Genomic DNA, 143,268 nt, shown 5'->3' on the forward strand with positions numbered 1-143,268 from the left:
TATTATATGAGGTGTTATATTACAGTTAAATATGTCTGTATAGTGAATATGTGTTGTTTGGTCTTGAGGTCCAGCGCCTACTTCTAGCTTATCTTCAGCATAACCTACACTTACACAGGGATTTTCATTGGTCACTTTGTTTTGGGTTTTTTCATAACTAATTTTACACCCCTCTTACTAGTATAACTATAGTGTGGGTGTGTGCAGTGAGCCGTCATGTTATAAGGCAGCTCCTCCCTCTGACCTCTGTGAATGAACCTGTTAGATAAGTACACAGTCTCTCAGCATCCTGCCTATCTGTCACTACAACTGGTCACAGCAGTGGGACTGGGAGACAGATGACACCCTACAAACCCGCTACTATACTCCCTTTCATTATGGGCTTCTCATTAAGTGTGATTTGGAGGCAAAAGAGTATACCTATATACAGCGGTGTGCAAAAGTGTTTGCCCCCTTCCTGATTTCTTCGTTTGTCACACTTAAATGTTTCAGATCATCAAACAAATTTAAATATTAGTCAAAGATAACACAAGTAAACACAAAATGCAGTTTTTAAATGAAGGTTGTTATTATTAAGGGAAAACAAAATCCAAACCTACATGGCCCTGTGTGAAATAGTGATTGCCCCCTAAACCTAATAACTGGTTGGGCCACCCTTAGCAGCAACAACTGCAATCAAGCGTTTGCGATAACTTGCAGTGAGTCTTTCACAGCGCTGTGGAGGAATTTTGGCCCACTCATCTTTGCAGAATTGTTGTAATTCAGCCACATTGGAGGGTTTTCGAGCATGAACTGCCTTTTTAAGGTCATGCCACAGCATCTCAATAGGATTCAGGTCAGGACTTTGACTAGGCCACTCCAAAGTCTTCATTTTGTTCTTCTTCAGCCATTCAGAGGTGTCAAGGACATCATTGTCCTGCTGTAGAACCCAAGTTCCACTGTACACACCACTGTATTTACCCATATACGCTGTCAGTTTGTTTACGTCTTGCTGTCACTAAGTGAGTATTTAGGCCTAATCTCACTGGGATTCCCTACACATGGATTAGCTACTTCATAAAGAAGACAGAGAATCTCCCTTTGCCAGTTGGCAGTGCCTTCACCCAACTAAATCCAAAAGCCAAAGGAAACTGTGTCACTTAGCATCTCCTCTTAATGGCGGGTCGTCCACCGATCAGAAGGTCTGCTGTCCAATCCCGGCTTCCCCCGGCCCACATGCCGAAGTGTCCTTGGGCAAGACACTGAACCTCAAATTGCTCCCGAGGGCTGTGCCATGAGCAGTTGGCACCTTCCATCATTGTGTGAATGTGATATGTAGTGTGAAGCGCTTTGAGTGGTCCGAAGATATACAAGTACAGTCCATTTACCATTACCGTTACTGTCCAGGGGGAGCTGAGGGTGGAAATGAGAGCTGCTAGGTGCCACAAGACTGTCTCTGTTTGTCTCTTCTCTGAGGTCTGACATTGATCACGTTTGTATGGAAAGGTGACTTTGTTTTGTTTATTTTTTAGGACATTCTGGATGAGATGAGGAAGGAGCTGTCAAAGCTAAAAGAAGAGCTCATTGATGGTAATTATCATTGAAACCTGTGCTCTCTGTTCACACACGCTCCAGTCATCCTGCAGAAAGACTCTAGTAGTAAAACTGCACATCAAACACTAAACACAGCAACGCAGCACTTTCTCTGTCTTTTTTTCCTTTCTTTTCTTTGTCTCCTTCCTTCCACTGGGCATTGTTCAGATAACTTATATTTTCAGGGCTTTATTATGTTTAAACTTGAAATGCCAGCTGAAGACAGGAAGTGAAATAACACACTCTCTTCACAGAAACACACAGTAATTCATTTGTTGACATCAAAGGTACTGTATTATTATGACTCATAACTTATTGCAACTTACAGCCACAAGCAACCTGTTCACATGCATCAGTGTATGTAGCTGGAGCCAAACGAGCTGCAGCACAGAAGCCCGAACTGACACTATTGTCCTTGGGTAGGGCAGTCCCATGCTGGTCCAACCTTCCTGGAGGGATGTCAGTGCCACTAGAGCTCCGGGCCATATTGATATCAGAAATGTGAACCATCTTTATGAACTGCTACTTGTCTGTGACACCTTATGCCATCTGCACTTCATATGAAGTAACAAAACATGCCTTTCAAAAATAATGTTGCATTTAGCAATGCTCCCAGTGGCCAGGAGTTATACTTAGAGGAATGGAATATGAGTAAGGCTGGATTACAAACTGGGCAACTGTCTGGGGCCCCAGATCCAGATCAGTGTGTAGCAATTTGTTTAACTCAACTGAACTAATATGAACTGAAATAAACTGAGCTTTAAGGTGGCTTCCCCATTTTTACCGAATGTTTTTGTGTCATTTTGAGGCCCTGTGTCAAAATCTAGTTTTGATACCTTTAATTTTCATTTAATTAACTTAAAGAACATGCCGGGCTCAATAGGGGCCCACAGCTCACTTTGTGCCCCAGGTGCCTACTGGTAGTGGGTTAATCCGGCCCTGAATTTCAGGAACACATTAAAGTATTATTCTGGTTTATTACAACTTTGGCATTATTAGAAAGCGTTTCCCCTCAGGGATCAATAAAGTATTTCTGATTTCTGATTCTGATTAATATTGTACTTACCAAAGTAATTGCTGAAATCTGGGAACATGGGGAAAAAGTCCAACAGGGCAACAAGCGGTCATACAACCAGACAGGTTCTAAACAAGCCAACAGCATAGCCAGGTTATCTAAACCACTTTATTTAGAGGTCACACTGAAAGTGAGCGCACTCAAAATGTTGGTAATAATCTGTCATTGCACAGGAAAACTGTGTGCGTCAGTATGTCAACTGTGTTTTTTTCAAGCTTGGCTAACATGGAGGTTTGTTTAAATCATCTGACGGATCATGTTTCCTGCCCCATCTTACTTATTTTTAGTCGCTATGTTCCCAAATCTCAGCAGTGATACTGAGGAAGTATCATGCACCATTATTTAGCTACACTCAATATTATGGATTTCACAGACATGATATCTTTTTTAGTTCTGTTTTAGTACGTTAATATACACCGCACATTGCTGCAACAGCCCTCTAAAAAAGGTAGGACCAACCTTGAACCCCCTTCACAAGTAAAGTTGAGCTCAGGTCAAAAATAACTCTCATGCATGCATCTGTCTTTATCTCTGTATCCTCAGCAATCAGGGAGGAGCTGGGCAAGTCCAGCACGGCGTAGAGGATCCACACGCCCTCTTCACAACATCTGCATCCACATGACCCGACAGACAACCACAGCCAATCGAAGACATGACAATACCGGAACAGCGGACAATAAAATCAGCAAAACGGTGGATGATGACAATACTCATTTTAACACTGAGAGAGGCCAATGTTTGGGGCAGAGCAGCGGCGGACAGAACAACACAGGGCAGGGTGTTGGTGGGAGGGTTGTAACTCTGATAGCTGTGACTCACAGAATCCATTCTATGAAGGCTTGTGTTTCTGCTGGCGCCCCACCCCACCCCACCCCCTCCCTCCCTCCTGCTGAGGGCATCGCCTCCTGGAAGACAGTGCACGGTCTGAAAGAGAAGCGAATGTCTTTATGCAAAGATGATTTCTCTCTTTGTCCTATAATAGCAAGAAAAAACACACAAAAAAACACTCTTGAACTCTTCGATGATACTGTATTAACCATTGGCGCATAAGTGAACAGCAACGCTGATGCTAAGAATCCGAACTTTTGTGATTTACTATCAAAAGGCACGTTTTATTAAGAGAGTTTGGAGACAGGAAGAAGGTGGGTATGGAAAATAAAAACTTTTTTTCCCATAATGCCATAGGGGTAGCGTGCGTGCGTGTGTGGGTGTGTGTGGGTTTGTGTGAGTGCGTATGGGGGACTGACAGTCTCTGGTGAGGTCCACCATGCAGGACACTGTAAAGCTTGTCTTCCTCAAATACTATTTTAACCTGAATATGTACAAAAGAGAGAAAAAGTTATTTAGGAAAAAAAAGTATCTATCAACCATGTCTGTTTCAGTGTAGATCTATGGCCATATCAAGTAGCTCAATAATCCAATCTTTGAACAAGATGCTCTCTCGTCTGTCTCTTCGTCTGTGGAATCATAACCGGATGTGTTGTTTCCCTCCTGAAGTGAGAGCTCTGTGGAGACGTTTTACTGTCATTTCTTTGTTCGCGCTGTTGAGTGGCAGGTGGACGAGACACGGAGGGTCGCTGCCTGTCAGACAGCAGCCATTGTAGCTCTCTACCAAACTTTATCTATTAACAAGAAGTGCTGATTTGCTAATACCCGTCATGCTCGTTGACCATGGCCCGACGTGTAGATAGAACTGACTTTTCCTTCCAGTCCGTTTTGATTTGAAGACTCTCACTCCCCCTTTCTCTCTCAGTCGCTGTCATGTCCGTCATATTTAGGTGCATGTAGGGTTACTTTCTTTATATGGTGAGGGTCACAAGTCTGCCACGAAATTGCATTAAATGTCACAAGTTTTATTACAAGCAATAAGTGTAGCATCTATTTTAAAGCCCACCTGTCCCAGTCCCAACACCGCCAACCATTTCTCCAGTGTCTCTGTCTGTCCTTTTTGGCCCTCCCAAGCCCCCGTTGGACAATGTTACTGTGTGACACCACGCCACCTCTTGTCAACTGTATCGCAGATTTTCTGTGAAACTGAAGGCTAGCATGAAAGAATATCAGAGCAACACTGTAAGACATGATTTCATGGAATAACATCATTTCTAAATCACATACTCTCTAATACTCTCCTTTTTTATTTTTTTTCTATGAAATCCAAGGATACTGTATCTTTAGCCACATTGGAGCTGAACTGATTTTTTTATCCTTTATTTTTATTTGACTGCATTTATAAAGTAAAACTTTTGAAACGTGCACAGGACAACCCAAATGAGTAAGAGATGGTGTCCACGTGAGGACATGAATGTGCCATTTACTAGTTCACCAGTGCTTAGTGATGCTGTGTTTGTTTCATCTTTTTTTCTTTGCCTTTTTCTGCTGCCGCTGTCAAATCCTTAAAATGAGAAATTGTATTTTCTCTGAGATTTTTCATAGATAAGGGAACTATCACTTTATTCTAAAAACACTTTTGTTTCAACATTTCCTTCAGTTCAGTGCTGAGTTTGTTTCACTAAAAGCTCAAAATACAATCAACCTGAGAGGTGTATGTTGTGAGCGGAGAGACTGATGTCAAGGTAACAGATAAAGTCCATTTTCCAATTCTGCTCTCTTGTTGTCTAAACGAGATCTTGGGGAGGGACAGCTCCACTAATACAATCAAACCTCACGGCTGTCTAACAGGACAAGCTTGGCCCATCCTGAACAAGTTGTAAAACGATGCTTTGTGATTTAGCATCTACAGTGTGAATTTTGTGGTATCGTGGTTGTGACATGCATCAAATTGAGAACTCACAAGGCAATGCAGTGCGCACACTATCACCGCAGTTCAACCTTAATGTGACAGTTCTGGCTCCCTTGTAACAGTAACTTAAAGGGGCACTCCAGTGATTTAGTATTGCACTTCCATAAAGTTGGGAGACTTGCAATAGGCATGTTTTGAAAAAAGAATGGTCAAAATCGAGTCAACGAAGGTGGAAATATCCTGACTTTTACTCCTACAATTCCTATAATGCAACTCAAGAGCATCTTTTCATTAGACGCTCCCTGCCTGATAAATGTAGACATCTTTCAAACTCCATGCTCCCAGTTTGCAATGCTAGATTTCCGTTAAAAAATGTGTAGTATACGAGCCTAGGCAGAGATAACCCTGGTGACATCACTATGACATCATCAGGGGTATTTCTCAGACTCGACAAAGCACAGAAGACATTATACAACTGTTTTCACAGGCTGAGTAGTACTCCTCATGACAAAACATGTGTAAAATCAGTGGAGTGCTCCTTTATATTGTGATTAGGAGAACCAGCTAAGGAGTTCTCATCATGCCTTGCTTGTCCCCTGGGATCCTAGCGAAAGGGTTGCTAATTAGTGGCTGGCTGTGGCTGTTGGATCTCATTCAACAAGACTGTGTTCAAGGGCTTGGATGTTATAGCTTTGCTACAAAAGATGAGAAATCACTGATTTGAGAAAATTATATTTCCCCACAGTTTCTCTCGTTTGCTTTGGATTGGGTCAGTTTTTGTCAAATTTGTTAAAAATACTGTAATGATACGGTTTAAACATACAGATGCCATAATCCTTTGGTTTGAGTGGAGACCGGAGTTTTGGGCATCTTTTTTTAGATTTCAGATCTGTTTCACGCTCAATCTCTCTGTTGATGAAGTTGTTTCATCTTCTCCTCCACCTTTTAAAATGGAAACACCCAGCCAAGAGGCTCCCTGACTCAGTGTTTACACAGCAGAGACCGCACTTTAAGACAAAAACCCACAAAGCAATCCAACATGCTCTGACAACAGTTGCTTACAGCCTCTGTCGCCAACAGTGTGGCTATTTCACCAAAGGATTCAACTCGGCAGTCTCCTGCTAAACATAAGCCTTTCTTATTTTTCTATCATTTTGTCAAGAGATGTGTAAAAAAAAATTAAAAAAAGGGAAGAGATCAGTCTCTATGTTCAGTCCTTTGGACATGATGGCAGGTAAAATGTTTTGATCAAGAAAAGTGTCTCTTTGTGAAGCTATGTGGTTTGTGCCTTGTTCCGAAGTTGCATTTAATATGTCAAAGATATAAAGATGACTAGTAATAATATCTGGGGACTGTCATTATGATCACATGTAGTTATTCTTTTATTTGTCTTTCTTTTTTCCATCATGGTCATGTTGATTTGAAGGGAGAATTCGATGGCCTTTGTACTGTTCCCTACCAAGAAAACATCTTTGCACCAAGATCTTCTTTGTTTGCTTTTTTACATAAATGTGTACAATCAAACCTTTGAGACACGAGGCCTAGAAGGGTTCAAAGATGATCTTGGCTCTGAGATGATTTTTCTAAACCTAAAGCCCAGATGAGTCTGGCTGCAGTGTTCTGTGTTCCCTCATGCCATTTAAATGTCACAGAGACTGTTTGTTTTCAGCAGCTTAGTTTTCCTTACATGCTTGGAAATCAGTTTCGTCCTCTGCACCGAGGTCTGCTCCCAGTTAACGTCAGATTGCTGATGGAAACATTTATATCTTTGTCCGTAAACCCAGTTTTCTGCCGAGGGAGCTGAAGGGATTGTGAATTTGCAGGAATATTTGCAGAGATGAATTTGGCTTAAGCAAGTTTCATGGATGGGTTTCCAGACGTGTTCTTTTATCATCGGCATTGTACCATACTGTTCTCATGTTAATTAGTCTTTTCTTACATGCTAACATATTGTTTTGTTTGAGCAAATTAAATAAAAATTGCAATACAAGACTAGAACTAGTTTCTTTTCAAATGATGTTCACTGTTATGAACCTTAAACAAGGTTTTTCATCTTTACTCATGTCAGCCTCTTATTTTTCAGACTTTTAGAATTAATGTCAAACATCATCACAACATTTTAGCCAGTGTTGTCTCTCATGATCTCTTTTCAAATTTCAAGCCCAGATGAGAGTTCCATATGTAACTATATCATTTACTAACTCAGAAAAGTGGATTTAGTGTCAAGTAATCAGTTACACAGCAATATCTATCTAAAGTTTGCTAACATTAGCTAACATTAGCCACCATAAGCGACTGGTCATAGCAGACAAGTAAGGCTGCAGGGGAGGGGAAGGTTGTGTTATTTCTTCTTTCAGAAGTGTCAATGTCTCACGTGAAGTGAATAAAGACTCTGAGTTCCTGCAGGCCGAACTGCTGCTGTGTTGCTGGAGAGTGAAAGGATGACAGAACTGAAGACCAAGATTTGAACTTACAATACTGCAAGTTGTGGTTTGCACTTTCAGTGTGCTCAGCTACAAGAAATGAGTACTGACCCTCCCCTCCAGAGGCAGATGCATCACTCCTCTTCAATATTTAAGATATTAATATTTTTTTGATCATGTAAAATCAGGGTTTTGTCATTTTTTTTCCACTCTTGCGCAACTATTTTTTGTGTACTTGCAAAGGCTTCCAGTTCCAGCCCAGCTGTCCATCGAACACGGCTCGCCTTTTCTGTTTTTGTCCTCCTGGAAAACTCGGGTCGCTGACTTTGGTCGGCGATGTGAGTGAGTGATGAGTGTTTCTGTGCAGGTACTTTGTGTTTGTAAAAACATACACTGGCTGTTCATGAATGACTTGTCTTTAAAGTCATTCATTTAAGTTATCAGTTATGGATTTCATAATAACCTCAAGAAGTGCCACTTGCAAAAACTGCAGTTGCCACAAATATTCTAATACTTCTGGTGTGCAGGATAAAACCTGTGTTTAAGATTAAAGGAGACTTCCCGCATGTTTCTGTGCAACTTCTCTTTACAACACATACACACTTCCTGTGGGCGGGGCATAGAGAGGTCTGGCAGTGCATCTTCTCTTCATCTGAGGTTTAGTTTTTGCTTGCAGCCAGAGAGGGGCTGTGCTGTGGCGAAAGCTGCACAGGAAAGCAGCCTGAGCTGCAGAGAGAAAGACGAGGAAGCTGAGAAAACGCTGATGCTGTGATTGGATTGGAGAGTTTGAATTTTCAAAATCAGTATTGTGTTTATGAGCTTTGGGTATGAGAAGTGGGTGTGAATAATGTGTCAACACACAGGTTTCTCATTACCATTTGCTTATGCAAATAGGACTTGGCATGCAGCTGTTACTGACTCTACTCAAACTACATGTCTGAGTGACTTGGCTCACTTGCTGGAAGTAGTTTGATGCAATCACTTCATCTGATGGTGCACTTTCCCACAAAATACTAAAGTATAATACACCAATTTAATGAATCCATGAGAAGCACAGTAAGGTTATGACTACAGAGATGAAAGAGAATTGGATGACTTACTTATTTAAACTATGATACTTTTAGTTCTGAAGGTTGTAAACACACTGGAGGGAGACACAATTCAAATTCTACATGATTTTACCAATTTAAACAGTGCAAAGCCCTGTGTTGGCTGCTGCTTTTATGGTATTTGAGATAATGAGGAAATATTCAGCATACAGTGAGACTTTTTACCTGCATCTTTTTTTGTTTTTAGTAGGGAACATATTGGCTATATTGGTTCCAATCTCCTACTACTTTGTAGTTGAAATGACTTCATGATTTCAAGTTTCACGTTTGATGCATGGTTTCCTTATTATAGCATACCAGAAATATGAGGACAGATAATTGTTTACTATGCAACATAACTATGCAAATATGTTCAAGTGTCTTTTTTAAGACTTAATAAATGTTTTAATTAATGTACTGTGCTAAATTCTGCATCCCATCTGAATACTGTGCAACACAAGTGCAGCCTGTGACAATACTGACTTTGCCAAGTGATTTAATGTGAAAGCATCTGTCCACAGATCTTGATTAACACAGAATGAGAACAATAGGTCTTGTACAGTAGGAGTAGTACAGGACCATTATGACAGCTTCCACCCAGAAACATAGAGAAATACAATTTCTTCCTCTCTGTGTGTCATTTTTTTATTACACACTAAAAAAGAAACACTGCATTGAGCAGAAAATGTTAAAATGGATGTCCATTCAATTTCACCAGGATTCTGGTTATTGTAGCCAATGTTATTGCAAATCACATTATTAAATATAATGGGAATTATTATATTTATATTATTTTATATTAATATAAAATGTAATGTTAGTATTTTAATAATACATTTAATTGGGTTCATATTTTCTTATTACATTATTATGTTCATTTCAGTATGAATTATTTTCCATTATAGTCGTGTTTATTATGTGACATCTGTTTTTGACATCTCTACCATTTTGTCTGACGGTAATTTGACACCAGTAAACAAAGTAGTCGTGACTCCCTCAGAACCAATCCCAACTCAGTTAAAATCCACCGATAACCAATGAGATTGCAGAACTGTTTGAAATGAACGCTGAGCTAGCCAATCAGCAGCCTTCGCGCCTTCCTACTCACTGGTGGGTTTTGCCCAGAGAGGGAGGGAGAACGAGCTCTACGTCAAACGTTAGCAACGTCCGTTGTTAAAATATAAAGCTTAATTTATTAATTCCTCGCTTTGTTAAGGAATATCTAATAATTTTTACTCACTGGGATTATTTGCGTAATATTAAGGTAAGAGTATCCGTCCAACGCATATGTTTGTGATGCAAAATAGCAAATCGCTTTACGGTTTGTCTTTGTTGAGAAATTGGGGCTTAGCCGAAGCTAACGTTAACTCAAGCTGGCTGTATAACGGCGTTGTAGGCTCCGACTAGTTCCTGGATTCTTAACTTGTTTCCAGTGGTCCAAGTAAAAGTGCTGAAGGAACTGTTAGCGTATATAAATGTGCTGCAAAATGTTCCCCTTAATACCTCATAGTTTTATTAGAAATGTTTGATAGTTCTGGCCAGCAGCACTAACTATAACGTTATATTTTATGGACGTGCTATTCGCCAACATTCAGATTAATTTAACGACACAACCGTATCATGGTCAGACATTAGATTGTGCCTGCTTAGTCAAAGACAACCTTTATTAGACTGCTTATAACGCTAATATTACCACATTCGGCTTTTCGATTACCTGCGCACCATATGTTTTAAAATCTTTTGCTGGGATACCGTCACTGAATACATTTTTGTCGAACGTATTCATGTGTGCTGACGGGTTGATTGTTTCACGGATGTGTGTTTGATTTCTTTGCCAACAGTATTTGAATGCATGACGTTTTCCCTCCTTTCCTTTCTGTCGCTTGCAACTGCATCACGGCTATCTTGAAGCTAACAAAGCTAACGTTAGGCGCATTTCGTTTAAGAAACAGTTAACATACTGTTTATTCAAGAAGACAACACAAGCTCGCATTCGTGTGTCAAGCATTTAAATTAGCTTATTAAACTTAACTTTATGGACCTAAGAGTAAAAAGAGGCAGGTCAAGCTTCCGAAATAATGAATAAAAGTGCTCCAAGTTTTTCGCAATTATGACAAATCACAAATCATAACGCAATGAAAATTGCGCAGGAGACAATAAAAGTCCAGACAACGATGTCACGGGTTGGAAGAGCAAGCATATTCCATTAACTCAGTTCATTTGAAAGCATAACGTTAGTTTGCATTTGTTGCTTAGTGTTACTAGATTGTGATAGATGGTTTACAATAGATAACGTTAGTAAACTTTATATCTACACAGGACTGACAATACAGAATAATTAACTGTTCGTGGATCTTGCGAATTTACAGTAAATGAACCTGACATTTGATGGCGCATTAATGTAACGTTAGGGAGTAAAGTTTGTGTTACAGTGAGTGATCTGCCTTACTTCTTTTGCGGACCAAAGGAAACATGCAGATGTATCCTACCATTATGAAAGATAAATAATAAGTCACTGCAATATTAACACAACAGGTTATCGCCTCTTTGGTGGGAGTTTACTACTTAATTCACATGTTACAAGGGGCTGCATACCAGGTGGAGCCAAACAGCCGTTTTCAGCACAAAGGGAGGATGTCTGCCTGACTTGTATTTAAATCCACCCACGTTACAGCTCCTATCCTTTGATCAGCCCAACTTGAGATCTGATGGGAAACTCTCATCCGTCACGATTCAGACCAGACTTCCACATCCCATATGAAACTCGGCAGGCAAGGCAGGAGAGCAGCGCAGGGACTTACTTTGGGTGTGTCATATTGAGGTGGTTTTCACTCAGATGTTGTGGATTTTTGTGTTTTACAAGATTAGATCAGTTAGCATTGGATTGGGGATTGACTGCATATGTTTGACTTTCCCTGCCTATTTGTAGTAATCCTAGTGAGCCAACTTCTTAATGGACTGTTGGAGCCTGTGCTGTAAATCAGTTGAGTTATTTTGTGTTTATAAAGGCGTACAAGAGACTGATGATGAGGTACACACCGGATTTTATTGTCCAGCAGAGTGGTTTAGTATTCAATAATGAGCTCTTATTGTCAAGATTAACATGAAGGGGTTCTTTGATATATGTATGATGCTTAATTTCTCCTAAGATGGACAATTAAGGGTAAGAACAACCTGAACAACAAATCCTAACCTCAAAGCAGTTTCTACATGCTACCTGCCATTTACTGAAGCATGGCTGTGTGTTAACCACTGGAATTTTAATTAGCAGGACTGTTGACAGGAGGCTGTCCTTAGAGTATGTGCTAAAATTGTTATGCAGTAGAGAGCTGGAGGTAACACCTAAATTTGCTTTGCTGAAACCAAAGCCAGTTTTCCCCAATGTGTTTAAGTCAGTGTTTCCTTCCTTCCAATAACTTAATGTTGTTGTTATGGTGCTACATCAAACATTTCTTACATATTGCGATGCTTCTTCTGTCTTCATATGCTGACACTGGCAAGCTCAGATGTATGTAAGTTTTTTTTTTTTTTTTTTTTTTTTTAAGAGTAACAGAAACATGTATGTCTGTGCATGGTTTGACTTGACAGTTTTGCATTCTTTAGCTGTTGGTTTCTGCAGCATGGAAGAAAATCATATTTGTCCACAGAACTCAATGGCTATCGAGTCGTAAAACTGACCAGCCGTTATCACCATTTTATGAGCCCAGTTAGCTTGCATGGTTGTCCACAAACTGGCTGTTAGTTGGTAAACCTAACAACTACAACCACAGTTTAGTTTCCTATCATTTGTACAGTGGCTGGTCTAAAATTCCTTGCCTGGTTGGCTGTGACTTGAATGGCTCAACTCTTTCAGACAGACAGCTTTGGGTAAACCTAGCAGGGACAGACCTGTCAGCAGTTCTGCGGTAGTGGTTTTCTAGACACTGAGCCTCCCTGGTCACTAATGGTCCATAATGCTGACCTTGCCTGGCCTACCTCATTGTGTCCAGTGGTGCACACTACAGTTGGAGTTTTTACCAATGTAGGTTGTCAGCCTCTCAAAATGGTTTGGATGGTTTTGAAATAAAAATATTCAACACTTTTAGTGATTTTTAAATTCAGAATTTAGTTTTTAAATGGTCCAATTCATATTCTTAATGAATCCAAAGCAACTCACCTGAAAATAATGTGGTTGTTTTTTGTTTTTCTTTTTTGTGTGAAAGGAGGACCTCACCTTGCTGCACCATACATCTGCCAAGTTAGTTTCAAACATGAGCAAACAAAAGTAAATCAGAAGCGCAGATTCAGTTGACTTTCTTTTTTCCTGTGTAGTTCAGAGATTCCCCCAGGGGTTTTGGTCTCGACTGTGGGTAGAGCAATTTATTATATTGTCCTACAGTTAAACATATTTCCAGTTAATTATTTAAGAGTAAATCAGAATCCGAATCAGAAATACTTTATTGATCCCTGAGCGGAAACTCTTTCGTTACAGCTGCTCACTGTCACGTCAGTGCACACAAGAAATGCCTGGGGAGTGGCCAGAACAGCCCACTCCTCTCTGGTCATGCTGTAGTAATGTGAGCTTGATTTTCACACCTGCTTCAGTTCCTGTTTTAGCTTGCTCTAGTCCTTGGGTTGTTCTCTGTGCACCGCTCTGCAAGATTGTTGATTTCCTCCCCAATATGAAGTCTCATCGTTGTTTTTAATCCAGCCGATGATGGTAGTGTCGTCTGCAAGCCGAGTTCTCTCCATATCGGGGGCTGCAGTCGTGGTTGTACCATAGTACATAACGTGAGGGGGCTGAGCTCGCAGCCCTGTGGGGCTCCGGTGTTGAGCACTAGAGTGGAGGAGGTGTGACCGCCAATCCGAACTGTCTGGGGTCTGTTTGTGCAGAAGTCCGAGATCCAGTTGCAGTTTTGTGCATTGCTTTGCATGCTAAATCTGTTGTTTGTAAAATTATTCTAATTTGTGATTTCATTTTAATTAGGTTACTCTTTTGCTTCATTAATTACAGCAACAGAGCAAGCTATTGTGATGACTGTTGTCAGTAATTCATATTTTCTGACTCTTCGGAGGGATATTACATGGTAACACTGAATACTTGTCCAACCATAGTTACACTGTATGTAAATACAGTGGACAGACAGAAAGTTGTATGTCAGATATGTAACTGCAAAAGCAGTGTGAGCGACAATGACTTCATTGAGATTTTGAGATGCCACTATAGTTGTCAGTCAAGCAGATTGTTGAAGTTTGAGCTCATGCTGTGCTTCAGTGGACTGTACGAAAACAGAAAGGGCAGGGTGCAATGACAATGCCTGTCATTGTATCAAGGTATCCTTCTTCACTGTACTTACCAGTGCCAAATTAGGTTTGCACTGCACTGACAGATTTCTTGTAAATAATGCCATATACATTTGATGCCAAATGTGCAAGGCTTCTACACTTCCTTTTTTTTTTTTTTTTAACTATTAAAAAATCTAAAATTGAAACACCCTGCCTCCACTGTTGTGGAAAGTGGAAAAAACCTTTTACAGTTTTTTTGCTTGGTCCAATAAACCTTAGTTTAGGAAGCTGTTTGAAAGGCTTTTTTAGAAAAAAGTACCATTATCTTTTATCTCCTTTTCTGTGTTTCCCTTCCTACCTGTTCTTTTCTCACATCTCCTGTCTGTCTCATGCCCTTTTATATCTCCTGTCCTCCCTCTTTCACTTTCTCTTTCTGTCTCTTTCTTCCCTCCTCTTTATACTTTCTTTTGCTCTCACTCTTTATCTCTTGTCTTTTACTTGTTCTCAGGTCAATGAGGATGCCGACTGTGAAGTATCAGAGAGGGGACATGGTGATGGGCCGCTGGCCTGGCAGCAGCCTGTATTATGAGGTCAAGGTGTTGGGCTTTGATGCAACAAGTCAGCTTTACACTGTCATCTACAAGGATGGTACTGAGCTGGAGCTCAAGGAGCAAGACATCAAGGTAGCCCTGGAGTCACAGAGACTTACCAACTGAAATTCACTCTTTTCCCAGTTTCATGGAACATTTGTTTTGTGTAGTATCTTGATGTAAATCTTTTTTTTTTTTTGTGGTTAGGTTAAAATTTTATGTTGTTTGCTATAGATGTAGCACAGGCTCGAACCATAGGAAGTTCAGGATATTACTCATTTATCAAGGTTGGTTAGGGAAAGCTTAAGATGCAACTAGCTTAAGCTTAAGTGGTTGGCCCACTCTATATCTTAACATCTACAATGTTAACAATTGCTAAGCCAAAGTGTACTACTGATGCTGGCCCTAATAACTTGATAACCGTTGCTTTAGCTCGTAAACTCTCTACTCAGGCAGATAAAGGTAGTTCTCATTTTGGCTTGAAAAATATTAGGTTTCTTTTAATCCCCCATATTTATAAAAAAAAAAAAAAAAAAAAAAGTTTTAAATTGTATTCCTGTCATTGTTAAAATCATGTGGCAGGAATGTAGCCAATGTGTAGGAACACTGCTAGAAGAAGCATTGTACCGTGCAAACATTGTAGACAACCTCTTCTTGACCCTGCTGTGTAAATTTTCAGCATTATGTGGACTTACTGTATTATACACAAGATGAGGTAGACTTCTTTTTAATATCTTTTCTGTTTCCCCTACAAGGTACAATTGTTAATAATGGTTACAATCCTCTTTTGTTCCACTTGCTGTTTTCCCTCAGAGTGCTGCTGGTTTCCAGACCCGTGCTCGCTCCCGCTCTCGCTCTCGATCACCAGGCCGCCGTCGCAGCCGGTCACGCTCCCCAGCAAGGACCACAAGACGCTCGTCCTCCCGCACTGCGGCGGCTGTCGCTGCTGCAGCTATAACGGAGAGTGCACCGTCCTCCCGCAGGGATACAAACCTGAAGGACGCACTAGAAGTCAGGCTCAGTCCCCTGGTAAGTGCCAGCTGCCTTTTTGTTTTCTTGTCATAGCACTGCTGATGTTGGAGAAGCTGATGTACAGAAAGAGAAAGATTGAAGGATATCACCAGAAAGAGAGTGTATATATGCAGGTCAGCAAAAGACTTGCAGTAAAGACATTATGGAGATACTGTACCATATTCAGTGAGACTGTTCACCTCTGATACTTACATGACTGTGTTGTATGCAGATGTAGAGTCCCTATCAATTCACTTCACTTTTTTGATAATTAGGCCTAAACATTAAGTGGAAAAGAAAAGCAATTGCTAAGCAAGATCCAGTCCATCATCAAATGACCTAAATCATCTGTACGTTGTCATTGTGGGGAAATGTGTCAGTTTCTGTCTCTTTTGTCATTCTGAATTTTGACCATAACACTGTCATGTTCCCTCTGCCTATTCCTCACGTTGCTTTTTTCCCTTTTTGTCTCTCTCCATCTCCCCCCATTGTTTGATGGGCAGCAACAGACAAAAGCAGCTGAGAACAATAGCCACAATAAGCATGAAAAGAAAGAGGAGAAACAAAAAGAGGAGAATAACACTGCTAACAAAGTAAATGAGGTGAGTTTGATCTTGTAATTAAAAAAACGTTCACCTGTGTGGAAAACTTTGGAAAATTTGATATTTTTCACATTTTGGAAAGGTCCATATTTACTCAAATGAATGAACATCAACACAGATTATTAAGATTAAGTGTGTGATACATCATGTCTTTGGACTGTTGCACTAGAAAGCATCAATGCCACTTTTTTATTCACAAGCTTTTCTACTGTAGCTTTTCTACTGTTGCTTCTCTCTTAAGTTGAAATTATTGTCAAGTAGACGGTATTACAAAAAAAAACCCCAACTGATGTTCCAGGCGCTTCTCACTTTCTAATAGTGAATGGGCTTTGAGGTAAGTTGGAGCTAATGGAATGTCATGATGCATGCATGTTGGGGGGGCCGTGTGTGTGTTTTCCAGCTGAGAGAGGCTCCCCTCACAAGATCGTGCTTCTTTCAGCCAGTCACATGGCAGACCAACATGCGCCATGTCTTTAGTAACTAAACCCCCAAACCACTTTTTTCAGCTGAAAACCAATGTATATGAGTAGTTATTAGTGTTGTTGAAGGATTCAGGTCCAAATCTTGACATTTTAGTGCAAAGTATTTGAATTATACATATTGGGTTATAGTGTATTATATTTTTTGCTAGTACTTTCTCCTGTGTGCGCTGACGTAAAGGCGAGCCACTGTAACAAAGAGTTTCCCTTCAGGGATCAATAAAGTATTTCTGATTCTGATCTGATGGCAGGCGACGTATATGGTTGCAGCTTTCATCACCAACCCCCCCCATTTGAAAAGTCACATGTCACACATTTCACTGCTCTGATTGGTTGAAGGTCTATCCAGTTGCGCCCCCTCATGTCCATGTTGATACTACCATTTTTCACGTTCTAGAGGCATTTTTTGAATTTACAGGGTAGAAGCACTTCAGCCAAAACTTTGGGGTTTAGTTCAAGTTTTCTGAACGCTTTGCAGGGTCCTATGTGTAGACAAGGAGTAGAATTGTAGACATCTGTGATTCTTAAAGGAGTTAAGATTTGAAAAAAAATCATCAGTAGTACATGTTGTTCAATTCAGAGTTTTTTTTTCTCACAGACTTTCTCAGCTTTATTTAGAGAGAGATAGATTGATACTTTATTTATCCCTGGGGGGTAATTACCATGTCACAGCAGCAGTACACGAACGAACCACACGGTACAAAAAATAGGACAAAAACAACGTCAAACACAAGTACTAACATAAAAGTGAAAAGTATGCCCTTTTGTTCTGGTCATACAATGATTTTGAAGAATAATTAGCTTAACTGCCACTTATGTTTCATATCATTATGGACTAAACACTGTAAATCCACCCTGCACTAGTGCTCAGTGCGGTGCAGTAAGCCTGAAAATAGCACCCTTAAAAGCTGAATATTGTGAGTCAATGAGCGGTACATTTTTTGTCTGCCATAGTATGTCAGTGCATTCAACTGCACTGAGTGCAATCTTGTCTGTCCATCCGTGTAATGTATGTAGTGAGGACAAACCAAACATTATTAACATACAAGAATCAATTTTTGGAATGTAGAACTGTGAGTGAATATGTAAGTCATGTGTTGTTGTTTTTTTAACCCCAAATCTTGTACTTAATTTATTGACGACATTTCTCAGCTGTTTGCTTCTCCAAACTGGCTGCGTGCCGACCCCCATCTACTGTAGGTAGTTAAGTACCTCATACAACCCCACTTCAAAAAACCCGAACTATCCCTATTTTAACAAAAAGTTAAAATTTTTAACAAAAAGTTAAAATTGAAACACTGGTTTTGTGTATATAAACTTTACCTGATGGTGGTCTAACGACTGAAACCTTGTCAATAAAGTGATGGACAGTGTGTGGGATTCTTTGTTTTCTTTCCAAGTTAAGAGTTTTTGATCCTCTGCACCTGTCACTTTATGGTGTGCCATAACTTTGTTGAAATTGCAAGCCCGCATCTTTTGAGATTGATTTGAATTCAAAATCCTAAAAGCCTAAATCTTTCTTCAGAAGTCTGAGGCTAAGGTAGAGGCAGAGCCTGAGAAGAACCAAGGCCGTTACAATCTGCGCCGCAGGAAGGACGACGGAGATGTCAAACCAGTTGAGGCCAAACCAGAGCAGCTGGAGGAGAAGGATGCCAAGCTGGCTGCAGTTCCTGCTGCCTCCCTCTCCACCCCACTTGACTTTGGAGGGAAGATAGGTAGGTTACAGGATGGATAGGAAATGCAGGTTCATGTCAATATGCAGCTACTAGCCTGAGGAGGATTTCTTCCACAGTTTTAATTTAGGGCAGACCAAAGATTTTTGATAAATGTAGTATTCATTACAGGACAGTTGTATTGGATTGCAGAAGTTTCTGCTTTTCTGGTCACGCAGTACTGAATATTCATTTAGTTGGTTGGTGTTAATATCTTGCCCTGTTAATCACTGAGAAACTAGTTGGCTCACAGCCTATAGGGATAAAGACAGAATGTAGCATAAACCTATTTTTTATCAGAACAGTATGCATTTTGTGCCATTCTGTGCTAACGTAAACTATGCACAGTTTACTAAAAGATTGGAACACTGCCAGTCTACATGAAACCTCACAATCCAGAAAAGGAGAAAAATATCTACTTTCCTTTGGCCGTCTTACTTCGGCTTCACTGTATGTGCTTATATGGCTCAGCTATGTTGTATATTGGGGAGCATAACAGTTGTCAGTGTGAACCCAGTCACTTAATTTATCTGTCTGTGTGTGTGTTTCTACATGGTCGGTGGTGGTGTTTAGCTCGACATGCAGAAATGTTGTGGCAAACTGAACCTGATCAAAGTGGCGACATTAGAATCCCTGGTGTGTCTTCTCCTTCCTCCAGGAGCGTACTTCTGGCTGCTCTTCCTGCCAGCCTGGGTTCTTTTCCTGGTACTCCAAGTCAACCTGGAGGACCCCAGCCTGGCCAACTTCCCTCCTCCCCTGCCCCCTCTTGAAGCCTTCTGGGATACCCAGGCTCTTGGCTTTGTTGTCCTCTGGATCTTATTCCAGGCCCTGCTCTACATCCTGCCTGTTGGAAGGGTGAGTGACAAGAGCTGAGAACTGTACAAACAAAAACGCATGCATGAGTTAATTAAGAGAAATGAAGTCAGTGTAGTTACACACACATGCAGTCTGTTCCCCCTTCTCTTCTATATACTAGTGTGTAACATCATCAGTACAGTATTCCACTGAACACAAACTGTGTGGCTAAGGTGCTAGCGTTCTGTATTCACTGGTACAGGACAGACTCACGTGAACCGGCACATGACTTTTTCTGTTTGTTAGCTCTGGCAGGAAATTGGATTAATGGTCAGGAGTCACAGTTAATGAGATGCTCCACAGGAAAATGGAAGCTCTTGATCTTTCCCTCCTGGGACATCTCTGCCTCTTGATATCTTTCACTAACTGAGATTACTCTCTGCTCACCAAAATGATAGACCTTTATAAACATATTACATTTTTTTGTGTTAGGTACTACTTGGACTGAAATACCGATCAGAGAAGCAAACTTCTGAACAGACGGTCTCTGGCTGCCCGCTGGGCCCCCTCGCAATACTTGAGCTAAAAATGCCATTATCCAGTGGGTGCTTAAGTTTTAGCATGCATTAGTCACCAAGACTTCTCCCCCCACAGGAGTGACTGAAAATGTGCTCTTGGTCAGCTCTCAATCCCAATGTCTTCTTTTCCCCTCTCTCTAGCTGAGCGAGGGCATGCCACTGAAGTCTGGGGAGAGGCTGCAGTACAGAACCAATGGTGAGACTGTGAAGGGAGCGCTCTGTCTCCAACTCCCACTGCGAGCCAATTCCAGTACAGTCCATAAGTGTCTGTAACTGCACTCTAGCCTCAGTTCAACTGATGTGAATTGATTTTGTTTGTTGCGTTATCTTGGACACATTGATACCATGTTTTCACTACCATTCACCAATTCTGACAGCTAATCTTGCTGGCTCATCTGTTACTTTAACTGATCACTACAGGCTTAGAGTCATTAAAGGTGGGGTCAGCGATTCTAATCCAATACACCTCTTTTTGTCAAATTCAGTGAATATCTCCTCACGGTCCGCTAGCTTCCGTTCTGTCTGTGCGCTGAAAAAAAACCCTCTGGTGTTTGAACACAGCCCTGGCTCTGTGAATGGGAAATAAACAAAGTGGTCGTTGTTCGCTCTATGTCATAGTATTTGTCGTGGTATTGGATTTCTCCAGAATCGCATACCCCACCTTTTTAACGGACAATGATTTTGCTTAAACATATTTATCTTTCAACTTCCTTTTTTGTAGTTTTAATTGAAGTTTACATTTCAAGCTGTTTGCTTTTTGTCTTCCACGTATCTTTCTACCGTCCATCTGTATCTAAACCTCTCTGTGTCCCTCCAGGTTTCTTTGCCATCGTGGTGAGTTCTGTAGCTGTAGCAGCAGCGGTGCACCAGGGTATTGACCTCACCTACATCCACAGCCACTTCCTGCAGCTGGCTGTGGCCTCCTTCCTCATCTCTGTCCTGCTTAGTGTCTACCTGTATGTCCGCTCTCACTATGCTGCCCCAGAGCAGCTGGCACTGGGGGGGAACTCTGGTAAGGGGAAGAGAGTTACCTACTCACTGATCACATACATTGTGTTGTGCCTCTTTCATTCATTCTTTTTTTTATTTGACTGTTTGCTTAAAATTTGCAGTTTTTGATTTTTTTTCTTTCCCTTTGTTTTTCCAGGCAATGTGGTTTATGACTTTTTCAAAGGACATGAGCTCAATCCCCGCATCAAAGACTTTGATCTGAAATTCTTCTGTGAGATGCGCCCTGGTCTGATTGGCTGGGTGAGTTGTCATGGGACACCAAAGCAAACCTTTGTCTCAAAAATACATTTAATGAGCACTCGAAGTAAGAAGATGTTTATTATTGTTATTATAAGCAAAGCAGTCTTTTTGTATTTTTATAGCCAGATACATGCGTCATTGTGTCTTGATTTTAAAAATGTAACTGTATACCACAGCTAATTGTAACTTGATCGTTTTCAATGGGGCTTGTCATTTTCTACACATATTGCACTCTGGTTGCCATATGTGGAACTGATTTTTAGCCTCAGACGTGGCATGAACTCAATGAACGCCTTGTGTTTGCTTGTGGCTATGAGGTTAATGCAGACTTAGATTTTATAGCATTAAAGAACTACAGCTTTTGAACATGGGTCCCTGTGTTTTGAGACTTTTAGATAATCACTGTTGTCAATGTAAAGAGTTTTACAAGACTTCAATCCTTAAAGTATAAAGATATGTAAACATTTATAATATCTGTCATTCTTCAGTGTTTTATCAACTTCGCCATGGCGCTGGCTGAGATGAAGCAGCAGGGTCTGGACGCACCATCTTACTCCATGATCCTTGTGAACCTCTTCCAGCTTCTCTACGTGGTGGACGGCCTCTGGAATGAGGTGCGCTCAGCAGAGCACAAGACAAAAATGTGCTGAAACATGGATATTTTCTCAAAAATATCACTCAAAGGGAATTTGATAAAACACTTTGATAAATAAAGAAAATAATTACATACATGGTCAGGTAAACAACTTCTAAACCCATCTTACTTCATTAAAAAAATCACTTGTTCAGTAGGGGTGTAACGGTACACAGAATTCACGGTTCGGTACAGCAGGAAAACACACAATTTATTTTTGTAATTTATTTTGAATAATGTTATGTAACATTAAACAGTGGCTCATTGGCCATGATTCTTACAGTAACGGTTAACACACACAAATACTGTCATATTGTCAGTAAGAAAAAATACATAACACAAATCAGTAACGTAAAAGTCAGTAACGCTGCATCCTAAGCACTTTGACCATATGCTTAAGGTCTGTATTCTCTATGACAGTACGGTCGCATATCTGCAGCGATAAACACTCCGATAGCATTAGTTATTGATTTGGCACGGTCTGAATCTGCAGCGAGAGGCTGCCTGAACGCTGTGGGGAGAAGGACTCGTCTTCCAGTCTGATGATGCCGTCGTAAATTACACGTTTCAAGGGTTTCCGCAGACATCCCGACTTCAGCTGAACAATGTCGGCATCCAGTTTGACGCTCATAGTTGCCCATCGTAACTAACCGGGAAACCGTAACGCTCCACACAGGGGATCTAAATGTCCTGGAGGATCCTGCAGCTCTGGTCTCTGATTTGGGTTTGCCGTTCGGAGGCAGCGACACTACATGAGCCTGGCTAACCTGGCTAAGCCGACTAGCATGCTACAGCTGATCGACAGCAACTGGTGCACTGCCAAAACATTCTGGGTAAAACCAGCGCTCTAGAATTTCAGTTCCGCGGGTGCGAGTGGTCGACATTAATAGACTATTTTGACAGTAATAGTTTGGGTCACAGGGCGCACCGATCAGAGGACGTCGCATGCCGAACGTCTGGTACTGAACGGTTCGGGACTAATACACGTACTGCTTACACCCCTATTCAGACCAAATGAGTAATGACTGAATGTGTCTCTTTGTCTCCTCAGGAGGCCATCCTGACCACCATGGACTTTATGCACGATGGTTTTGGTTTCATGTTGGCTTTTGGTGATCTGGTGTGGGTTCCCTTTACTTACACCCTGCAGGCCTATTACCTGGTCAGCCACCCCAACCCCCTGAGTCTCCCTGCCCTTGCAGTCATCGTCACACTCAAACGTAAGTAGGAGCAGAGTATCTGAAGTCACTGGTCATCTCAATTGAGGATTTGGATTGTTCGATTACATAACTGCATTTGTCTATAGTTCTTGTTACTTTATCTTGAGGTCTTGTATAGCTTATTTTAGATGAAGTTTCAGTAGTCATTTTATTTTCCCAGTTTGTAAAGTTGGGGTTAATGATGACGTTTTCTCTTGGCCTCTCTGTCTTTCAGTCGTTGGCTTCTACATCTTCAGGAAATCCAACTCTGAGAAGAACGCCTTCAGGAGAAACCCATCAGACCCCAAACTGTGTCGTAAGTGCTCCTGCAGGCTTAAAGGGACAGTTCACCCCAAAATTAAAAATACATATTTTCCTCTTACCTGTAGTGCTATCAGATATCGGCCGTAGAGACGTCTGTCTTTTGGGAATATAATGGGACTATATGGTACTCGGCTTGTGCTGCTCAAAGCGCCAGAAAAGTACATTTGAAAAACTCAACAGCAATGTCTCTTTCCAGAAACCATGACCCGGTTACTCAAGATAACCCACAGATTTGTTGTGAGCAGTTTCATGTAGGAATTATTTTCTTTCTACCGATAGTTCCTACATGAAACTGCTCACAACAAATCTGTGTGGAATAAACCATATACAATATGTTGTTTTTACAGAACACTAAGTTATTTGATGGTTTGTGTAAAAAAACGTGTTTATTCTTACCATCCTCTCCATATCTTAAGTCAGTATGTACACCTAAAACCCTCACATAGCCTAGATACTGTATATCTACATAACCTGCAATTATATTTGCACCTGATCTGGTTTGTTATTCAAAATCATTACAGCAGGAAAAACGTGCTGAAAGTACACTAGAATGTAGCATAACAAATTCAACTTAAACAAAAAGTACTCTAAATTATTTTAAATTCATTTGATGCCATATCAGTGTTTAAATATCAGATTGACTCCCCCCTTTTTTCCTTCTGTTTCTTTGTCCTTTTCTTTCTCTCTCACTACCCTCTGTTTTTCTGTTCTCTCCAGATCTGAAGACTATCCCCACAGCTACAGGGAAGAGTCTGCTGGTGTCCGGCTGGTGGGGTGTGGTCCGCCACCCTAACTACCTGGGAGACCTTATCATGGCTCTGGCCTGGTCCCTACCCTGTGGTTAGTTGGCTTCCCATTTGCACCACAAGTAGTCAAACACCAAGGGTGCTAATTTCACGATTCAAGGCGTAGGATGAAGCTTGCAGACAGTGTGCCAGAGGACTGGCATGTGTGCTGTAGGTGTGCCATGCAACTGGTGACAGGAAGGTTTGGGGGGGTATTTAGCATCAGCTTGGTGCTGGTGGCATAAAACTGAATCGAGGAAAGCAAGAGGTCCGAGACTGACAGACAGCTGGAGATGTCTGTGGGTTTGAAGTGACAAAAAATACCAAAGAACAAGAACGTTTTCAACAGGATAAAAATTGTGTGAAAAGATTAGAGCAAATGACATTGTTTTGTATGAACTGATAAATTCACAGTCAGATTGAATAGTTTTTTCTTTTTCTGTCCACATCTGCAGGCTTCAGCCACCTACTGCCATGGTACTACATGATCTACTTCATCATCCTGCTCGTGCACCGAGACTCCCGCGACATGAGCGAGTGCAGGAGGAAGTACGGCTCGGCGTGGGACGAGTACTGCCGAACTGTTCGCTACCGGATCATCCCCCGCGTCTACTGAGGAACCAGCGCTGGACTCTCTTGAGCTGAGGCCTTTTTTGACCCAATATTATGGCTGTGAAAGCTCTCAAAAAATCCAAATATGAATGGATTGACTGACTGATTCGATTTTTTTTTTTTTTTTTTTTTTTAAGAATGTTTTTGTTTTTTTAACCAAGAAATTTTAAAATCCTGACTCTGGACTGAAGGCGCTACAGAGCTTAGAATTTTTTGATGCAAGAAAAAAAGACACTCATTGGTATTATGGACTGTTTGAAGAATTGCCTTTTTTAATAAAAAATACTCAAAAATATATACTTTTAAAAGTTTACAAAATGGGGGGGACGCCTCTGCCAGGAATGTCTTGTTAGGATGTATATTTTTGTACATACACATTTGTTTTTATACTTCAAGAATATCTCACCACTTGCATATTTTTTGGTAAGTTTTACTCTGCTCCCATATTCCAAATGTTATAATATCAGCTTGGCTATTATGAATAATTTTGTAAGTACGCCTTCCTACTATAATTATACTGCTTGTGTATATTTTTGAAGGATGGGATTAAAAATGCTACTTTTTAAATTACCTGTACAGTGGAACTAGGACTCATGTTCTTTCTCAGGACCCAGGATGTTGTCAGAAAGTTGAATTAGAAAAGTTTTGTCTCAATAATTTTGTTGTGTATAATGTTATATAAATATCTAGTTTTGACTTGAGAGTGTGTAAAATGATTTTGGAGGTTTCAAGAAAAATGCACTAATGTGTTAAGGCATTTTTTTTCTTACGTTATCAATTCCAAAGTGTGTTTGATTTGGCTTTGCTACCTCGGGTTCACTCACTCTCCAGTCCTTCCTCCTCTGTGCCCTCTGGGAGGCAGTGGGTGTAATTATGAGTGCGACATCTAAGGAAAATGAGTTAGACTTGTTTTTCATTTCAACAATAACGTTAGTATCTGTTATGGACAAGTGGCGCCCATCCACATCACACGCCTTTAGAATGGAATTACCAGCTACTTTGATTTCCTGCATTTTGATGGCTCTGATGAAACCATATGTATTTTGCCCTGCTCGCTTCTGGAGCATATTCTTTATGAACTGGTCGTTGATTTGCCACCACTGCCACGTGAATTTGGTTTCAACCTATTTAAGCTTTAACATGCCAGGTCATAAGACAAAAACTATTTTAATGAAGTTTATACTGTGACAATGTGCAGAGCTGTTGACTGTCTTAGCATTTATCACCTGTGCATTTGCAAACCCAAAAAGTATTTTATGCATGTGCAGCAGTAGATGAGTACATAAGTAGCAGTACATTAACTAGGTAGCATTTTTTTTAATGCTGTGCTGACTGAATACCATGTAAATATTTTTTTTTTTTTTGAATCATGTATTTTGAGTAAAAGAGGTGACTAGTGATAATAGAAATGTTTCTCAATAGATATTTAATGTTGCTTTTTATTTGGGTTTTTTTTTGTTAACTACCTAATTTTGACCACTGTAGTAATGTTTACACCTATCTGCCATGTTTTTGGACAATATTTCAAAATGTGTTAAAACAAATGTAAAATGGTGTGCAACATTCTTTACCTGATCAGAGACAAAACATGTTTGACACTTGAAGCCACCATCCTGTATGCCCCAAGATACTTTATGGTGATTATGATTATGTTTTTTATTCTTTCTTAATATTATGTTCTTTTCTCTTAGGTTTGGTCTGTGAGTGGAAAGCAATAAGTTGGATGTACTCAGATATATGACAACAATGAATGAGAAGTTAACAGGTCCACCAGGCTGTCAGTGAGGATGAAATCAAATCTGTGACAGTGGCAGAAAAAAGCTTATCTGTACAAATGTTGGCATAAAATAAAGTTTTACATTATTTCCTTTTTCTGTTTTCTGTGGGCTTTGTTGACAGGCTCAGTGATGAAGAGTGTTACTCCAGGATGAAGGTGCAGAACACTGTCCATTTGCCCTCAGCGTGGAGGGATCTGTGATTAGATGAGAAGTTAATGACATATTCACTATGATTTAAGGGGGCTATATAGAGGTCCAATGGGGAAGAGAAGATGTAATGAGGCGGAGTGATATGGGTCAGAACAGGCAGAACTCTGCCAACAAGTCACTCTTCCTTTGTTAAGATGCAATTTCTAGATGCATATTTTAGACTTTAATATTTGGCAAAGTACTATATCGGCTCCCCTCACTTTTTTTTTTTTTTATTAAGCAGGGTTTAAAGCTAATTCTGCTTTCCTTGCCTGGCTCAGGCTTGACATTGCAAGCAGTTTGATGTTAGCTTTAGCTCTGTGCTCACCTAGCTTCACGGTGGGAGAATTAGCGGTCTGGAATCAGTGGCTCGGGTGCTGAAAGTTGACCAAAGCACATTTGCTTGAGAGAAATTGTGATGCAGGTCGTTGGTACCTACAAAGTAGAAACAACGGCATGTAACCAGAGTAGCAGAACTTCGATACAATACTGGTATTAAAAAGAAAACAATACTCGATAATCCTTTCGATATCATGGCAAAAAGAAGACAAAAAAGGCCTAGGTACACAAATTTCTTTTTTTTTAAATGTATTTATTTCTGCACACCGTGCTGGTACAGAAAAAGTCACTGAACACATACCAGCACATTTGTAATAATGTTAATAGCAATTAACATTATTATTACTATTCTTAAATGTTTCCCTACCTTGTAGGCCTCCACATTCTCCGTGTCGTTATTATGTCTTTGTTTCCCACACTGCACCGCGGTGTCCGCGGGTTTCCCCTGTGTGAGGCCGACAGTGGAGAAGCAGGCGGCGGCAGCAGCGCGTGAGCTAAGCATCACTTTAGTACTGCAGCTCACACAATATGATGGGTCTCCAAATACCGCGCAACACCAGCCAGTCTGTGGCAAAAACTTCATGGGTTAGTTAATGATGTTACAGTCAACAATTAATATGTTAAAAGTCAAAGTAATGAATGTTGATGCTACATTAAAAGGGCAGTACATAGGACACACCAAAAAGCCTCTAGCTTGTATTACAGTGTTGATACCTTGCTAACTGCAACTGTTTCTCCATTGGCCCTGGACCACACTTGGCTTTCACGGCTTCCGTCGAGACCCCTAGTTGGTCAACAGTAGTGGTACATTTGGGAGCAGAAAAACACAAGAAATGCTCTGAAATAACTGACAGAGGCAGTAACAGAAAACACAAGTTTAAGACTTTAAGAACTTTAAGAACTGTATTATCATCTCAGATAGGCTACATCACTGAAAACCAAATTCAATTTAATTCATTTCTATTTTATTTATATAGCACCAATTCATAACAGACTTTATCTCATTGCACTTTTCCTATAGAGCTGGTCTAGACCGTACTCTTTATAATATTATTTACAGAGACCCAACAAATCCCACCATGAGCAAGCACTTGGCGACAGTGGCAAGGAAAAACTTCCTTTAAGAGGCAGAAACCTCCGACAGAACATATAGGCTCAAGGTGGGCAGCCATCCGCCGCGACCGTGTTGGGTTAGAGAGAGAGGGCAGGATGAAAGAGAACATGTAGGTGAGTCTTAAGCCTGCTCTTAAATCTGGAGATGGTGTCTCCCTACCGAACCCAAACTGGGACCTGGTTCCACAGGAGAGGAGCTTGATACCTGAAGGCTCTGGCTCCCATTCTACTTTTGGAGACTCTAGGAACCACAAGTAACCCTGCATCCTGGGAGCGCAGGGTTCTAGTGGGATAATAAGGTAGTATGAGATCTTTAAGATACGATGGTGCCTGACCATTAAGAGCTTTGTAGGTGAGGAGAAGGATTTTAAATTCCATTCTGGATTACAAATGTAGTTAGCCTAGTACAAATTTTTTAAATGCTGCCAAATCGTTGTCTGTGCCCAAGTATTGTAAAATAACTTCCTTCTATAGTTCATACATTGATTTTGTGTATTAAAACAAAGTCAGACAAAATTATCCCTTTCTGTAAAGCCTCGGCAGATTGAAATTTATAATCCCAAGGAAAAGTTTCTATCTGAAAATAACCAGATCATAAAACCCATTTTAAAATGTGATTGATTGTGAGGATTTTGCTATTATATATTTTGAGTAGGCTACATTAAGGGTGCGAGTTATTTTGACAAATAAAAGAGAACAGTATTGCATATCAGTTTTTCTAAGTAGTATGTGAAAACTTTGAACCACAATAACGCGAACCCTTCAGACTGCAGATGAACCTGATGATGATGATGAGTTAAACAACATGCCGGTGCTGCATCTAATGCTATACTCTCAAACAGGTAGAATACTGAAATCCTTTAGGAATCTGATGTATGTCTGCAAGTGACCTTTCTCTTTTATCAATAGCTATACCAACAAATGATTATTTTTAACCCAATTAATTGACATAAAAACCATTATTTTTTGTAAATAAGAAGCCAACATAAAAGAGATGACTGATATAAGAGTTTATTAACATCCAATTTAGAAGGAACTCTACACAGCCATTTCAAATATAGGCTAAATTTGGAATTACTTTAATATTATAAATATGGAATGAATACCATTGTTTATTTTTATTTGTACGAAAGGGTTTGATCCAGTTCACCCTGAAATTTATGTTAGTGGAATGGAAAACATATTTAAGCCTCCTTGATTATGGGAATATTTCTTTCCTTGTGAGGCTTGTTTTTCCGCACAAACATCAATTTGTTTAATTGATGGTTTTGTTCTAATATATTAACAGGATAAACGAAACGTGATAAACCTTCAGTTCAGGATAAAAGTATCCGAACTTTGAGTGATAAATCCCACATAAGCAACATATTAAAAATATTTTTAATGTTTGGAATTTGGAGATAGAAAGTGGATTGTACTCTCTATAACTGATTTCTACAAACATAATTCCTTAAATGTGTTACTTAGCTTAAGCTTGAACTAGAATACCTTCACTCTCTGCTGAGTGGATTCTAAGCCACTCAGCTTGAACCGTGAGTCAGTAACATGTCTGTGGGGAAATGGGGTTGATTCTGGTGTTAGACCGTATTTGGTGACCCATCAGATTCTGTGACCTGCAGTGTTGGAACAAACAGCCTACTCAGATCCTCTACTACTTAAGTAAAAGTATCAATACCACAACGTAAAAATACTTCATTACAAGTAAAAATCCTGCATTCAAAATCCTATTAAAGTAGACCTACTAAAGTAAAAGGACTCATTTTGCTAAATTAGTAGGCTACGTTTACTTTAGTACTTAAATTTAGCTTCTAATACTTTTACTCAAGTAGGATTAAAATGCTGGATTTTTACTTGTAATGAAGTATCTTACATTGTGGTATTGCTACTGAATCCTACTTCTTCCAACACTCCCACTTTGCAGCGCTGCTTGTAACTCCAATCATTGAACAACGGGACCATCTAGTGGATAAAATCCGACATAGAAACATTGTGAAATCGGATCTGGCTCTTTCTTTTTTGAAAAAATCTGATTGACCTTTTATTAAGCAGCACAAACACAATGAACTGTAGGGTCTGAATATTACATGGAGTGTGTTTTTACATTTATTCGTGTTGATTCGAGTATAGCCTCACCTTCTAAAATATGACTTGGAATATAATTGACTAGCCTAGAGCCTGAACATACTGTGGACTGACAAATCACAGTTTAAACCTGTTCAGTCTGACCACCGAGTGGACTGCAGAGGGCCCAAAGAAACACGCGTTCCCAAAATATTTAGAGCCCAGTTGCACAGTTGTGGTTCAAAAATGATCCAGGGTCACTTACACTGTTCTGGGCTGGAAAACAAATGAAAAATCAGAGTATTTTGGGGAAAAAATGGTTACAACAGTATTCTCCCCTGTCAGGCAACACTGTGGGGACACCGACTACACGTAGGTTTTAATCATTGAATTATTCTAAAACTCTTTCAAATGTAAATAATACATTTGGTGCTTAATTATACTGTTTTTATCTGAAGGAAAGAAGAAAAACATCAATATAACAGGTGACTCCAAACTTTTGAGCGGTAGTGTATATAGCCTATATACACATGTATATTTTCTGCATGCTCCTTGAGTGAGATTCATTTCAGCTGAGCAACGTTTAATTATGGTTGAAAGTAACATTTTCACCATTAGATCTCACTTTAAATGTCACGTAAATACAATAAAAGAAATGAAAGGGACACCCAAATACCAAGAACAGCTGGCAAACACAAGAGGTACAGGCAACCAGTCTGAAGAGATGAAGCATTGCTCCAGAATAAATGATAGATTTTTTCACTCCATTTTTTATTTTTTATTTTACACACATAGGAGAAGTTAGAGTGATGGGGCTGCCAAGCAGCGGCGCCCCTCAAGCAGTTAGGGGTTCGGTGCCTTGCTCAAGGGCACCTCGGCAGTGCCCAGGAGGCGAACAGCCGGTCCACACTCCATACTGTGGTCTGTGCTGGATTTGAACTGGCTTGCTATAAAACACATTACCCTGCCACAACACTAAAAACTGGGCCACTGCCCCGGGGCGCTTTAGAAATAAATGACGCCCGTGCCCCCCCCACCCCCGGGCTCCGGACGTCAGACACCTTCCTGGTGTCTGCTCAGTTTTCTGAGAGGGGGTAAGGAGTGCGTTTGGAAAACTTGGGCTCATGACCTCAGCATTTTTAAAATCTGGGCTACGACCCTCTTCAAAGTTATTTAATGTCATATTGCATCTTAAAGCACTGGTGAAAAAATGTACAGTTGCCACCTGCAATTCTGGGAAGGCTGGAAACTGAGACGTTCTTCCCAAACTTCATTACTCCAGTACTTCGGACTTTTCCTGCTTGTCCGACATTTGGAAGTCACTCGGTTTTATTTTGAAGGTCATGAGCGGAAGTCAAACCGTCTACTCCACCTGGCTTGAGAGTTTGCATACAGAACGTGCGCTGTCGCTGACTTCCGTGATATCGCCTGAACTCCAAACGGCCGCAGGTCGTGCAGTTTGTTTCGGCTGGCTGATGTCTTTTTCAGTAGCCCGTCTTTGAACTACCACAGCGGAGCTCGTCGTAGTAGCCGCTGCGAGGAGTGTGCGTGTGTTCATCCGAAAAGTTGAGTATAAACCCAATACAAACCAGTTGTGTGTAAGAATTCCGACTCATATTAATCCACGTAGATTTATATGACCACGGCGAGTTTTGCAAAGATAACGTTAGTGCTGTTCTAACTGTCCTCTGGACGAGAGAGCGGTAACGTTAACCGACCACCCGGCTGGGAATTCAAAGTGAAGGATGTTGGTAGTAAAGTCAGCACACACCGTGTAACGTAAGTTCCAGTAAATAGTTCAGTTCTTTTGCCTGACAGTTATTATGTGTTTGTCCAACACAAAAAGAGAAGTTATTCTTCACGCCAGGACTTTGTACGCGTAGACTTTTGTGTCTCGTTCTGCCACAAACAGTTGGGTTTCAGTTGGGCGAGGCTCCGGCTAATCCATGGAAGAAGTAGTTAAAGTGAGGAACGGCAGCCACCCTGGTAGTTAATATTTCACTGAATGTGGAAAAATGCCTTAAAACTGTACATATTTCTAGTAAATATTGTACCAAGGTTACGAAATAGAATATCCATATAACACTGCAAGTTTTTGTCTGTCTTTCTCTGGCTGGATGATCTGACAACAGTACAGCTAGAGTTCAAATAACAGCAACAAGAGGGCAGTTAAAGAGTTCCCTTGTTAATTAAGATGTTCATAATCTGAGTTTGGATTTTTATTTTGTTAATGGTTAAACCAGTTCAAACTATTCATCCTCACATTTTCACAAACAGTTTTAAAACTTAAAATGGATGTTACCACCATAAGGATACATAGATAAGACTGGACCATTCTGCTAAGCTTGGATTTTTAATCATGATAAGCCACAGTTTTTGTTGGAAAAAACACATAGGAAAACTAGGGATGCACCGATCTGACCTTTTCTCTCCCAATACCTAAACTCAAGGTATCTGCTGCTACCAAGTACTGATCTGATACCTGGTATATAGTGATAACTAAAGGCAATAATATGCATCAAGGATTCCTGTGGCATTAAAAATTGAGTCGGTGGCCTGCTGATAGTGTAAAAACACAGTGATGAAAAAGCAGTATTTTATAGGAATTGTTATCTGGCCGATACCGAGCCGCTTTATAAGGTCAGAATTCCACCAATATTTTGATCCAGTGTATTAAAATGGTGAGACAAATAAAATATAATTTATCAAAAAAGTAGTAGTTGAGAAAGAAATCGTTATTTTACATAAAAGGTAGGTTTTTTCAAATTTTCAAGTCTGTCTTAAAACAATACTGAAATGCCCGTGTACATTTAAAGTGTTATTGGTCATTCCTCCTGCCCATGCTGGCCTCAGAGATCCCTTTCTGAAGTGATTTCAGTGTAAGTGACGGGGGACAAGATCACAGCCTGATCACATTAGCTCTACCGTAGTTCAGTTTGTTAGTCTTTGTCATTTCAGGCTCTTCAGAATAAGCCCTGCTTTTCTGAGCCATCTATATAAAACCTATATCCTTGCCAATATCATGCCAACGTTGGCGAGGTAGCTGCAATAACCTTTGTGCGCTAACTTGACGTCTGTGTTTCCACAGCACCATGAGTCTACGAGAGATCAGCGAGAATGTGAAGCTGGCCCGTGAATACGCATTGCTGGGAAACTACAGCTCGGCCAGTGTTCTCTATCATGGATTGCTAGAACAAATCAAGAAGTATGTGTACACCGTGCGGGACAGCAGCTTTCAGCAGAGATGGCAGCAGGTAAATATGGCATTAAAACTTATCGTATAAAACTTAACAGATCATATCAGAAAAGAGTCCTGGCTTTTCTGATGTTTATCTGTCTGTGTTTCTCAGTTGTGGCAAGAAATTAGTGAAGAGAATCGTCAAGTTCAGGACATAATGTCGACTCTGGAGAACTTTCAGCTGGACACAACAGCCGCTAAACCCAATTACCAGGATGATTGTGAAGTAAGGCCTGTGCACGTGGAACAGAGGTATTGCAGTTGGTTATTTACATAATTTCATTTTGAACTTTCTCATTCATTGCTTTAGTACATTTTAATTTAAACTTTGATATTGTCTGAACCGTAGATACGTGTATATAACGACATGTCTCCACTTCCTCCCACTGTACAAAAATGAAGCCAAAATATCCTGGGTGCGGTGGTGATGTCATTTGGAGCCAGAGTCTGTGCAGTAGTGATCGGGGTTGGAGCGGCGGGATCGAGGTCCCGACCGTACACCTGGCCGACTCGCAAGCAGGGCTCAGCTGTCAATCATGACACGAAACCCTCTTTTTATAGCATCAAATAACTAATTAAAACCAAACTTAGAAAAATGAACACTTGAACATACATCAGCGTCATAAGAACTACCTAAAATGACAGAAACCATCTTTGGGGAAAATGTGTTTGTACTTTGATTTTTAGTTTGGCCCATGTCCCATCCGCTAACATGGAGGGGGCGGGGTTTATGACCTGTACTGCAGCCAGTCACCAGGGGGCGATCCAGATGTTTTGGCTTCACTTTCGGGGAGCTGTCATGTCGTCCATCCTTATAAACAGTCTGTGGTCGGAACACTGTAGACCTAGTTCACTGTTCACCTTGTGCACAGATTTGTGATCAGGGGTTGAATAAGCTATTTGTCTGTGAACAACAGCTGTGATGTAGTCATATGATTTGAGATTAGTAGACTTGAGTCCCTGATGTGAGACTGTTTTGTTCCTGCTCTGCCCTCTGGAGCGGTGGCCTGTAAACCTCACGCTGCCTCTTGGTTTGTTTCTTTCCTTCACTTATAAGTCTTGTCTTGCATTAATACACTTGATGAGCATTTTCACAGTTAATGTAGTGTATCATACAGTATGTGTGGCCTCCAGGGAATTTATAAGAATGAATTACTTATTTGATAGACACAGGATATGCATACACACTGAGAAGTCATTAATTTAGTTATTTATGAGGTTTTATTATTTAGCTTTTAGCCTGACAGTGCTATAATAAATATGCTACATGCAAATTTTTCTATTCAAAAGTCTGCTTTAGTCTGTCTAGAGTCTTTTGTCTTTGTCCAGTCCAAATTTAATTAAATCACTTATTAGTGCCCTGGCATGAATAAAACCAGATATCAGGAGTCACATAATTGTTCAGAATGATTAAAAACGCATGGCTTGAAATGATGATGGTTGTTGTTAATAGCTCCATCTTCCTCTTCTCTTTTCAAAGACATTCTCCCTGTCCCGTCAGGCGGCCTGCTAACCCCTATAAAGACAGCAAACCTCCCAACAACCGCCTGAGCGTGGCTGTGAGGGCCCAGCAGAGGCACTCGCCTCGCGGGGCCAACGGGGACAGAAGCAAACCCTCCAAGGGCAAAGAAAAGAAGGAGGCAAAGGAGGCCGCTGGCAAAGCAAAGGATGATAAGGTGGGCAACATGTTGGTGGTTTCAACGCATATTATTACACAACATATATTCACAGACAATTATTTGCATTGTTGATTAAACAGTATGCACATGCTGCTTGTTTACCTACAGCCATGCCTGGCCTGTAATTCCAGTTTTCTGTCTGGGAGAAACCAGACCATATGGGTTACATTCAGGGAACGGGGAAGAGTACTAATGTTTCGTGTCTGCCTTCCAGAACAAAGCAGATGTCCAGGAGAAAGAAGTGAAAAAGTTTGACGGGACGGGATATGATAAAGACCTTGTGGAAGCTCTGGAGAGAGATATTATATCTCAGAATCCAAATGTGAAATGGTACGTGTTCACCAGTTTTTGTTCATCACAGCTGGAAAACTCTTGAAGAATTCTGGGTGTCATTTTGGATAATGTACTTGTTTGCTGTCTTAGCAGTTCACTTGTGCTTTCAGTCTTTGTAGTAAGCTAGGCTAAATATGTCCCAGAAGTGCCTCATTACTGGACGTGTAGAAATGAAATCATATCAGTCTTCTTATCTCTCAATATATGGTCTCAATCAAAAATGTAAGATGCAAGTCTCCTTCAAAAATGATCCATATATAGTATTGTAATGCAGGACAACCTAAAATCGTTGTGTTAGTTATTTACAATATTACATCACGTGTTTTTAAGATGAACAGTTTAACATGTTATAATATCATGTTCGGAAATTACAACATTCATGCATAATTTGTCAGTTGAAAGTGTTGAAATGAATTTACATTTCTCCATACTATTGGAAGGCAGAAATGATAGGAAAGTTAGTTGCAATACACACACCAGTTGGTAGTTTGTTAGTTCATATATTAATTATTGAAATTTTAGTTGATTTTAGAATTTTAGGAATTTTTTCGTTAGTTGATCCCTGCCTTCAACAGGGATGAAGGCATCATGCAACATGTTGCTTCTCCTTGTCACCTTTGTCATTACATAACCATGTAATTGCTGTACATGAGGCTATTGCTATTATACATTGTTAATTTAAAAACAATACAACAGTGATGCATCAACGCAACAGGGATCAAGGCATCATGCAACGTGTTGCCTCACCCCATCTCCTTTGTCAATACATAAACATGGAACTGCTGAATGTTAGGTAATTACTACTATAAGTTGTTGATAAGAAAACCAGACAGAAGTATATTGCAATTTTAACTATGCCTGTGATGTCTTGGCCTCCTCTGAGGCTTCCCATAACAGGTTGTTGCAAAAGAGATGGTGTTGTTTCTCAACAGGAAGTAAAGGTGTATCTCTGCACCAATTTGGTGTATTGACATGGAGCTTTATCTCGCCAGCACCTCTTCATAAACAACATTGCTAAGAAAACAGCGCTTTTTCTTTGTCTCTTCATCTTGAGCAAGAATGCAAAGCCTGCTTGATTTGCCAACCCTACTGACCGTAGCTGAAGAAGTCTCTTGAGCAGAAAACCCCAACACAGTGTAGCGACTGCCCCTGAGACATGTTGACGGTCGTGGCAAAGCAGGGTCTCACCAGAAACTGCAGACACCGCAGATTGAATGGGAAGATGTTGTCAGATGGGCGTAGGGTGATGCGTGGAATGAGGTGTGCTTCCAGCGGTGACGCCAACCACAGATTATGCAAGAGATGGGGCAGGATCTGATCAATGAGATACCTTGACCCATTGCAGTGTCCGTTGTGCTGGTCGAAGTTTCAAAGTAGCATGATAACCATTCCCACCTTTTTAGAGTGATGCGATGGGGAGGCATAACAGACGGGCAGAGGGTATGTAGAAACTCAGTCGAGTCCACATGTTGACCCTCAGACGCTGCTGCAAACATGCTCCTCTCCTGGAAACATCTTTGTCATGTTCTCGTTCACCTTGTCAACTTCAGAGTTGGTCGGGCTCAGTATGATGCGCTCACATAGCCACTTGGGGTTGCCAGTGTTGGTCAGCATGTCCTCATTCACCCAACTGACGATGTCCTTGAGTCTTTCACTGGGAAGAGTGAGCGATTCGTTGAGCAAATTCACTCTCCTCTGGAATCACAGGAATCTTTCTTCGTCCTGGTGCTCTCCAGCAGCCTGCCTGATCCTCATGTTTTCAGTAAGACGAAGAATCTCCACATTCTTCCACAGGTATGAGCTCTTCAAGCACCTTCCTACTATCTCAGTGCAGCTACCAGGTGGCACAACGGTGAGGATCTGCTGAATACCATCGTGATGCCACCAAATGACTTCTCTGAACCCTGCAGTCACTGGAATGTCCTGGAAGGAATCTGCTGCCTCTAATGCACGGTGATCCATCATTAACACTTCATCCACCACCATGACATGTGTCATTCTGATGTGTTGCAGTGCTGTCCTCTTTGCTCACGTTGCAAGTGGACTCGTCAGTGAGAATGAGAGGGCACCTGGTCCTACTATGAAAGGTGGTCCCTTTAGGCAGGAGGGTAGCCGCAATGCCACTGTGCTCGGACTTTGTCGAGGATGTGGGACAATGCAAATGTTTTCCCACCACTTGCATCGACTGCAATCATCTTGCCAAATCCCTGTTCCACACTCTCCATTGTTGTCTTGACAACTACACGGTGCCGTCATTGAGAAAGTCCTCTTTCTCAGCGATATGAGCATAAAGCACTGGTATGTTGTGCTCTGTCTCGTGCTGATGACGCGGGGCATGCAAGGCTGAATGTGAACTGTATCAGGCTCAGGGGCGCCGAAGTTCTTGCTCAGTGTAAAGCTGTGCCTCTCAACGTGGTCCTTCAGCTTGAGCAGCTCTTGACTTACCTTCATCTGGCTCATTCACACCTGCTGCACGCATGACATCCTTGCACAGCACATGCTTGTGCCTTTCCCAGAACTGCAAGCGTTCCCCTCTGAGAACGAACATGAGCATTCTGGGCCATATATTCAACGACTGACTTGAACTGCGGCACATATGGGTTGCAGTCCTGAATGGCGTCTTGTGCTCGCAGCAAAAATTCTTCATTCAGACTGCTGTTTGAGGTGTGGGCACGACATCCAGCTCATGGGTAGGATCGTGGAAGTAGATCTGGGAGTGAGGTATGACCCTGCTCTGGAAGGGGACCAGCAATGTAATGATAAACCATACGATACACTGTACACTGGGTACTCACGGTACCGTCCATCAGTCAGTCAGTAGTCAGTTAGGTTTGCAGCGTTGGCCTTAGCGCCACCAAGACCGGCAACTCTTGGAGAAACTCGGACTGGGAAATACACACATCCACTGGATTATTCCTCATCCTGACACAGACACAGACTCCACAGACAACATGAGATAATCAACTGGCTGCTATCATTGCTAACAGCTAAGCTATCTGGGAGCAGGCTATTTTTTCTGGGAACAAAAGCGTTCATTCCGAAAGTTACATCACAGATGCTTGAAATGTTTGAGTTTAGTGAAACAAAATGACAAACTTACAAGACTTTGCTACAATGTAACATCTCCAGTCTCTCTTTCTTCATCTGTTGTACTGTAGTGAGCGAGAGCAAGCTGTACCCAGCATGCCATTCAGCGTTGTAACAGTTAATAGGGGTCCCCTCTCAATACACTACAGTGTGTACTAATAAATATCTTAATAAATATGTCCCATAGATCTCAAGAGCTCGCACTCAACACTGCACTCCCTCGGGTCCTCAGCAATACACCCGCCAAGTGTGAAGTCAATTGGATGAACGGTTGTCGAGAAAATCGAATGACAGACAGACAGACAGACAGATTCCTTTCTTAATAGTTAGATGGCAATATGTATTTAAAATAACCAACGCGTTGCGACCGACAGGTCTTCATCAGGGTCATTGTCAGCAGTAGCTTACATACCTATACTGTGTTACACTAATGAGTTGAGTTGGAGGATGGTTCTTTGAATCAATGTGCAATTTTCAAATTGCACATTGATTCAAAGAACCATCCAAGATTTTAATTAGGCTGTAATCAAGTTATTAATGATATCTTAAGCTGAAAGAGGCGACTGTTGATTTTCTTGAAATGTTAAAATAACATCTGTCATTGGCATCATGTTATTTTCTGACACTAGCTAGCAGTTCGGTAATTGTCGAATAAATCACAGCTGGAGGATATTGAACTGGAGTCAGAATCTTCTAGTTAAACCTTTAAGCTCATTATATCATCATTTTAAACTTATCCCTTTTAAAAGCTCTGAATTGGGACCTCAGGAATTTGGGCTTGTTAAAGCAGCTTGTCCTATCAGTCTGTGAAACTATTGCCAGCTACAGCAGTTTGGAGCTGTGCAGAGCTGTCTTGTCAGACGTGACTTACCAGCAGCTTGTCATTATTGCCTTACCTTGACGACTGTAAATAGAATGCCTCTTTAGATGCCATGATTCAATTTGAAAATGATTGAGTAACAAGTATAGCACTAATTTAATGTCTTATCAAATGTAAGCTAAATTGGCCACAAATAGAAGTCCAGAGTTTATTTTATAGAAAATAATTGCAATTTAAATCACAATTCAAGTCAGACAAATCGCAAATAAATATTAAGTTTAAATCGTTCAGCCTTACATTGTTCAGTACAGTATAGTAAGGACTGCTGTTTGGACAGCTGTTTTGATTCCACTGTCCTTTCTAAGTATGCCTAAAAGAAAGACACCCAGAAAAACATACCGTCATGTTAGAAACACAAATTTCATGGTGCACTCTTACTTACCAAGAATCGTAGGTAGTGTGTGGTTTATAAAGCAACTTCCTTGGCATGATCACCGGCCTTCCTGAGAACTGCCAGGTGTAATCGATGTCTAACCTGGTTTCTTTAGGGACGATATTGCAGACTTGGAAGATGCAAAAAAACTCCTGAAAGAAGCGGTCGTGTTGCCGATGTGGATGCCAGCATTTTTCAAAGGCATACGAAGACCATGGAAGGTGCTGATTTAAAGAGATTTTTGTTTTATTTGTTTAGTAATATGTATTGCTGATGTCACTGCACAGAAACCATTTTGTTTTTTTTACTTTAGGGAGTGCTTATGGTCGGACCTCCAGGCACAGGGAAAACACTTTTGGCCAAAGCAGTTGCTACCGAGTGCAGAACCACATTCTTCAACGTCTCCTCATCTACTCTCACCTCCAAGTACAGAGGGGAGTCTGAGAAGTTAGTTCGCCTTCTCTTTGAAATGGTAAAACTTTAGATATGTGATTTGGTACAGATGATAACCAAAGATAAAGTTGTTGTTGTTTTCTAGGATTCTCAAATGTTTTGGGCATACTTGTTATTGAGGTTATTATTAAAGTTCCTGTGCAGTTTCAAGTCTGGAAACGCACCTCACAGATGTCATGTCATTTTCCCCTCACTTCTCCCTCCTGTATGCCACAATGCAAAAAATGTCCATCTTTATTAGGGTTGTGTTATTATCATCATTTTGTTCAAAGTTGAGGTCATTCAGGTTCGGCGACAAATTAGTATTTTTTTTCTTAAGAAATATATAAAGAGAACTTGCTTTGAAGTATAAAGCAGTGAATCTGTCAGTGGAAAGAATTTGATTTGATGCACCAGAGCAGGCAGTCTGGTAACCCTCAGCATCACGTTGCGTTGCTAATCTGAATGAGGCATCTGTTCTCACTTTTTTGCCTTAAAAATTAAAAATTCTGTCCGTGAGCTTATATCATATATTTGTACATTGATAAATGCAAAACATCTGTTTACTATCAAGATATCAACACTACATTTAAAAAAACTCTGGAAGCAGCTCGATTCAAAACAATTTCTCCCTCGATTTATTTAGATTTAATGTTATTTATGTAAATATCTGGCAGTGTTCCTGATAAACTTACTGTACCTGTTTATAGAACTACCTTTAGAATAACACATTTTTGAAAATAGCAAATGAGTTGAGGTTTCTCTTGGACTCAGTCATTCGTGTGTTCTTGTACAGGCACGTTTTTACGCTCCCACTACGATCTTCATTGATGAAATTGACTCCATGTGCAGCCGCAGAGGGACGTCAGAGGAACATGAGGCCAGCCGCAGAGTCAAGGCAGAGCTACTGGTGCAGATGGATGGTATAATTCCTATGAGACGTTTTTGTACACTAACAGTAACACAACCACAGCTGTATTTACCAAGTTTTGTATTTGCTCTTAGAAATGTTTTTTTCCTGTTGAACCATTTCATCAGTCTAAAATGACTGAAACAAGCTAACATTAGTTTTCTGCAGTATTGCCTATTTTCCAGCTTTCTAAATCTATGGAAACTGTTCTAACTGTGGCTTTTGTGTAGGTGTCGGTGGAGCATCAGAAAACGATGACCCATCCAAGATGGTGATGGTGCTGGCTGCCACCAACTTCCCATGGGACATCGATGAGGCTCTGAGAAGACGGCTGGAGAAGAGGATCTACATCCCTCTGCCTTCAAGTAGTGTCATTTTTTTTGCTGCTAGACAGCGTAGTCTCTAGAAGTCTCATGAAACATTTGATTCATTGACGGTGACAGACTGACCGAAGTTACTGCAGACTAATGTGACCTGTGAGCTTTTACTGTTCAACAACTAGAAAACATCTATATTAACTGCAGCCTTCCTGCGTAATGTGGGGTCATACCAGACCTGCCATGGAGGCCCTGGGGCAAAAATGAGCTGTTGGGCCTTCACTGACCCCCACATTCCTTGCATTCTGTACCCTGTCACCTTCAAGTACAGTGCACACAGCAGACCCACATGCAGCTTCATTATGTTTTGTTTGGAGCACCAGTAAACGTGCCTGGCTCTAGGTTTGTTGTGTGTCAGTTTCTGGTAATTTAACTAAACAGATTTAGCAAAGTGCAACATGTGAGCACAATATCAACATAAATAATAATAAGTCTTAAAATTAGATTCAACAAGTTCAGCTTATAATGCAGGACCATAAGGCCCTTATCATTTCAGTTAATGTTGTGCTTTGGTGGTGCATATCCCCAAACAAATTCACAATTAATGTTATTACCACAAACCAAATGACAGTCGTGAACCTGGGTCTTTCAGGGACCCAGGTTCCCCAGAGCAGCTGTCTGTGTTGCCCGGTTGGTAGTCCAGCCAATCTTGAGTGGGGCCCTTTGCACGTGTCACCTGGTTGGTGTATATGTGGTAGGTACTATAGGCTGTAGGCAGAAAAGTGAGTTCACTGTTGCATTTACATTTGCAGCCAAAGGGCGAGTGGAGCTGCTCAGGATCAACCTGAAGGAGCTGGAGCTGGCCAGCGATGTGGACTTGGACAAGATCGCAGAGCAGATGGAGGGTTACTCAGGAGCCGACATTACCAACGTGTGCAGGTCAGCCATCTCTGCTGTTTCCCATCCTTCAAACCAATGTTGATCTTTACAGTAGTTTCTATGATAAAGAGATGTATGCACAGAATATTATCTGTCATTGCTACACCGATAAAATACAATAAGGTTTTGGTGACCGGTGACCTAGTGACGCATACCATATAATTGCCTGCTAAAGAGAAAGACAGCAGCATCTCTATATCCTCTATATGACCTATATAAGCAAACAAGACTATCAGCGAGAAGATTGGCTATTTCTATATAGGTATTGTGTTCTAAGCGCCTGTCACCGGATCAGATACCCTGCGAAATCAGACGAAACGATTTATGGCACAATCTGTGTCATTTCTTGATGTGCTTATAAAGAAAACTGATAGAAATACACTTTTACACTTCAGTAGCTACCGTCCTCCAGGTTTAAAGAAGGGTCTTCCATACAGTCAGCAGGTTTTTTTGCAGTGCGGACATCGTATTTGAAGAACAAGCTGTAAATATGTGGAATCGTTTTAGAGATAGAGGCTATACTGATCATGTGTTTAGGAACAGATTGGATAAAGTGAAAAACATGGACAGAAACAGTATTTTAGCCCTTTAAACCTCTAAGAGGGACTCAAAAATTGTGTTGGCTTCACGTTATCCAATGGGATGAAGAGGTGTGTTACTCAGCACTGGCACATTTTATCCAGTGACCCTTAAGTAGGCCATTCTTTTAAAGATTTGCCAATCTTTGCCAGCAAGCGTGCCAGGAACCTGAGGGACACTTTGGTCCGGGCTGATTGTTTTCATACTCCTCAGCATTTCCTGTTTAACCCACCAGGTGGGAATTCCCCATGTTTGAGCTGTGCCCAGTGTAGTGCTATGATTAGAGGAGATGTTTTTCTACATCCCTATACAATGAAAAGTTCGACATTAAGAACAGAATCTCTTGTAGAACCAAATATGTGGTCTGTCTCTTGAAATGTCCACGTGGGTTAGTGTATATAGGTAAACACAAACTAGGATTTCTGAACATAAAGGTAGCATGAGGAATAAAGAAATCCACGGTGGCCAGACACTTCATCTGGCCCTGATGTGTGTTCCCTTAAATTCCAAGGTGTAGAAACGGTACTTCCTTTTAAAAGGGGTGGTGATAGGGACTGATTTCTACTGCAGAGGGATTCACACGTTACAAACTGAGAGCCCAAAGGGTCTGAATGAAGAACTGCTTTACTAGGATTCCATTTTTAGATTGTGTAGATGCATTTATTCAGTACATTGTGCGTACGATTTATTACTGGGCTCTCTTGTAAAGATTCGAGCAAAGGGACACGGCTGTACAGCTTTTAAATTAGTTTCCTTCTACATGATATTATTCAACCCTACAATATTTGTATGTAGATACTGTAGCGTAATCGTGCTACTGAAAGTTCGTCTTGGCCCTGAGATACCACGCTGACACCAGGGTTGCAGTGTAGGTTCTTTATTTTTTGGTTGTTCTTGCTTTCTTTTCTGTCTCTTCTTCCGTCCGCTCTCCAACCGCCTCTCTTCCTCCTCCTTGTCCAGCATGCTACTGTATTTTAAGGAGAGAATAATTAGTTCACCGGGTTCAGCTGTGCCAATTATCTCTCCTTGATGCTGCTCACCTGAGCAACTCCCCCACCTCTCCCTCTGCAGCTGACAGCTAACCATACCCACCTCCACAGATACTTTGTCTTTACATCTTCTATTATATATTTCTGTATTTTTCTATATACTCTTGCAAGGGTTCAGACTATTTACAGGGTCATTTTGCTCTTAATTAAATAATTTAAAAAAGTTTTACATGCTTTTTGTCCTTGCTATATTTGGATTATTTATATGAATTTTGCGGATCTATTTAGTTTTGACATTTTGCTCTCTAAAAAATTCAAACTATTTGGGCTAACGGGCTCAATATCTCTTAATTTAGTTCCTTGCATATGGTACGTGTCAACATTATAGACTAATCCTGTTTCAGAGATGTTTCTATCCTCTGGGTAGTTTGAGCCCTCTGTAAGGACACTTTGAGCATTTTGGACAGTTTTAAGCTTAGACTGTGTGTTGCTGCTTTTCCTCTATAGACGTCATATAGTTTGTGAATGTGTATATATTAAGTTTGTTCTTTCTTTTGTGTCTGTATTGCTCTCTGTGGTATGTGCATCTTCTTCATTTATTAGTCTGGATTGTATAGCTCTTTATGTTTCTGGGCTTGGGCATTCAGTCTCGTATATTCATTAGCTTTCAGCTCGTGACGCCTCCTTAAGAGAGGTCGCTCCTGGGCGGTTCATTCACAGAGGGATCCTATCCTGCAATTATATAGTCTCTTTGCTGATTGGTGTTTAAACCTCAGCTGTTTATATAATAGCCATTTCCACTGCTTTGATTACGCTGATGGTGACTTATAGCTGAAACACGTTTGTTTTTTTGCACAATAAACCAGAACAGTACTGATCTGTGAGTGTGAGTGCAGGTGATCTGTTTGGAAAAATAGAAGGTCCTTTGCAGCAAGTTGGTTGAATACATTAACAAATGTGTTATATTTACAGTTCTTAGTTAAAGTTACGGCCATCTCCTCCACAAAATGGTCTGGCAACAAATCTTAATGGGGACACTTATTGAAAAAGACATTTTTCTGTAATTGCAGTAAATTCACTTAAGATTTCAGAAGAGCACAATAAAAGCAAGGACTGAAAGGATTATTGTAAGAATTGGAGTAATTCCTGTGATAAAAAGCTCTATTGAAATCTCTGCTGAAACAGTTGAAATGAAGCTTTTATTGTGCGATGCTGCAGGGATGCCTCTCTGATGGCCATGAGGCGAAGAATCGAGGGCCTCACGCCAGAGGAGATACGCAACATTTCCCGGGACGAGATGCACATGCCCACCACCATGGAGGACTTTGAGTCAGCTCTGAAGAAAGTTTCCAAATCTGTGTCTGCAACCGACCTGGAGAAGTATGAAAAATGGATCGAAGAGTTTGGGTCCTGCTGAGAAAACACCAGCATCCGAGTTGTCTTTGTCCGAATGTGCGACTGTTGTGAGGCTGAGCTGTAGGGAAATGGTGAGTTTTAGTACTGACTGTGTGTCAGGTTGTGGCTGTGTATTTTTCTGAATCCTTCAGGTGATATTGAAGATATGAAGTAGGTTTATTACTTTAGGTAAATATGTGCACATTATGTTGATGTTATGCAAAAGTCTTAATCTAAAAAGGTGACTGAAGAGTCAACTTGATGTGTGAAAATAATGACATTTGTTACATGTTTTAATGATTCTGAAATCATCAAACGTGTTCAACATGTGAGACAAAATTAACTTTAGCTGTTAGAAAACTGACAAATCTGTTTGCTGCAACACCGACAGTACAGATGTTTCACTGCTACTGTGTCATAATATTTGCTTGTACCATTGTGCCTGGCCATGATACTAAGCTAACTGCCAATCAGATGTTACTCCTTTTTTTTTTATGCACTTGATTTTATTTGGAACCGTGTGGTTCTTTCACATTTTTGGAGGTATATTCTTATGAACATAACACTAACAAGATATTTCTATGAATAAAGTTAACAATGATTATGGATATTAACATTGTCTTACATGGAAGTTTATTTGCTAAGCAATATGTCTGCTGGGGAAACAACATTCAGAGGACATGCTGAAACATTCACTTTCAAATCTAACTGCTGAACTGCTGTTGAACCACAGATTTCTAACTTGAGTATGCATTATAGTCATGCTGGCTGCAGTCGGTTTGCATTAACATTAGTTTATTATGACTGTATTTGGTTCAACTTGGGCCTAGTTTGTCAAGTCAGTTGTCAAACCTGTCAAGTCAGAATCATACATGAATCCATCCGTTTTAAGATGTTGCTGATATACAGCATCTACAAATTTCTACTACGACTTAAAGGACTTCTAACTGCGATTATATGTGCAGGGCTCAGAAGTCATTAAAAAACTTCATGGGGCATCCCGGCGGCCTAGGGGTTTAAAACACTGACCATATAATCGCAGCTTTCCCAGTTCAGGTCTGGCAGTGGACCTTTGTTACATAACATTCGTTACTTCCTCTCCCTCTGTGCTTATTTCCTGTCAGCTCGCTTCTGTATCCTTTCCAATAAAGGCAAAACATGACCCCAGAAAGTAATTTGTACTTGCATTTGGCCCTGAAAACCTATTTTCTCATTGAGCTTATTATTATGATGAGCTCCTACATGAACACACCATTTTCTGCCAAAGATTTCAAAGGTTTTAACAGGATCACCTCCAGGTCAAATCCAACAGCCATAACTGTTCTGTTTCTGCAAATGAAACTGAGAACAATTCTTTGTTTCATCCCCAGGCCAAACATCAGTCAATAAAGAATTTGAAAACCGGTCCCTGAATCCATTATCCTGGTGGAAACTGTGTGGACTACCGTATGTGTGATTGCTGTTGTGCACTGTGTGTGTTCACGCCAGATTAGAAACGTCTCTTATTGAGGCTTTCTGCTCGGTCACCAGATATCTGAAAACAATGCAGCGAGTGTTCAGTGTGCTCTCTCACACTGCACAACCGCAATAATCAGACAAGACGAGAGCTGGATGGTCATAAGGAAAGCATTTAATCAGCAGGATTTTAGACCCAATTACACAGTCCAGCTGTAATTCATACAATGTATGCACACAAATGTCTCAAAATAGTAACACACAGGTCTACCACCATTTAAACAAAGAGCAAATTTAAAATCTATTTTTGTTTTATTCTTAAATAACACATCTGAATTCATGCCTGACATACTGTTTGCCTTACAGGCTAATTTAGTGTCATTTACAGCACTTTGTTGTATTGAGTTAATCGATTTGGAATTTGAGGCTGATCACAATACAGGTTGAGCTGTTTAAAGTCATGCAGCTTCCTAGTTTTAAAGCTAGAGTGCGGGACTTTTACATATAAATGAAAAACGTCTGTTACATTCAAGCTTTTGCCAAACGAGTTCACACAATGCTGATTAAGCCTACAGAGTTTTTAAATCTGGTGTCTGTGGCGACATTCCCGTGCTGGCGCACCGGTAATGATGCGTTTTACACCAACCAGCAATGACTGGTTTGGACTGGATTGGATTTGATTTAGTTTGCCAGAGCGGAAGATCCGCCATTGGTCCACTGGAGAGAATGTTTATTATCGAGCATTGTTTATTGCTTATTTTGTTTATTATGATTGTATAGTTTGTGTTAATATGCTGTCACGCTAATAAAGCTACTTGAATTGAAATTGAATGGAGATGAAGCAACTCTCTCTACGTGGCTCTGGAGCAACCATAAGGACTGAGTGGGCTACAGCAACTAGGAGTAAAACCTAAGACGCGTCCAAGAAAAGTGTCTGATGCTCCAGATAAAAAAAATTAACTCGGCATTCAGAAAAAGAAAGGATCAACGCCGCGGACAAACACGGAAAACCATTGTTGTAGTTTTAGCTCTTCCTTGTTGGACAGGCTGAGAGACGGGACTGAGGGCAGACACAGATGTCACGTTACTGCTCGTGGACAGGTTGGCAAAATATTAGACTATGTAGTGATTACATTTCCTCTGCCTAAATAACAGATGATTGTCTTGGAACTGTGGAAATTTCTCTGTATTTTTGTTCTATTTCTGAACACGAGCCGGGGCGAGCTCACTGCAGGCGTACATCATCAGCATGCGTCAACAGTGTTTGTGTAATTACTCTCACTGCCAGAAGGGGGAGACAAACGTTCCGCACTCCAGCTTTAATGTATAATTTGCTGATAGGACCGCAAACTGCATTCACTAGCTAGACTACACATGCACCTTTTGCTATCGCAGTACATCATGCATTCTGCAGATTAACTGAACCCTGGGGAGACAAAATCACGACCTCAGCTGCTCTGAGGTACACAAGCTGATGTTTTAAGGGTGTTTTTTTTTTTTTTTTTTTAAAAAGCATTGCAAATACATTTTAAAATAACACAAAAACCATGTTGAAACACTTGGATTAATTAAACCCACTTTTTTGACCAATAACCTCCCTCACACAGCCAGGTGAAACATTGGCATTCTTGCCTATAAATCATGATGAGATTTACCACAAAAAGAGAGAAAAATAGGAACATCCATGCAGGTTCATGTCCAGTTTTCACTCCAAAATTCAAAACTAAGTGCAGATTCTTTCCTTTAACGATCATTTACACATTGAATGTGCGGTCATGTCTCGTGCACACACTGTATTTTACATCGATCCAGTCATAGCAGTAGTTTGCCTTATACGTTTAGAGTGCATAGACAATCTGAACAAACTCACTTACATTCTCCCCTATTTGTAACAGGAAACCACACACAAAATCAATCCAAAAAAAAATTCATTATAATCCCCCCTTTATGGATAGAGTCCCAAAAATAGTCACAGAGGCACTGTGAAGAAAGACAATCGATATATGAGCCTCAACAGTGGGCAGCAGGCCTCGAAGAGAGGGGATTTTTCCTTCACGATATTCAGAGTTTAAAAGAGTTGTGGGAGGAAAACAGTTTTCACTGAATGTGCAGACACAAGAATTGTAATAACATTTTCCAGACACAGTGATCTGCATCTTTTTCTTTTTAGATTAAATATTACTTAGCTTCATCTGAGCTATTTTTTTTTTTTTTTTTTTTTTTTTACAATAGTGGGGTACAATTTTGGAGAAAAAACTTAGTGTAAGGGAAAAGGTGTGACCTGTGCAGAACTGCTACATATAAAAATTATTTTCAGTGAACATAAAGACTCTAAATCATTGGATGCAGCCCCTTAAATGCTCAGTTTGTTCATATTCATTTGTTAAACCTACAGTACTTACAGCTGCTTTCCTAAGCCTGTGTCTATTCTAATGTGTTGCTAGGTCTTAATACAAGAAAACAAACAGAAAAACATGACAAAACAATCGCACCTCAAGGTCCATTTAGCAGCTGTTCTAAACTAAGTCAGCGGCTGCTGGCCGGAGACTGACGTGAGTGGTATCGATCTTTAATCTCAGCAAGAAAGTGAATAAGCGGATTTCCATAAATTGACAAACTATTCTTTTAAAAGCTGAGCTTCAAAGTTCAAAGCTTTCGACCATATCACATGATCTTCATGAAGAACAGCTACTAAATGGACCTTGAGGTGAGACTGTTTTGTCAACTGCTGTTTCCAAGGTCAAGAATGAACTCGGAAAAAAAACAAAAAACACCTCTACCTAGATCTTATAGATCTATGTGACATTTGCTTTTAGCATTACATTTAAAAACAGCAATGACAACAAATTTGGAAGAGTATGTAACCTTTGCTATGGCAGGTTTTGGAAGTGCATAAAGCAAAAGTACTTGACTACTGTAGTTCATTTCTAGTAAAAAGTAACTTGTTACCTAGCTAGCTTTTTAAAAAGGCAAGTGACAAAGTGCAGTGATCGATCTGCCCGGAGCAAAGAGTTTGACTTTGTACAAACGATGAGCTGACTGCACAGATGCTGGTAAACACACTGCTAGCTTAGCAACACTCCAACCTGAAAGAGCTCTCACAGCTGACATCACATCATGTGAACTTGAGGTTCAGCACTATGAACCACTCACTTTCTTTTCCATTTTGATCATGTGACTAAATTTGAGGGATTCACATGGACTAGCATTAAACCAAGACAGCGAGTTTTGTCAGTTCGATGGATTCAGAGCACCTCCTGTTCCATGGCTAATGTGCTTAAAGGGTCAATTCAAGTGAAAGCAAAACCTAGTGGTTCACTAATCTGGAAATAAGCTAGCGTCAAAACCAGGCCATGCTGAAAACCTAACACAATAACCAAGGCTAAAGAACAAATAAGAACAAACTCAAAATAAAGGAGCTGGCCAAGTCATTCTCATTCAAGGCTTCTTCTCTTCTTCCTCTGCTTCTATTTCTACGTTCTCCAGCAGAGTGTGCTTCTCCTCCGGCATTAGGGTGACAGGGTTTAGGTGGAAAATGTGCCTGTAACAAAGAAGATAATCAGGTAAGTCAGCTGGTCAATGATGACATGGTTAAATGCACCTTCTGGATATTCCTGCACATTATTTGTTCACTCATAAACCCCATGAAACAAACTCACTTGTGTTCACAAGTTGGGAAAAACATGTCCAAGATCTTGACGATGACAGCCGATCCGACAACGCCGATCACCACCACCCACATCACCAGGAAGAAAAGAGGCAGTGACTCGGAGCTGAAGCGCCTCAGACGCTCCCTCACCTCCTCCACCCACTGACACATGGCCTGAGGAGAGGATGGACATGGAGACATGAGCATTTCCTGCTGGTAAAAGGCTCCACTGGTACTACATATTACAGAAGGGGGTTTTCTGTGCGACGTCAGAAGATGTGCACACTTGAGGGCCAGAGTAACTAAAGATTTTGGGGAGATCACGTGTCATAAACTGCATGAATTGCAAAAGTAATGCACTGAAATGTTCAATACCCCAAGAAGGAAACCTCTCTTTCAGCTCACCATACAGAATTAGCTGTTAGCATCTAGTGATCTGGTCAGAGGCCTGGACTTTAAACGCATGTTTTAAGGGAAGACAGCGCAAACCTGTTACTGCGCGCTTATGGCTGTTTGATGAATTGTGCAAACGTTTGTCAGGCTCTACGTGATCAGTGCTTTGGTGATCAGTTTGACGTGCATTTCGAGCGTCGGTGTGTGATCTGTTGACAGCTGATCGAGGTGCAGACTGATGGAAAATGTATTGTGTGCAGAGTCTCTTTTCATGGTCCCGTGTGGCTGATAATACGTATCGAATCCTGTACTGACACAGTTTGTTATGAGTGAAGTTTTGCCGGTTTACACTGCAGTCATCTAATAAGAGTTTTTGCACTCAAATGACGCATTTGGCATATGTCCAGTGTTATATTTTGATGGTAAACCATAGGATTTTCATACCTGCTGCCATTATATATAATAACATCCAGCCGTCTGTGCTCTTAACCTATGCAGCAGGCAAACAGCAGGATTTCATAAATGCTAATGTTACTTTTTTTTAATACTAATGTTACTTGTGTGAGGAGGTCTTCTCGTTTTTAACCTGTGCTGCCTACTGATAGTTTGGGACATAGTCAGGGAATTTCCCACTACCTGAAAAAGCTAACTTTGTGTAGCCTGCATTAGCAGCATTACTGCTAGTAACGGCCATTGGAAGAGCCGACAAAGTGTGGTGCATAGAAAAAAAAAAAAGTGGGACATGCGAGGACGAGTACACATACAAATTCACCTCTATAAAGTAATTTTACTGGTGTCCAGCAAGTTGCTGTATTTTTAAATACTAAAAATAACCGTATATGAAGATATCATGGGATTGTGGCAATGACTTTCCATACCTCTGCTGCGCGGGCATCCTCAGTGTTTGTAAAGGGGAAACCCGTCTATACATACAGCAGGTATGACCAGTGTCAACTTAAAGAAGCACTATAGTATTAATGCAATAATATTTTTTCTGTCAATATCTGGCCAATTGTTGAACTGGACATTTCTAAGCTTCCTGATTTTGATATAGCTCCCAACAGTGTCCCAAAATGTTCCCAAAGCTTGCTTAGCTTTTAAAAAGAGTTGACACAGTTTAAAAACATCAGCAGTGGCCAGGGAGGACATTTAGGGGCACTACTGCGTGAGCTATGACAAACTTGGACAGTGAGCCTTTAATATAGGCATATCTAAAACTTTTAACCTATTTTGATCCCACATTTGCAGAGTTTTACAAGAAGCACATGAGTATCGGTACTAGCCAGTGCTGGAGGATGAATATTAGATGTTGACAGTTTCAATAAAACCATATCAGTGCAACTTTCCCCCTAAAGGGCTAAAACATCTGAGGCAGTACATTCTGTATGTCATCAGCTAGATCTAGCATCAGACTTGGCTTACAGAGTAAGATGATATAAATTCTTTGGGTGGAGTTTCCATCTGAATCTGATCCGGCTGGCTCGGCTCTCTGTCATCAAATTCATCATCGTATCTAACATCATACAGCAGGTCGGGGTCCATGCGCAGGGGAGTCTCTGGGAGCTTTCCCGGGGCTGCGATCTCTTCCTGGGTGGTCTCTGTGTGCTTCAGGGGGTACTGGCTAGTGGTATGGGAGATCAGCTGTTCTTCATCTGATTAAAAGGTGTAGAAGAAATACAAATACACACTAAACTGGACTGCTATAGAGTATCTGCATAATAATAATAATTAGGGTCAGAAAAAGCATGCATGTTTTCATACCTTTGCTAGGATTCGGTGGATCTGTGACAACCACATCGTTCTCCCTGGGAACCCTGAAGATCTCGCTGTGTCCTATGGGGTAGATGTTGGTAAACTGAGCCAGCTTCTGGAAATCTGGGCTCATCAGTATTTTCACCTCACACATGTCAGGCTGCTGGACCTAAAGGATACAAACCCAAATGGTGTGAAATCATATCCAAATGCTACTATTCCAAGCCACGTTTCACACAAGGTACTGCTGTATTTGATACAAAATGAAATGGAACAGTCAGAATGCTTTAGTAGAAGGTGGCATGCCTGAAAACTTTATTCCCCCCCCCTCAGCAACTGGGAGTTTTTTCATAAAATCTAATATAGGACCCCAAACTTGATAAAAATGAATGGGAGGTTTTCCTTAAATTATACTTCTTCATGTAACAACTCATTAAACACACTGATACACATGGGGGATTATCATTATTCTTAGAAAGTCTTTAATATTATTGGTTGTAGGTTTTGAGGTATTGCCCAAAAAGAACAAACAGGGTTCTGGGGATATATTCTCTGCAATTTTAATGGTCAAGGTTTCAACATTTTTCCTAAAGGATAACAGATGGGTGCAGTTTCAAAACATATACACAAAATTTCCCACTTCATTTTTACATCTGGACAGACTTATGTCATGTTTTACTCAGACTCACTCCCAACATTAAAATTTGACAGTAAGACTCGTGAGAGACACATAAGATTCCTAAGAGATATTTACCTCTTTGCCCTCCATCTCTATTACTTCACTGAACACCTGCAGAGCCACCACCTCCTCTGAGTCGCTGTACAGCCGGTTCTGGCTCACCATCACCCGGGTGACAGTGGACACCAAGTCCCCAGATTCAAAGTCACTGCTTCCATTGATGCTGTCTACTGGAAAAATACAGTTCGGTGTATTTATAAGATTACGACATCTCTCCGACAGCTTACATTTTAACTTTCAGGGATGAGACTTCAATTCGTGCACCATTAGCTAATGAATCCAGCAATTAAGCAGCAGTAACTTAATCAATAACTATTTTGATTATGAATTAAACATCAAGTCATTTATCAAGTAAAATGCCAAACATTTGCGTTTTTTGTCAATTGCATATAATTGTAAAGTTAATATATAATTTGAAGACATCACTTTAGACTCAGATTGCTTGTGATGGGTACTTGTCATCATTTGTGACATTAGCTGCCACCCTAGCAAGGATGCGGGGGCTGGCATAGTGCTACAGAAATCTTATATATCATATACTTAACAGAAAACCCATACATTGGAGAGTTAAGAGGTGTTTATTACAGTTTAATACAGAAACGTATTGTTGTCATTATTGACAAATCTATTGAGTGTTTTTGATTAAACAATTTGACATACATTTTAAAGCACTCACAATATAATGGCATGATATGGAGAAAGGAAAGCAACCCCATCGACTTTTTAAAATTTAGTGACAAGAATAATTCGGTTTTTAACAGGCGAACAATGTATTTTCTTAAGGTTTAGGTTCGTACTTTCTTCTGGTTTGTGTTTTTATGGTTTAGTACTTGGAATAATCATAACCGTGAACATCCCAGTGATGTGAGGACAACTCACAGAGAAGTGCTTGACAGTTGAACCTGGTGACCCCTGACAGCTCCACTGGGATGTCATTGACCAGCACCTGCTCTTCGCCCACCGATATGTTTAAATTTATCTGAAAGAACAAACAACAACGTTAAGGCTTGGCTGATTGGTCGCATTTCGTGTTTTATACAAAAAGACCCTCTGTACCTTCGCTTGGTCAATTAGCTTATAACGTTACTCTAATACCTGCAAGTTATTGGATTCCTGCAACTGTGTATCCGCCAATGTCCCTGCTGTCACGTTGATCAGGATGTTTTCCTATGGAGATCAATAATTAAAAAGAAAAGAAAACACAAACAGAGGTTTAACACCACAATGTCTGTCAGTGAGGCTATTCCTAACGCTGGACGATCAGTAAAGCTAACGCTATGCTAACACCAACCATTATCAGGTTAGCTCAATATTTGCTGTGGCTGACATTTGCCGCTTTGGGTCTTACCGTATTCAGTTGCCTAGGCGACGACTCTGCGCACGTTACTGAGGCAAAAAGAATAAGCATAACACCAACTGCTAGCCCTGTCATTTCCATTTTGTGTTCACTTATCTTACCAGCAGCAAGACAGCTAAAACAAAAACATTGAGCAAGACATATGTACTGCGCACGCGCGCGGAATTTCCAAACAACAGCTCTGCAGTAGCATTTTGGACCTCTTGTAAACGGACACGTCACGTGACGTGTCGTGACGTGACGTGAGGCTGAGGTAAGCGTATTGTCTCATTTCCGGTCACCGGTGTTTGTGTTTTACTAGTAGCGTATTTTTGCTGCTCTAGCTCATCACGTTAATTTTGTTTGATTCTTCATTATAGTGACTATCTGCTATACATTTAAACGTACACTAGTTCTGCTCAAGCACTCATAGCGCTCTCCGTCTTTTAACGACTTTCTTGCTAATGCCACAGTTAACACGCTATTCATTTTTGCTAGCTACCGTTCTTTAGCTTAGCAGCTAGCAATGGCTTCTCTCTCTCTCCTGCACTCTCTTGCTCGGTGTGTCAAATGTTTAGCTATTTCTCTACCTCCTTTAGTGATAATGGCACATGTAATAAATGTAGTTTATTTGTAGCATTGGAGGCGAGGCTTAGTGAATTGGAAACACGGTGCCGCACCATGGGAACTCAACCATTAACTGCTGTAGTTAGTCAGCCCGCAGTAGCTGGTACGGACCGACCAGAGATAGCTCCTGTTAGCCGAAACCAGGGAGGCTGGGTGACTGTCCGAAGGAAGCATAGCCCTAAGCAGAAGCCCACGGTTCACCACAAACCTGTTCACGTTTCTAACAAGTTCTCCCCACTCAGCGACACAACTCTTTATTGGCAGCTCCATTTTGAGAACCGTGAAGTTAGCGACACCAGTGACCATAGTCAAATGTATTCCTGGGGCCAGAGCAGGTGACGTTGAAACCTATTTAAAACTGCTGGCTAAGGATAAACGTAAGTACAGTAAGATTGTTATTCACGGCGGCGGTAACAACTCCCGATTACTCCAATCGGAGGCCACTAAAGTTAATGTTGAGTCGGTGTGTACATATGCAAAGACAATGTCGGACTCCGTAGTTTTCTCTGGGCCAGTGCCAAACCTGACCAGTGATGACATGTTTAGCTGTATGTCTGAATGTATGTATGAAGACTTGTTCTGATTAGGAGAGACAGCATTCATCCCACTTTGGATAGAGCAGCTCTCATATGTAGAAATCTGACTGATTTTATTAGGGGACCTAAAGCATGACAACTCAGAGTTGAGACCAGGAGGCAGAGTTGCAGTCCTACACGCTTCTCTGTGCTTCCAGAGCAGTTACCCACCCAAAACTCCTTAGTGACGGTGTCTGCCCCCCGACCACTTAAATTAATAAAACCAAAAGTTACAGAAGAAGTTACATACAAACCTAAACAAAAACGTTGAAATAGCACAACAAAATAGGAGAATTAAATGTGGACTCTTAAACATCAGATCTCTGTTTTCTAAAGCTTTACTGGTGAACGATTTAATATCAGAGTATCATATTGACTTATTTTATCTTACTGAAACCTGGCTGGGTCATGAAGAATATGTTGCCTAAATGAATCCACTCTGCCCTGTCATATTAATACTCACATTCCTCGAGGCACCGGCCGAGGAGGTGGAGTTGCAGCCATCTTCGACTCAAGCCTATTAATCAACCCTAAACCTAAACTAACTCATTTGAAAGCCTTGTTCTTAGTCTTTCACACCCGACCTGGAAAACACGACAGCCAATTCTATTTGTTATAGTGTACCGTGCTCCTGGTCCTTATTCTGAGTTTTTATCTGAATTCTCAGAGTTTTTATCAAGTTTAGTTCTTAAAACAGATAAAGTAATTATTGCAGGTGATTTCAATATTCATGTGGACATTGAAAATGATGCCTCAATACTGCGTTTACCTTAAAAACTCCTACTCTAGATGTCTATCGGATAGTGCTGTGGCTAAATTCAAGGAAGCGATTCCATCTGCATTTAATTCAATGCTATGTCTCAATATAACAGAGGACTTCTATGCAAATCGCAGCCCCTCCCAAATTGACCACCTAGTTGATAGTGCTGCAGGCTCATCGCGAACGACACTCGATTCTATCGCACCCCGCAAAAAAAGAAGATAATGAAACAAAGAAGGTAAGCTCCATGGTAAAACCCCCAAACCAGCAAATTAAAGCAAACACCACGAAAACTTGAAAGGAAATGGCATTCCAGCAACCTGGAAGAATCTGAACGAGTGTTGATACATGCAGCCGGCAAACATCAGCAGGAAAAGATTCTCAGAATGGGGTCACTTAAGGGGGAAAGGATGAAGGCTCATATCGCTGGAGCAATGGCAAAGTTGAGAGGAGTCATTTCAGGAGTCCCACTGGGTATGTCCATGGAAGATGTTAAAATGAGATTCAAGGAGGCAAAGTAACAGATGCCACAAGGATTAAGAGTAAAAGGGATGGCTCACTGAAGGATACCCTATCGGTAGTAGTTCAGTTTGAGAAAGCTCTCAGTCAGCGCAAATGGGCAACATGAACTACAGCGTGAGGGAATACATTCCCAAACCACTCAGGTGCTATGCATGCCACAGAATGAGACACACGGCACAGCAGTTCAAAGGAAAGCTAAGGTGTGCGAGATGTGGAGGCCAACGTGAGTATGGAAAATGTGAAAATGATACTGTGTAGTACAGAGAGAAGCCAGGGAAGCCCAGACAGTTAAGATAATGATAATGTTTCATACGTAGAAGCACTAAAGAAAGTAAGGGAGGAAGAAAGAAACAGTAAGAATTCTAGTAGTGGCCCAAAGAAATGTACAAAGTATCGCACGAGAAAATCAGGCCCAAGCCCTAGTCCCCGTTCCTATGCAGAGAGCTCATAAACGTAAAATCGACGATGATACTCTTCTGGTGAATAAAGTGAATATTGTGGTTTTCATCTGCCACACCATTAATGTTGCATCACAACTGAAAAAGAAAAGTGACAGAATCAAGACCATTGTGGAGGCAGCAGGAAGAGTCCTCAATATAAGAGATGTAAAAGCAGACCAGATACATGCATTGCTGACAGCAACTGAAGTTGGAGAAAATTTACAAGTTGAGATTATGGTACTTCACACACTACAGCGAGAAGCCTCATAGCCAATGGCCAAGAATTCAAAAAAACAAAAAATCAATTAGAAGTAATTCCAGAAGTATCCCGGGGTTCAGCTCTATAAGACATGACAGAGCTAACAACCAAAATGGTGGGGGGGTGTGCTACTTTTCTCAAAGATGGGTTGTCCTTGTTAATCAAGCCGTATAATCCATGTAGAAATCTAACCACTGACATGTTCAAGGAAATGGCAGGGACAGTATATAGAAAGGAAATATGGTGAGGAGATTTTAATGCACACAGCAGCTCATGGGGAAGTCGTCACACAGACAGTAATGGGAACATAGTTGAAGAAATGTTGGATGAAAGATCATTGGTCGGCTTTAACGATGGATATGGTACGAGAGTCGATGTAAACAGGGATTCGGTGTCGTGCCTGGATCTTACACTGGTGTCAGATAGTTTGGCGAATGCATGCAAATGATATCTTAAGAGTGATTCTACCATAGGAAGTGATCATTTCCCAGCTCTCACCATAGTAAACACAAGTGTATGCATACACACGGCAGCGCATTTACCAGATGGTGCTTTGCTAAGGCTGACCGGGAGAAGTTTAGGATATGCTGTGAGGAGTCAGCACACTCGGTAACAGTCGAAGGAAGCATAGAGGAATGCACAAATCAAGTTACGGAACATATTCTAAATGCGGCAGTTATGAGTATACCAAAACAAGCGAAACAAGGCACTCAGAGCCTTGAGGAAAAACACGACACAAGAGAATCTTATAGAGGACAGTGGCTCGTAGGATAGCCAAATATACAAAAAAGAGGACATGGAGAGAATTCTACTCCACCATTGGCAGAGGAGTGAAGTTCGGGGATGTCTGGTCCATGTTAAGCAAATGCATGGAAAAAGGCAGCAGAAAGACCGTGCACTCGGAGAGAATGAAAATGTGAGGGAGAAGAGAGGATGGTCCTGCTAATCCTGGTAGCTGTAGGCCCAGAGCGTGGACTTCTCATGTGAACAGATGGAGCAGATAGTAGTTCGTAGGCTGTCGCATGTACTGGAACAGAGAAGAGTAATGAGTAATTTCCAGAATGGATTTCGAAAAGGACTATCCACAATAGATGCTCTAGTTAGAGTAAGTAATGAGGTGGAAAAGACACTGAAGATGAAAGAGTTGATGGCAAAAATATTTTTGGACATTGAAAAGGCATATGATTCTATGTGGAGGGAAGGACTGCTTATCAAATTAAGTAAAACAGGTATTGGAGGGAGGATGAATAATTGGATAATAGACTTTTAACAGGCAGGAAAATCAGGGTCAAGGTTGGAGCAGATGTATCTAAAGATTTTTACAAACTTAGATGGATGCATCAAATCAGCACTATGTGCAGATGATAGGGCCATATGAATGAGGGGAAGGAATATACCATATGTGTTAGAGAACATAAGAAAAGCAATAGAGAAAGTGGAGAAGTGGTCATATGAGTGGGGGTTCAAGCTGTCAACAAGCAAGTCATGTTACACATGCTGAGAAGCTAACATTATATGGTCAGCCGATGGAGAAGGTGTCTGAACTGAAGTACCTGGGTCTATGGCTAGATAGCAAATATACATGGAAAGTACAGATCAAACACTTGGAAACAAAATGCAAAAAAAGTCATAAACCTTCTACGGGCTGTGGCCGGATGCGACTGGGGGGCAGATAAACAGGCATTCATTGACATTTATAGGGCCATTATGAGCTCAACAATAGATTGTGGTTGTATGGAGCGGCAGCAAAGACATCATTGCAAGAAGTGGACAGACTGCAGTATAGAGCATTACGTGTGTGTATAGGAGCTATTAGGTCAACCCCCATTAATGCTGTGCTAATAGAAGAAGGAGAAACACCGCTGGAGTTAAGAAGAGAGAAACTGACACGAGCGTGCTGGGTCAGGTTAAAAGGAAGTGGGGAAGAAAACCCTACAAAGGAAACGCTACAGGGTTGCTGGGAATATTCCAGGGGTGTGGGTGGACAAGGGAAGAAAGAGCGAGGACATATGGAATGGAGGCCTTAGAGTTCACCAGGTCAACCCCACTTAGCAGCATACCCCCTTGGCTTTTCCCAGAAATTAAGGCGGACATGAGTATTTTGGAAAAGAAAAGAGAATGGCTAATGAATGAAGTGGGAGTTAAAACAAGTATATACCGCCGGAATAGTTATCACAATTATCTCAAAATATACACAGATGGTTCTAAGAACAAACAGGAGTGTGTGGGAGTTGGTGTGTGTGTTTAAAGGATCTATCTCCAAAAGACTGTCCGACCAGTTATGTACAGCAGAAATAGTGGCAGCCATTATTGGGTTACAGGGCAGACCTGATACAGTGGTGGTATGCACAGACTCAATAGCCGTCTTGGAAAGCATACAGTCAACAAAAACGGGCAGAGATTTGCTCATTGAACTTTACCATTGCTTGCTAAGACTCCATAGAGGTGGCATAGATGTACGGTTCTGTTGGGTGCCAGCACACGAGGGGTTGAAAGGGAATGAGTGTGCTGATAAACTAGCAAAAAGGGCATTGCAAAAGGTAATAACAGTACCTGTACCACTTGCAAAAGGAGAAGGAAAAGCAGTGATTAAGAAGAAAGGATTGGAGTGGGAGGAAGACCAGAAAGGAAGGAGATATCACAAAATACAAAAATCGGTCATAACATAGAACTATAAAGAAAGGAACAGAAAGGAGGAAATCATCATAACAAGACTCCGATTGGGTCACACGGGATTAAAGGGCACTATGTTTGTACTGGGTAAAAGGAACAGTGACAAATGTGGGAACTGTGGAGTCAAAGAAATGTGGAACACATCATATTGCACTGCACTATGTATGAAGCAGAAAGAGAAAGGTTACAGATAAAGTCTGAGAGGCGGGACTGGAGTGGAATCTGATGGGGAGACTGGGATCAGAGGGGGAGGGAGAGGGGGAGGGGGCACTCATCACTTTCTTAAGTGACACAAGGCTGTTAGGAAGAATTTAAGAAATAAGGTATATATTTCTTGTACAGTAGGTGGCGGTATGCACCTTAAACTTGTTTGCGATCCGCCAGGAAACCGAGAGGAGAAGAAGAGAATCAGCATGGCGGTGCTCCTTGAAACGACGCTGGGCGATATTGTAATTGATTTGTTTACAGAAGAACGGCCTAAAAGTAAGAAAATAAAGCAATTTCCACACAACGGCGGATCATTTCGTGAACTGGCTGCTAGTTGAGTAATCTATGGACGAGCTGAATTACAGAATAACTGGGTGCTAGCTAAAGCTGTTAGCTTGCTTGCGTCCTATTCATTTGTTTATTTAACATTAGCAAACAGTTCGAGTTAATTCACTGATGACAATAAAACTGAAATAAACCAGTACACATCCTTATTAGCCTTAAGTTCTTACCGCTGTTTGGACGCTAAGTGTTATTAAGGATTTGGTCAGTTGTAATGACTGTCGGTTTAACGCTAACCTCTGCTCTTTTCTTTTGAAGCTTGCCTAAACTTTCTGAAACTATGCAAGATAAAGCACTACAACTACTGCCTCATCCACAATGTTCAGGTAAATCTACATGGTCCCTTGCAACAGAGCTATGAATCAATCTCAGATATTTTCAGTTGAACCAGTTGGCTAATTTATCTGTCCAGCTTTGAGATTGGACACTGTGTTAGACATACTGTAACAAAGTGTCTGTCTCTTCTTCAGAGAGACTTCATCGTGCAGACTGGAGATCCCACTGGGACAGGGCGTGGTGGAGAATCTGTCTATAGGTCAGTCATCTTCATCACAGCTGTTTTCTTTGCTGCTTTTTTTCACACCACAAGTTGAACACTGTGACAAATGTTCTCTTCTGTGTCTGATTAGCAAACTCTATGGGGACCAGGCCCGCTTTTTTGATGCAGAGAAAGCGCCACGCATCAAACACAGGAAGAAGGGGACGGTGTCCATGGTGAACAACGGAACCGATCAGCACGGTTCTCAGGTGAATAACATGTACATATATTCGTTTGATGGTTTCACTTGATCAGCCAAGTTTAAAAATAACAAATCAGTTGATTAGTTGAAGAAACCCTAGAATATAATTTCATACAGAAATATGTCCACTATAGAATGTAGTATTTTACATTAATCAAGTTTCTGTCTTGTTATGTTGAACCATGGACTTCCTGTCTGGTCTTATCACTTTTGCTATTTTTGGTGCGATAGATGTTGTGACAAGTGGTGCACAGTGTTTTTGCTTTTTTAGCATTAAACATATCTAATTTACTGATCAAATGTTCTCTGCAGGATGTGTTACCTGATGTGCTTAATCTGTTGTCATTCCTGACCTCAGTTCCTTATTACCACTGGTGAGAACTTGGACTACCTGGATGGAGTCCATACAGTGTTTGGGGAAGTGACAGAAGGCATGGACGTCTTGGCCAAAATCAATGAGACTTTTGTGGACAAGGACTTTGTCCCATTTCAGGATATCAGGTGAACTTAAAGACAAACTGCCTATGTAGTAGTAGCCAACAATGCTTTTATTATTTCTCAGAAAAACCTCCGGGCATAAAGTTTTACAATCATGAAATGAGAATGTGATTTTGCTGCAGGATAAACCACACAGTGATCCTGGATGACCCTTTTGATGACCCTCCTGATTTGCCAGTGCCTGATCGATCACCTGAGCCCACCAAAGAGCAGCTAGATGTGAGTGCAGTGCCACTGTTCATTAATTAAGGGAAGCTCTGAGAGTTCTTACATGTCTTTTCCTCGAACGAAAATAGAAAGCTAAAACTGACACTTCAAATAACCCATGCCTAGCAAACCTTATCTGGACAAATAAACATGAAAAAGATGTATACCGTATATGTAAAACAGGATATACTGCCCAGATAACTAACTACAGCTCATGTGCAGAGTGGCCGAATCGGAGCAGATGAAGTGATCGACGATATGGATGGGAAAGGAGCCGAGGAGTTGGAGGAGAGGTTGAAGGAGAAGGAAGCCAAGACTCAGGCCATACTGCTGGAAATGGTGAGAAGAAGAAATCTTCTCTCAGCCTTCAACTGAAGCTACCAAAGATGCAGACATTTATACACTCTTCTGCCATCCGTTCCTCCAGGTGGGCGACCTCCCTGACGCAGATATGAGGCCTCCGGAGAACGTGCTGTTTGTGTGCAAACTGAACCCAGTGACCACAGATGAGGACCTGGAAATCATCTTTTCCCGCTTTGGTTCCATAAAAAGGTTACGCAAGCCTCCAAGTTATACAAAATGTAGATTTTTCTAAACAAAATGTTGAGAAATGATTTGTGCATGTGGAAATTGTATATGTGCTAACATTTGTATTATAATTTTTTTCTCATGTTATTCTGTTGTGTGTAGCTGTGAGATCATCAGAGACTGGAAAACTGGAGATTCCCTCTGTTACGCTTTTATTGAGTTTGAAAAGGTGAGCATCTTATGTGTCTGTGCGACATACAGTATTTAAGTAAACTGTATATGTGCATAGGTAATACACTTGTGTATAAAAAGTATGTGGGGCTTATTCACTTTCTTTCTGAGAGTGAGATGAGAAGATTAATATTAATCTCATCATTGTGTGTCAAGTACAGACCTAGAATCAGAACGTGGTTAGCCTAGCTTAGCTTAAGGACTCTGAATAGTGGGAAGCAGATCACCTGGCTCTGTCCAAAGTGAAAAAATTCTTGCCAACATGTATCTCGTTTGTTTGATCTGTACACAGACAAAAATGGAAAAGCAACAATTTGTGATTTTATGTGTTATGCGCTGGAACTATTACTTGATGAATAACAGTCAGGTGCAGTTACAGAGTTTTGTTGTCACAGTGAGGTTGCCAGGTTTAGTTTCATGGTGCCCTATACAGAGACTTGTACCTGAACTCACCAACGTGCGACCCACTCTATCGCTGGAGATGCAGCACCAAAGTACTGGGTGGATGGATAAACTGTTGTTCGTCAAGAAACCATTTCAGCACAGAACTCCAAAAGTACAAATAGTCGTTTTTACATTGCTACAAATTGCATACAACAGCTGTTTCCCTCTGCTTCCAGTCTTTATGCTAAGCTAGGCTAAACACATCCAGCTCCATACTTAACACACACGAGATTGATATTGATCTCCTTATCTCACTCTCTAGGAAATATGCTTATTCCCTTTCTTACAAAATGCTAATAAACTGTAATGCATAGACTTACAATATGTCACCCTACCTGTAATGATGTATTGTTAGAAATACACATGTTGTGAAGTAAATCATTTGAAAGTGTTTTTTTAAATTTGGTGGGGGGTTTTTGTTAAAAAATTTTTTTTGTCTATATATAGACAATTGTGTTGTTTAGATAATATAATCCAGTAACACTATGCGTGAAAACGTAAGCAGTTTCTCAGTTCATGGACGGCCCCCTTTAATGTCAGCAGTCCAAAACTGTATACAGTATGTCATATGGGCCCCAGGCTAAGGAAACTGTTAGCCCCAGGCTAAGGAAACTGTTAGCCCCAGGCTAAGGAAACTGTTAGCCCCAGGCTAAGGAAACTGTTAGCCCCAGGCTAAGAACGCTTTCACACTGGCACAACCTGACTTTAGCCTAGGGCTTGCTGGCCCTGCTCCGGAGCAGGGTTAGCTCAGAGTTTGCGGGGTTATCCCCTGAAAATCAACTGAACACGTGGCTAAATGGTGCCAGTGTTAAACGGGACTAAAGTAAACCGAATGTAAACATTAGTTGCATTCTTATCAAGGTCATCAAGGCTGTCACCTTGTAAAGACTCCTCCTGTCAATGTCTTGTCAGAACTTGGATGACATCCTTAGCAGTCCTCAGTATCCCACAGTCCGTTCTGCATAGTCACTTGTTTAACGCTTAAGTGGTCCTACAGTACATCCAGTGAAAGTGACAGATGGAAAAACCCCAGCAGGATGTGAATAGTGGAAGTCAGTCATGAACTCCACTGTTTGTTCTTGTTATGACGTTGATACGCATCACATGGGCTGCTTTATAATAGCGAAGTATTATTATAGAGATGTGAAACTTAAATATACTATGGGTGTTGTGGAAATTGCCCCAGTTTATGACTGGTAATGTGGAAACATATGAATGTATGCCTTTATGAGTTTATGAGGAACATTTTCATTAGTTTTGTCAGTGGATCGAACTGGTTATGGTGACTCCTCTGTAGACCATGTCATTTGGGGAGTCATCTACAGGTTGTGCCACTGGCCTTCAGTCCTCTGAACACCATCAGCAATGGACTGTAAATAAAAGGAGACGACACCTGAAATGGGGCACAGCAATAGTATCATGAATGATAGTGCTGGGCATGGTGAAACACAATGACTATTTAAACCATTAGAGGGCGCCGGGCACTTTGTTGTAGATAAAATGTGTTTCCACTCAGACTTCTACCAGTGACATCCAGTAATATAAAGTCTGGTTGAAGCAGTGGTTTGGCACTTCACAGCAAACATCTCCTCTGTAAACACAGTTAATGAAGGCCCTGCTTGTTCTTAGATATCTGATAGCAGATACAAAGTGAAGGACGTTTTTGGAAATGGTTGATTCTATATCCTCGAGTAAATGAGTTGCAGAAAAACTTTGTAATTAGCTTGCTTTTGTTTTGTATTGTTCTTATTAGTTTTCCTGGTTTGGAATGCTGAGTTTGGGGAGAAGATAACAATAAGAAAGTTTGTTTGTAGCATAACAGAAGTTTTGACCTTGAGATTTGTTTTTGTAGTTGAAACTTAATGTGTATTGACTTCATGCTGCACATTTTTGTTCATACTTAAACATAATGGACATAGAGAAGTTAGAGCTGCAGTGATTAGTTGCTCTTTTTGATTAGTCAATCGACAGACAGCTATTAACTGAATCGTTATTTAAAGTTAATTTTTAGGCAAAAATCTCTGGTTTCAGCATCTCCAGAGTCTCTGGTTTTTGGACTGTTGGTTCAGACAAAACAAAATACATAAAGACGTAACCTTGGAAACCTTTTCACAGTTTTTTTTATTATTTTGATTTATTTTGTAGACTAAACAGTTATCAAGAAAATAATCTGCAGATTAATTGATAATGGAAATACTTGTTATTTGGAGCTACCAGTCAGAAGATCATATTTTGAGTCAATTTATTACCTAAACAGGCTTTATTGCCCTAACCCTAACCCATTCAGGGATAGAGCTCTCTTTTTTTTTTTTTTTTTTTTTTTTAATGACATTCTTACATCATCTGTCCCATGCAGGACCTGACATTTACTTCTATTACAGTTCTTCGCTTACCTCTTTGATGCTTTCTGTCTCCACAGCAAGAGGACTGTGAAAAGGCGTACTTCAAAATGGACAACGTGCTCATTGATGATCGACGCATTCACGTAGACTTCAGCCAGTCAGTCGCAAAGATTAAATGGAAAGGGAAAGGTATTTGTACTAAAGCCTTTGTGGTTTGCATGTTTTGAATAATTCTCTTTTTTGTTCTGAAGGGTGAACAGGTTACGCCAGCGTAAACCCAGTTTCTGTATTCACTGAGCTTTGACACTGTGTTTCATAAGCAGAGGTCTTTCTCATGGCCTCGTCTGTTTCCTAGGTGGGAGGTATACTAAAGATGACTTCAAAGCCTACGAGAGGGATGTGGAGAACCGATCCAAACTGGCTCTCAAGGATCAAGTGAAACCTAAACAAGAGTATCCTTGTGTGTTAATAGGCTGGGATTTCATTTTGCAGTATTTCCCACTTCATGTCAGAATATATCAGTCTGCGGTTAGGGTTAGTGGTGGCCATTTCAAATTTTTTTCACAGTTTGATTTGGCAAACCTTTCAGCAGTGACTTTCTCAACTTCCTGGAGATTTCCATAATTTTCCCAAAAGCTCCAAGTATGACCTGCTAATTGAGGAGGAAGAGGAGGCGACGAGCCATCGGCACTCTGAGAAGAAACACAAGGAGAAGAGGCACCATCATCATTCAGATGATGAGGACAGCAGGAAGTCCAAAAAGCACAAGGTATCCTTACTTCATAGCACCTTTCACACATTCCCTATACTCTCTAAATGTGTTAAGCCAACGCAAACATATTGTAATATTGTGTTGTACTCTCCCTGTGATAATATTATGAGGATAGAGTAAATTTATGTGCAGTTTCTTCTGCTGCGTTTTTATTTCTGCTTTACGGCAGTGACGTGGTATTATCTTGAAGCAACAGGATTGACATTTTATGACATATTTCATTCAGAAAACTGTGCGTTGTTAATGTTGCACAGGCCCTTAGAAAGCAAATCCTCACTAAGCTGCTCTTCTCTTTAGCCTTCAGCAGTCTGTAAAAAGTTCTGCCTGAATTTAAATCAGTGTGTTTTTTTAGTCACTTGGAATAGGTTCCTTTGAATTTATGTTTATAAATCCAGCAAAATGTACAGGTTTCTCCTGCAGCTGTCCTTGCACTGTTCAATATTGCCAAAGGTCTCTGGGTCTAAAGTAGTTTCTTTACTCTAACTAGCTGACTGATGAACCTGTCAATCAAACATCCAAGGCAACACCTAGGGAGGAGCACTATTCCATATTTAGGGCTTTCCCCGTCTGATCAACCCGTTTAGAAAACAACTGAGCATTTGAATCAGGAAACAAAGATGTGACTGTTCAAGTAAAGAAAAAAACTACTAGCCCTAACCCCTAACAGGGAAGCAATTAACAGGAGTGCCACCAAACACCTTTTTACATTTATTTAATCACAAATTCATGATTTTGAATTTTTTAGTATTTTAAGCTTGTTTACCAAAGAGCTACAGTTAATCGTTACTGTGACAGTAACCGGGTTGTCCACACTCCACACACACATTGACAGACACACCAGACCCAAAGCCCCTTTTAATACAGCCTGTTCAAGGCGGGAATGTTGCGCTGTTATTCTGCTATTCTATATGAAACCTACGAACACAGAAAGGGGGGCATCGTTTAGCCGGCAGCGGAGGTAGTAACAGAGCCAACGTCTGTGTAAATGGGGCAGCCGGCAGGACGGCACAGACACTAGACGACGCTGTTGTGTTACACGTCACGCCTCTTTTGCTCCCGGAAGGCCTGCGTGCTGTCGAAATCACACACCGGGGCGGCATTATGCCAGCGTTGTTTGGTTCAGTGTAAAAAAGCAAAGCTGCCGTAATAACGGGTCTTCTTTACGGCAGTATCGCGGGTCTCTGTTTAAAAAGGGCTCAAGAAGCAGGTTTACTGAATCATCTGGATTATTGTTGAGTAACTCCCTCAGACCTGGAACAGTGACTGATGCAAAGAGAGCTTCCAGATAACCCAGTAAACCTGATTCTTTGAACATGCCCCTACATGCACAGGTGTTCACACATGGGCGCACACACTTTCAATTGAATTCAGTTCCATTTTATTTATATAGCGCCAATTCATAACAGAAGTTATCTCATCTCATTGCACTTTTCCTATATAGCACTCTTTATAATGTTATTTACAGAGACCCAATAAATCCCACCATGAGCAAACACTTGGCGACAGTGGCAAGGAAAAACTTCCTTTAAGAGGCAGAAACCTCGAGCAGAACCAGACTGGTGGGTGGCCATCCGCCGCTGCCATGTTAGGTTTACACACACACACACACACAGTCTCCACCATGCTGTCTTCCAAGGCCATTTACCCAGACAAGTAGTGGAAATGGCTGTTATTTAACGGAATGTTTAAGAGTCCGAATTTCTTTTATCTTTTTTTTGCCTTTTTTTTTTTTTGCATTGCATTGCATTTTTGCATTCAAGTAGAAATGTCACAATAGAGATGCAGACAGGAAACGGTGAGGGAGAGAGAGTTCTATAACAACAAAGGTCCCGAGCCAGAATCAAACTGGGAATGTTACGATAATGTTATGTGTCTTTGTGATGTTATCCTGATGAGGCAATGTCATATTACAATATTTTTTGACACAACAATTGTATGGTGGAAAATTTGATATTGTGACAGCCATAATTTATGAATTCACATCGTGCACCTTAAGCCCTCAAACCATCAGGTACAGTAGGTATGCTCCAAAAAATTGGGTTAAATAAAAAGAGAAATGTATTAATTCAGACAACAAAACTGTGTGTCACAACTCACAATATAATAGAAGAAAATTCCCAGACACGATAAATTGATAAAAGATGAAACAATAGATGTGCATATATTGTCGAGCCCTCTGTACCGCGTCAGTTTGTCATGTTAACATACGTATATTTATAAATATAATAATACAAACCTATAGTAAGCTGCATCACGTAGAATTTAGCACAGTAAACACAGGTTTGTCAGTGCCACAATAAAGATACCAGGAGTCAATTTAGCACTAGGCTAGACCTAGCTTATCATGTATGATGTACGCATTTCCTCATTCTTCTTGCCTTACCAATATTTATTCTAATCTATGTAAGAGGCCTCTGCTGCTTTTTGTCACATGAAACACTTGTGTAATCCCAGTTTTGGAAGATGCAGTATAAATGAACTTTGAAATTCAGTTGACACCTACCCTGGTTGGAGCTGGTTTAAACAAACTCCATTGTGTTTGTTGATTTGTCCAGTGTTTAAAGTCAGAACTCTTTATTTCATTATTCAGCATACCAGTAATAACATACCAGTTAAGTACTGTATTACATTCAAAAGCTTAACTAGCTGAATATACTTAATTAATCTGCTCTTTATGACGACCATTTCCTCTGTCATGTTGGACAGGACATGTGTGTTGTGGTCCTTGACTGATGCTCATATCCAACTATTGCTTCAAGCTTTGTGACCGTCGCAGAAGATGCGGTCTTTGAGGTCGATGCGGTCTTTGAGTGCCGTTAGATGCAGCACTGACTCGAGATGTGATGAGATGGTATGACATACTTTCTCACCAGTTGTAGGTGTCAGATCTTCATTTCAGTAAGGCCTGTATGCTCAGTAAGGGGCTGAGCGGGAACAAAATACCACATGACAGCATCCAAATCATGGGGTTAATAGATAGGAGCCAGTGAATACCAAATAACACATGCAGTGAACAGTAGGTAGCATAGTTTACCTAAATAGTTCCATGAAATGGTTATTATTGCTTCCTTAATGTGGTGCGTTTCCTGTTCAATCAGGATGTTGAGGCAGACATTTTGACATCGTCATCGTAGGAAACGCACAGGTGTTACTAATAACATTATTGATGGCTCCATTCTATTCAGGTGTCCCAGTAAGCCACAACGGTGTGTCTGGAAGTGCGTTTCCATCCACCTGTCCAAAACGGCAGAGTCAAAATATTGCTAAAAAGGTTTTACGCTTGGCAGAGGTGGAAAAGTTGCTGTATCGCTAAAAGCCAAAGTGCAATGGGAAACAGACTTGGTGAAAAAATGATGACGTACATGAAGCATGTGACTTAATGTCCACTGAAGCTTCCGCTTCACAGAAGAGACGGAAAATGGCAGCAGATGAAAACATGAGATCTATACATACATATAGTATCAGTCAGTCACAGACATCACTAAATAGATTTGAAGAAATGAAAGTTTGTATTATATCCTTTGGTGTTATGGTGATGGTCGTGGAGAGCGTTGTCTTTCACGTTGGTCCAAAACCTTCCGCAGGTGTGAAACTGGCTTGAGACCTGGTGTAACCTCGTTTTCATCCTCACCAAACCGCTCAGTGCCCTGCTGCACGCAAGCATCTGCATCTGATGTTTCTCCACTCTTTTATTCAGGTTTTTCCTTTAATTTGTCCTGTGTGTATAAAATATAATTTCATAATGAGATATTATACTTGAGTTATACTTTCTTATAATTATGAGGGGGAAAACACTCTTATGACAGTTGAAAACAACTTTAAACGTGGCATAAGTGAGCTTCCATACAAAATAGATTAGATTTAAAAGATTATTCCATGTAGTGACCAAACGTGTCCACAGCACTTGCTTTATTTGTTTTGGTCCAGACCAAAGGAACCATGGTACAGTCTTAAACACAACCTTACTTGCCTATGTTTACAGATTTGCTTTCGCATCAACAGTCATTACTCTGTTTCACACTCTCGTGTTTTCTGACATTTCCAGGACAGCGAGGCTAGCCGGCGAGACAGAAAGATGGGACACCAGCGCTCCCGATCCCGCTCAAGTTCCCGCTCCAAAGACCGGGACCACAAACACAGCAAGTCCCGGGTCAAACATGGGAAAGAGGACCGTGATAAAGGCCACAGCCACAAGGACAGGAGCCGCAGCCGCTCCTCCAAGAAGTCCAAGGATAAAGACAGGAGTAGATACAGATGAAGATGATCACCTTACCTTTATTGAATATATTTCTGACAGGAGAGTGGAGCCACAGAGAGGTCATGAATTCAGCATCTAAATATTCACAAGCCTAAACTACTGGCTTCCTTTAAAATCACTTGATTTTGACTTTTAGAGAGAAACTGGATGATTATCAGGTCCTTGTCACATTGTCTTGAAGAACAAAAATTGTTTGAGAAATTGTTTTTTTAATATGTATATTAAAAAATTCCCATAGTGACAGTTGTCTTATCATTTTTATCCATTATTTATTTCCATGACAGATGTCCCTCTCTGTTATTTACTTCCTCTGCACCTTCCTCTTCCTCTTACTGCCCAGTTTAGAACAGAAGTGGTATATGATTAATATCTCAGACTAGTTTCTAAAAGGTGGGGTTTTTTTTTACATTCATCAAATGTGGGCATGGAAAATGGCTGGGTGGAGCGTGTCTCCACAGCACTGAGGGAATTCACTTGTGTCTCCCTCCACCCACCTCATAGAGCTGGGCTGATACAAAATCTCAACGTCTCATTGCACAAACTGAAAGCTGATACGTCTGGCTGCAAGTTCAAGACAAATGGTCAGAGGAATGTTTTAGGTGTGGTGATAAGATGCAACAGAAAGTAATCTTACAGCTGTGATCTGAACTTCCAACAGTTACTGATGAAAATCACTGTCGCGGAGAGATGCTTTCTAAAATGAATAGTCTTTGCTTGTTGTCACCAGATGGTATAACAATTAACAATGTTTATAGTTGTCTTCAAGTTCCAAAGACATCCAAAGATACAAATGTCAGACACAGTTATATAGAAGTATAGAATGATGCACATGGCAATAAGAACTTATTTGTTGCCAGATTAGTAAACTTTCAGTAAGTCTCTATCAGATACACGACTGTAGATGCAAGAATTTGAATTCTCTCTGTGATCATCAGCAAACCTAACCACAAACACACACACACACACATCTGTAGTCCTTTGAATATGTAATTCTTAAGAACGAGTCACCACACAATTTTTTGAATTTCCCGAAAATACATAGTTGTTTTGTGGGTGGAGGGGAGTTGAGTATATGTGGTGAGCAGAAATGGAAATAAGTCTTCCGGAGTGAAGCTGAATAAACTCTAGAGGGGTGATTCTGTAAGAACTGAAAGGTGACAGCACCGAGCAGTGTGGAAAAAAAGGGTTGCACAACTGCACTCCCCCAGGTGGAACCACTGGTAGACTTCCCCAGCTGCCTACGCCTGCCTGTACACCTCATTGTCACCTTTAACCTTCTGTAAAATTACAGAGCGTGTACCAACAGCCCCAGATGAGCACAGGCTGTTTCTAAATTACAATTTACATGTGTTTACAGTCACATACTGAACCAAGCCTGCGGTGTTTCACAAACGTGCCTCTCATCGGATTCACTCGTGTGCATCAGCATTGTTCTCTGATGTTTGGCTGTCTTACTCGTGTCATCGGTATGCGAATGTACGGAAAGCAAGGATGTTAGATGAACTGTTGCTATAGCTGAATGGTAGGTTGTCCTGTCATACACTCCTGTCAGTCCAAATTCCTAACATAGATGTGATCATGCACACATACCTTTATACATTCACTCATGCACACACACATACTTTTAGGTGTAGTGTTTAGGAGCTGTAGATCAGTTGTGTTTTCTCTCGCTCGGTCTACTGGAAGGTCAGTAGTATTTACACTTGTGAATGAACCATGGAATGTAGTTTAATGTCAGGATTTGTTTCTGGTCTCTGGTCTATCTGCAGAGAGAATGATGGAGAGAAAAGATAGATGGCTAGATGTAGGATGAGAGCATAGATTTTACAGTACACTGTATATGTTTTATTTTTTATCTTAAAAAAATTCATTTACACTTATGTTTGCACCGGGTGATTTTTTTCCTACAAAACAAAAAAATGAAACTAACTCACTCGCAAACTCATTCACTCACATTCAGCAGGCTTCAGATCCCACTTTAGATTACAATAAATGACATTTTACACTACCAACTGTAAACTAGAAAAGGCAAAATGTTCTTAAAACCAAGTGTGCTCGCTTACGCTGAAAACTGCTGCTGTAAATGGTCTAAATAGGTTCATAAAATGGGGGAGCACAATGCAAATTCCACCTAGAATTTTAAAATGATAATAATGTAATGGTAGTGGTAATATTAATATTAATAAAATAATAATAATAGGAATGATAGTGGTAGGAATAATAATGATAAGAGTAGAATAGTAGCATTGAAGTGTATGTTGGACTTGAAGCACTGAAAGGGTTTGAAGTGTCTATTGAAGTATAAACAATGAAAGCAGTTGACATGTCATTTGAATTGTAAGCACTGAAAGGGGCAGCAGTTCAGCTTAAAGCATATGAAATGTGTAATCGATGAAAGCAGTTGAAATTTCTGTTTCAAGTGTAAGCACTGCAGGCAGTTGGAGTGTCAGTAAGCACTATAAACCCTTCAAGCGTAAGCACCAAAAGCATTTGAATGCAGTTGAATTGTCAGTTGATGTTTAAGTGCTGAAAGCAATTGAACTGTCAGGTTTATTGCATAACGTGAAGATATGTGATCGCATTTGTTAACATACTGTATATGAGAAAATCATATGTGGTCATTCCATACAATGCTATTTATGTAATGTAGATATGTTACCCTCATATATGAACATATTGTATAGGCTTCTGTTGACACACTGTACACAGTATGATTACTGCATATATGAAAAAATGTACAGTGACAAATGAATAATCTAAGAATAAAGATCACATTAAATTATATGAACTTCTGAGAAATATTGACACAATCCTCCCCGTGCATGATGATTCACCTTTGTTTTTGTTGCCACACGAATCCTGCTGGGTTATCACTCCTGTGAATGTTGTGCATGATGCACTCACACTTTGCTGTCTTATTCATTTTACTTGAAAAGATTTTAACACTATCTTACGTATTTGTATTAAATATTATTACATATAAAAGCAACAGTGTTCTCATCAGAACATTCCTGGTCAGTGTTGCTCACTGTTTTCGCAGCGCCGCCCTCATTCACTTTGCCTCCACATCAGCCATGTGCCTTTCCAAATCTTGTGTTTCTTGGAAATAAACACCCAGGCGTTCACAGGTTCCCGACTGAATATGCCCAGACTCACCGTGTAGGAAAGTCATTCTCATTGCACAACCTGCGCATTGGTTACAGGGAAAAAATCATCCATCAAAATTATCTACTGTACCACTTCCTCATTTTATGCAGTGTACGTACAGAGGAAAAAGAAACATATGTTTTTAAGGAACCAAAAGCACCATATGTCATTTCAGGAAAAACAAACTTTGTAAGTGATGTGTCTCTTCCCTCACTTCACTGGCTCAAATTTGCTGATTTATCTGGGGTAAAAACACTTTATTATTGTTCCAGTTTTGTGTCCTGGCAACCTTTTTTTTTTTTTTTTTTTTTAACAAACGCTGTTTTGTTTTAAGTCACAAGAATAATATCACGGTACTGTAAGAATAACTGACATAATCTGAATAATATCACAGTTACTTCTTAAACTATGGATTTAATTTGATGTTTTTCATCTTGGTTTGTGCGCTGTTCTTTGCCATGCAATTATTTCTGTGTGAAGTGTGGTTTCTTTGAGAGGTCCCTATGAAATGAATAAAAACTTCTTCATCATGTTAGCTGATTTCCACAGCAGCATATTGCTGCCACGCTGACAAAACAACACGAAGAGTCCACAGCCATGCTAACGGCTCTTTGAGGCTGCACTTACTGTAAGCTTGAACTACATGCTAACATCAGCATGCTAACATGCTAACATGCTCGCAATGAAAATGTTAACATTCTGATGTTTAGCAGGTTCATCTTAGTATAGCCTGTTAGCATGCTTATGTTAGCAACATTTGCTAATTAGCGATGAACACAAAGTACAGCTGAGGCTGATACGAACGTCACCAAACATATTAGGACCATGATGGTTTGTACAACATTTTGTGCCAATTCAACAAGCAGACGTTGAGATATTTCACAGGAAAACTTGCTGGTGGCACTAGAGGAAGTCAGAGATCACCAAGGCGGTATGACAACAAACATTTCATATTTTTACAAGGTACGTTGGTATAGTTTAATAACGGGAAAGCTTTGTGACAGGACACGATAAAGTGATATGTTATTATAAAAAAGTTCTGTTAAACAGAATCATCTGCTATGTAGTAATATTGCAGAAATATGTTGTTGTAGATTTCAATATCATGATGCACACCACATTATTTTCTTGTTCTTTCATATCAAACTTTCCCTTGTCCTTCCTGAAAAACAGTGGACTGTACCTGTCTGAAATTGTCAACTCATGGTGTACCTGCACGTAAGTATAAATAAAGAATTCCAGTCAGCAATTTCATCACAGATTTTTGTCCTGCCCCTCCCATCAGATCAAACTGCCTTTTTCTCTCTCCCACACACACACACACACACACACACACACACACACACACACACACACACACACACACACACACACACAGTGTAGCCCATTAGGTCATATTTTTGCATGTCAACATCCTGGTTAGATTAAGGACAAACATCAAAAATAAAGGCAGCATCAAAATACTGTTTCATTGTTAGTAAGCGTTACTTTTCCTGTTCCTATGTTCTTCCCCATTTTTCTTGTCCTCATATTGTCATCATGATGTCATTGCCCTGCTTCAAGTTTTCTCCAAAAGGTGTCAAAGAAAAACTGCAAGCTGAAAGCACTAGTAAATGGGTGTGTATGGAGATCTGCAGTGGCTTTGTGTGAGTCTGTGCACTTTGACCTGTGCAGTTCTACTTAACTTGGCTTTCCTGGAAAAACTCAGGTCTGAAGACAAACCCCCTGCGTGGCTGTCTTTAGCTGTGTGTGGCAGCCCTGCGCTCTGTTCAGTGCGCTGCATGGTGTTTGATGGTGGAGTCTCTGAATCAGTGTCTTTGTTCATTTGACAGACAGCTGACAGCAGAGAGTGTTCAAGATCACGTATCACACTGTGTTGTTGTTAAGATTAAAATGTGACACTTTGATTGGATTAGACATCACCTTGTGGTTCTGTGAACGTCAATATCAATGCTGATGTTTTAGAAAATATATTTTTTTAAATCTATTTTTTTGTCATGGTGGGAAGGCGTGTAAAACTCTGGCTATCAGAAGCTGGAGATTGCTAACATTTTACAATGATATTGAATATGTGATCAGTTTTATGCAAACAAAATGTACAGTTTTATTTTTGTCATGGTGGGAAGGCATGTTAAAAAGCAATTTGCCATCATTGCACACTTAAAGAAATAGTTAGACATTTTGGGAAATACGCTTACTTGCTTTCTGGCAGAGAGTCAGATGCGGAGAAGATCGATACCACTCTAGTAGCTGTTAATTAAAAATACGGCTAGAGCCAGCAGCCCGTTAGCTTAGCTAGCATAAAGGCTAGCATAAAGGCTAGCTAGGGGAAAATAAAATCAAAATCTACTAGCGCCTCTGAAGCTCACTAATTAACACGTTACATCTCGTTTGTTTAATCCGTATGAAAACTAAAGTGTAAAAACGATAATTTGCCGTTTTGTTAAGGATTATGTGCGGGACTATTTCTTGGCCTGGAGCTGTATCTTTTTTTTTTGTTTGTTTGTTACCTTTGGACTGCCAGGCTAGCTGTTTATCCGTTTCCACTCTTTGTGCTAAGCTAAGCTAAGCGGCTGCTGTCTGTAGCTTCATATTTAACTAACAGACATGAGTGTGGTATCAATCTTCTCTCTAATTCTCTGCCAGAAAGCGAATGAGACCTTTTCTTGAACCATTCATTTGAAGTAGGAAACTCTGAGACACATTTTCCGTAAAAACATAATTGAATTAAAATAAAACCTCAACAAACTGATGCCTGAGTCTAACTTTGGCAGGCTCGGTGGTGCTCTACACTGCTTTGTCACAGACATTCAGTCAGCATTTATATCACCACACCAGGAAGAGCTAAAAGAACAGGGGAGAAGGGGGAAATAAATCCCTCGGGTCAATGCCAGATCAGCCCTGAATCCTGATGAGGAAGTAATGATCACAAATTCAGAGTGCTCTGTTCCTTGCTGGTCAGACAGACTTTTTTTTTTTCTCAGCAGCAAGCAGTCACTTCCTCCTATGAGTAATAAGAGCAGCTTCACACAGACCGGTCTGCTTGTCAGAGCTCACTCACAGAGAGACAGCGGGAGAGACTCGCGCTCCGATCTGCCACTTGCTGAATGTGTAAGTACAGAATAAAGACAACTTGAGTCATGTGACATTGTAGCTCTGCTGTTTGTGTTAAATGTGAATTCTCAGCCAGAGCCTACAGTCTTGTCTTGTTCAGACCTGTCGTGTTTAAGATTGTGAGACACAAGTAGGTGTCGGGTCAGATTGTCTGCTGACTTGAGTACGGCGTTGCAAAGAGAAAAGGTTGTTGGAGTTTGGACATGTGAGGCAATCAAGCAGAGAAAGCCATACTCTTCATTTTCTGAGGAAGAAATGTGTCTGAGGGCCATGCAGATGTACTGAATGTCAACTCAGCAGCAAAGGATGTGGTTTGGTGCAGGTTGTAACAAGCCTGTGCAAAGCCAAGCCCCTTGCAGAGGGGAGGATGTCTCCGATAAAAACATCTTCAAATGTAAAGCCAAGTGCCAGCGTCTTGTTTACGCCGAGTCTTTTCTTGTTCGGTTTACTTATGGCTTCTGTAGAACAAGGTTTGCATCACATGTTTGGTTTTTTTTCCTCATACTTCAAATGTTTGGCAAGGATCAAAAAGACTGTTCAAAAAGACAAATGCTTCAAAGAATGATAGATATGTTTTGGCTGTAAACAAAGAGGGAGGTCAGTCCGTTACGAGGGGCTTTTGTTTAACTCGACACGCCTTCTCAGCTGCTGTTACAGTGGTTTTGTGTTTTCATCGTTTCAGGTATAATATCGTGTGAGAAGTTTGTTAAGTTTTGTACTCAGAATAGCTCTGCTTGTGGGAGGAAAAGTGGAAGAAGTGGGTTGAGTCATTCAACAGTCTTCACTCTCAAATGTGATCTCTCTTTGGCCACGAAGTTTAGGGGGTTTCCAGAAGGAGCAATAAAACATGTCTGGAATGGGGTGAGGCTCGTAACATTAATACCCACACTCACCTCGGTTCCATTCATGTTTGTTTTGGTAACTGACCTCAATGACACTGGAGGTAAAATTAGACCAGGGACCTGCGCAGACCCTCAGCTTCCTATCTTGGTGTGTGTGACAGGGGCTTTCTTAACCAGCATGACGTCAGCCAGTGTTTGCGCTTACGTTGGCAGTCATGAGTTTGTGGTAACCAGAGCAGATTCTATCAGTGAACACCAAACCACAATCAACTTGTCCGAAAACCCCTGTGAGACCGCAGCTGTGCTTCCTGTGTTTACAGTGACACAGGCTGACTCTGCCTCCATCCTCCTGTTGACACCTGTCAACTGTTCTAAAACACAGGCCGTCGCAGTGGAGACGCCGATGAGCCAGAACAAGGAGGCGCGGAGGATTCCCCGGCCAGACAGTCCTGAGAAGACAGAGGAGAGGAAACACACGCATTCTGAATCGGCGGCCACAATGGAGCACCAGCAGCAGCACGCCAAAGTGGAGCGATTTCTCAAGTTGGGATACTCTCACAGTGACATCCTGAGGGTGCTGGAGAGCCTCCGTCATGACGCCCAGACCAATGACATCCTGGAGGAGCTTATAAAGACCTGCCACACTCGCAATTACAGCAACAAAAGTGACCCAAACAGTCCCAAGCTGGTGCCCAGAGGCTGCAGCCCCAGTTCCAGTCAACCTAGACCTGGACCAGACAGAGAGCCAGCTGCTGGCTTCAGACCAGTGGTTATAGATGGAAGCAACGTGGCCATGAGGTGAGTCTACTTAATACATCTTATATCTCAGCCTGTGTGTGTTTAGATCCAGCTGCAGTGGTGGAGGAAGTACTCATATCTTTTACGTCAGTGAAAGTAGAAATACAATTTTGTACTACATTCAAGATTTGACAAAAGTACAAACGTATTATCGGCAAAATGTACTTAAAGTATCAAAAGTATTTGTTGGGCAGAACGGTCCGTTTCAGTGTTATTATATCATTACTGGAATATTTTTTATCACTGATGCCTTTATATATTAGAAACATTTGAATACTAGTCAAGGTGGAGCTAACTTTAACTACTTTATATGCTGTTGAATAATTGAATCAATATTAATAAATCATACTTTGGAAGTGGATCATGTTAATCTTAATCTGCAAAGTAAGTCATTTTACAAGTGTAAAAACCTAGAGTAGAAGTACAAACTGACATAATGGAAATATGTCAAGTACTTGAGTAAATGTACTTATTTTCCACCACTGTCCAGCCAAACAATGTAACACATCAAAAATATTTCACATGGCAGTGAAAGAAAAAAAAAAAGGGTTTTTTTTACTTCCTGGAAAAAATACTTGAGGCTTTGATCCTGTGATATGTTCCTTCATGTGCATGATTGAATTACAAAATAGAAAAAGAACATCATAACTGCACTATTTTAGTTTTGAAATTAATTTCCGTTTGTATACCAGCATCTTTGTGTCAAATCTTGTTTCACTTCACAGATTTGATCGCACCACACTTCCTCTTTAAAGATGTGGGAAGTGAAAACATGATGTGTGCCTATATTCTTCTCTTTTTGTCCACTCAATTCAAGATTTCACAAAGCCTGAAGGGCAAAGTGACATGTTCCAGGTTGCACCATTCTCACACTTTTCACATCAAATTCAAGCTGTTCAGGTGAAACTCTTATCTAGTATGAATTGCAATATGTGTAACACTATACTGAAGTGAAATTCCTTCGTCAGATGACCTCATGGTGACCACGTTCACCAGACCTAAATTGGGTAACAAGGAAGTTCTGAGTCAAAATTTGCTCATACAAATAATATGGCAAGTAGGTGGAGGACATGATATGTATTCAAAATGGAAAACAAAAGAGAGATGTTTTCACAACACATATTCCTGTAAGGAAGGCATTAAGTTGAAGGAGGAAGAGGGCAAAAGTATTTACTGCCACACCTTTATTCCCAGGTAAGGCAGTGTAACTGTAGTCCGGCCTCAGGCATGAAATCAGGCTCAGGCTTCCCTGATCTGCTGTGAAACGTACAGCTGGGTTTTCTCACCTGAATAATCCCCATGTCCAACCTCACTCTCTCCCACTACTGACCATGAATGGTCCACCCTCACATTTTTTTGTCATCAGTTTATTTGATTATTAAAAGGGGCACTACAGTGATTAAGTATTACACTTTCATTAAGTTGGGAGTAGTGTGGGAGACAGATTAAAAAAAAACAATGGTCAAAATCGAAGCAGCAGACGTCAAGATATCCTGACTTTTAGTCCCTAGCATGCTCAAGCTGCAAAAACACTGGATCCTACACGTCCCATAATGCAACGCAATATCATTTTTTTGTTAGACACTCCCTGCCCGGTAAACTCCCACATCTTTCAAACTCGTTGCCCACAGTATGTAACACAAGCTTTCTTTTATAAGTTTGTTTCCAAGCCAAACCAAGATTACTCTGACACTCTCACTTTTTTTCTCAGACTGACGTGCTCCATCCACAGCCGCAGAAAACACTGAGCTGGTTTCACATGCATGACAAGTAAACTGACTTCGATGTCTAAAACTGGTGGAGTGCCCCTTTTATGTCCCATACACATTATTATGTGACCTAGCAACCTCTTTATTGTCACGGAATTCTGCAAAAATATAATTCTATATAATATGCGGTGAATACTTTACATGTCTGTAGAAGTGAACATTTTGTTGAAAACATTTTAGAGGGAAATTTACATTTAATTCCACTCCATTTATCTGAAAGCTGAAGTTACTAATTACTCTGGAGAATGAGAGTTTACATGCAAAACCTTTAATAAGAGCATAGAATATTAAGCATTGTGAGAGCTTAAAGCTACACTAATCAATATTTTTATACTAACACGGATCAAATGACTATGTGTAATGTGAAAAGTGTCGCTCATAGTGTCAGACCCACAGAGATTTAGGACCTCACTCTGCAGTGTGTTTTAGCCTCTTTTGTTTTGGTTTCACGGCCCACAACTTTCATCTTTTGCTTCAGTCTATCCGCTCTCATCAGCAGCAGGCAGCTGTTTTCACTGAAAAAGCTCTGACAAACCCACTGTATGCTGCTCACTCAGCAGCAAACAGCAGACAGACACAGTTAGCGACTAGCTGGTGAACGTAGTGGAGCATTTAGCCGCTAAAGAGCCAACTATTTATTATTTCCCTGGACTTTGTGGAGACCAAACCAGAGCTGAAAGGAGAGTAAATATTAGACTTACAATTTGCGGGTGGCTATAATGCTAACGTTGCTCTGTGTCTGCCAGAGGTGGAAATAGGCAACGATTTGCTAACACGTTAGCCATAACAACTTTACAAAGTGATATGTCGGTGTAGTGTTTACAGCTTGTTGCGTTGGCCCCAAGTGATCAAAAAAAAGCAATCAATCATTGCTGCTTTACACTAGCCAACAGTATATGACCCCACACAGTTAAAATACTTTGCAGAGGGACCCGACTTCAGAATTAGTAGAAGTAGTTTTGCTTGTGTAATGTGTAACTCTCTGACAGCATTGATTGTATTTGAAAAAGAGCTACAGGCTGCAAGTATAAATTGTTACGGAAATATCATTCAAAGTAAACTTTATGACACGCCAATAAAGATATGCAAGGCAGATCATTTGTGGATTCTGAATAAATCTCTCATGGCAAGCCTTGTCTTTGGTACCTGTTGTATGCAAAGTGTCTCACCACTTCCTGCTGACAGAGAGAAGGGGAATCCCCCACACACACTTTTTACTTTCTTCTGCAGGCAAAACGATCCAGTTTACTTCTTCAGTAGCTCGTGTACAGCCTGTTAATGCATGTGCTTCACAGAACAGATGTTCGTCAGGTGAACTTGCACTAACAGATCTGATAGCAGATCGGACTTTGCTGTACTGCTGATACCCATGCTCATTTATTCATTGAATTCAAGGACTTTTCAATAACTTTTTCATGGTCTATTGAAATGGCATGCTTCAGGGTTAAAATTCAGAGAGCCCTAATTTTTTTCATCTTGATCTTGGCACATGAAGGAAAACGTGTAAAACTGCTACAAAATAAATATTAATCATAACTCTTCCCTCAAAAGTACTTTTAGAGCCATCTATTATTTCCCCCCAAAATCCAGACCTTATTCTGTTTTTCTCAAATTTACAAAGCTTTAAGGACTTTTCAGGACCGGTATGTTCCTTTCATGTTCACCGATCAGAAGCCAAGCAAAGTCAAGTTACTCATCTCTGTGCAGTTGCAATTGTGTTTTAGAGAACTCTGAGCACATGCCTTGCGACACCATCTACTTCCTGAAAAAGGGAGAAGAGATGCGTGTGCATAATGTGCACAGAAACACAAAAGAAGAAGTCGTTTTTCATTGACTCTGGCTTCTGTGTCTTTGTAGCCATGGTGACAAGAAGGTGTTTTCGTGCCAGGGCCTCCAGCTGGCAGTGAACTGGTTCTGGGACAAAGGGCTGCGGGACATCACCGTGTTCGTTCCCCTGTGGAGGAAGGAGCAGCCGCGACCTGAGGCACCCATCACGGGTAAGGTCACCGAGCTGGACTAATGGTGGCACTGTCCGGTCACTCTGACAGTGTGAGGTCAGTTAAAGGGAAATGCCACCAACTGTAAGAATTCCCATGTTATTTTCTTTTCTTTAGGGACAGTTTAATCAGGGTTTGAGTGCACATTTCTCCTTTAAGAGGGGCAAAATATGCAAAAAACACAATAACCTTCATCAAGTCAGCGACTCCATTCATTGTCTTTGTACTCTGCATGACAAGCCTTTTATAATGAAACTGCCATGTAAAATCTGGCTCTGCTCCAGAGTGTTACAGGCTCACAATTAATCTGTGAATAGGTGAATCCTTAAAGTGGGAGTCATGACATGCGTCATGTTAGAATCCATCAGGTGCTTTTGAGGAACTTCGACACCAATTAGAAGGTGCTCCAAGAGAGCAAACCTCTGCCAACTTTGAACAGCTCTCCATCTTACTGCCTCAGCCAACACATCATTGATGTCACTTCCATTTTAAAGCGGCATTCATTGACTTTTTGGGGCCATTTAGGGGCAGCAGAACAAGCCTATAAAGTTGTTACGATGAACGTGTTGGCAAACAAATGACTATTTACACTTTCAGCAGGCACAGCGCAACATTAGCATTCATTTGGGGTTGTGTTTGTGTCCACCTAATGAAATTCTCTGCTATGCTCACCATCTACTCACTAACGTTATCTGTCTGCCGGGTTCATCTGAGCCTTTTCTCTGAAAACTGCTGCAGACGTACACAAGGAGTCTGGTGATAATTCTCCATGGGTGTCTCACTAAAGCAACCACTTTCACATTACACATTGTGATTTCGTCCATTATTAATAATAAATATTGATTAGCGCAGCTTTAACTTGAATCTGCAAACACACCCTTTGGATATGTGATTACATCATCAACTCCCATCGTTTTGTAATAATTTGTAATTATGGCCCAGCACCAAAATCCTATAGCTGTTCACTAGCCTGAGGATATCTCATCAAACGTAATGAGATGCAGTATGTTTTTGGTAAAAAAATATATGAAGGGTGTTTTTAAGAAAACCAGTCTGAAACTAAGACTTTTGAAGGATAAATGAATTGTTATGATGATCAGGAAACTGACTTTTTAAATCCACCAATCCACAGTACTAATTATAACTGAGAATTTTCCAGAAAATATCAGTTTCACTTTATCACTTAATTGTAAGTTATTATTGATTCAACATCTTATGTAAGCTTTTACATAACCTGAGGCAGCTACAGGCAGGGGAAAGGTCTGCTTCTCAGAAAATGATGCATTTTCCACATAAAGCAGCAAAACAAGCAGATTCATTTGAATAAACTGAAGAAAAACTAGAAGCCAGAACACTGAGTGAGTGTCTTTCGTATAGCATGTTGAGACAGCGCTGACATGAGCTGGAAATATCTAAGATAGGATTACTTATCACCGAAACGGTCACCAAAAGCATGGAAATAAGAGCAACTAGAATCTTTAGAACCGTTCTGGCATGTAACTGATGTCTGATGTCTGCTGGTAAATTCCCATCCCTCCACCCTGGCTGTTATCTTCATCCTGTCTGGCAGCCTGATCCTGCATGGAGGGCAGCTATACAGCTGGATTTACAGTGGCTTCCAATGGAGTCCATCCAGTGGATTCCTCCTAGTTTCACTGTGAATAACAACTATAAAATTGTCCATGGAACGTTCTTAAATAATGAGGAAGTGTAACCACCAAAAATGAAATCCAGTATGGTGTACATGTTGGATCAGGTCAGCTAAAAATAGCTTATTTCCTGAAAGCAGTCATCAGCAGTTTACAAGGAAGTATCGTCAGCGCCAAGCGAAATTCCACACCTTTTATGATCACGCTGTAAAACACACTATCAAAACAAGAGAAAAAACAAGATCCTAAGATAAAGATGAAACCTTTGTAGTAATAGATCAGACTTGATCATCTGTTTGATCATCCTCTGGGCAAAAATTGCACTGTCCGCGGTGATCAAAGAGAAGTGGTCAAAGAAGTGAATCCAAAAAATCCGATGACCTATGAAACCTCTGCCATAAATATGTCACGTGCCAACAGTGAGATTTCTGCTGAAGCCACGTGAAAAGTTCTGGTTCTGAAAACTGGGAATTTTTGGAGCCTACCAGTAAAGCAGTCAGGTTGAACTAAGTACAACACATTTTTCAACAAGATGTCTCAGCTCTAAATGTGCTCCACCAAATGGTTGAGAAGCCCATTAAAGCGTAAACATATTCGTTAACTGTTTTTTTTCAGACACAAGAAGTACTAGGTGTATGCCATCAGCTAATAATAATATATATAATAAACAATGATAAAACAACTCTATTCTCATGCGTTTCGTAGATCAACATATTCTCCATGAGCTGGAGAGGAGGAAGATCCTGGTATACACGCCGTCCCGCTGCGTAAACGGTAAGAGGGTGGTGTGCTACGATGACCGGTACATTGTCAAGCTGGCCTTCGACTCAGACGGCATCATCGTGTCCAACGACAACTACCGTGACCTGCAGACAGAGAATCCCCAGTGGAAGAAGTTCATAGAGGAGAGGCTGCTGATGTACACCTTCGCTAATGACAAGTAAGATGATGGCAGCTTCAGGTCACCATACACAGACAGCATGCATTCAGCTACTGCAGTGTCACCTGATTCTAACTGTGTCTCTGTGCTGGTGCAGGTTCATGCCTCCAGACGATCCTCTGGGTAGAAACGGTCCCACCATTGATGATTTTCTGCAGAGGAAGCCGTGGACCCCAGACAACAAGCTGCAGCACTGTCCTTACGGTTGGTTTACACTTGTGTTTCGGCCAACAACAGACAGACCTGCTCAGGTTACACTTCCTTGTACTCTCCTGGGGGATTAAAAGTCCAACCACACAATATAATAAGAACCAGTTTAAGGAATATGAAGCGTCTGATCAACATTTGGGTCTGTGGCATTTTCATGTACATTGTTTGTTCTGATCATCTCTACTGCTTATCTATATTACAAAGTAGCAATTGAACATGGAAACATCTCGCACATCTATTATGTTTGATCACCAGATGTATACACAGTAAACAGTGAACACAAACAGTAACACAGTAAACACTACAGGAAAGGAAAGGAAAAGCTATTTTGACTTTAACGCCACTTGCGAGCTTACAGCGAGCTCCGACTGTAGCCGCAGCGGAACACAGCGCGCCCTTTGCTGTGGGTGTAGCCATTCATTCTATGGCTATGACATTAGCTGTGGCTGTGGCTGTGGCTGGCCGGCTACTCTTACAGCACATAGTAACTTTGGCCAGGACAGTGTTGTAAAGCCAGACACTCCCGCCAGAATCTGACCCTGGTATTTCTGTCAGATGTGACAGATGTGTTACTAGTCCGCCACTCAATTTTAGGAATAGCTTCACCACAACGCTCAGCCAGCCATGTCAGCTCAAAGCGGCAGGTAAGTTAGGTTCTGTGTTACACATCAAAGACACAGCCTCGGCCATCAAAACAGTCAGTGGCAACAACAGAATCATAATCACAGCAACTTCGGTGCCCATAGCTACAGCCATGTCCTCAGCCTAGTCACACCAACAGCCAAAGCCTGCCACTCATTGTAGTTATCCTCGCTAGTTATCAGAACTGTAATACTCCGGTGCTTTACTCTGTTTTCACATTCATTTATTGATATTTATTCATACTTCTGTTACTGCTGTGCAATATCCACCGTCTCATAATCATCTGAATAGGCTACACTTAACAGTACTCATTGCACTATTACTTATTACTTATATTATTACATTGTATTATACCATACATACTTAACCTGTAAATCCACTTTGGTACTTCATTTATCTTATCTGTATTATAGTGTATTACATTTTGATTTGCACATCTCTTATTTCTTACTAGAAATTGTCTCGTTGCAGACTTATTTTATTATTATTTCTATTTCTATTCTATTAGTGCTTCTATTCCTGTGTGCTTTGACGTGACAGTGAGCAGCAGTAAGGAAAGAGTTTCCCCTCGGGGATCAGTAAAGTATTTCTGACTCTGATTAAGGTGAGCTGCAGTGGCAGAGCCTTGCGGCGGAGTTTCCTTCAGTGACCACAGGTTACTTGACTTTTACGTTACGTCCTTCCGATCTAATCACAACATTATGACTAAGTTACCGTTAACAGTTTACGAGCATATATCATTCTCAACCTACAGTGGCAAACAGACTAGCATTACTAACTAATAACTACCATTACCATAATAAAATATATACTGCCACATTGACTGCAGGGCGGCTGCTGACTGCAGGGCGGCAGCTGACTGCAGGGCGGCAGCTGACTGCAGGGCGGCAGCTGACTGCAGGGCGGCAGCTGACTGCAGGGCGGCAGCTGACTGCAGGGCTGTACAGGGGTAAGATTAGGTTGACAGGACTGACCTGAGACATGCCACGCTGTGAAGAAAGTAACCTGCGTGTTAATCTAGTCTGAGGTCACAGCGCCTGGCTGCAGCTACAGTTGGAGCTCGACCCTGCCAACTTGAAGCTAATGAGTATTACATATTTTTATATGTATTTGATGCATGTAATGCATTTTACATTTCCAATGAGTCTAACTTTTGTTAATTTGGAAACGAGTGTACAGCCATGCTAGCGGCTCTGAGGCTGTAACTCAGCTCAGCTGGGCTTTGAGCTAAATGCTAACGTCAGCATGCTGACATGTTCACAATGGACATGCTGATGTTTAGCAGGTATAATGTTTACCACAATCATCTTAGTTTAGCGTGTTAGCATGCTAATTCGCACTAAACACAAAGTACAGCTGAGGCTGATGGCACCAAAAATGATTAGACATATTAATATGAAAAGTCAGGGGATCACAAAAGTCGTCAGGATGCATCGTCTGGGAACAAACAAATGTAGATGTTGAGATATTTCACTGGATAAGTGAAAACTTTGACCTGCTGGTGGCGCTAGAGGTAAAGTCAGGAAATCACCAAAGTCATTAGGATTTAACCTTTGGGCAACATGGATATCTGTACCAGAGTCTACGGCAATCCATCAAATAGTTTCAGTGAAGGCAGATGGAACTGAAATAGGCCTATCTCAACAACTATGATGTCAACACAACATAATCTTTTTTAGATTAGAGACTGTAACATAGTTACCAATGAGCATTCGGACAAGGTAATACAAGGTAATGTCGTCAAACCTACCTGATATTTACGGATTGAAAAGCAAATAGGGACACTCAGAGAGAAGTAGAGCCAGGAGGGGGTGCTGGGGTTTTTCTTGTCCTTCCTTTCTCCTTGGTGACTCCTGACTTGGGCATATGAAACTTGTGGAAGGCCACCCATCGGTCATGAAGAGATTAGCTGTGGAGTGATTCATTTGCCTGCCTGTCAGTCAGGGACTGGGCCTGAGAGACACCCAGCCCACACAGTGGGAGCTGGGGACAAACAGCAAGCCAGACACTGGGATCCCTACAAAGAGTCCTACAGTAATAATTCAGTTCAATTATATTTATATAGCGCCAATTCAAAACAGAAGTTATCTCATTGCACTTTTCCTATAGAGCGGGTCTGGACCACACTCTTTATAATATTATTTAAAAAGACCCAACAAATCCCACCATGAGCAAGCACTTGGCGTCTGCCTGTGTACCAAAGGCACAAAGAAAGCTGGAGGTTACAGCTAATATGTTTGTGAAGCTAAGCTAAGTGTGTTTACGGTAGTGCAGATGGGAAGAGAGGGCTTACAGCGCACTCAGACACACACATCCCTGTTGACAGTTTTTTGAGGAGATACAGATTTACAGTTGTGGAGCCCATAAATAACCTCTTCTTTCTTTCTTTCTTTCTTTCTTTCTTTCTTTCTTTCTTTCAGGTAAGAAGTGTACTTATGGAGTCAAGTGCAAGTTCTACCACCCAGAGCGGGCCAACCAATCACAGCTGTCTGTGGCAGATGAACTGAGGGCACTGAGAGACAGGGCCAAGAACTTCTCGCCCAAACAGAGCCTGCAGGACACACACTACTGCCCCACCGTGTATCAGCCGGAGCACAGATACACTTCATCCACCCCTCCGCCTCACAGCATAGAAGATCAATCCCACAGGGCTTCACCCAGCGAGCAGTTCATCTATCAGAGAGACACCAGCAGCCCGAGAAGCCAATCAAACACAAGCCTCCAGCTTTGCCCAAGCCTGGATGTGGACGAGGCCTTCAGCTCCATGGAGAGCTCCATGTCCAGGTTCTGCATCCAGGATGTGCCCTACAGCATGGATCACCCTCCCCACAGCTGCAGCAGCGGGGTGGCCAGCTATAGCATGAGCCACAACGACTACTCCCTCTCAGGGTCATACTGCGGGAACAACCAGAGGCCCTGCCTGAGCGGAGGAGGTTACTACCCTCATCAAAACGGTTCAGTCTCCTGTGAGTGCCCTGTGTGCAGCCAGTGCAGGTGTGGTCACCAGCAGACCAGGATGCCCCACCACCACCACCACCCAGCATGGGGCTCTTGCCCAGCTCTGCCGCCACATAACAGGGAGCGTCCTGGCCATTTTTCAGAGAAGCAGTACTTCAAACAGCCCTTTAACAGACAGAGCCACAGCTTACCAAGGGACGTCTGGGTGCAAGGCAGCCTCTCTGACGGCAGGCTGAGCAGCCGGGCCAAGAGCCCGTCCAGCGACCAGAGGAAGGGCCTGAGTAGCCAGCTGAGCACCCTCTTCCCTCAGAGAACAGTGGAGCAAGCCATGAATGCTTACCCACACGTCTCAGATATGTCCGAACTGATTTCTCTCATCCAGAGCTACAGGACCAACCACATCTCCTTCTAGATTAGAAAGACTAATTTTTTGACTCAAACTGAGCCGACATTGGAGTTCTCATCCCATAAGCAAAGTGAAAGCTGAAAAAAAGAGAAAATTTCTACTTTTCTTGAAATGACTGTGAATTTGTTTTCTTACAAATCATACTGTGGGAAAACTATCACTCTTGCTTGAACACATTCCAAACTTTAGCTTTATTTTAGCATTAAAAAGTGACTCAATCTGATGAAGTCTTGAAAATGTAGCAGACTGAATGCTATTTCTTTACCCTAGTATAAAAGTGCAATGCACTATGCTCCATACATGCTACTTATTGTAGCAGTGACAAATGTTTTATTAAAGCAGCATGTGTTGTTTTCTCATGTTGCCTCAAAATGAGGAACTCTATTACACTATTCTGTACTCCTGTAAAGAATGTCAGTGACCCGTTTTTGATGTGAATTTTAGAGGCTTGTGTTTTTGCTGTGCCTGTGAAATAAAAGCACTCAAATCACTCTGGATATTTGTCTATGATAAACATATGACACTGTCCTCACAGTTGGGCAAGATAAATCTTCAAGATATTTTAAATCACAGCTTTAAATTTAGAACTGCTGCTGCACTGCTCTCTGGTGGTTAAAAGTGTTGCCACAATCCAATCAGTGATGACACGGCATGTGCTTTCCGTCACTTATCAAGGCCAAATACCCGCTGCAACATGCTGAGAGGTTTGAGCCAGTGGAGTAGCAGTTTTCAACCCTGTGGGATTGATTTTTTTAATTTTTAAAAGGTTTAAAAGTTGGAGGATTTGCATGAGAGAGATAAATAAAAATAAATAAAAAGGAGGTCAAAATCAAAGCAGCAGTGACTGGGAGATCCTTACTTTTAGTCCCCAATGGCAATCCATCCAGTAATTGTTGAGGTATTTCAGTCTGGACCAAAGCGGTGGACCAACTGATGGATCAACATTGTCATCCCTAGAACCACACCGCTAGCGTGGCTAAAAACACATCAGTGAGCCACACCACTGCACTGTTTACATATTCTTTCATTACAATCAACATGGCTACTCTAGTTTGTTTTGACTCCGTCCCACAGTCACTGTCCTGCCATTGGTTCTCACTAGAGCATCACATGTGTATTAATACACAGCTCAAAGTAGTCCCCAACAAATGGACTATTTGCAAAACACTGCAGTGGCCAGCTGTTTCAGAAAATGACTGAGCTTTTTAAAAAATTACACTATATATTTGTAACCTGTTTTTAAAGATTTGCGTCTTTAGTAGGAACCAACAGGCTTGGTAGGGAAGTCTGAAAGTTTTAAGACATGGCCTAACGCATTGTTGGTTTTAGTCTTTTCATGGAATTTGTTGACAAAAAGATAAATAAAGACTAACACCAGATTTATCCTTTAAAGTTAGACTATTTACTTGTGCTAAACAGCAGCCACTGTGGCCACAAGTGACAAATAAGGGATAATGGTAAATGCTAAAACAGAAACCCAGGTAGAGAAGAGTCAAAGTAATATCCACTATATAACAATATCTAAGGTTAGCTAACATTAGCCACCATAAGCTACTGGTCATACCAGACCAAGTTAGACTGTAGCAGCAAAACCCCTGAGTGTCTTGAACTGAGAAAGTTTTATTGATTCTAAAATCATTCATAAGAGCAAGAATGTGTTATTTCTTCTTTCAGAAATTACAGTCTAGCTTTAAATCCATAGGGCAGAAAACCACTGCTTCAGTGCTCTCTGCTGGTTAAAACGTTCAAGTGTCGGGGCTCCCCGGTGGCCTGGTGCTGCTGCCGACCGTGAACCGCAACGTCCATGGTTCCTGTTCGGCAGGGGATCTTTTGTTACACGATGTCCCCCATCACTCTATTATCGGCTATAAATAATGGCAGAAAATTCCCGAGAGGGGAAAAAAAACTAAACAAACAAAAAACATTCAAGTGTCGCCACAACCTGATCAGGATGCAGATGTTTTCCATCAGTTATCAACGCAGAACCTCCAACAACATACAGAGGGATTCAAGCCAGTAGCAGTTTCCAACACCGTGTGGTAAATTCTTGGCCTAACATTCAATAGACCTTTTTCACAGGAGACATCTTGACTGGTCATAACAGGAAAAGTGCAGGTGTAATTAATAACATTAATAATGGCACTACTCTATTAAGTGTCCCAGTTTCAGCATGCACAACACTAGAGCCCTGCAACTGATAAAACCTAAATGGAATGCACCCAGTGTTAAGTATTATTTCCAGCTGCAGTTTTCCTGCCATGACGTAGCAAAGTGTTTGCTATGAAAAAGCTCAATTAGTTTAGTTCAATTTCTATCAGAGCCCTTTAACTAGATTAGGCCACTTAACTATTTAGAAACATTAAGATGGTTTTAAGTGTAAATATCTCCATGTCAGACAAGCTGACCGTATGTTGGTCTCTTCTGCCATCTAGTGGACAAAAACATACTCACTGCTGCATCAAAGCATCACAAAGGCAAAATAATAATAATAATAATAATAATAATAATTCAGAATAGATTTTTTTTTAATTATTTTTACAAATAACTTATCTGTTACAAAGACAGTTTTCCCAGCTAAAATCAAAAAAACACTTTAGATATCCAAATTATTTTTTTTCCATTTAATAAAACATGAATAAACTGCCTCTTCACACCAAGGTGCAGATAAAGCTGAAAACAGTTTTTTTTTTCGGGTTGGAAAAAGGAAAAAGTATGGCGTAAGTGCTTAAGAGACAATAATTCATCTTCTACTTTTAAATGGGTTTAAACAATACTAAAATTTTGGTTTTAAAAATGGCACTCAGATGTGACAAAGTAGATTATCAGTACAAATTCAATAGTTCCAAAGGCACTGATGCAAGGCGACATTTCACAAATGTGGAAAAAACTAAACAAAGTAACTACTCCACAGTTAAGGTAACTTAAATCAAAATAAGTAAACTTTAGAAACACCCTCATCAATAAAAGCTTAGGAGGATGAAATGAGCCAAATAAAAAATAAGAGTATACAGAGTGGACAGTCATGTTGTGCTTACATTTTGCTAAAAACATTAGTTTCTTTTGCCTTGTCTGCTTCCAAGATGTTGAAACAATTCTGACCTGTTGTATATAAGGCACGGGTCCCATATGAATATTTCTACATCATAGGAACACTTTAAACAGAAACATATTCACTTTGATCTTTGGTACCTCACAAAAACCCAATTCAGGTGCACAGCAACATGGAAACGTTTAACCAATCAGCTGTTCCAGGAGCACTTTGACATCAATCAGCAGTAACATCCTGATAGTACTGGAAAATGAGTGTCTCTTTGCACTGAGGTGTAGTTGTCCCCAAACATTAAACCTACATTCCAGTTGTCAGATAAGATGGCAGTGTGTAATTTTGCTTTTTGACCCCTTCCCTCCCCCGACAGTCCAGACATATTTGGTGTCCTGGGGAAAAAAAAATCACAAAAAAAGACTCCTCCATTGCCTTCCTTTGCTGCATCTGCAGATCGTACACAGGACACTCAGCAATTACACAAGTGATGAATGGACCGAGCAGATGTAGCTTCATGATGACTACAAGGGTTTTTACTGCGCTACTCCTCTCCTTCTGCAAGGCTTCAACTCTCACAGAAATCAAGTAAAAAGCTTAAAAGGGAGCATGGTGCTTATTTGTTTGAAAGAGGGAAACAAAACAAGACAAAAAAGTTAATAAAGTCGATAAAGCTATACTTACAGGAAATACAAGTGATTCATAGTGTGAGGAAGAAGACTTTTAAGGCACATTCTAAAATTATGTACAGTAAAAAGCTCAAGGGGAGTTTCTGCCTCTGTGTACTGTACACAAAGCATGCAACGTAGTTTCTTTTTTTTCATTAACTCATGATTGAAGAGACAGAAAAGGGATTCTGGGACAAGAGGCCCGTTTGAGTGGCAGTGACACTGCCGGTTCCTCTTTGACATCCTCTAGAAACTGCAAACAAATTTTAAAGTCCACGATTAGTCTGTTAGTTTTCCCTTCAGATGGAGAGCAGTGGCTGAACACAGTTCCCAATCCCCCGGTCAAGCCACCACAGAGGAAGAAAAACTAAATTCAATCAGCAAAAGGCACAGTGGCACCTGTGTTGTGTGTGTAGGTGTGTGTGTGTGTAGGTGTGTGTATGTGTGCCGTCACACTGCAGGGCCACGCTCGTAATACTGTAAGTTGGAGCAGCGAGGTATCCCCAGGGTTAAAGTGTCACCCGTCGAGCAGAAAAGGGGGAGGTGACCCCACGCGATCCGAGTCTCTAAGGTGAGGTATCATCCGACTCTGCCAGCCTTTATGAAAAAACACAAGCTGTAAACACTATCCAGTCAAGCCTTCAGTGGACAGCATTCTACAAACCTTAGAGAGGAGAAAAGGGGGAAAAAAATCAAGGAAAACAGGCCGCATGATGCACGATGACTACGCCCTGTCCCAGTTTTCATACAACTAGGGGAACAAAGAAACAGAAAGGGCCCTTTTCTATTCTTGTCTGGTAGAAGACAGGTGAGCAGAGGAGGCGGTGGCGCGTGGCAGCCTTGTTGGCTCAGAAGTGCCGCGGGAACTCGCACTGTTCACAACGGTTGAGGGCGGGATGGTTGAGGAAGGTGCAGGCGGTGCAGCTCCACTGCGTCCCCTCGTCCTCCTCCTGGTCTGTGATGGGCTTCACAATCTTACTGCCCGAGTCTGTGAAGAGGAGGAGGAGGAGGAGAAGAATGTCAGTACATAGGAGAAGATGTGCAACCCGCCAAGTTTATCCATGAAGTGATGAAAACATGGACATCAAAATGATTTACATATGTGGCTATGGTGAAGGGAACACTTCTCTATCAGTGTGTATACGTGCACTGCAGTAATCTGAATATTGCCCACTTGGCAGAAATCTAATGTAAACACAAAACCTGGAGTCAGTTTTAAAAAGAACTTGGATAACACAGCTACATGTATGCTCAAAAATGTTTCTAAAAGCTCTTTGAGTCAAGGCACGAACATGGAATTGAGTCTAGACTCGGAAAGTATCATTTCAGTGAAAAGCAGTGTTGATGCAGTCTCTTAACATCTACTGTGATGTCAGAGCTGTGGGGAGGTTGGGGGTTCCTAACCTGGGGGTCGCAAGATAAATCTGAGCGGTTGTGGGATGATTAACATGATAGAAAATGAGAAAAAAACAACAACATATTTTTGCTATACAAATGTTAATTTTTACGCTGTGCTTTTTCTATTGTGAAATACTCGATTACTAGACTAGACTCAAGGGTCCCAAGCCCAAAAACACTGTTAGGTGCTTCTGGATGGTGAATCCTAAAATGCTACTATGCATTTTAGTTCATAAAACACTGCAAAGCAATCACTTTGCTTAAGTTTGGTAGAACACTTATAAGGTTTTATCAATTTTCCAAATTAAGATAAGAATCATGAGATAAAAAATAATCCTGAATACCATTGGATGAGTGGATTTCCAGATAAGCTAAGATCTTAAAGTAGTTGAAAGACCTGCTACATTAAGACACGGAGGGGTTTGAATATCAAATCAAGGCTAGAATAAGCTTGTGGACCTTGTTAAAGACAAGATGATATGGTTGATGATAAAGGCAGGAAGAATGAAAGAAGAAAAGAAGGACAGAGATACCAACCAAGTGGGAGAGGAGGGGAAGGACCAGAGGAGGGCTCCACCATGAGCTCAGAGGTCACATTATATCTACATCCTCTCCTGTCTGGCCCAGCTTTGATGAAGCCGAGCAGAGAGCGAGGGATGGGTGAATGGATGAGAGGTAGGAGGATGGATGGATGAAAAAATATTACAGAGCAGGTGGGGGGGAAGGAGAAAAGTGCAGAAATGAAGAAATCAGTAGTCAGTCATAAACAGGGTTAAACCAATACCATGGGCTGATTTGAAAAAACAGAAGCAGGAAAATCTAAAATTGTATTTATTAATTTGCTATTCAATACCACTGATTAGGCGTGTTAGCTCATGGTGTATTTAACAGCTGTGAGCTTGATTTATTTACATTTCAGTGGAAAGTTTTATAGTCTCACGATGCTCTGAATACTATTTCACCACCCTGATAAAAGTGAAATATTTGGTGGAAAACAGTGAGTACTTGTCGTTTTTGAGATAAATTTGATAAAATGTAAAGATATTCATTATAGTCAAAAACACTGTTTTTGACGATATTCATTATAGTCAAAAACACTGTTTTTGATTTTGGTATTGGCTTTCAATAACCCATATTGGTACAACCCTCATGAAAAACATCAATGGATAGGGAAAGGCTCCCACAGTGAAGTTAGTACTATCAACCTTTTAGGGGCCATACTGGGGGGCCATACTGGTGGTTTTCCAGTGTATTTTAGTAAACACAGTCTACAGTTGATTATCTAAACATGCACCACCACTGACACAGTCCTTTAAGTCAGTAACTAAAGTCATGAAAACACGACAAGGCAAAATGCAATAAATGAATGGATGAAAAGTGGATATTACTAATTACAACTGAATCCTGACCATATGCCTGACTTGACCTTTGCACATAAGGATAAAATGGAAGAAACCCTTGGAAGAGGCAATTAAAGAGATATCCCCTCCCCTCCCCTCCTCGGAAGGCTGTGGTTGCAAAAATAGCATTCTCTAAGAAGTCCAATAAAATAAATCTAAATAATGTGTCCAGTGAAATGAGGAATGTCCACACATGACCATGCAAACTTTTCTAAACTTACCAATAGATAAAGTACCTTTGGGTTTGGGTGGGACAGGACCAAGGAATCCAATGTTATCATAAAAATTATGGATTGCACTGGGATTAAAGTGTGGTCCTGTAAACAGAAGGAAAAAGTGGATGGAAAGAGTGGAACAAAAGGTGTACTTTCCATTTAATAGTGGATTTACATTTCTCACAGTACTATGGAGTCAACACCTGGAGTAAGCACATATATACACTCCAACTTTACACAAAACCCATCAATAGATACATTACAAGCATGACAGTAATGCAAATGTGTCTTTTACTAAAAGAGATAAGGCTTCCTCCTAAACACAGCTTGGTGTGCCTCCCCTGGCCTTGGATTAAATACCACTACAGCGTTCTCTCCATAGACACCACTAGACTCACTATAACTATAAAAATATAAATCATTAGAAAAAAAATCTAAATTATACAAGGTAACATCATAACTGGTCAGTTTATGTCTGACGTTATTCAACATCTGGGGTTAAATCCCAGGTATCACCAGGGCAATGCCTTTAGTGAGTGAGAGGTACTGTTCATTCATGAGAGCCAAACTCTCGCCTTCCTTCACCTGTGTAAACCAGTTGGTCAGTGGCTCGGTCTCTGATAGCAGTGAAGTGCTGCCAGGGGGCCAATAAATCTCTTGTTACCAACCAGAGACAGGATGCAATTCAGGAAGAACTGGTAGTTAACAGTACAATGGCAGCAACTTGACCGCGTGTGCCGAGAGGATGTGAGCACGCCTGACCGACGTGCCACAGCTGCAGACCCCGGATCAAATCTGACCTCCCTCAATGACTTACTGTTAACTTTCTTCTTATACAACACAGACATGTACATAAGCTGAATGCCAGTTCAAGATACCCAAATACCTGAAAGTATTGAATACTATATATCAGAGAGAGGGTGACACACACACACACACACACACACACACACACACACACACACACACACACACACACACACACACACACACACACACACACACACACACACACACACACACACACACACACACACACACACACACACACACACAGAATCATACCTCTTGTTTGAAGGAGATCAATTTCTTTGGTGAGGCAGTCAATGTCGATCTGCAGTAACCTGTTTTTGCATCGCAACTGCTTCATTTCCTCAATCTGAAAGAGAACGAGACAGGAAGTATCAGCCGGTTCGTTATCAGACACAGGCAGCTCTAAGGCACAAATGGTTGGACATCCTGCTTCTAAGGCAGTGGAGCAGATCTGTGACCGTGTCAGGAGAGCTGCTACACTCTCCAGAGCTGGCTCGCCTCAGTAAACAACAGAACCAAGGAGCTACTGAGCTCAGCAACACCAGTCAATTAACCTTCCGCAGCCACTTCCCCCTCTGTTGACTCAAACTGTAATAGCTGACAAAAACAGCTGACTCAACAAAAAGCTGAGAGCGGCACTTCATCTGAACCAGAGAGGTTTCAACAAACTCACAGCTGCAATTCTAACATAAACATAAAGCTGTGCAGAAAATAAATATGAAAAGATGTTCACTTTGTTTTCTTTTGAACTCTACCTATCACAGTGAACAGAAAAGAAAATGCTAAAACAGTGATAGTATCACTTTTTCTCTGAAGTAGCTGCAGAACTTGCTGCAGAGCTCCAGAATGAACTGCTAAGTCAATCTGACATAAATTGTGTGCTCTGTCAGTCTGAAAATATGGAACAATATCAGCCAAATCATAAACAGACCCCGTAATCAACATAGTTTCAGGGTGTAGGAGCACTGATGTGCCATGAGCTGGAACCAAGAATGGCAATGTGACCCAGATAATTTTGTTTTGTCTGTTCAGCTTTTTATCTGTCAGTAATAACCAGAAAAACATTTGTTTGCAGTTATGAAGACCATCACTGATGACTCTTTATCACATACATTTCTGAGTTAACTGCTAATAAAATCATATTTAACTTGGTTTTTAAATTGATTGATCTGCCAGTGAAAGATGTTGGTTAGAGTTCCTTGACATTTTCCCTTCCAAACATCCCAACTTTTTTACATTCTGGCTGGTTTTAGCTGGGAAATATGACTATGATCTACAATTATTTCACACTGTAGCTGATGATTACTGTTCTCAACAATAAAAATCCTAATTTGTAAAATTATAATTGGGCTGCAGGGGGCATCCAGGGGTCTAGTGTTTAAGCCTCTTACTTAGGGCTGTCACAATAATTACGTTATTGACTTATTATACGATATATATATATATATATATATATATATTTGTATGTGTAATGTAATTATTGCCTGTCATGATATCGACTTATCGTATATGGATGACTTGACGTCAATAATTTTTGCAGACCTCGATATTGCCCATTGTGTTTACATGCATGTTTGTTTGTTTTTTTACATAAGAATATCACCAACATTTAGCCAACATGATGCCAGAATAAACAATAAGCAGGGTTTTTTCCTACCATTACTATATTGCCTGTTAAGGAATGACTCTATAGCCTACCCCTGAAACAAATGTCTAATATTTATTTAAGCGCAATTTTTGTTAACAGAGTCTGAGAGTCCATTTTGTTCACATTCCAATACTAATATCTGAATATTCTTAAGACTTTTAAGTTAATTAAAAGGGTGTACATGCATTATTATGCTTATCATTAAATCAGTGGCATCAAATGGTCTTAAAATGACAATTATATCGTGTATCGCGATTATTTCTGGGACAATGTATCATCCAACAAAAGTAGTTATTGTGACAGGCCTATACTATATAACCGCAACGTCCCTGGTTCGATTCAGTCTGGGGACCTTTGTAGCATTATAGACCCCCCTATGTCTCCTCACATTTCCTGTCAGTATTTCAACTGTCACTATCAAATTAAAACAAAATGCCAAAAAATAATAAGTTCACAATGAACAGATTTATATCTTTAAAATCACTGAATTAAGCTTACAGAAGGAATTTGGGAGGCCGAATTGGATCTCTCCAGCCGTCTCCTGGTCAGGTCGTTCTCCATCTCGTTGACCTCCTCTTTTAGCTTCTCCAGCTTCTTCTTCTTCAGCTCCAGCTCATGCCACAGCCTCTCCATGCGGGCCTTCTGATGGACCAACAACGCTGGAGAACACACACAGACAGTACTGTCAGCAACTGTCTCCTCTGTGCTATATCCATTCTTTCTAATAAACTTCACTGAAAAATGTTTCATTTGTTTCAATTTAGAATGACCCCTAATCAAAGGAGGGAAAGAAATTTAAAAAATATTATATTGAGAAACTCCCTGTAACTAAAAACTGTAGATCAAAACAGGGAACACAACAAAAACTGCTGATAACAATCCCTTCAAGGAAAATTGCTGTGGATATACAGTACTGACACATTTTCAGATCCACCATAGGCTGATCTCTGCATACACCAGTCAAAGCGGTTTTGATCATAATTCCATGTGCATAAAAACAACTTTGTGTAAGGAGAGACAGGGGAACTACGTCAGATTCCACACCGTTGTCTATCTGTGTAAAGGTTTAATACCACGTGTTTAAAAACAATATGATCTCTGTTATTTATACATTTAATAGTATTGAAAGTACAGAAGCTATAAAAAATAAAAACATCTACAATCAGTTTTTCAACCCAAGGCTGCACAGATGAAACAACGGGGAAGAAAATCAATATGTGCTCAGTTTGTTAATAGTGTTAATGTCGATTTGTTAATAAAAAATATACTTTTTAAATCCTATTTTGTGTGCCTAGGACTTTTTTTTCTTTTTGCCTTGGTATCAAAAGAGGTCTTGAGTATCGTTTTTTTTAATACTAGTATTGTATCGCAGTTTAAAATTCTGGTATCGTCTCATCAGCTATTGTGGTAACATGAAGAGATCAGACTTAGACTGCTGCAGTGTTTAATACAGAACCTTAACTGTGCACATGATCTGCTCAAGTCTCTACAGCATGTTTCCCATAATTCATTCTGTTGACAGGTTGAAACACCTCCTACATTGACATTCAAACAATTCCTTCTCCTGCTACACACAAACACATGGCACTTCACAACTTATGGGAAGATGGTCTACTGGTGAGTGTGTCTGTCCTGTGACAAAAAGACCATACAATTGTTCTCCTGTCCGCAAGCTAAACTGCTACCTGCTTGCTTAATACGAGTCACACAGTGTGAGAGCATGAGCTATATATTTAAAATGTCAATGTAAATATGGTGTTTTCTAACAGCTCAACACTGTATATAAACAGAACATGAAAAAGCCAAATGAAGGTGACTATTTTGTATGTGCTGGCACGAATACATACATGTGGTGTTGTGTATTTGTTGTGCTACACTGGTAACATAGTTTGCACTTACAACTTGGTTTGGTAATGTATTGCTGTGCTTTACAGTGATTTTAGTTCAGCTATAATGAAGGCAAATGGGCCTTAATTTTTAATCACTACGGTTAATAGTCTGTGTTTGGCTCTTAGATTCACCCCATTATTTTATTTATTATGTGATAATGAGCAACTGCATTCCTACAGACTACTTAAAACACCATCCAGATTTATCATTTCACGTGAAATACTGTTTAAAGCTAATCTTCCTTCTTGGCAAACCCATCCCACTATTTTTTTTTTTCATTTCAAGTAAGCTGTACAATGGATGGCCGACAGTTCTCTTCTTTAAGCAGACATCAACATGAACCCGACTTACAACTTATTACACAAACCAGTGCCACTGTCAAACTAGAAAAAACTGGTAGCTCTTCTGAAAACATTGTCTAATTTCTCCTAAACTATCCCCCAAATTAAGTTGAGGTGACAAATAGGCCATGCAGTTACAGAATAACACTTAATTTTCTATCTGCAACGGCTAGTTTTAATTGTTGTTTTTGAGATTTGGGAATTTGGAGAGGCAACAAGTCACATTACTATTCAAAGGTTCACTGAATGATCTGGTGCACATCTGACTAAATGAAATCTGTTTCCAAAACCTTCATCATTTAGTCAAAAATTAGCTGGCTTTTCTGGCTGTGTGAGGTTACTAATCCACTAAACAAACAACAAACACATATATGCGTTCAAAAAACCCAGTGTCCAGCAGGAATGCTTGTCTTCACTTGCCAATCAGAACCGGGTCTTCAACAAAATTATGTAATTACAGTAATGTTATTCTATTGCCAAACAGTAAGAGCTATAGTTCTTGTGTGAATGCTGACTGGTGATGGTTAACACATTAATGTTTAATTAACAGTTAGGTGGTGACAGGTGTCGTTATCAGGTAATGTGACTCAGTTGGTGTCAATATGCATTTTTCCAAGCCAAAGCAGATAAAGTAGGAGGAAACTGGGCTGATGAGGGTCAGCAGCAGAGGTAGCATGCCCGGTGTGATGCCCCTCCTGGTGGTAGTCACCGCAGTGCAGGAGCCACAGCCGGTGACTCACACATAACTTTCACATACAGTGAAAAGCCCAAAAAAGGAAACAGCGGCGTTCTCTGACACGTTTGACTCACTACAGAATCCGCCAGTCTCAGGGGTCGTCGGAGCAAACGCAGCATTTAGTGTGGAGGACTCACACTACCGTCATCACACCACGGCCCTCACTGAGCGAGTCACCTTTGCTTTTATCTGCCTCATGGAGACGGACATGCAGAGCAGTGGTTCTACACTGACTGAACATTAGTGACAGCAAGTACACAGTTTGGCTCAAGAAGTACATAACGGTCAACGTAAAAGAAACAGACTTTTAAAATCACACAGTGTACATTATAATAAAATTACTAAAAGCATTTAGACCTACTGCTGGTCTGGCCTCATCACTGTGCACTCTTTAGCCACTTGACATTTGCTAAACAAACCAATAAACGGTGAAGCAAACAGCTCTAACAAGACATCAGAGGCCTACTTGATGAAGGATTCACAGTGTAAACAATTTCTGGCATTTTTGTCAGTTTGGTCCAAGCTGTGGGCGTTAACTCCTTATCTAAAGTATGTATTTGCAAACTTAAAAATGTTCAAGAAATTGGCAGACACCTCTTTGCAATGCTAGCTTTAATGTCAAGTAAAAACTGAATCAAAAGAGGAAATGAACATTGTATAAAAAGAAAAAAAATCAGGGCATAAAGACTGGAATTATGATCAAAGTGATGATAGGTATCAGGCATTGCTCACCTTGTGTGTACGCTGCATCATCAGAGCCCATGCTGAGTCTGCGAGGCTCACTCGGCCTCTCCCTGTGTGGCGACAGCGGGTCTGAGAGATGGAGGGGGTCTGGCTCCACGAAGTGGTGGTCTGAGGGTAGGCTGAGGAGGTTGTTGGGCTCAAAAGTAGGTGACACCACTCCAGGGGACACAGCTGGGGGCTTATTGGGGGACACCGTGATTTTAAAAGTGTATTTGGTGTTGGGCTGAGTCACCACCACACGTGGGGAAGAAGCTGTGCCTCCCCCTCCCACAGAGGCACGGGACTTAGGAGGATGGTGGTGGATGTAGGCGGGGCCCATGCTCACTTGGCCCCCCATGTTCCTGGCCCCCGAGGGCCCCTGTAAGGGAGGGTTGGCTGAGATGTAGACTGTGGGAGGGTTCCTACCCCCACTGTCGTCGCTGGAGGCATTGGCAGAAATGTAAAACTTAGGTTGGGAGCGGGAGCCGGCTGTGGCCACGACGGCCTCCTCAGAGGGAGTGGTAGCAGCAGTAGGCGGGCTGGCAGAGATGTAAACAGTGGGCTGGCTGCGGCTCAGACCTGGGCCTCCGATAGAGAGAGGGGTGGTTGGGACAGTAGCCACCCCAGTTGAAGAGGAGGAAGAGGAAGGGCAGGAGGAGGAGGTGGAGGAGGACCGGGGCCCACTGCTTGTCCGCAGTACGGCTGTTGTGGTTGTGGAGTTGCTCCTCTGAGGAGATTCAAGTTTGATCTCTATCTGATTCTTCCGTGGGCCAGTAGAGATGTTCTGGATGTTGTACTGGCTGATGGCAGACAGGGAGGTGGGCATGACAGAGGAGGAGGAAGAGGAAGAAGAGCACGGGGAGACACCAGAGGAAGAGGCCTGGCTTCCAGTGGGAAGAATGGAGGGCGCCTGGGGATTTGTGGGGGAGCTAATTGGCATGTAGACGTGAGAGGTCTGGTGGCCCTGGGTCTGGTGCTGTGAGGTATGTGAAGAGGAGGCATGCTGAGGGCCGGACCAGGAACCAGACAGGGAGGATGGGTGTGAGATCTGGTAGATCTGCTGCTGGGGCTGGGAAGTGGGGCTGTACTGGGCCCTGCCTCCCTGCTGCTGGTTCTGCCGAGTCGTACCGGACTGGCTAACATAGGGCCTGATGTAGATAGAGTTACCCTGTGGACTGCTGAGGCCCGACTGTGGCCCACCGTGTATGTGCAAAGAAGTGGGGGTGTTGCGGCCTGTTTGGATATTGGGGGCTAGCGTCACGGTAATGGGGTTGAAGCGTGGCGTCTGCTGGACACCCATAGTCGTTCCTTTGACACCCAAAGGGTAGAGTCCAAGGTGCTGTGGAGGCTGTGGTTTGCGTGTGGGCTCCATCACACCAAATACATTGAGGCTGGAGGGCACCTGCACTGGGGCTGACTGGGGCTCCTGCTGAAAGAAGTCACTGTTGGGGGCCTGGCCTGTCTGGAGGGGCCCGTCACTCAGGCTGTGGGCCAGTGTCCGGCTGCCGTTCATTCTCAGGCCGTCCCGAACCGGGGCCACATGCACATTCTGAGACTGCAGGCCCAGGTTCAGCTGGGTCATGTGATTACGGAGCCTGGTAAAGCTGGGGTCGTCAGAAAAGCTGAGGTTTCCTTCTTCACTGTACAGATAGACCGGACTGACCTGGGACAAGTATTCACAGCAGGCGTCTAAATTGTTGTTGTTCTGAAGAGAAGAGAGAGGGAGGAAATAAACTTTGTATGCAATATCAATGTTTCAGATGAGAGTCCTAAATTTGAATTCTTCTTAAGTCCTAGATTTTTGACAGATGTCCAGATCTAACAATTAAAAAATCTGATAATATATGTCAATTAATTTTCTTTTTTTTTTTTTTACATAAACACATAACAGTAACAGCTATTTTCCATGTGACCAAGATATGTACAAAGCGGGATATTTTACAGCTGGAAAATGACCTATTAACCTATTGACCTGGATACACTGTTTAAATTACCGCAAACATATCTTACATTATATAACACAGACCAAAATGCGCTGGTACCGATTTATCAGTCGGGCTTTACTTTGCAGAGCTCCTCTTTTCTGGTGTCCGAGGTTCGAACTTGCTCACCTGCAGAACACACTGGGAGACAACACCCTCTGGGACTTCAGGGAACTTCTGGCGCAGGTCATGCAAAACCTGAATGTCAATCTGGTGGCTTCCCTGGGCCATTCGTATGTTGCCAGGTCAGGACTGCTTGTTCTGTTCAGCGCACTGGGGCGTCAGTGGTGGCAGCAAATCGCCTTCATCTTGAACATCTTCTGAATTGAAACAAAGGAGAGAAAAAAAGAAAACAATTGATGTGGAAACAAATTTCTCTCCATATGATTTATGAAAAAAAAATAAATAAATAAAGATACACACATAATCCAATCTTTATCCAATACATACTTAGAAGGGAGTAATCAGATAGTCATATGAGCTGGAGAAGTCTGTGTTTTGTTAACATTCAATGAAAAAGTAAGCATGTCCAAGTGGCAGGGAAGGAGCCAATGTGGTCTACTGCAACTCCACTGTACAAGACATCCGTCAGACATTTGAGGTTGTCATTTTCATTTTGCCTCGGAGCTTTCAAAACAAAACTGCAGAGATCCTCAATGAGAATAGACGGCATTCATTTCAGAAGCCCTTCTCCCCACAAAGCCCCTTAATAACGGAGTAGCAGAAGGAGGAAAGCACCTCTGACTGACTACTGAGAAAAGCAGCCTTTCCAACTGACCTTAACATCAACATTCACTTATTAAGGACAGAAGGTGAGCGAACAGTAGTCTGGTCTAGAGGCAAATCTCCAAATAAAGATCTGTTAAGTTCCTACATAAGGCAGCTCTGCAGAACAGTTGATTCCAGAGAATCACTGCTTTATTTCTGACACTGCAGCACAAAGAGGGTTAGGGTCACCGAGTGAGTGATTCAAGTGATTCATTCTTGGACTGCAATCTAGATATATGACATTATCTAGATTGAACGAGGGACTACACAGTCTATTATCTAGACTGATATTATATGCCTAACACACACACACACACACACACCCAACATTACTGTTTTGAAAAGAGGATAGCTATAAGGATTTAGAGAATTAGATTGTTTATCCAGTACCTTCAGTGTTTGTTTATAGAGTTTATGGAGTGGTTGCATTGTTGTGTTGCCTGCCTGAGACCAAGTTGTGACACAATACGAGAGATGGGAGAGTATCACAGAGTGCATAAACAAAATTACTGCATCTGTACTCATTAAATTTCAAATACATGAGCTAGGTTATGTTTGACAATCCCTGAATTTTTTTAAAATCTCACCACCTTTCGTAGTTTACAATGCATGCTATACTCTTAATTAAAAGTAACCTATTTTTGAAAACTTTATTTAACCAGGATATGTTTGTGCCCTAATGGGACAGTTACAAGAATAATTGTTTTTACTTTAACATAGGGGTGGGCGGTATACTGGTTTCGTCACCCCGTTCTGCCATGACATGGATTTTGCAATACTGTCATTACCGTGATAAATGTTTCAGCATATTAAAACTAATGTGCTTTACCTGTGGTTACGATAACATGCAGGTAGAGGGCTACGCACGTACTCATAGAACTGGAGTTACGTCCAGTAACTACTATTTTCCTCGCTAACGCAGACTCTGGTAACACGAAGATGTGGAAGGTAATGTTACGAGCAAAGCAAAGCCAACCTCTTGTCTAACTCTGAGAATTAATCACATTACATTTAGTAATTCACCTACATTATGGGGCAGGCTAATCCTCCCAAAACACATGTAGGCCTGCCTTTACTGGAGCCGATAAACACATCTGTTTTTTTCTATCATTTTTTCTTTCTTAAGATATGTTCCTTTACATTACCAATAAAGTGAAGAGGTAGAATCATGTTTTGAGTGAAGTATCCCTATTTTTTTTGTAATACCGTGATATAAATTTTAGGTCATATCGCCGACCCCTACTTTAATGTCACACAAAAAGGGTTACTTGAGTGACTAAAGTACTTTTGCTCTGTCTAGCTTCCCATCTGGTCAGCCCACATTCCCTCCAAGCCCTTTTATCCGCTCGAGTGCCCCTCTGGTCAGGCATCTTATTTCAACTCCTTTCAGACCGGAAGAAGGACTTAGGAAACCCAGTGCTGACCGGTGGTGTGAATGGTTTAACACTGATTTTCCAACCTGGGTTTAATGCGAGACAATTATCACACTGCTCATCTCTGGTCAAAAAAGAGTAGTCAAATAATCATTCTGTCAATCATCAGAAAATCAATGGACTTACAAGCGATCCTGCTAAAAGTTGCAATATAGTCACTGAACTGCTAAACCAAGTTATGTGTAAGCTAGCTGACAAGCCATTATTTATCTTAGTTTTAACAGATGTCTGTTCAACTGCAAATCATTAAAACCTTCCTTACTGGGATGTTCTGTTACTGGCTGCTCCAACATGCAACACCTACAACCCTCTGCTTCAGGAAGCATTACGTTTGTTGATTGATAATCCAAAGAGCTATGCTGAGAGGTGCTTCTTACATTCAGTCTACCCACCTTGAAATTGATTAGATGGATAAAATAATGGAAACACCTCCCTGTATACCTCGCAATACAGTTCAACACAGCACCACAACATACAGCCTCCGAAATGACAATAAATTTGAAAAAATGCCTCTCCAAGAGCTTCAACAAAAACTGAACATTCTAACTTTCATGAAGGTAGAATTTATTGCAGGGCTGTTGTATTAGACTGCATTAGTTTTACCCAGGTGTACCTAATAAACTTAATGTATGTTTCAAGGGTTGGCTGGCAAGAAAAATGAGTGGCTGGTAGGCTGTTTCCTATCTTCATTCTATGCATAAACTATACTCATACCTGGGAGCTGGCCAAGGCAACCACAGTATTTCACTACTAGCCACCGTGCAAATTCACTAGAGCAGTCCAGGCTTTGCTCAAGAAACTTGACTTACAGTTGTGTCTCATTCACTCCTTGGGCCCAGGTTTTAAAAAGCTAGTCCAGGGATTTGATCTGGCACACCCTCAGGTACAAGCTCACTTCCCCAACCATTACCCCGCTATGTTAAGGGTCTAGAAAACACAGACAAACCTGGCGTGGAATAGAACAGTCATGAGAACTTGAAAGTGTAAGTGCATGACAGCCATGTCTTGTGTTATTCCACACTTTTCTTCTAACCGCACTCTTTCGAAACATCTTCCTGTGGGAGGTTCAGATATGCCGTTCAAAACATTATGACACATGAAGCACACCCTGTTCTGCTCTATGCCGATCAATGCAGTGTAATGTAGAGTAAAGGAACAAGAGACAAGTCTCTTGACAGCCATCTCAATACATCAGAGAAAGTGAATTTTGAGAACTTAAATAACCCAGAACAAAATTTACAGACACTTGAACACATTTATTTAATGATGAAGAAAAGTCAAGAGTGAGCTTTAAATCACACTGGCCTCATTTCTGCCAAGAAGACAAAGTATTTATTTGAGAAGCTGTGCTTCTGTCTTATCTAAGCTATGAGGATGTGTAATGTCATAACTGAAAAGTCGTAAATCGGCTTTGCAAAACATCCTGATATAGCTGATAACAGAAGGAGGAGCTATTTGGCTACTGTTAATATTAGTGTGCCAGCTGCAAGGAGGGGCCTAAACTCAGAGAGATGCATTTTACATTCTTTGCTACCAATGTAGATACAATCACATTTTAGTATAAAGACAAAACTTTCTGTATGTCACAAAAGCTTAGCATTTTTGAAAGTTTCTCCAACAATTTATTTCTGAAAGTCTCTTCTATCCTATCAAGCTCAGTGTGAAAGAGAGAACTCATCAACATCTAGATAATAAAACTTTCAAACTGTCCATTAGACAAGGCTCTAAAACGAACCATCAGTCAATGCTTTTTTTGTCTTTTGCAATACAAGGAAATGGAAAGTTTTGCAATTATGCCATCAGACTGTGGAATTCATTTTGTGTGTGTCAAAAAAGAAGCACAAAACGCAGCATGGAGAGCCTCTAAATGCAAACCAGAGGAGAACAGTTTGCCATATCTCAGATTACATGTTTAGAGCAAATCTTACTGCCCCTAGTACAGCATTTTCAATCTACTCCAGCAGATTAAGCAAATAAAGTCTACAGAAAATGAAGCCTATCCAAGTATCCAACTTCACACACCACTTTTGGAGCCTAATGCATTATCAGTTTACATCTACTTGTTTAATTTACAGGCCAAGAGGAACCATCACTGCACAGAGCCAGAGAACAACAGTCCACCACTCAGGCTCCACTCAGGAGGCTGGGCAGCTCAACCATTGTGGGAAAGGAAATTCACTACTTGGCGGCTAACCCAGTTACAGGTCAACAGTGTGGTTAGATTGTTTCCTGGCTTCAAAAACAAAAAAGGTCCACACCTCTTCACTGTACGTAATTATAAGCCTGCAGCCGGCTGATGTGTAGGAGTGGCTTCAAGGGGGGCAGCTTAGTCCTTGCTCTCCCTGGAGGCGCTGGTGGAACAGGGCCTGAGGCAGCGCTGTACTGCCAGCAGAGATAGAGACAAAGCTTCTATTGCTGAGGCTGTTATTCACCGTGCCAAAGCATTGACCCACAGCCCCTCACTCATTTCTGGAGGTAGCAGGCCTGCCATGCTACTTCAATGGGCTCATTCACTCTGCCAGAATGAATTCACCTAAAAACGGCCAAATCAGTTAAATAAATAAAATAAAATGCGGATAAATAATCAACAGGAGCCTTTGACAGAAATATCAGCCCAGCACCTGACGCTGTGGCCGCTGCAGTAGCCCACACAAACAAGTTGGTGTAAACAAAGAGGCTACACATTACTGAGGAAAAAAAACAACAAAATGTCAGGCCATTCTCTCTTCAGCATGCAAAGACTAGATGCTCTGATCATGTTTGAGACAGCGCTGATCTCGTCAAACCAGATCTTCCAACGTTTCTGCGGAAATGGTAGTTCAAATGTGAAAAATATTTAATACAGTGGACACAGTAAGGATCCCATCTGAACTTCAATCAGAAACATCCTCTGCAGCTTTAACCCTTATGCCTTGCTAACATACTCATGGCAACTTTTTTTTTAAGTTGAAGAACAAGACTTAAATTAAAAATACATATTTTCCTCTTACCTGTAGTGCTATCAGATATCGGCCGTAGAGACGTCTGTCTTTTGGGAATATAATGGGACTATATGGTACTCGGCTTGTGCTGCTCAAAGCGCCAGAAAAGTACATTTGAAAAACTCAACAGCAATGTCTCTTTCCAGAAACCATGACCCGGTTACTCAAGATAATCCACAGATTTGTTGTGAGCAGTTTCATGTAGGAATTATTTTCTTTCTACCGATAGTTCCTACATGAAACTGCGCACAACAAGGCAGACATCTGTACGGCAGATATCTCCAAAACTCGGCAACTCACACCAAAACAATCTAGATGGATAAATTGCAGTACAGGTAAGAGGAAAAATATGCATTTTTAATTTTGGGGTGAACTGTTCCTTTAAGGAGCAGTCCAGCGGCACTGCATGGAATGGAACTGCTGTGTCTTGGTCCAACAAAATTTAAACAAATAAAAGGACTAATTGGCAGTAGACGCTGTTGAGGGCTGCTGGCAGGCACCCCAGTCTTCCAAAGAAGTAACGAACATGCTTGTGTGTGTGTGTCTAGTGCACACACTGACACATACATGCATGCATATTCACAAGAAGAATGCTGTAATGCAGAGCGGCATACAAACCCCGGTAAATGCTGAAAGTACTTAAAGGACCCATATCCAATCACATGCATGAGTTGTGATCTTGAGAAATATTTTCACAACAGGAAACACAGCTAATATCTCCTCTTAAGAGAGAGGAATGTTGCACCTGAGTGACACATTTGCAAAACAGCTGTTAATAAGTCAGTTCGAAATATCAGAATCAGAAATACTTTATTGATCCCAGAGGGGAAACTCTTTACTAAATATCAAATGGCTGTTCACGTCTAAGAATGCAAAGAATGCACTTGTAAACCAAGCTGATTACATATTGATCAATTAGATTTGTTGGACTACATAATGCTGGAAAATAAACTATTTTGCTAGGCTGGTTTCAGCTGTGCAGCTTGCAGCATGGTGTCCCTCAGATTGCAGCCCTGATGGAAACAAGCAAACAGCTGTCCCACAGAGGATCTACACTATACTTTCTCTCATGCCATTCCTTCTTCATTTTTCTGGGAACGACTCATCGTTCTTAAAGAATGCAACTCGATTCATATATTTTTTTACATTTCATTCTTATTCAATGACGCTGAAGAACCACAGGCCATACACCTTGCCTCCCACAGAGCGTAGGAACACACAGGTTTGCATGGAAACTTTACCAAGGAGAGTAGTCTTAACAAAGAGCTTTTCAAGGCATCACAAAAGCTGTGACACACTGAATCAAAGTGATTTCCCACCATATTAATGTCTCAAGTCTGACTAAAATAAACATTAAGATAAACTGCATTTGTGTCATCAATGGAAACTTGAAACAGTTTTGCATCTTCAACAAGATTGTTTTAAAACATCCTGGAACTTCATCTTGAAAGGTCAAGCTGAGAGCGTAAATCTTCAATCTTATTACCAGTTTAAATGCTCAGAATGAAATATTCACCACATTACTGAGATAAATTAGTTTTAGACAATATTTTCCTTAATCAATTTTAATTAATCATAGTAATGACAACATTAGTAGACAACACATTTACTCCAAGTATGTTAAGACATGAGTCCCATACATGAGGCAGTTCTTTTGTTCCAGGCAATGTCTCCAGAACAGAAACAAACCACACTTGTGCAGAACCCAAATTGCACTCAACTGTGCCATTAAGCCTGGGCCTCACAGTGCACACAGAGCTGGGATCAACTCTGCAAGACAGCGTGCTCGGTTTTTAGTTGCCCACTTTTGAAAACAGGGGTATGAGAGTGTGTGTGCAAGCGTGTGTATGTGCGTGGTGGTGGGGGAGTGTGTATGCAGGAAATCAAAAATTCTTCAGCACCGCAGCCTGCAGCTCGTGGTTTATTGGAAGCAGGCAAGGGCACCAGCTCCCCAGGTCGACCAACCCCTCCCAAGGCACTGTGGGAAATTGGAAGGTCTTAAAAACATGGAGGAGCGCCTCTCTCCTGGGCTCTCTGTGCAGTCAATGGACTGCCAGTCCACCTTTTTGTTTTCTCTTGTAAACACTAAATAATGGTTAAAAAAGATGCCTGCCGGTTGAGTCTGTCTGCCGTGTAAGGAAGGAGGAGGAAAGGGGGGTATTCAGCAGTACGTAGGTGAAGTTGCTGGGCGCTGGCTGCAGCTTGCTTTTCTGTTCGTGAATGTGTGTTTGGGCTCAGACACTAGTTGACTCCGACCTCCCTCCTACTTTTTGTCCTCCCCTTCTTCTCCCACCTCTTCAACACAACATTTCTGTGAGCAACAAAATGCTGAGCTCGTCCAGCTGCTTTAAGTACAAATGTGTGTGTTCCATCATAGAGCCTGGCAACTGATTTCACCTGCAGTCACCTCGACCACGTAAAATGTTCTCAGGCCCGATCAAAGGTACAACTGGGGCAGACTGAGAAGGGAAGTGATCTGTGAATGACGCGCCCTTCCATCCTGAATCACACACATCTATTTAGGATTTGGCACTTTTTAAGCTTATTTATCCAGGGTAAGCCAACTGAACATGCCCAACTCTATGTCTATAGCACATCTGCCAGTGGTTTATAATAAACTATTTGCTGCCAAAAACGATGCCTGAAACAATTGTTGACATTTTACAAAAATATGCAATTCCACCTTTTTCATTAGTACTTTGTTAACAGAATCAAAGATTTATTTAACACTTGCTCCCTTGCCTATACAAAGACTAATTCCGAATTCTTTTCATTGTGGTCTTCTTTTTGGTGGCCTAACACCTGCTACAAGTTGCCACATGTGAATAGAGGTAATTTCAAATGATTGACAGGCAAGGCAAATGTAGCACGTGGAGTTCTCATTGTAATCAAACACACTCTGGTTTCCATTCTGTTTCTCACCAAAACATAGTGTATGTATCGTATGCAATCTTCCAAAGATGTTGAATACATTTCCTACTTCATAAAACATTTGCAAAAGATGTTTTGTTTTCTGTTCAGTGTTTTGAAACATTATTTAGCTTGCAGTCTTTTTTTTTATTGCCGCATTACCACTACCAACTTTTGCTATGCATCACTGCATAGTAACCATCTCATTATAAACACAAAGCAAGATTTTCATCAACATTCATTCTGATTTGTATTTCAAACGTGTTGTTATATTCCTAAAATAAGTTATTTCACTTTGAAATAATTTAAGTGATTTGGAAACAACAGATTATTACTAGGGCTGAAACGACTAAAAATCATCAATTCAAAATATTGAAAAGCAAAGCATCGAAGCTTTGTTTAATCCATATAACTACATCCAGCCCAGTGGGTTTTGCACGGATGATTATTACGGTCACACAATGTGCTTACGCTGTGTGTGATCAGAGACGGTTCAGAGCGTCTTTGGTGTGATTTGACAGCGCAGATAACTATTATTAGGAAGAGCGAGAAAATAGCGAGGGGCACAGAGAATGACCGGCCAGAGAAAGCAACAGAAAGTGTCCACGAAAACTCTGTACAGTGTGTCTGTTGTAAAACTGAACTAGCCGACCACAACAGCACGATGTCTATGCTTCAGCATCTCAGCAGAAAGCATAACGTTACAGTCTGTACAGAATGTAGGCTACGTTAATTATGGCTATATGTAACGGCTAGTTAGCAACATAAATCAATGTGGTGGCTAGTTGTGATGTTCCTAAGTTAGCTAGGTTTTGTTCAAGATATTAACCACAGAAAAAATGCTGCAGTCAATTTATGAAAGCCTGAGCTTCATTCATGTTATTCATTATAATGATAGTCACAGTTCCTGTCCACTCGTTTCTGCCTCCTACAGATGCCACAAAGAAGACAGTAAAGGCTTACGTTATGCCCGAGCTGTAGTTAGGTTAAAACTTGTAGTCCTGAAACTTAAGTATATAAACCTTTTTTAAAGCAAAAGGTGTTTGTTTTTGCATTTCAGAACATGTTTTCTTTAAAACCCAGACTGTAATACGGCACTTAAATGCACTAAATGGGTTTAGTTTTGACAGATATTATTGTATGCAATTTAAGCAATAATAATGTAGATCTTCCTAAAAAAGAAACCAATTAGTTGTTAATTTTAAGAGACCTGTCTTATTTTCTCTTTTGCATATTTACTATTGCTCTTTAATAAAGTAAAAGAATTTCTTATCCGATTACTCGGTGAAATAATCGGTAGAATACTCGATTATTAAAATAATCGATGGCTGTAGCCCTAATTATTATGCACATTTCAAAATCGTAAATGACCGCTTTAATCAGCTTCAGAGCAATTTTTTTGTTTTAATATCACAGTCACAGTCTTCGGAGCTGTATACTTGCTGACTTGCTAACACTGGAGAGAGCATATGAAAAAGAGGTTAGTCTAGCCACCCCCTCTTCCTTCTTATTGTGGAGATATGACATACTACTATGAACCATCTTCCAACTCCATGTCCACATGTGAAAACAGATGACAAGAAGGTCAACTATGCATAACCAAATAAATAAGCTTATCTTCACAGAGCTGTGTCTTCTTTGTGGTATGAAAGAGATGCAGAGTTAAAGTATACAGTTAAATAAACCCACCCACTGCTTTAAAAATGCAAATCAACAACAAGACGCGTCTGGTCTACATTAGCGGAGTTACTGACTGAACATTAAAATTAACATTGTACACCATGAAAGTGATTCCAAAGCATCTCTGCCAGGCTGATCTTAAATAAAACATTGCTGAGCGTTAGCGGGTGGTTTGTACTGGTTAAGGCAAGGAGGCAGGGCTGCATGTCAGTGGATATGATTTGATAATGATAAGCTCTACTACTTGGCTAAATATTTGAATCATAAATAATCATCTCATAATTCTAATAATAAAATTTTATACTGCATTTTTCTGAAGTATTACACTAAATCACAGTGGACATAATTAGGAGCATTCACTCCCTTTACTGTGACACACCGACATTTTCACTAGTGCAGCTTTTAGAAGTCATATTTTAAGTTGAACGAAGAGCATCAATGTATAATCAGTGTGTAAAAGTGTAAAAGACATTTATGACTAATTAGACTAATGTTTAAAACACATATACACATATTTACATCTCATACAAAAATTATAATTTACATTAAAATTATATCAACTTATTACCTAATTCTAGTTTAGTCTAGCATCAGCATTACAGCCAGAAAACAGTTTCATATTGACGTGAAACACCATGAGTTTTGTCCATGTATCTTTCCTATAACCAACAAGTGACATCTTAAGTTCAATGCGGCTGAAAGACACTAAAACACTGACTATAATACACAGTGTTTTTTGGTTAACAGAGCACTCTGCATTCCTTCAGAATTGAAAAAGGTACCAAAGTGGTTGCCTGGGTCCAGACCAATGAATCCGCCCACTCCACCGAGCTGACTGAGTTCTGGTCTGGAATCATCCGGATCAGAATCAGAAAGACTTTATTGATCCCCGAGGGGGAAACTCTTTTGTTACAGCAGCTCACTATCACGTCAGTGCACACAGGGACAGATCATGACATGAAACAGCGGTTTCTCGGCTGAAAAAGCAGGCGATCCAATGAGGGCTGCGGGGGGGGACTAATGATTAACCAATCAGCGCCATGGATGAGACTAACGCCGTTGTCAAGCTGTTGTCAAGCACCGGAACCAAGGAGGAGTAATAAGAACAATGGCGAACGCTAGAGACAAGACAGACGCTGCTATCGAGGCTTTTCTAAAATCGATTAAAAGTAACTAGTCTGTTTATACTTCGCTCCACTCCACTCTTAAACCCCGGCGAAACCAATATGTTTGCATGGCTACGCATCAGTGTCGACTTTAAATGACGTTAGATTCAGGTGGATACGTTGGTCTCTAGTGAAAATCAAATCCCCCTTTCCCACGGAAATTTGTTAAAAGTGGAAGCAGACTGAAGATGGAAATGGAGTGTAACGAGTTGACAATTCTGTCTGATATCAGGCAACCAAAGTGGTACCAGTGAAGCCACAAAGCTGAGTGACAGCCAATAGTAAACGGATACCCTATTTAGAAAGTAAATCTATAGCAGAAAAAAATAACTGTTCATGCCAGTTTCATGCCAACTGTTTCTATGCATTCACCAAGAGGATTTCTTTGAGGGCTTCCTGAAATCTGCTGCAGATTGGGCTCAAAGGACACATTCTCCCCAAACTAGTTTGTTTGCTAATACAAACCATCGCTATAATAACTGGCTCATTCTTTGGAAAAGAAAATGGTTTCAGAAGAGGAGACAGAGGGTTGATAAAAAGAATAAAGAACCAATCTGGGTACAGGCCACATGGGAAAAACTGCAAAAGGACAACAAAGCATCCTTACAAATTTCTGTCAAACAAAACCATCACAAAAACATGACAACCACAAAGTCCTTTAAAGTTGGACCCAGCTCCAAACATGCCCAAAGTGGGCGGTATACCGGTTTTGTCACCGTCACCAGTGTCACGTTCTTCCACAACATGGATTTTGTAATACTGTCATTAAAACGAATGTGCTTTACTGTGGCTGCGATAAAAATGCAGGTAGAGGGCTATGCACGTACTCATAGAACTGGAGTTACATCTAGTAACTACTATTTTCCTCACTAACGCAGACTCTGGTGTTGTGCACATGAAGATGTGGAAGCTAACATTACAAGCAAAGCATGCAAATTTCTCTGTTGTTGGCTGCAAAAACCAACACAAAAGTCTTCATCTAACGTTACTCCAACCATCTGAGGAAGTGAAGACCCAGAAATGTCCAGAGTAGTAGGTTGCACGCGGGAAACTGTTTTTTCACGTTGCTTTTTGTGGAACTTCATACTACAGCGCTTTGTTGTTACACGAAAGCCCCTTCTGCTCTCTCCAGTGTTATGTCCCAACTGGTACACGTGCATGTGTTGTGTTCACCTAACAGCAGACTACATTTCTTTTTTGGTAGGTGGCTGTGATGTAGTGCTCACTTATACAATCATATTCGCCGCAGTAGGTATGAGATGCGACTTGGAAAGTAATATGTTTGCGAATGTGGGAAGAATCTGGTGACAGAGGCAGACCACAGCTGCTGCTGTATGTAAATGTACTTGATAGACATGCCCCGCGGTACACTGACTATTGTACTTATATAATATACTTTGGGTTTTCTGCCAAATAAATGCCGTTGAGATGCCTAATCCTACCCCTTGTCTAACTCTGAGAATGATTCACATTACATTTACTAATTAACTTATATTATGGGGCAGGCTACTCAAAACACATGTAGACCTATACCTCATTTTCATTCCTATTTGGAGCCAATAAACATCTTTCTTATATGTTCTTCCCTTACATTGCCAATAGAGTGAAGAGGTAGACTCATGTTTTGAGTGGAGTATCTCTTTTAGTTTTGTAATACCGTGATATAATACAGTCACCGTAAAAAAATTAAAATAAAAAAAAAGAACAATTGTACAATCTCACAAAACTGTTTTCAAACTCAAGTGTAGAAAACAGTGCTGTTACTATAAAGCAAATGTAATAAACTATTGTGCACTATGCAATTTTTATCAAGACATAATCAGGATTTACATTCTTGATTACAATAATTCAAAAAGATACACATTTATCCAAAAGGTGCAGCTGTTTGAGAGGCTGCGCAACAATCCTCCACCTCTGCAGTTGTTTCTGAGGACCCTCCTCCCTGCTTTAGTTTCCTTGGGCATTATATGTCAGGACCACAGCCTGAGCTTAAAATAGAAACCTCAGCAACATGAAAAGCCTTATCCTACACCACTAATCTTTTTGTTTGGTTTCTTCCAAAATATTTGAATAAGAGAAGAGGGTCTGAGCAATTTACAAAGCAAAAATTAATAAGTGAAAAGAAAGAACAAGCGGGCAGCAATGACGGTCCCAGTAGGGCACTGTGCAGGATTTTTCCTTACATTGTGGAAACATTAATTGCAAGTTGACAAGCCTCAACACAGACTCTCATTGAACAGGTTATAGTATAATCTATAAGCTAAACTTTCCAAATCAACTCTCAGGAAAGACAGGTTACATGATAGAAGTTAATTTTCCAGCCATTAAACATACAGCAAAAACAGCAGTGTCCAAACATGTGACAGCGTACATTACTTTCACACCTTATTGGGATAGCGTGCTTGGAAGGAGGCAAATGCTTTACAAACTGTTGACATTCATTGGAAGTACTGCAGTATTCTTCCAAATACTAGACAATGGGAGAAAAAACAGCAATGAAAACCTTTAAAACGGGTATATAAAGCAGTTGGATGCATGTCTGAGCACTTTATATCACAGGATAGCACAAAGTCAGCACAGTACAGCAGCAAGGCTCTGGTCGGACCAAACAATGAATAGCTATTGGCTTTCTGCTCCATATATTGTTATTTATTATTCCCATCACTGCACGTTCTGATGGATTCTGTTGTATTTAGACAGATGCTAACACAGATTTTAGTTTTGTCCAAAGAAAACTCTTCAGATCTTCTTCCAAAAGAACGTGTTGCAACTACAAGGTGTTGAGCAGCAAATACTGGAAAACACTGAATACAGGATGCAGATGAGACAGATTTTGTTGGTGAGCACCAGGAAGGGGTGACAAAAAAGGAATGTTCCTGTGTCCTCTAAGAAGGCAAGATTCAGTGATGCAGCGCCAAGTCAAAAAAGCCCCTGCTCTTATTATTCCTTTAACCCTAATACAGTCAACACAGTCACCCTTTCACTGAACAGTCAGCTACTCACACAAAACAGTATCTCTTCCAATCAGTATATGAACAAATATGTTTTAATTGAAAAGGAAATTACCCAAATGAAAAAATTTATATTTATATTTAAATGTGAAAAACGTCATGGATTGTACTTTTGTGTATTTACAAAAAGGATATTGGTTCCTAAACAACAGACTACAACACAACAGTCTTTTCTTCATTAATCGATTATTCGTGTGATCTATTTAATGTCTGAAAATAGTGAAAAATATCAGTTTCCTAGAGCCCAAGGTGACGTCTTCAAATGTCTTGTTTTGTCTCACCAACAGTCAAAAACCCGGAGATATTAAATTTGAATCTAACTCTAAAAGGAAGGAATCTCTGTCTGTCTGTCTGTCCTTCGCATATCTCGAGAACCGTTCATCCAATCGACTTCACACTTTGCGGGTATATTGCTGAGGACCCGAGGGAGTGCAGTGTAGAATTTGGTGCAATTTGAACACACGACACATTTAATATTAATACATTTTTAATAAACAAGCGAACAGCGAGCGCCTCAGCTCTGTGTCTGAGCGCGGAGCAGTGGCGTGGGGCGGGGCTTAGGGCTCTGCTACGAGCCATAGACGGTATATATAAATGTGTGATGTGTCTCCACTTTCTCCCTCTGTACAAAAGTGAAGCCAAAATATCCCAGATACGGGAGCTGCCATCTGCGCTGGTGACGTCATTTGCAGCCAGAGTCTGCGCAGACTCAATGGCAAGCCGACCTCAGCTGTCAATCATGACGTGAAACTCCCTTTTTATAGCATGAAATAACTAAATAAAACCAAACTTATCAGAAAAATGAACATACATCAGCGTCATAAGAACTACCTAAAATGATGAGTGAATTATTTGACGTGTACTTTGATTTTTAGTTTGGCCCATGTCTCATTCGCTATCATGGAGGGGGCGGGGTTTATGACCTATACTGCAGCCAGTCACCAGGGGGCGATCCAGATGTTTTGGCTTCAATTTTGGGGAGCTGTCATGTCGTCCATCCTTATATACAGTCTATGCTACAAGCACACACAGCCAGAGATCAGAGCTGTAGCCTACAGGAAGTCAGAGAAAAGTAAGTAGACAGCAAAAACATGTTTGGACACGCGACACGTTTAGTATCAATACTCATGTTTCCCAGTGTCTCCGTCATCAACAAATCCGTGTTGAAATCATAGAAATAAACTAATGAAACCTCGCTGTCAAAAAAGCTTTTTCTTACCATTGCATACTGGGTAGTTACTTTACTATCGTTCATCAGCTTAACCCTACCAGAGTCGCAGTCGCTGTAAATCACCTCGGTACTGTATTCCCTGTCATCAAACTGGCCTCCATCGGTCCCAGTCCGGCCGTGTTGCAGGCTGCCTGCTCACCCGGCTCCAGTTCGGGCGCCTGTCAGTATTCCCCCGCTGTGTCCCCAATGCCCCACTCCTGAAAACCTCCTCCTCTAGGAAGGACCTGTGCTAGAACCGAAGTTAGCTGCACAGTTAACTGAGCTAATGTTAATAACAATTTCCTCACCGCCTGCACTCACTAGTACGGAGCCCCCTAAAGGTCACGGCAAGAATTTTTTGAGGACAACTTTTGCATTCCTTGTCCTCAACTATGTTTTGCATTCTCTCGCAGTATTTTTGCATTCTCTCGGAATACTTTCTTCTCCCATTCCTTCTGAGCCATATGTCATATGTATTTCCGCTGAGCTGCTCCCAGCGCAAGGCCCCAGTATATCAGTTCATTGAATTTTACTTTGAACTGCGCATTAAATATGCTGATATAGTTCTACTTGTCAATAGGCATGCATGGTTATGTAATTAATGAAAGTAAACAAACAAATTCTTAGATTAAGAGGTCTCTCCAGAAGAAATCAGTATGGTAATCTGCAGGATGCTGTCGGTTTTATTTGTGAACAGTTACTGTACTCTGTACTGTACCCCAGAGGGGTTTCACTGAGGAAAAGAAGACGTGTCCAGAGGCGGAATTACGGATGTGCAGTTGAATCCAATGTATATAAGATGGACCCATAGGTTTCTGAAGAGCCGTTGTGAAGCTCAAAGTAGTCAGCTACCGGAGACTCCGGGCTGAATGAAGCCTGGTTGCTGAACCACCTAGCGGCTAGCCACCTGAGAGGACACCCACCTGTCACTCAAAGCGGCCACGTCCTTAATTATGCATAACTTTAAGCCTTAATATAATTTAATTGGGTGAGTTTAAATAAAAAATTCACCCCCCTCACAGTTGTCATGAAGGGGGAGATTAGCTATAGAGACCAAAACCATTTTTTTGTAGCAGGCTGTAAACATGTTTATTTCTGCTGTAAAGTTGGGCATTTTAACATGGGGCTCTGCACAGAAAGAGCAGACAACATTGAACCACTTGCAGAGATACATCAGGATTGCAGACCAACACAAGTTGGAAAGCTTTTTGTGTTTTTGCACTGGGCAGCGATGTTGCTAGATACGCGTCCTGCATCTCTGACGCCCAGGGGACGGACTATATTTTTTCCTTAATAATGCTCCATTGCAAACAACAAATCTGCGTTGTATATAGCCTTTTATATATTTTATTGTGTGAAGCACAACAAATGTTTGTATGAAAAGTACTATACAAATAAAGTGACACAATAGATTACATATATGACTGAGGGATGTACATTATATTATATGTGATTGAGTTATAAAGGATTCAGCATATTATATATTTTTGGACTGGTATTTGCAGACAACATAATGGGCAATAGACTATATGACAACATGAAATACAGCGAATTAGTGCTGAGAAGAGAATGTTCCTGTTGAAATAATAATGTGACCTTAGCAGCTGATTGCACTTATAAACATCATGTCAGGATTATAGCAGTTGAATTGGGTGTAACTAAAAAAACAAAATAAATATCAAGGTGAAACGTCATTAAGGAATGTGGTTAGAACAGCGCACCTTACGAGGCACTACACAAACGGTTCATGAGCCGGTAGGCTGTTCATGAGCCGGGGAGTATTCGTTATGTGCGTTCACGGCGGTTTGCATTTAATGCATTTAAGTGAAACTAGTTTTTGTATTACTGTTGATGAAGTGTCTGTCGCCGGCACATATGGTTTTATCACCCAGGCCTATGAAATCATTGATACATTCCCACATTGATCATTCAAGAACTGAATACATTAATGATGAGCAGTTAAGGATTCCAGAGGTAAACACACAAGGCATGTTACCATCATCATCATCATCATCATCATTTCAGACTAAGAACGTCTGTGAAAGCAAATGGCTTGTATGCACTTTTGGAAATCCATTTTTCCCCCCAGTCCTGACTCAAGTCTTTTAGTGAGAAAAACTGACCAGACATACCCCAACTGTTGGTAAATTTAGGTTATGGCAGGTGTGTTCGTTGACTTTGCCAGAGGTTTTGGCAGGTAGCCGTCCATCACTGGAAGAACTAACCCCTGCCTTCATGTGTTTTTCCAAAGCTCCCATTTACCAGCTGTCAAGTAGTAATTATAAAGCCACTCTGTTCTGCTACTGAGTCACAAACACAGAAGATGTCAGGAGAATACAGGAGCTCTTGAATGGAAGCAGGCGTTTACTTACTGCAAACCTTTCAATCAGGAACATTCATGTTTAACTTCTACGATGTAAACTTGTATTTCTAGTATTTCCAATGGGGTGGTGAAAGCAGGATAATTCTGTTAAAATGGCAGTTCAACAGCTTAAGTGGTTGCTGAATATTGAGATGCACCAGGCAGCGAGGCCTGTGGTAAAGGTACTTCAACGTGCTCATTGATCGCACAGAGAAGCTCTGATTCACGGATCACAGCAACAAAGCACTGTGTGGAGGAGCTCCTGAGTCTATCCACAACGAGTCATACAGTGACTCATGGACATGTGGCAGAGTGAACACTGCTGGCTGCTACTAAAAACAACTAAATACCAGCTGAGCTGTTGTGGAAGTGGAAAAGAGCCTTGTACAAGCAGCCCGTGAACTACATTTACCAGGTACAAAAAATTCAAAGCCTGTTAAAAGTTAACTAAACTGAGAGACTGACCACTGTCATGCTCAGAACACCACAACTGCTCAGTTTTGTCATATCACAGACAGACAGCAATGAATGGAAGTTACGTGAAAATTGAGCTGATACCAGTGAGGGTTGGGAGGACACAGACTGCAGCAGGGTGGTGGGCTAAAAAAGTTCAGAAACAGTTGGTTCTGACAGATTTTCCACCAGGAGTTTTAAAGGCTGCTCAGCTTTACTGGCCAGCTGCGTGGCAGCAGTTTCCTCCACTACATGATTCACAATTATAGATTATTTGTCAGTTTAAGAGCCACGGTTACAACCTCTCACACTATTTCTGCTGATGGCTGCTTCATTAAGGGCTGCTTAAGCTTGGGAATTCATTGGGTAATCTTTAGCTTATCATCAAACCCATACAAATCAGGATCTGACAGAAGTAATCAGTTGAAGCTTTAGCATTGTAGCAAGTATTTAGATATGTACATCAGCAATTATACACCAATAAAACTGGAGAAATTGCACATTGTTATCTAGAGTTGACTTTCTTGTCGTTATAATTCATTTCTCATATCAATTAATCAGGTGCAAGGCAAACCAATTGAGAATGACTTCCGGATGGGAGCCGAAACGTCTTGATTCTGAAAACAGTGTCCAGATGACTACGACTGAAACCTTTTCTACGACAGATGCAAGGCTATGTATCTGTCAGATTCAGGGGAAAGTGGTGCAGCATATTGACGGTTGAGAGACTGTATTTGACCTCAAAATCATGAGTAACATCTTCATAATAGTCTGGAGGCTGACTAATACCTGGTCTGTAGTCTGGAACCATAACAGCCTTCTATGCCATGTCCTTGAGATAACAAAGCTGCATCCAAAAAGCCATAAATACCAGACATAACTTCCATGTCAATCCCATTCCACAGCCCCACCTTCAAGAGGAAAACTCACACACACACACACACACACACACACACCTCTTTTTCAGTGGTGCAACAATGCAGACACACAAACAGAGCATGCCATCTCCCTCAAAGAGCACACCCAATATTTCCTGCAAAACAAAACAGGTTTTTAGACATTCAAATTGCACAGGATACATATCAGAAATCTTCTGTTGTTTTGTTGTTTTTTATTTTTTAAACCTGTATTTATCTGCAACACTCATAAAAGCCTGGGTTCCAGAATGGATTACTGCAAACTAGAGCAGCAACTATCATGACTATGATCGTTCTATAACTGATTTATTTGTCAATTATTTCTTCCATTAACTGTAAAATAATTTAGTCTATAAAAAGCAATGTCAAAAGCAATGAAAGACACACATAACCAGAGCCCTAAGTGATGTCTTCAAAGTGCACTGTCAGCAACTGTCAAAAAACCAAAAGTCCCAGAATCCCAGACTCAGCTGGCCTGGGATTCAAACTGGGGACCTTCTGGCCCACTGTAGCTTGAGCTTGGGTGGCAACGCTGTCTCTCAGCACTCACTGCGAGGCAATTGAAAACAATGAGACTACTTGCACTCAGGCGCTTAGCGATGACATGCCAAGTATGCACCAGCCAAATCTTCACCCTTTATTGCCTTACGAAATGCACTTACTGTATGTCATCATGCTCTTTGAAGCACACAGACAGCGGGACATTAGCAGCACTTCTGTCTTTGGTCAGCTCATTCCATCAGTTCACTCCACCGCTCGTGGTGTTATCGGGTCCTTCCATACAGGAAAAAAAGGCCTCTATGAAGCCTTTTAACCACACTCCCAACTGGTCCATATTACAGATGCTGTACTAGATTTTGGGTAAGGCTAAAACAGGGCAATAAATACATAAATGTGATAAAACAAGAGCAAATCTATAACTTCAGATGTAAAAAGGTAAACAGACTTTTCTAATCCATCTGAAGGAATTTCTGCCTGTACTGCGAACACGATGATTGCAGATTTCTCCAGAGGAAAAAATATCTATATTAAACCATTTCTCCGAGTGGCGCCTAACACAATTCTGTTCAGTCAAAGTATGGCCTTGTAAACAGCACAATTCAACATCTTTTAAAATTTTGTCCTAAGAATATACAGTATATTGGTGGTGAAGAAGTACAGTAGTTATCAATGCATCCCTGCTTCAGTGTATTGCTGGACCTCCGTGTGCTTGGCTGAGGGGAAAAACCTCCGCCGGAAATGCTTCCCGCAGCTGTTAGGAGTATCATTCCCCACCTTGAGGCCAACCAAAAGACAAATAGCAGCCAAGTCATGTCACGTGACTCCTCTGCTGCTGAGATGCCATTCGGTCTTATTCCAGCCCTCTCGAAACATTCAAGTCATTTGTCTCCGTCAGTGAGCAGGCACTTTTCACCTACATCAGGGTAACTGACCCTGTTTAATATCATCACAACTATCAAACAAAAGTTTCCTAAGCCTTCTGCTATTGGTGATCAGTTTATATGGCCTATATTAAATGGATCAGAAATGATTTCTCTCTACATTCCCTGTGCAGTGTTTTAATCACATAGAACACATACATACATCAATAGAACAAATCATCCAAGTCGGAGAATGTTAATATAAGAGGAGTATAGCTTTTATATTTGCATATATTATATTTTGGGAAACATGTTGGTTGTCTGTCTACATCTCGCACAGAAATTGATAAACTTCATCACCGGGTGTCCCGTACAGTGATAGAGGTCTGGGGCTATATCACTGTACCGTACTGTACATGGAAGCAAGGGGGAAACTGCACGCATGGCTCTATCAAAAGTGAGGGAAAAAATCTGACAACTCCAAAGCTCTCTTATTTATATGCTGCATCTTGTTTAATGTGTAGACATAGAAATAAAAAATGAGATATTGTAGTTTTAGGAGCAGTGGGCGTTGGACAAGTCACTTCTTGACCACTAACGGCAGGATGTAGTGACTGCAGCATTTCAAAAGTACTGTCTTAATGTGATATGCCATGTAACAAAAACTACATAAAACAGGAAGAAAGACAGGCGACTCTTGGATGTATCCCTGACAGCTTGCTAGCTAACAAGATACAGCATGTAAAGTGAGTGCTGTGTGAGCGGAATTGTTAGAAAGCGTAAAGTGTATTTCTTCACTTCCTAATTGAAGCTAGGCTAAACATGTCCTGGACCGGTCTTTGAACTGAAGACAGTGAGAGGACTCTGGGAAAGATGGCAAACATGCATTTTCCCAAAGTGATGAACTGTTGCTTTAAAGAACTCAAAGTACAGATAATTTAAACAGCACTGAAAGCTGATTTTAAAATGGGGCCTGAAGGTAATCCATACCCTTTATAGTCCTCTATCAGTGATTAATGAAGTCAGGTGTTCTTCTAAGTTAAATGTCTGGTAAATCTATCAAAATGACAAAAAGTATAGTAACAATGCTGCTTTGTTTTCCTTTGTCTTGAACAAGGATTTAATTTGTATCTAAAATGTGTTGTTGCCCATTGTTAAGTTAAAAATGTAAATGATAAAAGGAGATTACAAGGGCTGTTTATTTTTTGTTCCAAAACAAAGCATGGCCTCCAAAGTCCGATCTGGAGGCCACATATCTCAGCACCTGCCCAAGAACTTGTTGATTCACTGGCACTGATTAACAACACTATACATTTTCCACAGATTCTGTCTAGTAAGGTGATTTTGCACTATATAGTAGTAGAAATTATATTTATTGGCAATTTTGGGACACTTTGATATGCTCAATCAATCATCCACGCGCTAGACTGTAGGATGGACGAGTTTAATGTGTGGAGGTATGCAGGCAGTGATCGGCTCTGCTGGTGCCTGCAGAGGACGGGAGGCACAACACTGCGGTGGTTCTGCTTAGACTGGCACCAACAGGTGTGCCTTGGAGGGTGCTAGTGCCGGCCTGGCACACTGCACAGACAGCAGCCAAGCCCCCCCACACACACACACACACACACACACACACACACAGAACCCAAGGCAGCACATTCCTCTAAGGAATACCACAGCAGAGCGGCTCTGTTATGACATCTCTAACCAGGAGCGGAGGCAGGCCAGTGGGTTTGGGAGGCCAAAGGGCACCATGGAAGAGAGGACGGTAAAGGCTATGGGGGTTAGGGAAGAGGGTGAGTGGACATAGCTAACCCAGGGATATCCCTGTGCTGAGTGCTCCACTTCCCTTCTTTAAATTGAAGAGGAGTTTACATGGATCAGTAACTGAGAAGAGGGAAACTATCAGAAACATATCAAACAAAGGGAGACTTTGGGCAGCTCCCGTCCTGTTTAGCTGATTCCACTTTTACAAGTTTTTACCTAACATGCTTCTCTCTTCATAATGGATCTCTGGTTAGTTACAGAAACTTGTCTCTGGATAAAAAAATTAAAAAAATCCGATGTCTTTGCAAATTGCCGATGTGAGGGTGAAGGCTCCACAAGCTTTACTTGTGTGTATGTTTGCAGTGCTGTTGTGCAATCTCCAGTGGAGGGAAAAAAAGATTCCCTTCAAAGTGTTATGGGAAGTAAGGTTTGTTTTCTTCTCCTGGAGCTCAGGTGGCTATATTGGCGATGCGAAAAGTTGCAAAACATTGACAAATGTAGGTTCTAATTTAATAGACCACTACTGCTGCAAGAATTTCATAGAGACCCACACAGGCAGTTGCCCTTGGCAAAGCTACACTGAACCACAACAAACAAAGGCTTTTCAGCTGGGTGGACTCCGTTGTCCACCACGCCCTGACAATATGTTTTCAGAGTGAAACAGCAAAGGAGCAAGGGAGTATGAGAGCCTGAGGCCCACGCTGTTACTGATAGGACACTAGATCAAAGCCCTTTCCCATCATTAGTGAGTATAAAAAACCTGAAAGAGATGAAAGACCATCAGCAGACTGTGGGAGAAATGATGAAGGACAGAGCAGTGCCTGTATGGCATTTACAAAAAGCACAGAAAAAGACAAGCTTTCTGTACTACTGCGTCTGCGAGGAAAAGTTAGAGGGAGTCAGAGGGGACATGAGGCCAGAACCTGCCCGCAGGATAAGCAGGGGAGTGATAAGACAGCAGCCTGCGATATCCATCCTACAGAAAACAAGCAGCCAGGAGGTCAACTCACAATCTGCTTACTCACACTACATCAATTCCATGGATACATTGCAAAATTATTCGCATCAATCCTCATTCACAGTGATCTGTCTGCTGAAGTCACCAAAACAAAAATAGATTTAGAGGAATCCTTTCAAGTCAATGTATCCGCCACTGTAGAAAGCTCTAATTTTAGCAGGCTGGAGTGTGTTTCGAAGACAAACTGCATAAAAACCGGGACACTAACCTCCCCTCAACCTGCCCCACACCAATATGCAGGTTCAGAATGTAAGGTCTGGAAGCGCTCTGGTAGAGATCTGCGCAGTGTGTAGTCACCTATTTATTTTAGAGCAGAGAAAAGACAGAAAGAGACTGTAATAAAGATTAAAGGGGGGCAAAAGGAGGCAATAGGAGACCCCACAAAACCAGGTCTACATCCTTGCAATGACAGATATATCAGTGAGGTTGTAGATATCTTAACCCATCTTATAAGGTTGTCAATCCTTCAAAATACACATCTTGTCACGCGCCACACAAAAGGATATGTTCAGGTATTGTAGAGAAGAAATGAGATGACCAGTTGCACGAGTGTGCATCTGTCTCACCACCAAAGGATCCTGTTTACAATGAACTATGATGAACAGTGTTCATCACGACTATAGCAGCAAACAACTCTTATTCAAACATTACTACTGCTCAGAGGTAAGATTACATCTTTCAAAGAAACTTGCCAACTATGGAGTGAGCTGGATTTAATTCCTGCACACTTTTTAAATTATAATACTATGCAATTGGCCTCCCAAAAATTACTAACCAGAAACTAAGCAGAGGAGGCCAAATGTGAAAAAGCAAACTGAAGTGTTTCTCAGAGTAATGCACTATGAGGGGAAGTGTTTGTGTCACACACACATATCCTGCTGCAGAGGCTATGGTTTGCACGACTCTGAGGAGCACAGAGGCCAAAGATAACCCCTGAACCATCTTCCTGTGCGATGTCACTCAGGGGTTACGTTTAAAAAGCAGCCCGTGTTGGAACAGCAGCGCTCATGTGGAAGTGCAGTGACACGTAACACTAGAAAGGCCAGTAGATTTGTGGATGTAAGAGAAAGCCAACACGCAACTGAAGGGGATACTTCAGGGCTCCAGACTGCAACCATTTAGTCACATTTTGCGTTCATTTTTGGAGACAGTGCTACTAAATTTTATAACTAGGAGCACCAGAGTGACTTGCAAATATTCCCCCCATTTTTGTTTTGTTTTGATTTTTAAAACCATCGTGGTATATCATGTGAAACACCAGGAGGGAGCGAGAATTGGTGTGTGTGCGCGTGTGTGTGTGTGTGTGTGTGTACCTGTGTCCGGTCTGTAAGTGCTCTCGCTTGGCCCTTTGGTGCCAATGAAACAAACTATGGATTCATTTTTCAAAAGAAGAGATGATTCAGACCCTCCCATAGTCGGACTGGCCATCGGGAGAAATCCCAGTGGGCCTTTTGAGTTGCCCATTATACAAAAACAAGAGCGAGAGAGATGCGTCGTCGGCCCACTTTGATTATGCACCAGCCCACATCCTCCTCCTCAAGATCCCCAGTCCTAGTTCAACTGTTAGTCAAGGCTCTGCCACCGAAGCGGTAAAACAGAAGACAATGAGGATAGGACATGCAAGGTTTGGGTTTGGCTAGCTGGCTATTTAGCTATATCGGGTGCCTTTTGTTGAAACGTGTTCAACTTTTCATAAAGCCAGTGCGCTCGTCAGTGTCACTTTTCGTGAACCGACCAATCACAGTCTGGATGGAGCGGGATATATATATAAAAAAAAAAAAAAAGTTGATATGCTACAATAAACTTTCTAAATGTTGAACTCGTTATTCATGAATGGTTATAATTATTGACAAGTTAGTCCTTAGCATTAACAAATTAGACTCACCACCATTGGCCATTTTTCTTGCAGGATTTAATGAAGGAACAAAACCTAGAAAAATTATAAATGGTTGTGTATTTCTTAAACTGCTGTATTGTCCAACTGGAATTAATATTATGCTAGTGGTTATAGGCTATAGGCCTATAGTATACTATTATACGAATATGTGCTCCTTCTAGCCAGCCACCTTCCCTTGTTCTATTTTACTAAAGTTATTGTTATAAATCTTGTTCAGTAATCTTGTTTACGCTACATAAAGTGTGGCGTGGGTTGTGGTGTATTGCCGGGTTATATTTATTACCAAAGCATTTATCAGTAATACAGTTAAGAAGGAAAAAATATGAATGTGTTGTGTTACATGTCAATTTAAGTGGTGCTCCTAAATTTTTGTTCCTCTAAAATTTTCAGTAGGGAGCACTAGTGCTACTAGTGGAAAGTTAGTCTGGAGCCCTGTACTTGTAATTATCTTAGTATTTGATCGGTTGTTTGTGAACATCGAACAGCGCTGGTTTGCACTGAAAGTGGGTCTAGGAAAAGTCACAGATGGCCAATTTGAAATCTGAGACGTTTTCTGCTTGAAAATTCAAAACAGCCATTAACTGATGTGGAAGAATGTAACACTGTTGGCAGCTTGACCTTTTAGTGATAAACCATGATTGAGTTAACGTTAACTTTTAATTATCATTTGTAAATGAGATACGCACTATTAGGAAAAGTGACACAGATTTTACACAGGGACTGCCAACACACACACACACACACACACACACACACACACACACACTGTACTTTCCAAAGTTTTGAGGTGACTTAAAATGCCTTTTATAGACTAAAACCTATTTTAAAAGATACTGAATAATGAATAGTAATCCAAAGTATAAATTCAAATTGTAAACTAAAGAATTACATCTAATTCTTGCTTATTACAAGTATCTGGATAATAAGATGCCATTTTCTAACTGCTTCTGTTTTGTCAAATTGAATCCTAAAACCTGTTGATTCTTGCACCTGGTTTTATGTGAAAGTAAAATCACACCGAAAACAATAGTCTGACGACAAGTAAACAAGTTTTCTGCAGGCTCAACTGACTGCATGTTAATATGATGCTATCGTAACAGCACATTTTCTTGTCACTCAGAATAAAGGGCAACATAATCCTACTGGTCTGCTGCTTCTATTGACCAATAAATCATAAAAACAAAACAAGGGTGGAAATGAACGCTTCAAGCACAACACTGATCCCACTAACAATGCCGACTGTCTCAAGAGTTGCACTGCTGTCTTTCCAAACATGCCTGTTTAACACACCAGCAGTTCTGGTTCCAATTAGTTTAAATGCTACATCCAAAGGGAGCCCACAGAGGAGCTCCACTATATTCCTTTAATTGATGGTTGCGCTACTATCCTATTTCATAGCTGAGGTTCTGCAAAGGAAACTTGAAAAACACTTCATTAGCATGAAACGCTGCTCTTTAATTATTCCACCGTGTTCAAGTGCCATTACACAGGATGACTATTTTGAGTTAATTTATTTAGCTGATCAATTCACCAGTCTGTAAACTTTGGGTACAATGTACCCTTGTCTCCAAATTTAAGCTAATGAATAATGACATTAGCAATTACAGTCAGTAGTTCTTCATTTCTACACACCACTGGCATAGGAATGTTTCTGCATTTGTTGATCTGTTTTTCTTGCTTTCATCACTGAAACTAAGAGTTATTGCTAACAACAAGCTTCCATCAAGTTTTAATCATTAACAGTAACTTCATAAAAATCCAACTAAAAAATGTAGGAAGAAGTATTTTAATGGCAGTTGGTCAGCCATCAAAATAGCTATCACACTTAATGAGTGAATCACCACTGTATTATTCTATTGCAGATGCATTACATAGTAATGCACCTGTTGCATGCTACTCAAGTGATGACTGCCCATGGATAAATTAAACAGGTGTACATGGAAATTCTGGTCCTGACAGCTCTGTATCATTTTTGTAAAAAAAACAAAAAAAAACAATTGAATGCTGCCAGGTAAATTCTCCAACCCCCAGGTAAGGAGGACATTTAACCCTTTACTGCTCCACTCATACCTTGCCAAGCTTTGCCTGGATTAAAAAAAAAAAAAAAAAAAAAAAGTGTGGGGGCAGTGATTTTAGAAGAATAGAAAAACTAGAAACTAGAAAAACCATTTGCAGAGACCAAACGTGTTGTTGTTTTTAACCTGAATTTGATGAATTTACTGTTTATCAGACCACAAATGAGATAAGAATTAGGCTGGAAAAACGGTAAACGCCACCGGAGTAGAGTGTTTCTGGGGGCTGGGCTTCACTGATTACTGTACAAAAACACAAGTTTATTCACTGGTTTTGGTGAAACTGGATCATATTTTATGGAGAAAACTTTCCTGATGGTCAGATAGCTTTACTTCCACCCAGCGGTCGAAAATCACAGAGTTAAGGCAGAGCAGCCGGAGGACATCAGACAGCGTGTTTTGTGTGTACTCCATCCACAAGAATCCATTTTGCCTGTTTCATCTAGTTTCATCTTGTTGTTTCGCACTTTAAAAAGAACGCCATTGGTGCATGAATGAGTACGTACTTCCACTTACGCCGAGGACGTCAGTTGAGTAGGTGGTCCTTCAATGTAGCCCAGGACACATTCACGTACACACTGCTAAAAGAATGTGGCCCATATGCTGCCCAGACCACCTCCGAATGTGGTCTGGGCGAACGGATTTCAATGCATCCTCAGTGCGTCTTGGGTGCATTTTAGGGGTGGGCGGCATACCAGTTTTGTCATCATCACCGGTTTCACGTTCTGCCACGACATGGAATTTGCAATCCATTACCGTTTTAGCATATTAAAACTAATGTGCTTTACTGTGGCTGCGATAACATGCCGGTAGAGGGCTACGCACGTACTCATAGAACTGGAGTTACATCTAGTAACTACTGTTATCCTTCTGAAGCCAATTAAATAATCAGAGTAGTAGGTTGGATGTGGAAAACACCAGCTGAGATGGCTTTGTTTTTACACAAGAGCCCCTTCTGCTCTCGCCGGTGTTATGTCCCAACTGGTTTTCAAACTAAGTGGTTCCCATACGCGTGCATGTGTTGTGTTCACCTAACAGCAGACTACATTTCTTTTTTGGTAGGTGGCTGTGATGTAGTGCTCACTTATACAATCATATTCGCCGCAGTAGGTATGAGATGCGACTTGGAAAGTAATATGTTTGCGAATGTGGGAAGAATCTGGTGACAGAGGCAGACCACAGCTGCTGCTGTATGTAAATGTACTTGATAGACATGCCCCGCGGTACACTGACTATTGTACTTATATAATATACTTTGGGTTTTCTGCCAAATAAATGCCGTTGAGATGCCTAATCCTACCCCTTGTCTAACTCTGAGAATGATTTACATTACATTTACTAATTAATAGAGCCCAACTGATTTGTCATATCGATATTGGCCTATCGCAGATATATCATATCAGTGTATATGTTTTCAGATATGAGCCGATATAAAACTGTGTATAAAAATATGTTTTCTTTTCAGTACATTACACAGAAAGAAAGGCCTGTGTTAATATATTGGTATCGTACAAAGCCTGCAACAGAGTGCGCTGTCACTACAGTAGCAAGCAGTGTAAAATGAGAGAGAAGCCGCTCTCAACAACTCATACTAGTAAAATACAGCTGGTGTCAAGAAACAGCCACCTCACTAATGGTTAAAACTATAAACCAGCACAAAAATGACAACTACCAACATAAACCACCATGTTCTGAACAGACACATTACAAACACTAACAAAAAGTCACATTTGCATTTTGGAACATGAGGCAGCAAACTTAAACTGCTTTCAGCACAAGGCAGTGCATGCTGGGAAATGTGGGCCATCGCTATCGCTACAATGCTTATCACAACTGTTTGCTGTGTTAGCGAGGCAGCTAGCCAGCTATAGTTAGTCAGAAGATTGAAAGGTGAGCATCAGAGCATCTCTTCATCATTCTGCAGCTCAGCAGACGACGGTGCGGTGGTGGGTTGAGTCTGCTGAGTGTTGACTTCACGCTACGTTGTTACCTAGTTGGTGAGATGCAATGGTGGAAAGTAAATAAATAATGTCAGGAGCCTGTTTTTCACGGATACGTTGAGCGGTTCCCCTGAATGTTTATAGCAGAGGTGCTGTTTCTCTCGTGACTCGGCACCAGCGAACCGTGAATTAATGTTTGTGACTATTATGTTAACAGCGAAATATTGCTATAGATGACGTGTTTTGATTAGCAAAAAAAAAAAAAGCGTTTCTGATTGGAGTTCAATCCTTTGAAATAATGGTTCAGAATCGGAACAAAGCTGCAGCATGAATCTCAGAGCTTGATAGACTAGAGAATATATGGTTTAGTAGAGAGCAGTGGTGGAATGAAACAAAGTGCATTTAGTACTGTACTTGGTTTAGAGGTACTTGTATTTTACTTGAGTATCTCCATGGCATTCTGCTACTTCAGCAACTGACTGATACTGAACATACAGCACTGATGTTTATTTAGCTATTTATTTTATTTTTTATTTATTCTTTATTTTCTCAGTGTTCATTTCTAGAATTGGTTGATAATGTCTGTTAAATTATTTAACATGTTAAAGAATATTTAACTCAAACATTCTTTAATAAAGTTATTTGTTTAAGAAAGCAGCCTTCTGAGTGCCTTTGCATAGGCATATCAGTGCAAAATCCACATAGAAAAGGTCTACTTTCATTCCAGCTCAAGAATTCTCTAGAAGCGGCCACAAATATCGGTAATCCGTGAATGTTTCCCCTCTAAAATCGGTATCAAAAATCGGTTGGGCTCTACTAATTAACCTACCTTATGGGGCAGACTACTCCTCCCAAAACACATGTAGGCCTATACCTCATTTTCATTCTTATTTGGAGCCAATAAACACATCCATTTTTTTAAAATAATTTTTTCTTCCTTAAGATATGTTCCTTTACATTACCAATAGAGTGAAAAGAGGTAGAATCGTGTTTTGAGTGGAGTATCCCTTTTACCTGCCACTGTATAAAAAAACAAAACAAAAAAAAAAACGATATAAATTTAGGTACATTCACATCTGTACTTAGAGCTGTCTACTTGTGATCGGATCACCCAGGACACATGTTAATGCCAGGTGTAGTAAACAGGGCCTCAGTATAGTATGTGGTTCACTCTTCTCCTGTTTACTGATACATGTAACGAAAGAGACAATAAGAAGGTAAGCTATAATAATACCTTTGACGGAGTGTGAGGTACATTCAAAGGCTTGACGACAGAAGGCCAACGAAGTGGAACTGAATCTCATGTGCATTGCGTTGCAATAACCAATGGACGACAGCAACGCCAGGTAAAGCAACTTTCACCTGAGTTGCGTAGTGTGGCAAGATTACTCTGAAATTTTACAAGAAGTTTAAAGTCTAAACAAAAATGTGTTTTCTGTTACACACTAAAAAGGTAGAGTTACTACCAGGGATCTATAAATTGTAGGCTACACAGGCCCTGACAAATCAGACAACAGCAGCAAGATTACACACAAATTATTATCACTCAAGCTTAGTCCTGGGTGGCACCACAGCCCTTCAAAAATCCTGGGATGTTTTTCGTTATGCAAACTATGATTAAAATGACCACCTCCATGTCATTAAATTTGACTTTCCAATTGTTCATCCATGTGTCTGAACATCTCAAACAAACAGTCATATAATAAGAGCCACCACATTTAAATATATGGGAACATGTAAGAAATATCATAAATGGCAACTAACAGTGGCTTTAAGAGCTCAGGAGAAACATCAATGTGCCCAGCAACTGAAATGGAAACTGCCAGGGGCACCTCTTTATTTTCCAGAAGCAAATGGAAGACTGTACACGTGTTGAGATAGGTCTGTTTTAGCTAAATTGAAATGGCTTAGTGCAATGGGAACATTACTGTTGTCTTTCATAATGATCCACATGATCTAACACATTTTTATCAGACATTACCTAATCTTCATATAGCCTATCTTCATTACCTTATCAGTATTACCCACTCTGTGCGTTGCTGCAACACCAATGAAGTTAATCAGTTTGACATAAAACTTGGCTTGTCATCACATCTGCTAAACAAATGTCCAACTTATGGATGGGTATAGAAGCTCAATACTTTTGAGCACAAACCAAATTGTGTTGTATCAGAGTATCGGAACTGTTCAGTAATGAAAATGGGCACGAATCCTTGGTTATATTCTTAGTCATGACTACTCATTCTTTGCCTGATTTAGATCACTTTTTATTAATTGATACTGTATTTTATTTAGGCAAAGTTCTAAGTAACTGTATAAAACAAAATTAAACACTGATGCTTGACATATTTTTACGTAGATGTTTTCAGCAAACAAACTATAATAAACCAATCGTAGGCTACCTGCCCAGCACCAACTAGCATGGACAGACTAAGTTAGTGACCACCTGGTCAAGAAAATAAAGCATGTGGCAACTAAAGACCCAGATGTTATTCACAGGAGTTGATCAAGACCAAGCCAGAGCTTAAAGGAGAGTTAATATTGGACTTGCATATATCAGGTGGCAAGACACACAAGTCCAAATGAATGCATATGCAGTGTCTGCTGGATATGTAAACAGGCAATTATGAAGTCATAATTTGTCGTGGCTGTGGGTTTGTCAGCTCATTGAGGAGTTCTTCTGACTCCAAGTGGCCAAAAAAAATCTATTAATGCAGCTTTATCATGGCAAAATAAAGCCTAAATGTGCACAACTATAAAGTGATGCAGATATGCAAACCTATGGATATGGATCATTTGTAAAGCCGCTGCAAAAGTAGCCAACCCTACAAAACGCACACTGCAAAATTAACAAGCGCTGAGTAGGAAACATCTAGAGGTGTAGTGGACTGTGTTGAGTCTGTCTCGATGCATGCAATTTAACCCTTGAACTGGAGAGGACCATGAGCAACATGGGTAATGGAAGACTCCATGTAAAGCGGAGAAGTCAGGAAAGCTCGAGAGGGGGAGGGGGCTCCAATAAGAGCCTCTCTTCCTGACAGCCACACACTGGAGTGGGGGAGGGTTAAAAACACCAAGCCCTCTTCCTGAGTCTGCAGCAATGGGCATAATGTGATGGATCCTTCCCTTCCATCTACTCGATTCCCATTTGGCATCATAGGTCTTCCTGACACGTTTACGCTGAAGATAATCTCTATAAACAGATATCTGCATATGACTGCAGAATCTGTAGGTAAGTGACAAGATTTTGGTATTGGAAGTGTTCCGGTCCCCGTTTGTAGTCCGTTTATAGTCTGAGTAGTATTGACCTCACATTTGTGATGGCCGCCCACCACTGAGTCTGGTTCTGCTCAAGGTTTCTGCCTGTTAAAAGGAAGGTTTTCCTTGCCACTGTCACCAAGTGCTTGCTCATGGTGGGATCTGTTGGGTCTCTGTAAATAATATTATTAAGAGTACGGTCTAGACCTGCTCTATAGGAAAAGTGCAATGAGATAACTTCAGTTATGAATTGGCGCTATATAAATAAAAATTGAATTGAATTGAAATGAATTTGAGTGGGCTTTGGTTGCATGCAGGTAAACAGTCTGTGTGAAGCGCAAAAGAGGAGGAATGCATTGGCTGAAATGCAATCTCGGAAACCTATCGGCTATCGTCTGACGACGATTTAGCTTTTTATCAATCTTGGAACCCTAGAGGTTAGCTTTTTTAAAATCTATCTGCGTTCAAATCGTCGTCACACGATGGCCGATGGGTTCCAAGATTGCTAATCACACTACAATCAATGACCGGTGCACGGAAGAGGAAGTCTTAGCCCGGATATCCGTTATCCAGATATCCGCTGGCTACACCACAAGCCCCGAAACATTGGCCATTGCCCCCAGCGGCTAAATCGTTCTCAGACAATGGGCTCCGAGATTGCACTGAAGAAAACACACACTGTATAATAACTTATGTGGACAGGTCACTGGGCAGAGAGCTGCCTGAAAGAACAAGTATCATGTTAAATCTACACTAATTCAGAGTCTGCAGCCTCTTAAAGAGAATCTGTTCTGACACACTGAAAGAGAAAGGTAAGCCAATTTCGTTTCCTGGGTTTAACTGACTCTGCACTGTTGATCAAAACAACAAACATTTGTACTCCATCCAAACACACTCATATGCAGTAATTATCCTTCCCCTTGTGAAAGGGGAAAAACTACACACCCCCACCCTTTTCTCTGACTGGTGATAAGTTGTTGTGCAAACTGCAAATGATAAATCAGGAAACAGGTTTTTCAGGAAAGAAGATTTAAGTACTGGCACAGACCTTGCGACAACATGCCACAACCTCAGCTTGTTGTAAAAGTTCTTAAACACAAGTGTTAGTCCTGCTTGTTTATTGTATGAAAGCAAACACATCAAGTGAGCCTAATTCTTCACCTCTATCAACAAGCATCAAGGCAATTTAGGTAACACAGTCCGAGTTTAGATCTGTAATCTGTGCAGTCACTTAGTCGTGTTGATTTAGCATATGCCAAATGACATCCAAACAAAGCAATTAGTAGTCTGCTGTTCTGTACAAGTGCATGATCCACACCAAAATCCTGATTTAGCACTTATGATACAGGCTCTGAGCATTCGTTGTTTAGTCTCCAACGAGTGGCAAATCAGCAAGGCCTCCTAGCAACATATTTGCCCAGCTACAGGCACACATGGTTTCAGTTAGGGGTCTGCACCTATAAACAGTTGGCCATGGCAGCTTATTGGTCAGGAAGTGCAATGTTGACTGCAAGTCAAGACAGGCACAAGCTGCTAATGAATGATATACACTCTTACAGTCTAGCTATGACAACAGAATTTAGATTGAAGGTGTTCAGAGGCAGACAGAGAAGTGATTCTGAGCTCTTTAGAGTTGTGAATAAACTCAAGCGTTTCAAAGCAGCCAAGCAGAGAAGCCATTCAACGTCTGCCGAGGATAGAGAAGAAAATAAAAAAGCCTGGATTATAAAAAACACAGTCAGGTAGGTTGTACTTTGAATGTGTGATTTACACACCAGAGGGAAAATCTAACTTTTACTTTACAAAGTCGATTTAGGATTTCAAAGAGCAATTCCATTTCTTAGCTGCCCGTTTTAGAATAAAAACATTAATTGGACACAGGTTGATTACCTGCCAAACTGGCTGGTAGAGCTGATAGACTTTCCAGCCACAACCAACATTTTTAATAATTTGACTGGTGGCTGGTGTTAATATGAAGCCCGGCCTAAATGATAGAACATGGAGAAACACACTCAACACACCCAGAGGAGTTTTCACCGTGCCAAGTAGACCTCCACAAATGACCAAATGCCACCATGAATTGAAAGCGGTTTTACAACAATGCAATAAAAAAAATTGATCTGTCATCAAACCGTAATATTTCTCAAAGATCTTCTGTGAAGATGCAGATTTTTAAACTCACTCAACCATGTTTCGTCAAAACTTTGAAACAACATCCATGTCTCCGGTTTTCCAATTACCTGACTGTTGCCTTACAAACAAACATGCAACTTTAAAAATAGGTCAAATGTTGCAAGCTGTGGCTCCCAGCCCATCCTGGCACCTTTAGTGGCTTCTCAAGAATAAATAAAACAGGAGAGAAAGTCAAAATCTTGACAGGTTAGGTTATCTCGGGATAAACATCTCTCATCTTAACTATACCAAGAATACAAACAACAACAACTGAGCTGTCATTTTGGCTGGCAAAGGCTCAGACCCACCCCCCTTATAAGTTTCCATCACAACTGCCACAAACCAGGAACATCTGATCCATGAGGGACAATGTCAGAAAGTTATCAAACAGCTGAAGTGACTCAATCATCACCAATTTTTTTTTTAAAAAACAACCAAACACACAGTCTTGAGTTTTGTATCCACTTTAGTTTAACTTGGTCGCAGTTGTGCAACACTAAAATGGTCCCAGTCAAACTTTAAAGCTCAGAAGCTCCATTTGCATCATCTTACTATGAAAATGACAGGATTCATATAGTGAGGCTTACGACAAGACATTCATTTATACGTATGATAAATTCACTGATGCAGACACAACTGTACCAAACTGGCTAGCCAGCTAGGTTACTTTACTTACTACAATTAAGTTTCCATGTTACACAAAAAATAGTTTCAGTGTTGAAGCAGAGGGATAAACAATTACTTGAGGTGTATCGGCTTAATTTTGCGGCACGTTAGAGTTAAAACACTCCGTGTATTAGGTTAAGTAAAGCTACAACTTCATGATTTAACGTTTCCATCCACGACTAGTCTTGCGACGTTTCAAAGGAGAGCTCAATGGAAAAAGTAGCCTTAACATGGGCTACAAAACATGTAAGTTAGCGTCAGCCAGCGTTATGCTAAAATAAAAAGACCCGTAGTACATATTTCAGATATTAATATTAAAGCGAATTTAGGGGAGAAGTTAACGAATGTGTTTTAAACTTTGGACAGTGATTTGCTAACTCGGCCGAGACGGGAACAGCCTCCAAACACTTCCAGTTAGCTAACTTAGCTAGCTGCTTGCTGTAGACAAAAACTTTTTCCATATCTGAAGTTTTTTCTCTCCATTTTCGTTCAAACGGAATGGGACGACAAATAAAAGCGCGTATCGCACAAGATGCTGGGATGCCTTTTAATTTCACAGTAACGCTATTAAAACTGTATTCTTCCGGCTGTTGCTAACTGGCAAAAGCCTAGTTAACTTAATGTAACTTACCTTTCCGTCTCCGCTGCTGCCGCCGCCGCCGCTCCCCGGGCCGCCTTCAACACCCGAGACCGCCGCCGGACCTCCAGAGGGCCGTGGAGCTCGGAGAGGAGAAGCCGAGAGGGGTCCAGCTACTACCAGGGAGACGAAGAGCCAACTTCACCGAGGCCCCGGGCCTTGTGTGTCCTCGAAATAACGTTAGGGGAGGGATACCGAGCCTCAGCCCTCCGCCGTTTGACAGAGACTCGGGAATACCTTTTTGACAGCTCCTCTTCTTCAGCCCCCCCCTCCCCTCGACAGCCCTTCACTTTTCTCTTTTTCCTCACTTCCAGCAGATACGAATCAAAATACTGTCACAGAATATGGCGTCTGCATAAGCAAGCTACTATCGCGAGATGAGTTGTTTTTCTTTTTTTCAGTTTCCAAAAGTTGTGCTGACTGAGGGAGGGAGGAGGGAGTTGTGATTGCAAAATGAGCTGAGAAGCCTGCTGTTGTGGAAGATAAAACAAAGGACATAAACGAACCAGGACTCAGTTTTTAAGGTTACTGGAATGAAAACTATGTAAGAGAAGTAGGATATCTAAAGAGTAGGGTGGGCGGATGTCTGCTTTGGTCTGACTCTTATATAGCAAATGGGACAGTGACAACAATGTCAACGATATACTATATTGATCTCATTTTATGTTACCTTTCTTCATAGAGCGGTTGGAGGTCAGAGGTCAGCTACAGAGCAGCAGCCCTGAAGATAGCGGTAGGCATTCGTTGTATTGCTGAAGGGCATCTCGGCAGGGGACTGAACCTTCAGTTGAAGATCTGATCCGGTGGTATGACCTCTAAGCAGAAAGAGGATTCCCCGCCTGAATCAATAAATTATCACCATAGTACATTCTTACAGCTGGACTCGGCAAATGCAAGATTTTTATACCACTTTTAGTCACAATGCCATGGATTCCCACCAAATTCAGGTGCTGCTGAGTGAAGACAATTCTCTTTCTGCAGGAACTGACAAGAAAATATATCTCCCGAAATCGAGTAGCAAGTATTCTATTTAAGATCTCTTTCGCTGAGTGTTTGGCTCACAGATCACAGACCAGCCAGGATAGTACATATCAAATCACAAAGTAGGGCTGGGCAGAGAACGGCTTCTTCTTATCACTTATTGACGCCTTATAGATCAGCTATATTTGGCCAAATAAAAGTTTGGTGTTGGGTATGAACACTTCTCCACCCACAGGAAACAACACCTTTCATACTGGAGTGTGAAGTACAAAGCTGTCTCATTTACATCAGCATATTAGTGCTCCTTTTGGTGTAAAATGCTCACAGAGGAGATAAGTTGGTAAAACATGAGCATGTTGTATGCAGTCTTTTAAGTTCAGTCTGTTGTGTTTGCTGATTGAAAATGTATGTTCCACATCTCTATTGCTCAGTAAAAACTATGGATGTTATTGGTGCTAACTGCCAGTGACATCAGTGAGCCCCTACTGACGAATGGATTCATGGGGTTGTTAATGGCTCATTCATCTGATGTCTCTGTCGTTTGTTAACAAGGCAGTTAGAGATGACACTACACGTTATGAGCACTGACACCTCCAGAAGCCCGAAAACAAAGCGTGGAGAAAGGTCTGGTCAAACAAGACTAGAAGACTAACATTAACAAAGTGTGCATGATTGCATGTCATTGTCTGCATTTAAACTCCTCCTATGTTTTCTAAAAACAAGGTTTTTATCTTATATCTGTTTTGACCAATTCAACAAATGGCAAATAGTCGACCAGATAAGATTTGGACCTGCAGTACTTTCTACGGTGCACAAGGCCTGTAGGCCTAGTGTTGGAAGGCAAGCCTAAAAGGTTGAGTGGCAAAATCTGGCAAGTGAAGACCAAACACGGTGTGTTCCCTCATTGGAGGATTGTAAACACACTTTGCTCGACCACTTAGGCAGAGGAAAGGTTGCCAGGTAACAATTGAAAGTGCACCAGTGTGTTTTTACAACTCTATCATTATTTTTTTTAGTTGGAGTATTCAGTTTGTAGCAGCGTGGCTCTATAGGGATGGAAATGACAGTCTGTCTGTCGGTCCACCACTTTGGTCCAAGCTGAAATATCTCAACAACTATTGGATGGATTGCCATGAAACGTTGTACAGACATTCATGTTTCCCAAAGGATGAATCTTAAGGCGTTGTTCCAAACTGCATATTATTGCAGAAAAACAGCTTTTATGCGCCTCCTCCATAATTGTGTATGTGGGGTGTTGCAACGCTCTGCGTGGATGTCTGCAGTGAGACAAGCTAAGAGAGGGTTCGCCAAGAGTTCAAACTGGTTTCTTTCACAAAACTTTCGAGCTGCGCCAACCTTTGAGGGCAAAGCCAATCACTGGTGACCTCCGCTTGAACTGAAAGATGAACGAAAAAGTAATTATTTGTGTTTCTGAATTCCCAGAATTGTACAATAATAAATTGGCCTCATATAGAGATCAGGTTTATTACAAGAAACTGTTTGAGTCTTGAAACGTAGCAACATTAGCGTTGTAGCTAAGGTGGCACCGTTTAGTACAGCTGGGAGTTCTGGAGTGGTTTTCTGCTGTAATGTGCATGTGCATGTGTTGACATGGTTTTTAATGAAATATCTAGGCAAATCAGAGAGTTATGGGATTTCATTGGTATTGGTTTCAAGTGAGGGTGATGATGTCACATGATCAAAATGCTGCTTCAGAGGCCTTTTCTGCCCACCAAGAAATCATGCTGTCCTCCAGGAAGAACCCTCCGGTCTCCACTTGCAATGTTGCACCCACTTCTTAAATTAGACACTTTATTTTCATTCTGCATGGACACCATAAACAGGTGTCCCATTTAATTGTTCTTTTCCCACATAATTGATGTGGACCACGTCTCCTGCTCCCTGCTTCTTGCTGCATTAACCCACACATGGGATGAGTGAGAAAACAGACGCTTGTGGGAACTCTCATGAAAAAGGACGGCACATTTGTTCTTCAGTGAACTGGGTGGAAACACATGGTGTCTCGTGTGTCGGCGTAATGCAGTGACTCACACTCTCACACACACACACACACGCACAAATTGTGGCCCCTGCTATCTCGCGCAGACCGTGACCCCTTGACTCTGGGTTTGAAGCAGAGGAGCTGAAATCCCCTTCAGTGCGAGCA

The 143,268-nt window shown here is 41.0% G+C and overlaps 7 protein-coding genes and 2 long non-coding RNA genes across 22 annotated transcripts in view; 5 read left to right on the forward strand and 4 right to left on the reverse strand.

The window, feature by feature from the left end:
• Positions 1–7,382, forward strand: part of enah (ENAH actin regulator) — a 99,581-nt gene extending 92,199 nt beyond the window's left edge. Inside the window, 2 exon segments of the mRNA XM_044168044.1 lie at positions 1,512–1,569; positions 3,191–7,382. Of these exon segments, the coding sequence (XP_044023979.1) occupies positions 1,512–1,569; positions 3,191–3,228 (96 nt within the window). The 3' untranslated portion in view covers positions 3,229–7,382.
• A 3,985-nt stretch (positions 7,383–11,367) lies between these two features.
• On the forward strand, positions 11,368–26,605 carry lbr (lamin B receptor). 2 transcript variants are annotated; one of them, XM_044168045.1, is made up of 14 exons: positions 11,368–11,704; positions 14,672–14,846; positions 15,567–15,782; positions 16,268–16,366; positions 18,371–18,560; positions 19,216–19,412; positions 20,072–20,126; positions 20,748–20,942; positions 21,078–21,181; positions 21,670–21,795; positions 22,867–23,035; positions 23,250–23,330; positions 24,056–24,178; positions 24,579–26,605. In XM_044168045.1, exons 1-14 carry the CDS (start codon positions 11,607–11,609, stop codon positions 24,737–24,739), a joined length of 1,989 nt encoding a protein of 662 aa, XP_044023980.1. In that variant the 5' UTR covers positions 11,368–11,606; the 3' UTR covers positions 24,740–26,605. The 2 variants fall into 2 exon arrangements, with proteins under 2 accessions (XP_044023980.1, XP_044023981.1); XM_044168046.1 differs by having other exon boundaries at positions 18,374–18,560.
• LOC122862602 lies at positions 15,709–19,301 on the reverse strand. Its single transcript, XR_006374814.1, has 3 exons — positions 19,164–19,301; positions 15,978–16,041; positions 15,709–15,838 (listed from the first exon to the last, which is right to left on the reverse strand). It is a non-coding gene; the product is annotated as an uncharacterized LOC122862602 (long non-coding RNA).
• Positions 26,071–27,937, reverse strand: LOC122862601. Of its 2 annotated transcripts, none has more exons than XR_006374812.1 (3): positions 27,756–27,937; positions 27,409–27,606; positions 26,071–27,137 (listed from the first exon to the last, which is right to left on the reverse strand). It is a non-coding gene; the product is annotated as an uncharacterized LOC122862601 (long non-coding RNA). The 2 variants fall into 2 exon arrangements; XR_006374813.1 differs by having other exon boundaries at positions 27,721–27,792.
• Positions 27,938–31,559: 3,622 nt separating this feature from the next.
• katna1 (katanin p60 (ATPase containing) subunit A 1) lies at positions 31,560–45,980 on the forward strand. Of its 3 annotated transcripts, none has more exons than XM_044169902.1 (11): positions 31,560–31,780; positions 33,304–33,469; positions 33,566–33,705; positions 34,955–35,129; positions 35,347–35,462; positions 39,921–40,026; positions 40,119–40,277; positions 41,034–41,160; positions 41,378–41,512; positions 42,277–42,403; positions 45,190–45,980. In XM_044169902.1, the coding sequence occupies exons 2-11, from the start codon at positions 33,308–33,310 to the stop codon at positions 45,386–45,388; spliced, it is 1,446 nt and encodes a 481-aa protein (XP_044025837.1). In that variant the 5' UTR covers positions 31,560–31,780; positions 33,304–33,307; the 3' UTR covers positions 45,389–45,980. The 3 variants fall into 3 exon arrangements, with proteins under 3 accessions (XP_044025837.1, XP_044025836.1, XP_044025835.1); XM_044169901.1 differs by having other exon boundaries at positions 31,564–31,994; positions 34,934–35,129; XM_044169900.1 differs by having other exon boundaries at positions 31,567–31,780; positions 34,934–35,129.
• A 996-nt stretch (positions 45,981–46,976) lies between these two features.
• On the reverse strand, positions 46,977–54,898 carry ginm1 (glycoprotein integral membrane 1). 2 transcript variants are annotated; one of them, XM_044169905.1, is made up of 8 exons: positions 54,703–54,898; positions 54,450–54,521; positions 54,234–54,333; positions 53,370–53,521; positions 52,625–52,784; positions 52,286–52,515; positions 50,481–50,644; positions 46,977–50,362 (listed from the first exon to the last, which is right to left on the reverse strand). In XM_044169905.1, exons 1-8 carry the CDS (start codon positions 54,790–54,792, stop codon positions 50,260–50,262), a joined length of 1,071 nt encoding a protein of 356 aa, XP_044025840.1. In that variant the 5' UTR covers positions 54,793–54,898; the 3' UTR covers positions 46,977–50,259. The 2 variants fall into 2 exon arrangements, with proteins under 2 accessions (XP_044025840.1, XP_044025839.1); XM_044169904.1 differs by having other exon boundaries at positions 53,370–53,524.
• Positions 54,899–54,945: 47 nt separating this feature from the next.
• On the forward strand, positions 54,946–71,356 carry ppil4 (peptidylprolyl isomerase (cyclophilin)-like 4). 2 transcript variants are annotated; one of them, XM_044169899.1, is made up of 14 exons: positions 54,946–54,964; positions 60,931–61,029; positions 61,354–61,421; positions 61,566–61,630; positions 61,725–61,842; positions 62,194–62,336; positions 62,456–62,552; positions 62,763–62,879; positions 62,968–63,092; positions 63,231–63,297; positions 66,163–66,274; positions 66,441–66,537; positions 66,722–66,854; positions 70,903–71,356. In XM_044169899.1, the coding sequence occupies exons 2-14, from the start codon at positions 60,960–60,962 to the stop codon at positions 71,113–71,115; spliced, it is 1,425 nt and encodes a 474-aa protein (XP_044025834.1). In that variant the 5' UTR covers positions 54,946–54,964; positions 60,931–60,959; the 3' UTR covers positions 71,116–71,356. The 2 variants fall into 2 exon arrangements, with proteins under 2 accessions (XP_044025834.1, XP_044025833.1); XM_044169898.1 differs by lacking the exon at positions 54,946–54,964 and adding an exon at positions 56,806–57,397.
• A 3,999-nt stretch (positions 71,357–75,355) lies between these two features.
• LOC122863407 (probable ribonuclease ZC3H12D) lies at positions 75,356–90,077 on the forward strand. Of its 4 annotated transcripts, none has more exons than XM_044169894.1 (7): positions 75,356–75,480; positions 77,247–77,373; positions 78,601–79,016; positions 82,643–82,782; positions 85,137–85,371; positions 85,469–85,575; positions 88,644–90,077. In XM_044169894.1, exons 1-7 carry the CDS (start codon positions 75,368–75,370, stop codon positions 89,591–89,593), a joined length of 2,088 nt encoding a protein of 695 aa, XP_044025829.1. In that variant the 5' UTR covers positions 75,356–75,367; the 3' UTR covers positions 89,594–90,077. The 4 variants fall into 4 exon arrangements, with proteins under 4 accessions (XP_044025829.1, XP_044025830.1, XP_044025831.1 ...); XM_044169895.1 differs by having other exon boundaries at positions 77,250–77,373; XM_044169896.1 differs by lacking the exon at positions 75,356–75,480 and adding an exon at positions 75,787–75,908 and having other exon boundaries at positions 77,250–77,373.
• Positions 90,078–92,094: 2,017 nt separating this feature from the next.
• Positions 92,095–140,489, reverse strand: tab2 (TGF-beta activated kinase 1 (MAP3K7) binding protein 2). Of its 5 annotated transcripts, XM_044169892.1 has the most exons (8): positions 140,115–140,489; positions 104,571–104,761; positions 102,469–104,164; positions 99,268–99,428; positions 97,374–97,467; positions 96,315–96,410; positions 95,231–95,320; positions 92,095–94,283 (listed from the first exon to the last, which is right to left on the reverse strand). In XM_044169892.1, the coding sequence occupies exons 2-8, from the start codon at positions 104,670–104,672 to the stop codon at positions 94,144–94,146; spliced, it is 2,379 nt and encodes a 792-aa protein (XP_044025827.1). In that variant the 5' UTR covers positions 104,673–104,761; positions 140,115–140,489; the 3' UTR covers positions 92,095–94,143. The 5 variants fall into 5 exon arrangements, with proteins under 5 accessions (XP_044025827.1, XP_044025824.1, XP_044025825.1 ...); XM_044169889.1 differs by lacking the exon at positions 95,231–95,320; XM_044169890.1 differs by lacking the exon at positions 95,231–95,320 and having other exon boundaries at positions 96,330–96,410; positions 140,115–140,483.
• Between the last annotated feature and the right edge of the window lie 2,779 nt (positions 140,490–143,268).

The sequence above is a fragment of the Siniperca chuatsi genome, linkage group LG16 (assembly GCF_020085105.1).
Source record: "Siniperca chuatsi isolate FFG_IHB_CAS linkage group LG16, ASM2008510v1, whole genome shotgun sequence".
Classification (NCBI taxonomy): domain Eukaryota; kingdom Metazoa; phylum Chordata; class Actinopteri; order Centrarchiformes; family Sinipercidae; genus Siniperca; species Siniperca chuatsi.

What these genes read in the sequence shown, in the direction of transcription:
- ginm1 (XM_044169904.1), bottom strand. Translation starts at nt 54,792, where the DNA reads ATGGAAATGACAGGGCTAGCAGTTGGTGTTATGCTTATTCTTTTTGCC. An exon ending in CGCCTAGGCAACTGAATACG is followed by an intron (nt 54,522 to 54,702) that starts GTAAGACCCAAA and finishes TGATCTCCATAG; the next exon opens with GAAAACATCCTGATCAACGT. An exon ending in AGGAATCCAATAACTTGCAG is followed by an intron (nt 54,334 to 54,449) that starts GTATTAGAGTAA and finishes TTGTTCTTTCAG; the next exon opens with ATAAATTTAAACATATCGGT.
- tab2 (XM_044169892.1), bottom strand. Translation starts at nt 104,672, where the DNA reads ATGGCCCAGGGAAGCCACCAGATTGACATTCAGGTTTTGCATGACCTG. An exon ending in TCTCCCAGTGTGTTCTGCAG is followed by an intron (nt 104,165 to 104,570) that starts GTGAGCAAGTTC and finishes TCTTCTCTTCAG; the next exon opens with AACAACAACAATTTAGACGC. An exon ending in TGATCTCCTTCAAACAAGAG is followed by an intron (nt 96,411 to 97,373) that starts GTATGATTCTGT and finishes TTCTGTTTACAG; the next exon opens with GACCACACTTTAATCCCAGT.
- ppil4 (XM_044169898.1), top strand. Translation starts at nt 57,268, where the DNA reads ATGGGCAACATGAACTACAGCGTGAGGGAATACATTCCCAAACCACTC. An exon ending in AGGCCATACTGCTGGAAATG is followed by an intron (nt 62,880 to 62,967) that starts GTGAGAAGAAGA and finishes CCGTTCCTCCAG; the next exon opens with GTGGGCGACCTCCCTGACGC. An exon ending in CGCTTTGGTTCCATAAAAAG is followed by an intron (nt 63,093 to 63,230) that starts GTTACGCAAGCC and finishes TGTTGTGTGTAG; the next exon opens with CTGTGAGATCATCAGAGACT.
- lbr (XM_044168045.1), top strand. Translation starts at nt 11,607, where the DNA reads ATGGGAAACTCTCATCCGTCACGATTCAGACCAGACTTCCACATCCCA. An exon ending in TCAAGGAGCAAGACATCAAG is followed by an intron (nt 14,847 to 15,566) that starts GTAGCCCTGGAG and finishes GTTTTCCCTCAG; the next exon opens with AGTGCTGCTGGTTTCCAGAC. An exon ending in CTGCTAACAAAGTAAATGAG is followed by an intron (nt 16,367 to 18,370) that starts GTGAGTTTGATC and finishes ATCTTTCTTCAG; the next exon opens with AAGTCTGAGGCTAAGGTAGA.
- LOC122863407 (XM_044169894.1), top strand. Translation starts at nt 75,368, where the DNA reads ATGATGCACACCACATTATTTTCTTGTTCTTTCATATCAAACTTTCCC. An exon ending in GGAAGCAACGTGGCCATGAG is followed by an intron (nt 79,017 to 82,642) that starts GTGAGTCTACTT and finishes GTGTCTTTGTAG; the next exon opens with CCATGGTGACAAGAAGGTGT. An exon ending in TACACCTTCGCTAATGACAA is followed by an intron (nt 85,372 to 85,468) that starts GTAAGATGATGG and finishes GTGCTGGTGCAG; the next exon opens with GTTCATGCCTCCAGACGATC.
- katna1 (XM_044169901.1), top strand. Translation starts at nt 33,308, where the DNA reads ATGAGTCTACGAGAGATCAGCGAGAATGTGAAGCTGGCCCGTGAATAC. An exon ending in TTCAGCAGAGATGGCAGCAG is followed by an intron (nt 33,470 to 33,565) that starts GTAAATATGGCA and finishes TGTGTTTCTCAG; the next exon opens with TTGTGGCAAGAAATTAGTGA. An exon ending in GACATTACCAACGTGTGCAG is followed by an intron (nt 42,404 to 45,189) that starts GTCAGCCATCTC and finishes GCGATGCTGCAG; the next exon opens with GGATGCCTCTCTGATGGCCA.